At 41.1% G+C, this 144179-nt stretch overlaps 3 protein-coding genes and 2 long non-coding RNA genes across 8 annotated transcripts; 4 read left to right on the top strand and 1 right to left on the bottom strand.

The window, feature by feature from the left end:
- Window positions 1-31173: 31173 nt before the first annotated feature.
- Window positions 31174-39251, bottom strand: taf10 (TAF10 RNA polymerase II, TATA box binding protein (TBP)-associated factor). The gene is made up of 5 exons (XM_067970471.1): window positions 39035-39251; window positions 35948-36096; window positions 34406-34470; window positions 33753-33867; window positions 31174-32522 (listed from the first exon to the last, which is right to left on the bottom strand). The coding sequence occupies exons 1-5, from the start codon at window positions 39129-39131 to the stop codon at window positions 32433-32435; spliced, it is 516 nt and encodes a 171-aa protein (XP_067826572.1). The 5' UTR covers window positions 39132-39251; the 3' UTR covers window positions 31174-32432.
- Window positions 39252-40337: 1086 nt separating this feature from the next.
- ppih (peptidylprolyl isomerase H (cyclophilin H)) lies at window positions 40338-75572 on the top strand. Of its 3 annotated transcripts, XM_067970469.1 has the most exons (10): window positions 40405-40474; window positions 49177-49269; window positions 59916-59980; window positions 60087-60110; window positions 62692-62736; window positions 65270-65312; window positions 68608-68700; window positions 68842-68929; window positions 70090-70130; window positions 74789-75572. In XM_067970469.1, exons 3-10 carry the CDS (start codon window positions 59928-59930, stop codon window positions 74855-74857), a joined length of 456 nt encoding a protein of 151 aa, XP_067826570.1. In that variant the 5' UTR covers window positions 40405-40474; window positions 49177-49269; window positions 59916-59927; the 3' UTR covers window positions 74858-75572. The 3 variants fall into 3 exon arrangements, with proteins under 3 accessions (XP_067826569.1, XP_067826571.1, XP_067826570.1); XM_067970468.1 differs by lacking the exon at window positions 49177-49269 and having other exon boundaries at window positions 40338-40474; XM_067970470.1 differs by lacking the exons at window positions 49177-49269; window positions 59916-59980; window positions 60087-60110 and having other exon boundaries at window positions 40375-40474.
- A 9913-nt stretch (window positions 75573-85485) lies between these two features.
- Window positions 85486-94228, top strand: LOC137301062 (uncharacterized). Of its 2 annotated transcripts, none has more exons than XR_010958223.1 (2): window positions 85486-85749; window positions 92893-94228. It is a non-coding gene; the product is annotated as an uncharacterized lncRNA (long non-coding RNA). The 2 variants fall into 2 exon arrangements; XR_010958222.1 differs by lacking the exon at window positions 85486-85749 and adding an exon at window positions 90877-90966.
- A 5072-nt stretch (window positions 94229-99300) lies between these two features.
- On the top strand, window positions 99301-123100 carry LOC137301061 (Y-box-binding protein 1-like). Its single transcript, XM_067970467.1, is given in 11 exon segments — window positions 99301-99384; window positions 99387-99516; window positions 102515-102578; window positions 102838-102871; window positions 113278-113367; window positions 113801-113920; window positions 115153-115344; window positions 119256-119353; window positions 119918-120083; window positions 122240-122338; window positions 122744-123100. Coding segments are annotated over 10 exon segments (1032 nt in total). The 5' UTR covers window positions 99301-99315; the 3' UTR covers window positions 122309-122338; window positions 122744-123100.
- Window positions 123101-128160: 5060 nt separating this feature from the next.
- LOC137300835 (uncharacterized) lies at window positions 128161-143752 on the top strand. Its single transcript, XR_010958163.1, has 4 exons — window positions 128161-128197; window positions 129150-129270; window positions 140888-140984; window positions 142864-143752. It is a non-coding gene; the product is annotated as an uncharacterized lncRNA (long non-coding RNA).
- Window positions 143753-144179: the final 427 nt, after the last annotated feature.

The raw sequence follows: 144179 nt of genomic DNA, 5'->3' as shown, positions 1-144179 counted from the left end.
TCGGGATGGTGTGTGACTTGGAGGGGAACGTGCAGGTGGTGTTGTTCCCATGTGCCTGCTGCTCTTGTCCTTCTGGGTGGTAGAGGTCACGGGTTTGGGAGGTGCTGTCGAAGAAGCCTTGGCGAGTTGCTGCAGTGCATCCTGTGGATGGTACACACTGCAGCCACAGTGCGCCAGTGGTGGAGGGAGTGAATGTTTAGGGTGGTGGATGGGGTGCCAATCAAGCAGGCTGCTTTGTCCTGGATTGTGTCGAGCTTCTTGAGTGTTGTTAGAGCTGCACTCATCCAGGCAAGTGGAGAATATTCCATCACACTCCTGACTTGTGCCTTGTAGATGGTGGAAAGGCTTTGGGGAGTCAGGAGGTGAGTCACTCGCCGCAGAATATCCAGCCTCTGACCTGTTCTTGTAGCCACAGTATTTATATGGCTGGTCCAGTTAAGTTTCTGGTCAATGGTGACCCCCAGGATGTTGATGGTGGGGGATTTGGCGATGGTAATGCCATTGAATGTAAAGGGGAGGTGGTTAGACTCCCTCTTGTTGGAGATGGTCATTGCCTGGCACTTGTCTGGCATGAATGTTACTTGCCACTTATCAGCCCAAGCCTGGATGTTGTCCAGGTTTTGCTGCATGCAGGCACGGACTGCTTCATTATCTGAGGGGTTGTGAATGGAACTGAACACTGCAATCATCAGCGAGCATCCCCATTTCTGACCTTATGATGGAGGGAAGGTCATTGATGAAGCAGCTGAAGATGGTTGGGCCTAGGACACTGTGTACACTGTGAAACAATGATATTGTTCATCAGTATGGGTAGACTGACTCACTTCTGTCCTAATGACTCCCACAAAACATTACTGTCACATTTGCATTATAGCACTGCAACCTGTGACACCCCTGGTGTGTTTTTACCAGACTTCTCTGAAGACAGCACCCAGACGAGACTAAGTAAATTACCTTGAGAAAGTATGGAATTACACTATTTATTCCCAAAACCTTGTATTATTATAAAAGACTTCGAAGTTTAGTTTCCCAAATGTTGAGTTTTGCCTGTTGATACAGCAGAGTCACAGATAACTCCCAAACACTAAGTAAACCTACCATTGCACCCAGGTTTGATAACTTGCAGTCATAACCTGTCAGCCTTCAGTACTAAGGACATTTAAGTATTAACATCAGTATTGTATATCTCTAAAATATCCATCTTAGCCTCACAAAAAATATTATATTTTCATTTATATTTGATTTATGAGGAGAGGGCACTGCATGTACTGACTAAGATGTTGATTCTACTTGTGGGACTGTATACCTTGTTTCTGACCTCCTTCACTCATGGTATAAACGATATTCAACAACTTAAGCTGCAGCTTCCTTTTTATAATACCTGTGTGGTAGGTCACTAAAAAGAAAATGCTGGTACATTGGAATTGTATATTGCATTTTACTTCAGGAGCCTTTGTTCAAAGCCAGCCCAGACTTATGGGTTGAAAATCTCTTCTGTCTGTTATCTATAAGGGTTTTACAACGATGAGTTGGGTAATCTTAACCTAGTTCTGCAATAGGACTTAAACCCACAACTTTCTAGCCTTAGAGAAGGTGAGCCAAGCTGATACTAGTTCCAAAACTAGGCTAACACTTCTCTGCAACAGTACAACACTGCAATCTCACAGGTCATCTTTTGGATGAGACATTAAACTGTTCAGTTTAATGTAAACGATCCCATGGCAGTATTCAAAGAAGAACTGGGGAGTTCTCTCAGTGTCCTGGCCCACATTTAGCCCTCAACCTAACACCACCCAAACAGATTAACTGGTCATTTATTTCATTGCTGTTTGTGGGACCATCCTGTGGGCAAAGTGGCTGCCGTGTTTTCCTACAAAACAAGTGAGCACACCTTAAAAGTTATTCCTTGCCTGAGAAGCACTTTGGAGCATCTGAAGATGTGAAAAGCATCATATAAATGCAAGTTGCTTCTTTCAGCAGCAATGGTTACCATTTTTAGGCCACAAGTGAACTGAACATTCAGCCTGTTTTGTACAAGCAAACAATGCAGCTTTTGCCTAACAGGTGAATAATAATAATAAGGTGCCCAATAGATGTTCCCCAGTCACAGGGTTCAGCAGCCAAAAATGATTCATGACTTTAATTGCACATGCACAAACATTCCTCACATTGCAGGGCAGACTCCACAGCATTACCAGCCAAGATTATTACAGAGGTGCTTTAAGTAGAAATGGTTCTGTAATATAAGTGCAATACATGCCAGTGATCCTATAGTCATTTATTCTCAAGCTATCCTGCCATATAGCAGTGGTTTACACAACCATGTCATCTAGCCTCAATGCTGTCTTGTAGCAAACATCAATTTTAACCAAAGTATGCATATGCCATTTGTGTGCAGGATGAAAGTCTGCACTCAATTGCTAACCATGCAAAGAAAATTCTCCAGCAGAAAGCCAGAACAGATCATTTTTGCTACCATTATGTCAGCAGATCAATTTTGTATTTTGCTGGATAAACACCTTTTAAGAATGATACCAAATACCTTTTGACATGTGAATTGTTATTAAAGTTTATATAGTCACAATATAATATGTGTGGTAGTGTATGATTTGGTTTTCCCAAACAATATTTTAATTTAAAACAAACATTAATGGCCATTATCTATAGTTGGAGAATGCCTTTTCTCAACTCTGACTTTTTTGTATCCCTCTGGGACTTTAACCCCCTAATGCTTAGCAACCTGCGAGATACCCTGTGGCTTGGCATTTTCCATTTATGTTATTGCAGCGGTTATACAATTGAATTTACGCTTGAGTTGGAGTGACAAGATTTTTATTGCATTCGTTTATGGTTTCTCTCTCACACGTACACTCACTAAATATCCAAGGCATATTCGACCTGGTAGCATTTGTCACAGAGGTTTGGAAAAGTGAAGCCTCTGAGGACCAGCCTGGAAGGTCCAGCAGTAGCGCATTGGAATCAGGAAAGGAATTCCTTCACGTGGCCACTTAGTCCTCAACTGGTCATCTCAACACTCTGTGGCGACGGAAAGTATCAAGGCTCAGGAAATAGTTACCGAGTGTATGAGAAGCCAAACCAGGTTTTTTTTCAATGCAGACACGGGAATTAAATATCCCAAAACTCTGAGGTCATCTCATCCCGTAGTTTATTCGACGGTGGACCCATTACATTTACACCCGGCGTTAGGTATAAACGAATTGTGTTTGTACCCATGCTGCTATTAAATTTACTTCTCATGAGCCTGGATATGTTTAACCCCATACTTTTCTTATGTAAAAAAGTGGTTAGTCGACGGCCTTAGAACTCTTGGACATTTGTAATTATCAGTTATTACATGATATTATACCTACAGGCTCTGCTAAAGTTCCTAATTATAGAGATAAAACTCCTCCAATATCAGCTTTTCCAGTTGCCCCGTGTATCCAGGGTACCACGGGGTTGATGAAACTCCCAGTCGTACCTCCTAAAATTATCGAGCGCCTCAGCTTATCCTTTGCTCACTCCGTTCTCTTTTCTGGTTTGAAATCCCCCTTTTAAAACCTGCGATCTTCTCCGGTTCCCCCTTGAGTTGGCTGGTTTAGGTAGTAGACCTCACAGCTAATTTAAAAACAATAGAGCCAACGATGGTTACCAGGGGATATTGTTTGGTTGAAGAAGGAGCAGTGGCCAGTGCTATTTACCTTGTACATTAAACGATCTAGGAGTGAGAGGAGTTCTTCAATATGACCGCAGGGTTCTAACGTAACATCCTTCACGGAGTGTATAAAGGATCACTCACTGGTCCCAGTGTCACTGATGCCTGAGAAGATGCAGCCGAGTCGATTGATTCTCTTCATCTTTCTGTCGTGGGCAGGTGAGTATTTTAGCAGGAGATCAGCGTTTAATACAAAGCTAGGGTGTAGATTAAAGTTTATTTAAGAAGCCACGCTTCCATTGACTGTGAGGAAATAGCTCGGTTTAAAATAAAACGTTTTGGGACAGAATTTCAGTGACTCATTCGCATTTTTTCCTCACCTAGGCGCCGCGCCGGACAATTCTGTCACACAATCTCCCTCTGCCACAGAGACTGTGGGACAGGACGTGGAAATAAAATGCACCCAGAGCGGTACCTGGGAATACATGTACTGGTACAAGCAGATTCCAGGAGAACGCTTGAATTTCATCTTGTATAATCAACAAGCATATGGAGTAAAGAAGCAAACTACTTCGGCAATTCCCGCAAGGTTCAATGTTTCTCGACCAGACGCTTCTAACTGCAACTTGATTATAACCTCGCTCGAACTGGGAGACAGCGCCGTGTATTTCTGCGCTGCTAGTTTCGCACAGCGGTGCAAGCAGGCGGGTGTTCATACAAAATCACATCACAAAGCAGAGGCATGGAATAATAGAATGACACAACGCAGGAGGCCATTCGGCCCATTGAGCCTGCGCCAGCACTTTGAAAGGGCTATCCAATTAGTCCAACTCCCCTGCCTTTTCCCATAGCCCTGCAATTTGTTCCCCCTTCAAGTATTTATCCAATTTCCCTCAAAGTTATTATTGAATCTGCTTCCACCCACCTTTTCAGGCAGTGCATTCCAGATAACAACTCGCTGCGTCAAAAAAATCTCATGTCCCCACTGGTTCTTTTGCCAATTACCTGAAACTTATATTCTCTGGTTACCAATCCTTCTGCCACTGGAAACAGTTTCTCCTTATTTACTCTATCAAAACCCTTCCAGATTTTGAACACCTCTATTAAATCTATGAAAAAAATACAGATTTTTCATAATTGGTCGATGTAATTAAGTGCAATAGTGATCAGATATCAGAAATCTAATAACGACTTCCTCGAAGTCACACACTAAACCTAGTTCTACGAAACAAAAATAGAAAATGGCTGCAAACATTCAGCAGACTAGTCAGCATCTGTGTAGAGAACAGATGAGTTGTTTTCTTAGCAACCTTGCGGGGCCCAATAAATCGCTTCCTCACTGGCTCACAGGTTCATCCCATCGGGTGAGACAGCGTTAACATTCTCTGCTTCCTCCATCCGGGCTGCTTTGGCAGCATCCTTGAGTAGAGGCCCCCGCTGCTCCAAAAGATCTCCCCTCTTCTCTGTAGCTCCTCCAAAGTAACATCTTGGACTGTTGTCTCTGCACCTTGCTTCTGATATTTCTCAAACTGACAGCCAGTTCCTCTTTAATTGCCATCTTGTAAAGAGTTGCTGGCATTGGAGATTCCACCCCTGACCCCTGCACACCCCCAACATGTCATGCACTGGGAGGGCTGATAATGTGTTTAAATTTTATAGCACGAGCTTAGCAATAAGCGCTACAGATGCACGCAGTGTCAGTGCCTTTCCACCAGGACCACATTATCTGCTCCACTATCATTTTCATGTTGCTGAGCAGGAGTTTTGGATTTGCACAGATGCGAAAAGAGTGCAATATTTTAGATACTGTTCATGTGGCGAGAGAAATAACGGCACCAAATACAGTAATCTTCAGCTTCTAGCGCGACAGAAAGATCAGCAATAGTTACTTTAGCACCAGGAAACCCTCCAATATATTTTCTCTTCTCAAGATCCTTGTTAGTTCAGTGGGTGTAGTTTAACTTGGGTTGCCCTCTCATTTCCTTCTTCCTTACTTGATATTTCTTGTTGGTTTCATCTGGTCTCGCATTTCTTACTTTCTGACTGGCTGATAGGTCAGCCTATGTAAAGCTACCTAAGCATATCAGCGAATTTACGTGCATCATACAGTCCAATATCTTTGTTATGGTTCCCTTGCGTCATTTTGCACAATCATGCAGCACAGGTAGGAATCCCCAATGTAAGAGGAAATAAACCACGCTGTGCAACTTTGCACTAGAACGAGTGCAGAAATTATAGCGACCTATATGCAATGCTTGTGTGATTTAATCAGTTCCTGATTGTTAACGCAGCTGCCTCACACTTACCAAATCAATAAATCTTTCAAGCAATATTATCGCTCATCACTATTAAAACAATCTTCGAGGGAAAACGCAAAATGAACAGAAACAGAAAAAATCAAACCGCAGATTATCATTTTTTTCTAATGGTTTTATTTATTTAAAAGGATCTTTGTGGTGCGATTCCGTTTCCTGTGGCAGCCGTGGAAAGTGGAGCAGTATAGCCGTACTTGCCAAACTTGCATTGATTTGGTCTTTTTTACCATTGTGAATACCTGGAGGAGGAGCTCAGCCCAGCTTCGGACGGAATGAAATTTTCATGCTGGGGATGCAACGCCAAATTTTGAAACATTAGCGTTAAAAGCTGTTCATAGAAACATAGAAAAATACAGGACTGAGAAGGATTCTGGGGTCAATCTGACTGGTCCCCGAAACACTAATAGCCCTCAACCGCCCACTTCCTCAAATATCTCTCTAAAGATTTTCCACAACTGTGGGCAGTCTGTTACACATATTCACCAGCCTGTCTGTTAAATAGTTAAACCTAAACTGTCCGTGCACCTTCCCTCTTCTAAGCCCCAGCCGCCCCCACCCACCTCCTGGTTCTGGAGTTCATGGTAATCTCAAATATACTATAGAGTAGAGTTCATAATACAGTAGAGAACCAGGGCTGAATACGGAAAGCACAGAAGAGATCTAAAAAAAGGAATGAGAATGAGAGTATGAGCTTTTAACGCTAATGTTTCAAAATCTGGCGTTACATCCCTAGCATGAAAATTGCATTCAATCCGAATAGATTAGCAGGTAACATAAAAGGGAACCCAAAAGTCTTTTATAAACATATGAATAGTGAAAGGGACGGATTAGGGACAAAAAAGGAGATCTTCTTGTGGAGGCAGAGGGCATGGCTGAGGCACTAAATGAATACTTAGCATTAGTCTTCACTAGAGAAGAGGATGCTGCCATTGTAGCAGTAATGGAGGAGATAGTAGTGGTGTTAGATAGAATAAAAATAGATAAAAAGGAGGTACTTAAAAGATTGGCAGTACTCAAAGTAGAAAAGTCACCTGGTCCAGATAGGATGCATCCTGGGTTACTGAGGGAAGTAAGGGTGGAAATTGCAGAGGCTCTGGCCACAATCTTCCAATTCCCTCTTAGACATGAGGATGGTGCTGGAGGACTGGAGGATTGCAAATGTTACACCCCTGCTCAAAAAAGGGGAGAGGAATAAAGCCGGCAATTACAGACCAGTCAGCCTAACACAAGTGGTGGGGAAACTTTTAGAGACAATAATCCAAGACAAAATTAATTGGCACATGGAAAAGTATGGGCTGATAAATGAAATGAGCACAGATTTGTTAATGGAAAATTGTGTTTGACTAACTTGATTGAGTTCTTTGATGAAGTAATGAAGAGGGTTGCTGAGGGTAGTGTGGTTGATGTTGTGTATATGGACTTTCAAAAGCTATTTGATAAAGTGCCACAGAATAGACTTGTTGGCAAAATTAAAGCCCATGGGATTAAAGGGACAGTGGTAGCATGGATACAAAATTGGCTGGGGGACAGAAAGCAGAGAGTAGTGATGAACATTTGTTTTTTCAGACTGGAGGGAAGTATACAGTGGTGTTCCCCAGGGGTCAGTATAGGGCCACTGCTCTTTTTGTATATATTAATGACCTGGACTTGGGTATAGAGGGTATAATTTCAAAGTTTGCAGATGACATGAAACTTGGAATTGTAGTAAACAATGTGGAGGATAGTAACAGACTACAAGAGGAGATAGACAGACTGGTGAAATGGGCAGCCACATGGCAGATGAAATTTAATGCAGAGAAATGTGAAGTGATGCATTTTGGTAGGAAGAATAAGGAGAGGCAATATAAACTAAATTGTACCATTTTAAAGGGGGTGCAGTAACAGAAAGACCTGGGGGTGCAAATACACAAATCTTTTAAGGTGGCAGGACAAGTTGAGAAGGCTGTTAAAAAAGCATATGGGATCCTGGGCTTTATTAATAGACATGATGTGGAGATGCCGGTGATGGACTGGGGTTGACAATTGTAAACAATTTTACAACACCAAGTTATAGTCCAGCAATTTTATTTTAAATTCACAAGCTTTCGGAGGCTTCCTCCTTCCTCCTTCACATCGTTCACCTGACGAAGGAGGAAGCCTCCGAAAGCTTGTGAATTTAAAATAAAATTGCTGGACTATAACTTGGTGTTGTAAAATTGTTTACATTTATTAATAGAGGCATAGATATTGGGAATATGGTATATGTATTCTTAGGGAGCCCCTGCTCCTTTACTTACTTCCCAGTTCCGAAAGATTCGAGTTGATACCAATTAGTTACAGTGCAAATGCTTTATTGCAAAGAACAGTTTAATACACTTAGTATTTAAGCAGCAGTTTACAGAATGGAAACTGAAGATATATTACCTGCTTCCACGCTGGGTAGAGCTTGTGCCTTGGCCTTTCACTTCTCGTGGTCCTATCAGCCCCCACCCCTTGGATCCCACAAATCCTACTTTCTGCAGACTTCTTCAGGCTACACAGGCATTAGGCTCTTATCAGCATTTACGTTCGCCTGGACAAATCTAGTCTGCATCCTTGGGGGTTCCTCTACTCTGAACCTTTGTTCAAGCTGTATATTTATGCACTGTAGCTGAGGATCATGTGGCATGCTGACTTAACCAATTCAACTTGCTGAGGAGGTCAGACTTAATCTCATCAACTTGTTAAAAAGATTCGGCTGATAACAGTAACGTGTTCTAGACAATGGCAAGACACTTGGTGTTCTCCTTATTTCCTTTGGGGAATGCAGCTTGCCTTTTCCCAGACATGCTAGATTCTTTTATATCAATGAAACTTAAATGAAGTGTTAACTGTGGGGTTTAAACACACATTGTCCAAGCTCACTACTATCCAATTGCCTTGGTTAATGTACTGAATAAATGTGGTTACATATAATAAATGTGGTTAATAAAAACATATGATTAATACAATATGTGTGGTTACATATTAAATGCATTTCATGATTACATACACTGCATTAAACAATTCTTTTATCTGTTACATTTTTAATACACAACGGCATTGTCTAGCACAGAGTACAAAAGCAAGGACGTTGTGCTAAACCTAAAACACTGGTTAGGCCTCAGCAGGAGTATTGTGTTCAATTCTGGGCACCACACTTTAGGAAGGATGTCAAGGCCTTAGAGAGGGTGCAGAAGGGATTTACCAGAATGGTACCAGGGATGAGAGACTTCAGTTATGTGGAGAGATTGGAGAAGCTGGGGTTGCTCTCCTTAGAACAGAGAAGGTTAAGGGGAGATTTGATTGAGGTGTTCAAAATCATGAACGGTTTTCACAGAGTAAATTAGGAGAAATTGTTTCCGGTGGCAGAAGGGTTGGTAACCAGAAAACACAGATTTAAGGTGATCGGCAAAAGAGCCAGAGGTGACATGAGGAAACATTTTTTAATGCAGTGAGTTGTAATGATCTTGAATGCACTGCCTGAAAGGGTGGTGGAAGTAGATTCAATAGTAACTCTCAAAAGGGAATTGGACAAATACTTGAAGGAAAAGAAATTACAGGGCAATGGGGAAAGAGCAGGGGAAAAGGACCAATTGGATAGCTCTTTCAAAGAGTTGGCACAGGCACAATGGGCTGAATAGCCTCCTCCTGTACTTTACCTACTATGATACTGTGATACTAAGAGTGCAAACTTATCTTTCCCCTTAATGATCTTGAATACTGGAATGTCTCCTCTGAACCTTTGTGTCTGCAGAGGAAAGGAGTTCAGGGGCCCCCAGCATTTTTAAAGTGTCAGTTTTTAATGATAGAGAGTAACTCACAGGATGGTTGGGTCTTTTCTAACTGAACATTTCGCCAGCATTTGGGAGCTGGTGAGGGGAGCTTGTACAGATGTTTAAGTGCACCTGTACAGAGCTTTGCTTCCTTTATTCCAGGGCATTGAATCCAATGCCCACTTAAACCACTCCATAATGATACCAGTATTATGAGGGGGCTTATAAAGAAAGGAAGAACTCCACATTTATACAGCTCTTTCCGCAACCCCAGGAGTCCCAAGGTGTTTTACAGCCAATGGAAATACTTTTGAAGTGGAATCACTGCTATAATGTAGAGAAACAAGATAGCCAATTTGAGCACAGCAAGGTCCCACAAACAGCAGTGAGATAAACGACCAGCTAATCTGTTTTAGTAATATTGATTGAGGGATAAATATTGGCCAGAACACACAGATCTTTTAGGTCCACCTGAAAGAGCCCACCAGCCTCGGCGTAAAGTCTCATCAAAAGGACCAGAGCTCCAACAGTGCAGCATTCCCTCAGTACTGCACTGAAGTGTCAGCCTGGACTATGTATCCAGGATAGGGCTTGAACCCACGACCTTTTACCTCAGAGGCAAGAGTGATACCACTGAGCCCAGTCTCGCACCCAAGGCGAGGCTGGCGATAGTGTGACTGCAGCATCAGTTATCGAGAACGTGACAAGCATTTTAACAACTCAAGTGGATTTTAAGCCTTTTAATTTTTTTAAGTAACCCCGAAAATAACGCCACAAAGTGTCCATCATCAATCAAAGTGTATACCAGTCATCTCCACACGGACCGGTGTCATGGGTAAGGTATTAATGAGATTGCAGAGTGCTCCAAGAATACAGAGGGACGAGCCATCAGAGAAACATCAAAAAATGGAGGAGGGAAGTAACATGTAGTGAGGGGTCTGTAAAAGCTTAACATTTTTGATTCTTACGAAAATCGGCGTTCAATGCAGTCTGTACTCGGTGTGTCGCACTGGGTTTTTGAACAAAGATAAAACAATGTGCGGGGGGCAACAGCAGGCACAGTGTAATAAACCGTGTCAAATTAAACGGGAGATTGTCCCCCGTGGCAAGAGGAGAGCTTTTGTGGAAGTGCCACCTAACTTTCCAAGTACAACGTTACCGTAGCCGTCATCTTGATCCAGTTTTTTTTTCTTTCTGCCTCACTATCGGGATATCGGTGATAATTGTGGAGTGGGATTGGGCGCTTGGTCCTCGCCTCGGCTCTTTCAATGGAACGTTTGGTGTGTGACAGCGAGCTGTTCGTGACACCGTGAAGCTTATCTTTGGAAATGGAACCCCCCTGAAAGTCGTGGCAAGTAAGTGAAACGCACTGAGTGACTATTTTCCAGAATATGCAATGATTAAATTTTATTTTATTTTTTCGGGCCAGGAATTTAAATGTTTGAAAAGAGAAAATGAGACAAGAAGAAAGATTAACTGGATAGATAGAAAGCTATCTCAGACTGTCAGGGTGCATGTTTGATACCTGATAGTGAACGATCCATTTTTATAACAATCACCCACAGACATCATTGAGACCTGATGACCTTATTGGGTTTTCGTTTCATCCCTCGTCTCATGGATAACTATAGAATTCAAATCGTTGTCCAATTGCCCGTACCATTTCTACAGTGGTCGCTGTTGCTAAATTATCACTTATAAAAGTAAAGAGAACATGTTGCATGCATTTTGCTGAAGGTCATTATAATTATCAAGCCAATTAATAAAGACAAACAGGGAGCTGGATTAATAGCTTCCTGCCTGTCAGTAATTAAATTTGAGCAACACAATGCAAAAAGTCATTCCAAATGGAAGTTCATTCAGATGGATCATTTCTGCAGTTAACACCGTTATCGAACGTTTAGCTGTAAAAACGAAAATAAGTGATTTGATCGTAGTGTTGAGCCGGGGAGCTTGTATTATTGTATCCAATTAAAGTTACGATTCTCGTACTGGACGAGTTTCTTGTGCAAACAGCTACAGCAAAAACGGCGCAAGTACCAAAGTAAAACCGACAACCGCACACTAAAGGGTGGAATTAAGCACGGGGTGACCTGGAGTTATTGTTAAATACGACAAAATAATGATGTGCTCAACATTCTATATGTTAAATCTTGCGGATGAAAGTGATGCTCCAGGCTGGTCTTTGCTCCCCTATGCGGGGCCGACGGTTCGGGTGTTACACTGTGCCAGTGCTGATTGGAAATAGGACCAGTCTAAAACTTAATGGCAAATTAGTAAACGCTTCAAAAAAAGTCATCCAGATATTCAAGACACTCTAGATAAATTTCCAAAACCAATCAGCCGGGTGTGGAAACGGATTGTTTCAAGAAAATTCAATTTCAATTCAATTTTGTATATACACAAATACAATTTCAAATAAGAATATCACAAACAGGAAAATGGTCTCAACCCAATTTACGAAATAAAATAACCAATTTCTATCCGCCTGTTTCTTTAATGATATATTGAGCGGGCGTTGCTGTGAAGTCTATGTTGAGCTCTGTGTTGAAGTCTATGTTGAGCTCTATGTTTAAATCTATGTTGAGCTCTATGTTGAAGTCTATGTTGAGCTCTATGTTTAAATCTATGTTGAGCTCTATGTTGAAGTCTATGTTGAGCTCTATGTTTAAATCTATGTTGAGCTCTATGTTGAAGTCTATGTTGAGCTCTATGTTTAAATCTATGTTGAGCTCTATGTTTAAATCTATGTTGAGCTCTATGTTGAAGTCTATGTTGAAGTCTATGTTGGGCTCTGTGTTGAAGTCTATGTTTAAATCTATGTTGGGCTCTGTGTTGAGCTCTGTCTTTAAATCTATGTTTAGCTCTGTGTTGAAGTCTATGTTGAGCTTTTTGTTGGGCTCTGTGTTTAAATCTATGTTGAGCTCTGTATTGAAGTCTATGTTGAGCTTTGTGTTTAAATCTATGTTTAGCTCTGTGTTGAAGTCTATGTTGAGCTCTGTGTTTAAATCTATGTTGGGCTCTGTGTTGAGCTCTGTGTTGAAGTCTATGTTGAGCTCTGTTGAAGTCCATGTTGAGCTCTGTGTTGAAGTCTATGTTGAGCTCTGTTGAAGTCTATGTTGAGCTCTGTGTTGAAGTCTATGTTGAGCTCTGTGTTGAAGTCTATGTTGAGCTCTGTGTTGAAGTCTATGTTGAGCTCTGTTGAAGTCTATGTTGAGCTCTGTGTTGAAGTCTATGTTGAGCTCTGTGTTGAAGTCTATGTTGAGCTCTGTGTTGAAGTCTATGTTGAGCTCTGTGTTGAAGTCTATGTTGAGCTCTGTTGAAGTCTATGTTGAGCTCTGTGTTGAAGTCTATGTTGAGCTCTGTGTTGAAGTCTATGTTGAGCTCTGTTGAAGTCTATGTTGAGCTCTGTGTTGAAGTCTATGTTGAGCTCTGTGTTTAAATCTATGTTGAGCTCTGTGTTTAAATCTATGTTGGGCTCTGTGTTTAAATCTATGTTGGGCTCTGTGTTTAAATCTATGTTGGGCTCTGTGTTGAGCTCTGTTGAAGTCCATGTTGAGCTCTGTGTTGAAGTCTATGTTGAGCTCTGTTGAAGTCTATGTTGAGCTCTGTTGAAGTCTATGTGGAGCTCTGTGTTGAAGTCTATGTTGAGCTCTGTTGAAGTCTATGTGGAGCTCTGTGTTTAAATCTATGTTGGGCTCTGTATTGAAGTCTATGTTGAGCTTTGTGTTTAAATCTATGTTGGGCTTTGTGTTGTCGTGATCTGCTAACCGTTAACTTTTAGTCAAATGCATTGTAGAAATCTGAAATTGTGGATGAATTAAATTACCAATTTAAACAAATAATTTTTTGTTTTGCATTTACGTCATCAAGATAACCTCGCATTAATCCATCAATTTATTCCCAATGTCCTAACACAAATTGGAGATCCGTTTCATTTACGTTTCCACGGCGAGTTAAACTGAATACAATCGGTCAATGCATCAATCTGGGGGTTCCGATGATGAATTTAAAGAAAATAGTAAACAAATTCGAGGCTATTGATGACTGTTCAGTCAATCACTTGCCCTAAACCCTGTTTTTTCACGCCATTTAAGTGAAATTAAGTGAGATATTACGGATGCAAAAGGCCTCCAGATCCAAATAAAGCCCTAATTTAAATTTATATTTTACTAACTTGCCACACTGACTTCAAAATTCTTTAAGGGTGAAGTCACGCTGTCATTTTGGTGTTAATGCAAAGATTCAAATGGAGTATGACTGGGAGTCGGCTCGGGATCTGACTTCTGAGCACACTAAAGCCAGAGATGTGAGAGGTAGTCTCAAATCACTTTGAACTCATACTAGGCAGAGTATAACTGCAACCCAAGCGAAACCATATTGGGTCTCCTAAGGGCTTTAAGAATATATTTTACTATAGTTTTTACATAACGGACTCTGTCTTTATTTATCACACGGGTATGTTAGCGTAGTGGCTATGTTGCTGGTCTAGTGATGGAGAGAACATAAGTTAATATCCCACCATAGAAGTTTGAGAATTTGAATTCAGGTTAAAAATATCTCGAAATTTTAAAAAAAAGTTACCACCAAGCTATCGGATCGGTAAAAAAAGACAACTGGTTCACTAATGTCCCTCAGATGAGGAAACCTGGCCTATAATGTGACTCCAGTCCCACAGAAACATGTGGAGATGCAGGTGATGGACTGGGGTGGACAAATGTAAGGAGTCGCACAACACCAGGTTATAGTCCAACAACTTTATTTGAAATCACAAGCTTTCGGAGCTTTGCTCCTTCGTCAGGTGAGTGAAGAGTTGCATATAGGCACAGCATATATAGTCAGAGAACAATGCCTGGTGAGTACAGATAATCTTTCCAACTGCCCTTTATCACACCTTGGCAGAGAGATAATCACAGCAATCAAAGGAGTGAATGGTGTTAGAATCATAGAATCATAGAAGTTTACAACATGGAAACAGGCCCTTCGGCCCAACATGTCCATGTCGCCCAGTTTATACCATTAAGCTACTCCCAATTGCCTGCACTTGGCCCATATCCCTCTATACCCATCTTACCCATGTAACTGTCCAAATGCTTTTTAAAAGACAAAATTGTACCCGCCTCTACTACTGCCTCTGGCAGCTCGTTCCAGACACTCACCACCCTTTGAGTGAAAAAATTGCCCCTCTGTTCAGACAGGTTAGTCAGGGAAACATTACATCCAGTATTCTTGGACTCCTTACATTTGTGCGACTCCTTACATTTGTCCACAGAAACATGGTTGACTCTTAACTGCCATCTGAACACGTCCAAGGACTTTGGATAGGAACAGAAGGTTAGAGATGGAGCAGTAGTTTGCAAGGACAGAGGGGTCGAGGATTGTTTTGTTTAGGTTTTACTGTGCTCAGAAGTCAGATGCTGACCTGACTCTCAAGTTATAATCCACTTGAATCAATGTGCACTCAAAACTTTGCATCAACACAGAAGTGGCAGAGTGACTTCACTCTTCAAGAATTTTCGAATCAATGTGGCATGTTAGCAAAACATAAATTAAATGAAGGCATCGTACATTTATAAACAAGTGAAAGCAAATTTAAGACTGATTTTAGGGAGAATTTGCTTCATTAAAGAATGATAAATGGTTTAAATAATCTGCAGGTGGGTAGTAGGGGCAAATATATTTGAGATCTTCAAAATCCAGTCCTATATAAAGATGGGAGAGTTTGGGAATTGAACGGGGTGAGCTTCCATGGACCCAATGGCCTTTTCTGCACCCTGACTTGTGATCCTATCTCCCTCTCAGACCCTTTTAATTTGTAAAGCTCTGAACCGTGTGAACAATCCCCAACAATGAAATCAGTAGGAAAGGAACCAGTTATCAAAACTTGGAACTAATGAGTTCATTCTGCCTACTATACAAGATGTTCACATGATACTTTATAGAATTTCATTATGTTATTGGTCAATATTTTCCATTTGTTAGTTTGTATATTCCTTTCCATCTTCTTTTGCTGTTACATGTTAGGCAATAATATTAAATACACATTTAAAGTCTTTATAGTAATTATAAAAGATTTAATGGCAAGGATATGTTGCACTGAGTTTGAAAGCAACTTTTTTTTTTGCATATACCACCTGACTTGCGGTCCATTAGGGACCATAAAGGAGATCCACTCATGGAGGCAGAGGGGATGGCCAAGGTACTAAATGAATACTTTGTATCTGTCTTTACCAAGGAAGAAGATGCTGCCAGAGTCTCAGTAAAGGAAGATATAGTTGAGATACTGGATAGGCTAAAAATTGATAAAGAAGAGGTACTAGAAAGGCTATCTATACTTAAAGTAGATAAGTCACACGGTCTGGATGGGATGCTGGTAAGGGTGGAAATTGCGGAGGTACTGGCCATAATCTTCCAAACGCGGGAAGTGTGTTGCGGAATTGCGCTAGTCGCTATGTGCATCGTAAATGTGTCCAAAAGCACGGGTTACGATGTCGGCACACAGCAACCAGAACGATTCCTCACATCCATTCTTCCACCCCCAAACCTCCATTTTCGTGCTGTAAAGCGACATAAAGTGTTGTGTTTAATCGGGGCTTTTAATTTAGAAAATGGCTTTTTTGAATTAACCTAAAAAAATCTTTCGGTATTAATTAGGTGATCAGTTTTAATTTTTTGGAATGATTCCCCCCTCCCCCACACTCCCCGCAAAACACCAGATCGATCTGCGTAAAAACATTTGATTATTTTCCACACTTTCCTTCCAGGATATTTGCATTGTCCGACAGTAATATTTCCCATGTGCCAGAGATCTAACCACCGCCTGGAGTCAGCTACCCTCTTTCGTGTGCAAATCGGCCCAACGAATTCACAACTGGATTCCGCTGAGCAGTTCCAAATATATCAACGTAACCCTCATGTCTTTAGTACCGTTTATTGTCTTTTTAGATAAATTCCATTAACTCACTCGGTTGTGCTTCAGATTCGCCTTCTCTGTGTATCCAGTCACCAATATTAGGTTATCCAATACATGCTGACACTTCATACAAAGTTTCCAAACAAGAAAATGTCAACTTAATTAGATGCTAGTATTTCTTGACATGCAAATTTGAACTTTCGTATTAAAATCAGTCACCGTTAATTATTTGAAGCATATAAAATGACAAGATTCCTAAAAGGTGATTAAACCTCAGGGGTTGGGAATACTTGCCAATTTCGATTTAAACTTTGGATAACGTTAATATTTGCATTTTTATAGGTCTTCAATTAATCCGAGGTTAGTCATGATCCTATAGCAGAACTGTCCGCTTATGAAGGCTAAACCCCAATAGATTCCATTCAATGCTATCAAAAAAATGGCAATAAAAAGGACACTACAATTTTTAAATGAAGTGTAACATCTGAACGTAGTGGTTGAATGAGAACGCGGTAACATGTCCCAGCACTGATGTGAAAATGATTAACACATCTACATGTGTTAAATTGTAAAGTTTGAAAGCATTTCTATGAGAATGCCGATGCAATATTTAACCAAAATTAGTTATAAAATGCAAGTCTTTATTTCTATAAATTATTCTCTGGAAGGAATACTCGGCGAAATGGTTACTAATGTCGACAACGTTTCGTTGGAGCTCAACCATTTTTTTTCATTACAAATTTTTCTTTTCAAAACTTTTCTTCTGCTCACTGATGTTATTTTAATATTTTCAGATCACACGGAAACTGCCCCTTCGGTGTTCATCCTCCCGCCCTCTGCAGGGGCTATTCAGGGAGGGGAAAGTGCAACCCTTGGCTGTTTGTTGACAGCTTTTCACCCGGATTCGCTCGTTGTCACATGGAACGCATCTAGCCATTCGTTAATCGAAGGCAAGACGCTGCAGTTTGGTCCGGCAGTGGGGGAGGATGGCGATTACAGCCTCGTCAGTCAAATGACGACCTCGTTAAAAAGCTGGGACGATGGAAACTCATATATCTGCCAAGGGGAAATGCATGACTCCATGAGAACTACATCAATCATGTCAAAAGAGAAAGGTTGGTTTAGAAATGTATAATAATATTGCCTCACTAATGCCTAGGGACCCCTCTGAGTGGTAATAAGGACATTGTGTATGACAAAAGTGTGAGGGAGGAGGTTCGGGTGGAGTATAAATACCAGCATGGACCAGTTGGACCGAATGGCCTGATTCTGCGCTGTACCTTCTATGTAATATAAAGCATCGCCTTCCAATCACACGTGCACATACATAATAATATAATGTTAATATACGTGGCAAAATATATTTAGTACCATTTGGATTCTAGTCTTGGCCAGCCATCTAACTCGATGTCAGTCATACTGCCCCTCTCGGTTTTCCCTTTTTGTTAGGATGCTGGAGTAGAAGTGACGAATCCAAAGGAGATGGAGGAACTACCAAACAACACTGTAAACGGGAATGTGTTGGGAACGCAGTTTAAGGCTCGTCCTCCAAATTAAGAAAGAACTTGATTTTAATACATCTCTTCGTTAATGCATGTTATTTTTCAAACTTTGGACGGTTTCCTGAAATAGAAAACGAAAGTTTGGACAATTCTTTGCTCACTAGTGAACCACGTTTTGATCATTATTACTTTCTTTGTAAATTCTTACAGCCAAAAAGCTGCAAAACCAATGTCTCCAAGTGGATTCTGATGATGGTACGTACAGGTTCATATTTTAAACAACAAAATCTATTTAAAATCATTAATGTTCGCCTCATAGCAGCTTATAAATAATAGAATCTTGAATACTGTAGTTTGATAAAGTGAAAATTGCAAATTAACTCAAAGGGCTACACAAAGAATTCGAGAAATTAAGGATCTACCAGAAGTCCAATGGTGCCAATGTTCTTTTCTCATTGCTGAACTTCTTTCACTGGTTGGTACCAAATCTTAATACAATTTCATCAGGCCTTTCAGCAACCTATGGAGTCAAATTCAGGGTTTATTCTTAATACAGTCTCCAGCTTTGGCCGTTGTGCCACTTATACACACAAAAAATGTAAATAGAATGACTCATTTTTACTTTAGAACAGTGCCTGCTCAATAGGCTAATTATTCTGGAACTTTTTGTCAACACAAAGCGGCAGTCAGCAAACCTTTTAATGTTAAAATTCAACTGGTATTTGAAGAACATTGAGCAGAACTATGCACGACACATCCAGGTTTCTGCTGGCTAGATGGATACTTGGTGCTGGCAATATATCCTGAGCCTGTTTAATGTGAGCTACTGGTAGCTGTAGTGTAACAGTGCTCTTAGAGTGGAGCGAGCTAGTGGGGTCAAGTTACATTGGCAGTCCCGCAACAAGATAAAGACATGCAGAGTTCCTCTCAGGATACTGTTGAAGTTTTTTAAGTTAGTGAAGAGGGGTCCCCTGTGGGCTCTTTGATAGTATTTGGCCGATTCCTTGGAAGCTTTTTAACTTTCATTTTTAAAGTTGGTTTCATACTGACTGTTCATACAGTTGTACTGTAACTGTCTGAAACCCTTCTGGTGTGAAATTATACCTAAGTATCCAACAACAATATTTATATAGCACCTTTAACATAGTAAAGCGTCCCAAGGCACTTCACAAAATTTAACACCAAGCCACATAAGGAGATATTGGGACAGGTGACCAAAAGCTTGGTCAAAGAGGTAGGTTTAAAGGAGCATCTTACAGGAGGAGAGAATGAAGTAGAGAGGCAGAGAGGTTTAGGGAGGGAATTCCAGTGCTTAGGGCCTAGTCAGCTGAATGCACGGCCGCCAATGGTGGGGTGATGAAAATCGGGAAAAATCCATGCAGAAACTGTAGTGTAACTGGTCCCTAACACTTCTGTTCTACATATTTTTCACAAGGATGGTTTTAATGTTCTGAATATTAAACTAATGCATTTTGTTTCCTTTCTATCAAAGATGAGGTACCAAGTTCACTTCCACTCATTATATTCTCCTTGCGAATCCTCTTTCTTAAATCTTTGGTTTTCAACGGTTTGATGACTTCAGCCGTATGGGTCTCAAACTAAGGTAAACCTCAACATTTTATTCTTTTCAACCTGTTCACCGTACATTTGAGTTTCTGAATGTAACACTTAAAATTGTTGAGCGCTAGACTGTAAAGCTTACCTCAACTAGCAAAATGTTTTCTGTGAGTACATTTACTTTCTCTGTAGTAGACAATTGCGTGCAATCTCGAATCATATCATTAAAAATATTTAAAAGAAACATTTCCAAACAAACCAGTGAACAAATGTAGTATATTTTAAAAGCTCTGATTGTATTGCAAGTTGCTTGAATTTCATCATATATTGATGTATTTTAATTTACAATCGCTGTTCAAATTCTTTCTTTCAGAGAATCACCTATGATGAACCACTGCCATTGAATATTTTGATACTTTAAAAATTTCTTTATACATCAGATTTGTCAATTTTAGGGTTAGTTCTTCAGTCTGTTTCAATACACTTTAACATCTTGTAACATTTCTCTTCTGATCTGTTTAAGAAGTACTGAAAATGATTGCTCATTTTTTAAGGCTTGATATAAATGTTTAGATGACATACTTATTTGTTGGTAGATATTGTTCGAGCTAACATTGAAGCTAATATTTTATGAAAATCTCTGTGTAATTTTGTTGCCATAAACATAAGAACATAAGAAATAGGAGCAGGAGTAGGCCATACGGCCCCTCGAGCCTGCTCCGCCATTCAATAAGATCATGGCTGATCTTTGACCTCAACTCCACTTTCCTGCCCGATCCCCATATCCCTTGGATAAAAGATTTACAATGTTGGGTATTTTTCCGGTTTCAAAATAGTAAGTCATCGGAAGATTTTGATTTTCAAAAATATCTATATATTTTATTTTCTAGTCATGAGAGAGGCATAGTGTTGTAAATACTGTAAACTTTTCTGCAATTATGATATAAATTGGAAATATCCATGCTAAAGCATATAACATTCATATATTATCCATTAATATTGGAAATGTTGCATGTTCACATTCAAATGATAGATATTCTGTATTATGGAACAAATCATTTTAGTTACTAATGTACATTGATATCTAGAATACATGTTCTGTGTTATATAACTTGCATTTATGTAGCACCTTTAATGAAGGAACATATTCCAAGATGCTTCACATGATCATAATCAAACAAAAAATTGACACCAAGCCAAATATTAGTTTGGTGGCTTGGTAAAGAGGTAGGTTTTAAGGAGGGTCTCAAAGGAGGAGAGAGAGGTGGAGAGGTAAAGGGGTATAGGGAGAGAATTCCAGAGTTTAGGGCCTGGACAGCTGAAGGCACATCCGCCAATAATGGGGCAAAGGAAGAGTGTAACAGGCCATAGTTGGAGGAACTGAGTTCTCGGAGGGTTGGAGGAGGTTACAGAGGTAGGGAGAGGCGAGAGAGGTGAAGCCATAGAGGGATTTGAACATGAGGATGAGAATTTTAAATTTGAGGCATTTTTTGACTGGTAATATAACACCTGGAAAGGGGACTTTCTGAAAATTTCTAATCCTGGAAATCTGAACATTTCTAATCCTGGAAATGAAGGAATCTATTAGCATTTTTCTGAATGAACTTATGAGAATCTACTTTTTGTTTTGGACCTCAATGAATTCATATGGATACAGTGTGACTACGCAAATTTCTTTGAAGGTCTATTTTGTGCAAGAAAAATGAATTTAACCTTTCTTTCAGAATTTATAGCTGTTCCTTCAATACTCCATTAAATTTAATGTCAGGAGTTGGTGTGTTTACTTGTGCCATAGTCCATAACAATAAAGCTTGGATCTGTGAAATTTGGTATATTTATTGCTTAAAGCAAAAACAAAATGAGTACATGCTCCCATGCTGTGGTACTGAGCCATTTAGAACAAAAGGTCCAAATAGTTTGATTACTGGTCTGTCTGCTACAATTGGCCTCAGTGCCATAGGCTAGGTTGATGGCATAGGGGAGGATCAGCCAGGGTTCCTGCTCCTGATCCTATCTAGCGATCCTTGCTGGAAATTGTGTGTATATCCGATTAAGATAGAATGGGCTGTGATGCGCACATTCATTGACCAGACTCTCACTTCGTTGAGGTCCCAGAGAGGACCTGGAATCCATGCAACTGCAACCCAACAAAAGTATCTATACAGATGATCAGGACCCTGAGCATCCTCTCCAGCCATGGATGATGACAGGAATCATCCAAGCTGGGAAAATGCAAGTCTGGTTGGGAGAACAGCAATGCCCACCTGGTACTGAACTTTCCTGGCTTTCATGCATCCCCATCATTCAAAGCTGGAAAAATAAGCAGATATGAAGAGGCTTCCTTTAGAGCTGCTGGTGGTGTTCCTGTAGCTGTTTGTCTGCTTAGTAGCTCCATGAATATGGAAAATAGCAATGAGTTTGTCAGCATTGCCTTTGTGATAGATTTACTTCATGATTTTTTTTTCACACTAGATAGATTGAGGGAGTATTGAAAGTATGTAACAGGGATTGATATTGAAAGTATTTAACAGGGATTCTTTGATTAATGATTTTCCACTGACAATGAGAACAATAAACATGAAAAGTTTTCATTAAGGATTAATCAGGCCTAATGCTTAATTAAATATTTAATCACTTAAAGGAAGCATTTTAGACTAATAGTACTGTTTGCTAAAATCAGGTCAACTTTCAGTTCCAAATGTAACCTATGCAGCACTACACACTAAAGGACAGTCGTGCACCATATTGAGATTTACTAAGTTTACACACTAACCTTATACTTGCTTAGTGCTCACAGACAATACTGAATACAGATTACAAATCCCCACATGGTTTTCATTTTACAATCACAATCCACATTGGACCTGCTTTGTTATCATACAAGAATTTAAGGCCTTTTGAAGTTTTGAGTGACTCAGAACGAGTGATGCATAAAACCTACGTTTTTATTTCTGGGGGCGGACAGCACCCATTGTCTTCAGAATAAGCGTTAGACCACAATCTCATCTGAGAACAGCACCTGGAGATGATGATCTCGGGCTGCCGACTGGAAACCGACAAAGAGCTGAAATGCATGTTTCATTTTCTTTGCTCTGTTTCCTGTTATTTGCACTCTGCAAGTTTCTATTTGTTTCATAATGAAATGCAGAATGAGAAACAAGTCAAATGCAGAAGAAAAAATATTAATAACATGCATTAAGCTTTTGGAGACTTCATTAGCATATGTAGTGTAATGATTTACTACATATTTATAAGGAGAATAAATTAGGTTAATTGTTCTACTGACTTTCTCCTAAATGCCAAAAATTCCATTTTACATCCTCTTCCTCCTGGATCTTGCATAATCATTATGCCAGAATTATGATTTATTGTGTTGCTCTGGTAATATTCTTTCCCAGGAACTCAAAACTGTGGAACTCCTTACCTCCCTTGGTCAACCCTTCCTCCTCCAATCTACAGGTCTTTTAGAACCCAAGTTTGGTGTTGCCTGACTATTTGAGGATTTTCCTCATGTTTTCTCCTACTCTATTCAACCTTAGTGGTGGCCCTACACTACACACCTTGGGCTTTCCCCCACATTTCGACTTCCTGTGCTGTTGAGAGTAGTACTGTCATAATAAACTGAGTTTAGCAGAAGAAAAGGTAAATTATTTGAGCTTAGCAAGAGAAAAGATAAATTAATATTTCCATGCTATTTTAGGTTTAGCATGCGTACAACATTTAAAATTGGAGTTAGTTGAAAATGTATTGAAAAAATGATAGCGTGGATATTGATATTTTTTGCTAATGTCAACAAACATTATGAATCATTACATGCCAGCTCAATGTGAACAGCACATATAGAGTAGCAGACAATCCTAATACACTAATCATTATGGATTTCAATACCCCATAGTGTAGAGTGGGCAGCTCAGGGATAATAAATAGAATGGATGAAAACAATTTCATGCTGGCAATGAATGACCTCTTAACACAGGGAAACAAGGTATTAGAACAGAGGCTGTGCTAGATTTAGTATTTAGATGTCTATCAAAAGTTCATTTCTCCACTTTTGTTTGCTGGTATCAAACTTGTTACGGCCAATTAAGGCCTGTTTGTTGCATTGGCTTTGTCCTCCCCTCATTTCTGTTTAAATATTCGATTCATTCTCAGCTCTGATTTTCAGCTCAAGTTGAAATAACAACATGCTGCAAGGTTTACACAATGAGCAGCAATGACAAAATGCCTTTGTATTTAGTGCATAGTTGCAGGTGGAACCTGTTGAAAAGAGTGTAGATGGCATAGAAACCTCACAGCCCCAGAATCAGACACCACAAGAACAAACCTACAGCCTCAGTGCCAATTAACCCCATCCAAACCCTCTCCCTTCTGTATCCGCCATTGGAAATAACTCTTCCCCCAAGTCACTTACAATTGCACTTTCAAACTGCCATCCACCTAGCCTTTGTCCCTTCACTCACCACGATACTTCTGCAGCTGTCACTCTGCTCAACCACTCCCTCACTTGCTCCTTTGATGCCTTTGACCCCAGCAAAACCTCTCTCATCCTGGTCAATACCACTGGTATGGCCCCTATCTTTGCCCCCAAGTCCAAGGAGGGGCAGATTTTGTGTATCTGACACACAACTGGTTTAGTCATCCATCACTGGATCTGGCTGAAGCACACCAAGTGCAATCGAGCCTCATTGTCCTCTGCTATATCTGCCCATTACTTCAAGAGCAAAGGACCCCCAGCTTTTTTTCTCTGCTACCAACCATCTCCTTAATCCACTCTCCCCTGCCCCCTCCACCCTTCCTCCAACAAGTGCAAGGAGGTCAGAGACTTCTTTGTCACTAAGATTGAGACCAAGCGTTCAGCTGCTTCCCCCTTCCCCTTGCCCACCAAACCAAACATCCCTCCCAGGCACCTCCTGCCTTAGCCCTGAACCTGTATTTTTCTCTAACTTCTCTCCTAATGCCCTTTCCAAGCTCATCTTGTCCATGTGACCCACCTCCTGCTCTCGTGACCCCCATTCCCACTAAACTTCTGACCACCCAACTTCCTTTCCCAGCCACCATGGTAGCTTATATTGTAACTGGTTCCTCTCATCAGGTATTGTCCCCCTCCTTTTCAAAACTGCTATCATCGCCTCGCTCCTCAATGAAAACACCCTTGGCTCCTCTGTTCTTGAAAACTCCTGCCCTATCTCCAACCTCTCTTACTTCTCCAAAGTCCATGGACATGTTGTCCCCTCTTAAACACACACCCATCTTTCCCACAACTTCATGTTTGAATCTCTCCAATCAGGTTTTTGCCCTGCCACAGCGCTGAAATGGCCCCAATCAATGTGACTGTGATCATGGTGCATTATACCCCCTCATCCTTCTTGACCTTTCTGCAGCCTTTGACACAGCCGACTACACTATTTTCCTCCACTGCCTCTCCTCTTTAAAAATTTAAAGACAGAAAATCATGCGAACTTTGAACTGAGCAACAGGACCTCCTCTTCCAAATTCCCATTCCTGCCATGCTCTGCATCAGGATTGTTGAATCATAACATTTTCCTACATACTATATATTTCCTGCTGCTCCATTCCTCACCTGCCTGTACTACATATATCTCCACTAATTCCATAATAAATGGGAAGAAAATCTCAAACTCTTTCCTTTCAATTTATGTTTCTTCTGCTTATGACGCAGTGCTACATTTTTGAAGGGGATTTTTTTCTCCTAAGAATCTATACTTGTTATCACTTTGCCATTGTGATGTTATCCTTTCTTACAGTAAAATAACAAGAAAACAATGAGTAATGGTTACCATGGATTTAAGGGAAAGCTAGATAAACACATGAGGAATAGAAGGTTATGCTGATAGGGTAGATGAAGAGGCATGGGAGGAGGCTTGTGTGGAGCATGGACCAGTTGGGCCCAATGGCCTGTTTCTGTGCTGTACAATCTACGTAATGGACCACTGACAGGTCTTTCAGTCACATCATTCCCACAAACTAATCATGGTGCTCAAAGCATGTTGAGTAGTAGTTACAAGGGAAATGATCTCTTAATTCCTGGGATCAATTGTAAACAATTTTACAACACCAAGTTATAGTCCAGCAATTTTATTTTAAATTCACAAGCTTTCGGAGATTTTCTCCTTCCTCAGGCAAATCTCCACATCATTCCTGGGATCAAACATAGCTTGCCAAATCCCCTACACCACGGTGTTTACGCCACTATTCCAGGATTTCTGTGGCTCTTCTACTGAAGTTACGGCAGTTGCGTGGGAGAAACCCCCATGAAAATTCACCCCCAAAATGTTAAATAACAAATTTACCTGCACAAAAAAACCCATTGGATCGTCAAAACGAAAAGAAAGCTCTGCAGAGACACCCAATGGCCAGAGCCTGTAACTGAAGGCAGACTGAAAGCAAGTCTTTTTTTACCATACCTATTAACAGCAAGATAGCAGCTATATAGGGGGAGCCTGCCACATAACGTTAGTTCAAAAGAAGACACAATCAGAATGCTTAAATAGACATTGAAAGCCCTATCACAATGCCACTAACAGGAATAACAGGTACTGCAGTTACATTTTGACATATATATAGTAGGTATTCCTATAGACGGAGCCTGACATAGGAATTTTCAATGTATTTTGGGATGGAACATTGTCATCCACTTAGCATTTTTAATATATGACTGATATTGATGAAATTGATAAGTTATATATAGAAACGGTTTTTACCTCTGGTGAAGTCAATGGTAATGCTTAGAGCCCAGTGTGTGAACAATAATGTCACTAAACAAGATGCTAAACAAACATTATTTTAGCTTGCATTTTCAAATGAAAATTCACTATTCCAGCTTCATCAAATGAGTTTGCCTAAACGAGGCAAGAAACTTAAGGTCAAACAGAAACAGATAAACCTAATAAATCCAGCATTCCTATGATCATCAGGCAATCTCGGGAATATTTATGGTGGTCACTCTTTTGTGAGAAATAATTTACACGTGTTCTGAACTGTGCTTTTTTTTAGCACTTCTGTGTTATTAATAACATCAGCATCACCACTTCATGTATTAAAGTGAGTTTATGAGACAGGTAACCAATGCCAGCACCCAACAAGTCAATTGTGATTGAGCATATTCAGAAATCTCACAGAAGAGAAAAGTCTGTTGGTTATTATAATTTAGCAGTTACTGATTACAAGCCTGGTGCAAAGAAAACGTAATCAGTCCTCAACTAATATGAACTTGTATCTACTTATTCCTCACCATTCGTAGCACCCAATGCTTTAAATTTATCCTTGGTCACCCATTTTATTCAGTGCCTAATGTTGAGCTGCTGTTCTAAATTCAAGGTCAAAGCAAGCATTGGTGGAACCCTGCAGACAGCAGACTCCTCAGAATGCTGCTTTTTGAGTTTTCCAAGTTCCATTTAAGTTCATAAGTTACAAGCTTTCGAATAATTTAGAGTGTGAAACAAAACTTCACCACTGTCAGCCTTGGCTCAGCTATAGTACTCTCGCCTGAGACAGAAGGTTGTGTGTTTAAGTCCCACTCTAGAGATTGGAGTGTGTAATCTCAGCTGACACTCCAGTACAATACTGAGGGAATGTACACTGTTGAATGTGCCATCTTTCAAATGAGATATTAAAGTAAGATCCCACCTGCCCTCACAGTATGTAAAGGATCCCATGGCACTATTTGAAGAAGAGCAGGGGAGTTTCTCCTGGTGTCCTGGCCAACATTTATTCCTCAATCAACATCACTAAAGCAAATTATGTGGTCATTTATTTCATTGCTGTTTGTGGGACCTTGTGTGCAAATTGGCTGCCACATTTCCTACATTATGTCAGTGACTACACTTTAAAAAGTACTTAATTGGCTGTGAACAGCAAATTCTTTCTTCACACTTTGGAGTTATATCTGACCACACTTCAGATAATTCTCTTTATGACCTCCCAAAATAGCTACTTCTGTTATGTAGTTGCTGACACCTGTAGATTTTGCAACGTATCCCATGTGTACGGAATATACTCTTCGAACGTGGGATATTTGACCTGAATGTGTCAGATGTGTCGGAACAATCTTTGCCCTTTCTCTTCCCACGTATATACGGACTAGATCAGATTCCACTATATATAACTAAGGTTTATAAAATGCTGCATTAGATAACTCTGAACTGCCTTACTTAACGGTCCAGAGTAATATATTAGTTATGCCCTAAGCCAATGAATGTAGAACTACAGTACAACCTGAGTAAAATGAGTTAATTCCCTCTTGCTACAGTTAGCAGTCAGACACAGATGTTGTAACTGTGCTAAATTTAATACACATGTAAGTTAATACACTAAGATACTCATCCGATAAAGCATCGATCTTACAACAGGCTTTGGTTAGGTTTTCTGCTACAGTTAGCATTATCTTGTTCAGCTTTAACAGTTAAGGGTACTAGGAAGTTAAGTAAAGGTTATAAAATGACAGCGTATTTATTTATTTCCTGTGGACTTTAACATCTTGCTGTGCTTTAGCCATAGCTGAGAACGGTTCAGTCTGAGGCTACCATATGGCTCATACAGTACATTTATCACCTGGTCCTTTGGTAAATAAACTTCATGATCCAGCTGTTCGACTTCCCCCTGGATGCTCCTCTTTCCCTTAGAACGCCCATGGTGAGTCATCATCTGTGCTGTCCTGTTATGCCTTTATGCTTTCTGGTTTAGCTACCCAGCAAGGGCTGTCAGATTCACATTGTACCTCAGCCTTTCAGTGCAGAGGCATGAGATTAAATACCATGGCAAAACACCTTACAAGTTTTGTTTCTGTCCGTTTAGTTTAGCAACTCCATTAATCTTACAACTTCAGCTTTAAGTTCTTTATGCTTGCTTTTCTGACGAGCTACTGTCCGCCTAAACTCGGCCCGCTCAGCTGTCTCTGGCTTAACTCTTTTTCTAACTGGTCAATTTATGCTGAGGAAAGCAAGACCTCCTCCGCCTTCTGCTGACTGCCAAACTGTTGATGCTCCAAATTTGAGAACGAAGAATTGGCCCTTTTTATACATTAAATTTCACTAGCTGTGAACCTTAATGTCGAGTTAAGAAGGGTTAACCAGTTCGTGAGTCTCTTTCAATATGCCAATCAAATTAAATAGACCTATTGAGTCAGAAATTATGGTCAACCTACACCTGGTTGGAGGATAGAAGCTCCTGACTGTTGTTTATCTTTTAATTTTCATAGCACTTAAGCCATAGCTAGAATCATAAACCAGCTTTCAAAGAAATGTGTGTCACCTGTCAGCTTTAAGGCTAACCAAGGAAACCATTTTGTGGCACCTTATGGCTCCAGGATAACAGCCATCTGGTGGCCAGCTGTAAATGTGGAGTTTTACTTGGAGCTGGTGTACTTGGTTATTTCTTCCGACACGGCCTGCAGCAGGCACACAGCAATCTGGATCCTCCGGAAGCTGATGGTGGGGTGCTCGTAGTAATGGGCCAGGCGGTAAACTTCACCCGCGATGGGCTCGAAAATATCATTCATGATGCTCATGGCTTTGGAGGTGCAGGCATCGGGCCGAACCTGCTTTATTACTTTGTACATGTGGACTGAGTGACTCTCCTTCCTCGGCGTGGCAGTCTTTATCCTGGTTTCTTAGATTCCAGGAATCAGTGTTACCTTTAAGTTTCCCAGAATTCAATAAATGGAGCAAAAAAAACCCCACTATGCTTTGGCTTTTCAGAATTCATTGCTATAGCTTGAACACCCACTCTGCTACACACCACAGAGTGGCTATTACTATAATCATTTTGTATATCCATCCCAATGCAATTCACACATATAATCACATATTTTCAAGAAAGCTAATTGGTGCGCTGATGGTGTTCTCATGTTTATACAATCACCTTCCAGTCACACGCCATCCTGATTTGAATATATATCATTGTTCCTTCATTGTAACTGAGTCAATGTCCCAGAGTTCCCTACTTAACACCATTATGGATGCACCCTCACCACAAGGACTGTAGTAGTTCAAGGCCCACCACCTGCTCAGGGCAACTAGACAGTCTTGCCAGCATCACCCACACCCCAAGAACTAAAATTTTTAAAAGTGTCACAGCTATGAAGTAATTTTGACAATACATTAGTTCAATGTTTATTCTAAAGGATCAACTTAATTTTTGAATGTGTCACTAACTGAACAGTGAAAGCATTGCTTCACAAGTTGGAGTCTCAGGATTGCTAAGCACTTAAAGGCTCCCTGTACCAGTTTGAAATGGTACTTTAATGACTTTGCAGTAGGGGGCATCTCTTCACAAACAAACTGTACTCCAAAATCCTTCAGACATGTCAACCTCCAGAACAGAGAAAGGAAGAAAAGGCCACACTCCAACCACTGGTATACCAAACCAACAAGAGTGCATGAATGAGCGAGAGAGGCAGGACCAAAACTTTAAAGGGAAAGCAGGTGAACTACTATTTAAAAGTAGGAGAATATTTAGGAAACAATGACCACAATATAATTAGGTTCAGTTTAAGACTAGAAAAGCACCGAGGATGGACATCTCTGAATAAAAAGAAAAATAACGACTGGCACATGGATTTAAAGTAAAAAGGTAAATGGAAATGAAATACAAGAATGAAATGAACATGGTTGGAGACTCAGATGTCCACCATGGTTAGTCGGACTTTTGTGTCCAAAAAGCTAAATGAAATAAAATAAAATGTGGAAATTTCAAAAAAAATGTAACAGGAATATCAGTGACATGTATTTTCACAAAGAGCCTCATAGGTTTTTGAACTCCAGAAAATGCCTCCATGGACAGGTTGCCAATCATTAATAGCTTCCAATCTTTTAGCAGATTTGGCAGCTGTAAACACCTAATTGGAGGTGCTGATCACATGGTTCCCACAGTCCAGATCACTGCAAGTGAATATGCCCTCATTTTTTATAGGTTAAACAGTGCATCACCACAGTGGACATAACATTGGGATGATAGACAAACTTTGTTGTAACCTCAGTATAGATCTGGAAAATATCAAAATCCCACTTATTTCGACAAAAAGAAGTCCTAGTCCCATCTCCGCACATTAATACCAAACACTTACCATCAATGTCGACGCCAACATAAAATATGACTCACTTATATCGACAATTTTTTGTTACTGTCCCTAACACAGAAAAGCTTTTTTTTTTAAAAAACCACTTGCGTCAACAGGCCATAACAAAAGATGGTTAGGCAGAAAGCATCGCATTACTTGGCCCCAATAGGGCAGTGTATCCAGCAGAAAAAGGGTCAGCAACTCAGAGGAAAGAGAGCTTTGGTGAAATTGACAGCAGTAAGATAATGGAAAACTGTAATGTCTGCTTATTTCGACAAACCACTTAAGCCGTCAAAATTACAATCCCCGCCCCCCCCCCAACAAACTGTCGATACAAGTGGGTAGGACTGTGGTTTGTATGTCAATAATTCTGTCAAAAAACAAAATTAAGTGTAAATTTATTGTAAGAAATGGACATTTATAGAATGGAGGAATCTTTCTTTGTGCAAGATTGCAAATAAAAAAGGTATGAAACTACTGCAGTTCTGCATTTCTCGTGACTGAACATCTTTAAATGTAATAAGCCCTTACTCCTACAGGAACAAATCCACTCACTCAACTCAACATACACAAACCTAGCCTAATGCTCACATCTTTTATAAATTCTATGGTAAAATAGAGATGGAATCCAAGGCAGTTGAAGACAAATTAAATGGTTACCTGAACTTTTTAAACATTTAAGAAAACAATATAATTAAATTCTAAGGTTTAAAAAAGTGAGATCAATTTAGACAAAGCTTAAATCAACTTATTCTGTTAATAAATTCTCAGTTTTAAAGAGATGGTAATCATTTTGTTAGACTTGTTTTACAGAGAACCAAAAATGACCTGTTAGAACAGTTTTAAGTCTCCACCACTCTTCTGATCAATATAGCTGAAACTGCAGTTTCAAATTTAAATGGTATACTTTAAAAATTATTTTTTTCCCCGTATGGCTAACTTTCTTTCCTTCTACTTTAGTTTAACTGATCAAAAGCTGGACTACCTGATGTTACTGGAGAAAAGCAGACAGCTGCTTTGATTTTTTTCAAATACAGAGGAGAAATCGGTTGTGCTCCCCTTTCCCCTCAAAAAGAAAAATAAATTGACTACACAAAACAATTTTTTACATGGACAGATTTACAAGGTGAACACTTTTGAAATGCATCATTTGAAAAACATGCAACTGCACCTGAAAATAATATGGCTATCCTCTTACTGGTTGATAAAACTAGCTTACTACTTTTGAAAAACCATTATACAGAACATTTCCTAAAGGCCATTATATTCCGTAGGATTTTAATTTAGGTTCTATTTTAAACTGATCCTGACTAGATTTACAGAATGGAAAACGATACCTTCAAAACTCATTGTATACAGATTCAAAAATTATTTCAACTCTTTCTATCATCACAACTAACAATTCAAAAGGAAATACGAGAAACAAGTGAAAAATAATGAAGCCCTGCAAACGATGAACAAATGTTGGATGTAGATTTTAAACCACTTTAGAACTTGTCAGATTGGGCAACTTCTCAACATGTGGCATATTTCTTTTCCATTTTCATATTTGTTGAAAGGCATTCGGATCTAACACTGTACAGCATTTGTTGATGTTAATAAGTAGTCACTAGTTTGTTGATGAAGATGCTTCCAGATCTTTATGTAAAGTAATGAGGTTTCTTCACATTTATACCATATTCAGTGAGAGCAGGAATTAAATCCTCCATGGTGAGGGTGTATTTTTTGTCCTAAAATAGACAAGATGACATAATACAGGTACTTAGGCAATGATTTTGAAAACGATTTAGAAAACCTCCTACAAATAGTAAAAGAATACAAACAGAAGACAGCAGCAGCTCATAAGACATGATTCCCAGAATTTGACTTTAACTATCTTCAAATAAAAAGTTTTCATTTTGAGATTATTTTTTCCCACCTGCTCCATTAACGCCAGACAATCTGATAGTAAATAATTCTGGGGACCAAAGGAAACTTCAAGGTGATGTTGAAAGGATGATGGAATGGGCAAAAAAGTGGAATATTTTAGTACGGTTGGGTGATGTGGAACAGCGGATGGATTTGGGGATTCACATTCACATGGTATTAAAAGCAGCACCTCAAGTGGCTATGGCGATAAAAAAGCTAATAGAATACTGTAGGATGGACTTAGAGACAATATAAAGAGTGCAGAGAGGATCCACTGGAATTCTGTTTGGTATGAAGTAGTACAAATATGAAGAATAGCTTGAAAAATTGGGGATGTTTTCATTAGAACAGAAGAGATTAAGGTGTGATGTGATACAGGTGTTTAAAATTGGCGGGATGGGGCAGGGTAGATAGAGACTGTTTCCAGTGATTGAGGGATCTAGAATGATAGAGATGTACATGAGACATTTAGGACAGAAAGCAGGAGAAACCTTTTTTGTTTACACAGAGGGTTGCGAGGCTGTGGAATGCACTACCAGAGTTACTGACTGAATAAAGACCAACATGGACTGGTTGGGCCAAATGGCCTGTTTCCATGTTGTAATGTGTGTGTAATTTTCTATGAGACTGGCCCAAGTAACTGTAATTTCAACACAATACTACAGCTCCTGACATTTGCAAAGCTTTTTCTTTGCTAAATTAGTGTTGGTTTGTGTTAACAGTGTGTGCTGAAAACATTTTTTTTTTAAAAGTCTGGAATTCCCTTGGGCTGTTGATCTCTGAAAACGAATTTGTATTCTAAAAAATGAATAGCACATTAAATGACAAATACAAATATCAAAGGAAGCACTACAGATTGATTTTCTAGACTAAATTACAACATTGCAGTTTTACAAAATTGTACAAAGTGCACTTCACCATAGATTTTCAAAAGCTCAGATAAAAGCTGTGCATTCTGTTCTTACAATATTGTTTTGGTGGGTAAAATCTTTATGCAGGTGCTTTCCTTTGCTCGAAGACCAGCACCGTTGCTACGTTCAATGGAAACAAACCTTGCTTTTGTTTCTGGAGCTTCCTGACGCAGTTCCCTTCATTTTACAGTGCTGCAAGGCATCGTTTGCAATATCTGAGATGAACTTTTGTGCGGCCAAAGATATTAAACGAATTCTGTTTAGAAAACACAATGAGGTCAAAAGCCTGATTTAATGGTCATTACGTTCTATGCATACATCCAGTTTTATTTCACAGTAAATACATGTTAATTCTTCAGAGATTATTGAAAGTTTTATAAATTAAATGATGGAAACAGCATCATCTGTAGAATCAATATTCTTTCTCATTGCCGAAGAGAAAAATAGTTGTTTCTACATTCCTGGGAGGCTCCACAGGGGCGGGGGATTCTTCAGAGAAGTCAGTCAATCTACAAATTCTAGCAATTATAACTTCCATCCATCTCCTACTTTGAATATCTGTTCACAGAGGCTTACTAAAGGTGTGTGTGTGTGTGTGGGGGGGGGGGGGGGGGGCGGGGTAGGGTGGGGGGAGTCTCCTGAAATCGTGCAGGCTTTATTCACTAGTGCAAGCATAAAATGCTTTTAAAATTAAACATTTCTCACAGTAGAAACCATGGATAGAAACTCTGTAAATTAACATTATTACACAATACTAGAAAAGGCTAGTCATGCAAGTCAAAACATTAACGTACATTCGAGGATCAGAAGCCTCAAACCCTGCTCGATTCAGATAATATCCTGTCACAGCATCTGGTATCTGAAATGTTCAAAAGGCAAGAGGTAAGAACTCAATGCTACATTTAAAATTGGTGAATTGGCAATGACAGCCTACTTGAGTCATTCAACACTGAGATTTCATGCGGCTAATATGGCTGCTCATTTATCAAATATTCTCAAATTGCTGTGAGACCATTTCCCTAAATGACATTAAGTATAGTACATCGAGTTCCAAAGAGGCCGTATGCTTTGCAAAAAGCTTTTGTACTTAGCTTATGTGAGTTCCAAGTACCCAGATTTTGAACAATTTCTTTTCTAAATAACTTGTATGTCAGAGAAGCATAGAAGGAAGGACACTGGGAATGATACAGTCCAGCTTTTAGAGCATGTTTGCTTTTGTTGTAATGTTTCTTTGCACTGGCATATGCTAGTCACAGACAAAAAAAGTAAAACTAAACCTAAAATTCCTTTAATGACCCTTGAGACTGTAAACAGCTCATCAAAACTCATGTTGGTTTGAGAAGTAACAATTGCAGTTAATTCTCAAAAAAACAATTCTGTAATTTACATGAATGCTGATATTAAAGTGGTGAAGCATATAGCATGTTCAGTTCATTGTATTGGAATGAAGTGCCCTCAAAAAACTTAAACCAAGCAAAAATCCTAAGCAGTTCTCAATTTTAAACTTGCTACACACATGGATACACTTTTGTAAAGTCAACTGCAGTGCATTAGAAATGAATCAAAACACAACAATCGAGGCAACTGACTTCTGCAGTGGGTTAGAACATATTCCTTTCACTTCAAGAATTTAGGTTTAAATTCAGTCCAACTTAGATGAAAATCTCCTCTCTCTCCCTAAAATGAGTTTGACTGATAGCTCAGAACATGTATATTGCACATGTATATTTTCTGAACACAATGAAAAATGGAGGATTATTTTGCAAATCGCACAGTTATTGAGGCTCCACCTAAATATCTTTCCCATACTTGAACTGGATTTCTGGTTACATATTTAGGAGACATCAAATTAATATCCCATCTAAACTTCATCAGAAATAATAATATGTCTTTCCCTTTCAGATCCTGAACAACCTGTTGTGCAGTTCCAAATTTTTCTGTTTCCATCATCCCTAACCTTGATTTTGATTGATTTCCAAATATCTTTGGTTCCATCTGTAGAAATCAATACTCAAAACTATATATTGATCTGAATTGTGATTACTCTTGGCCTCCCAGTCCCATTCCCTACAACCTAAAATCAACTTCAATTTCGGCAGATCTCCAGTACTACAAAATCTGTAGGGAAATGGAACTGGTCATTTAAGTATTGGAAACGTTGTCAGTTTATATGTCATACTAATAACTTTAGTTTTATAATGCAGCTTATTATAATTTATGAGCACTTTGTTTAACTGAGAAGCAAATAGAAAATGTGGAAAGCCAGTATAACTGTACACTTAAATTCTGTTTTCAAAAATGAGCTTGAATTATTAATACATTACAAATAAACTTACTGTTGGTGTATAATCTTCTAATTGCATAAGGAAGTCTGCCAGTGGTGTTGTTGATATAATAGGTTTGACATCCCCATTGGCAATCCCTTGAGGAACATAGACACCATTTGAAACGGAAGTCTCTGTTGCAGAAGCAGCAGCAGTTGGAACTGAAAACACAGGAAGAAAAGATACATTGTGATCAACTTATTCCAATAACAGAACAGTAACCATTTATGTACAGCAGCTTTCACAATTCAGCGAGAATATATTTTCCTATTTGCATTAGACATTTCCTAATGCTTAATGTAAACTGGCTTTTTCTTTTGCTATATCACAATCGATAGGGTCTTGCAGGTTGATATATCATGGAGCAGGTGCAAAGTCTTTTATAAATACTTTTACAAATTCTTTAGGACAAACTCAGGAAAATTGAAGACTGTGAATCTTTGCTTCTTGTTCATTTTGCCAATATTGTATCACCAGCATTCACAGTGCCAATTTCTCAATAGTGACCATTACTGGTTAACAACACTTATAGCTGGTACTGCACCAAAGTGATTAACAGGGGAGGGGGAAACATTAAATATCTGGAAGTCCCACAAACAAAAAGTGGATACGATACAATTCTTTACATTGACACAAAATGAATTACATGACTAAGTAATCCAGTACAATACACATTTCATTTGGTTGCTTGGATCCAATATTACAGCACTGTTGGATTAACTGAGAAAACTCATTTGCATTTTTGGCCCTGATTGGCTAAGCCTAATCTGAATCAGAGCTAATTCTCATTCAACATATTTTCATGTGCTATCCAGCCAGGTCAGGAGTAGTCTCATCTCTGAGCCATACAGACCAGGAAGTCCTAATTTTGATCTCCTGCTTTGAGCCGCCAAATACAGACGGAGCCACGATAAAGCCCTTACAATTAGACCTCTGGGCTAGGGAGGTGGGGGAAAGAGGAGAATCAGCCAAGGTTCCCACTCCTGCTTGCTTTATAACAACCTCTACTGGAAATGTGCATGTGTAGACAAGTACAGCCACATGGTGACAACAGGATTGGACTTGGCTGTGATAACCTCCACAGTTGCATAGCCTGCTGGCACTCATGGTCAAGGCTCACACTTGAATTAACAGTCACTTGGATGAGGTATGGAAGGATAACCATGCCTGTGGAACCATATTGCAGCCTAAGGGGGAAAAAAAAAATCAGTGCCTTCAGGAGAGGCTGGGAGAAGAAAAACTAATTTTTGCATTGCTTTAAGGGGCATTGTAGCACGTATTTATTAAGCTGGGGAGAGGGTATGCAAGCATGCGTGTGTGTATTATATATGTATAATTTATTATAAACTAATCTTTAAAAATCATTGAACAGATCTGTATATTTAACATTTTAATAGCCTTTCATGGAGGAGAAACAGATACTGACAGTAAGAGTTAGAAGAGGTGACCAAATGCACGGTCTAAGAGAAAGGTCATAAGAAGGCTTTTAAAGACTCGGAAAGAAGGAATAAGACAGAGAGTTTAAAGGAGAGAGTTCCAGTAGTATGGCTGAGACAGATGAATGCTCTGCCACCAATGGTAGAGTGGAGGGAGAAGGGTTGCACAGCTGCAGGATTGAAGAGCCCAGCTGGGCAAGATTGCAGGGGTAGAGTAGGACGAGGATGTTGATTTGTAAACTGAAACAAGAATTTTAAATTTAGTGCAATAGGAACAGGGAGTCAAAGGAGATCATCACGAATAGGAGTGACAGATGAGTGGAACTTGATGCAGGAACGTATGCGTGCACCAGATTTGTATAGAGTGCAGTTCAGGTGTAGAAGTTAAGCTGACAGGTAACAAAAGCATCAATAAAGATTTCAGTGGTGGTACAGTGATGTAAGGACAGAGATGGGCAATACTATGGAGATGGAAGAAAAAAGTTTTATGGATGGATGATATGTGATTTGCAGCTGAGCTTGTGGTCAAACAGTGCAACAAGGTTAGAAACTATCTGGTTCTGCCCGAGTAAGCAACCAGGAATGAGGTAGTCAGGTCAAGGAAATGGAGGTTTTTCATAGTAGCCGAATAGGATGACTATGATCTTGGCAATATCCTGTTGGTGAAAAGCCAACATTCAGTTGGCTCATCAACAATCTGAAACTACAACGGTGATCATGAAGTCAACGATAGTGGTGGAGAGGTTGAGCTGGGGATCATCAGCATAGAAGTTGTCCCATGCCTACAGGTGATGTCGCTGTGGCAACATGCAAATGAGAAAAAGGAGAGGGCCAAGGATGTATCCTTGAGATATACCTAAGATGGCCATGCACAGTGAGAGGAGAAGCCATTGTTAGAGAAGTGCTGGCTATGTTGGGGCAGATAGGAGTGGAATCAAGCAAGGGTGGAATTGCAGATATAGACCAGAGGAGAAATGGTGGAGGAGAATGGAGTTATAAACCATGTTAAACACTGTGGAGAGGTCGAAGAGGAATAACACACCGGTTACAAAGGATGGCATTGATGACAGTCAAGAATGCTCTCAATGCTGTGGACAGAGCAAGGCGGATCTTTAGGGGCCGCCTGAGTGGAAAGAGAATCCATTAGTAGAGATGGTGTGGCTAGGAATGGATACGTAAGAGTGGAACCAAGAAAGAACAGTCCAAGCTAGACAACAGAGAGGCATAGGAGTAGAATGGCAAAGGCTGAAGAGAAGTCAGGAGGGATAATGATTCCTGAACACAGAGAATGTAATGTGACTTTGATTAAATAACGATTTTGATTAGATAACAATGTTGAGGTGTTCAGCGCTGGTTTAGTATTGTAGATATTATAGGAGAGAACAAAAGTTGAAGAAATATGAATAAAATGTTCCTGCAGATCATTAACTGCGGCAGGTTGTTTAATATTGATATGCGTTTAAGTTTTTTCTTTAAAAAACAAAGCGCTACATTTCAAACAGCTGAATTCAGGTAACTTCCCGCAGACAAGAACGGTGACTGCGGCTGTGATCCCAACGAGGTACCCTCTCCGATTCCGCTCCAGGGCTCCGGGGCTCCCAAGCCTCCCAGGATGTAGGCCGCAAAGCAACCTGAGCCTCCCGACCCGCTAGTCCGCACTCACCGTTTCCAGCCACGCTGCTGGCGGCAGCGGCGGCGCCTGTACTACCAGCCGCGGCCCCGCTGCCCGCCAGAGTCAGCTGCGAGTTCTCCGAGTTCATGATAACCGAGCACTGCGGCCGATTCTGGTTATTGTCGCAGCAGCATCACCATCACCCGGCCTTCACCCCGCCACATTGTGTCCTTGATCAAACTGCTCCCCCTAGTCACCGTGTCAGCCTCAGTCCACGCGTAAAGTCCTCCGGATGCTCCTTCCAACTGAGCGCTGTCACTTCGTTCCGTTGGTGAGGCTTTGACTTGAACGAGTTTCCAACATTCTGATGAACCGCATTCTAAACGACATTTTTTTAAAAAACGAATAATCTTCAATATTTTTGAAGGTAAATTGAGTCCCAAATATTAAAACCAAGCCAGTTGAACACCATTAAGGGGAGACACTATTTCTGTGATATTCACCCTTTTTTTTTTGCGGTGTTAGGCTCCAGATTCTTACTGTTAAAAACAATCTTTAAAGAGACTACTTCTACATCAGAGTGATTTAATACGTAAATGTCAGACGGGTTTATAGAGTTCTGAATTTTTTTAAAAAAATACATCTATACCATCAGAGACTAAGAGTTAGTTGAGAGAAGCAGTTTTTAAAAAGTCAACTCAGTTTGCAGGTAGTAGTTTTTTTATTGTGGTGCTGTTTAGTATTTTTCCTATGATCTGCTTTTACGTAGCATGTTACTTGTAAATAAATTTGGACAGTAATTAATTTTAATTTGAATGCAGTCTGATATTTCCCACCAACTGAGCTGACAGGAAAATGTGGTGGGCATCCCCTATATTCTCCAGTGAGCAAGTGACTGTGCTTCAGGGTTAATTGCTGGACCTGGGCTGCTGTAGCCCAGACACACGACAAAGAATAAGGACACAAGTTTCAGTTTCTAGGAAACTTTGTATGTGGAAACTGTTATCTAGTAATTTATGTGAGTAAAGATATTAGAAGAAAGTCTGAACTGTAATGGGGGGGGGGGGGAGGCAAGAGACAAAACTTCTACAAATGTGGACAAATGTAAGGAGTCGCACAACACCAGGTTATAGGATTAAAAATAAAATTGCTGGACTATAACTTGGTGTTGTAAAATTGTTTACAATTGTCAACCCCAGTCCATCACCGGCATCTCCACATCAAGGTTATAGTCCAACAGCTTTATTTGAAATCACATTTGAATCCACATCATGTCTACAAATGTGGTACAAATCAGCCGGGACTCACTGTCACGGGAGCTCTGCACGGGTTCGCGCTTTCGGGCAGTTCGCGGGAGCGCGCCAGCTCGATCTCGAGCTCGCGCGCGCCCGCGCGCTCTCTCTCCCTCTCTCGGGCCCCACCGGGATGGCGGTACCTCAGTCTAACGCCAATAACCCCGTTGTCTTCTTCGATGTCACTATCGGCGGCCAGGTAAGCGGGCTTGAGACGGTCGATCATGCCTGTGTTTTTCTTTTGTTGCGGGGCGGGAAGGGGTAAGGAGCCTGGGGACTTGTGCGGTCGGACCGCGTTGCCTGCCCTTGGTGCAGCCGGTCGCGGAGCGTCAGTGGCGGGCGCTTCTGGAAAGTTCGCCCGGTTTATTTAGTGGGAAACTCGAAAGTGTTTTCTTTGTTAAACTGCGCCGAGCTCCTGCGCTGATTTTCCTTTTTAATGAATGTGACTGAATTGCTATAAAGGAAGATGCATAAAAACAAACTTATTTATCCGTGAAAAGCCCTTCTGTTTCCAGCACCATGAGATCGATATGGGGATTGTGCTATAATGTTCAGCTTTTTAAAAGCTGGTACTGGGCCCCCAGTATCGTCCTGTGACTGGCTGGCACTGCACATGGCAGTGACTGAATGTTCATTGTGATGCAAATCGCACAGTACAATTTCTGTTCAGTCTACAAATCATATTTCCAACATTTCATCTCCATATAAATGTCATAATATTTAAACGATGGCATTAGGGCGGTTTCTGTATCATTCGGTGAGAAGATGTTGGCTGGTACTACACATGGCAGTGACTCAACAACAACTTGCATTTATATAGTGCCTTTAACATAGTAAAAATGTCCCAAGGTGCTTTACAGGAGTGATATCAGACAAAAATGGGCACTGAGCCACTTAGAGATATTAGGACAGGCTTGGTCAAAGAGGTAGGCTTTAAGGAGCATCTTGGAGGCGGAGAGGTTTAGGGCCTGGGCAGCTGAAGGCATGACTGCTGATGGTTGAGCGATGAAAAGTGGGGATGTGCAAGAGGCAAGAATTGGAAGAGCGCAGAGATCTCAGAGGGTTGTGGGGCTGGAGGAGGTTACAGAGATAGGGAGGGTGAGGCCATGGAGTGTGCATGTTCAATGTGATGCAAAGCGCTCAGTACAATTTCTGTTCAGTCTACAAATCATATTTACAACAGTTCCTCTCAATATAAATGTCACAATGTATTAGATAAATGACAACTTCTGAAGTTGTATAGTGGTTGACTGGCTCTTCCTGGTGGTGGATGTGAGGTTAAGGTTATGGCCAGGCGAGGTTGCCTCCCTGGAAGCCATGTGTGTGTTCCATCAGTGGCAGATTGACTGGAGCTGCTGCACAGTGATTGAGGAAGCCAGGATCAAAACAAAAATCATTTGTCTTCAATACCATTTACCACTCAAAAGTAATCAGCTAGGTGCAAATTGTGGTGGAGAAATGGAGTTTAAGGAGGGAATTTTAGTGCTTGAGAGCCTAGGTGGCTAAATGCATGGCTGCAAGTGATGAAGTGAGAGGAAAGGGGAGTGGACAAGAGGCCAGAGTCAGAGACATGGAGAGTCTGGTGGTGTGGCGTCAGGGCTAAAGGAAGTTAGAGAGATAGAGAGGAGCAAGACCATGAAAGGATTTAAACACGAGGCTGAGAATTTTAAATATGAGGTGTTGGTGCACCAGGAAAATGGGCAACGAGGACAAGGGTTATGGGCAAATGAGACTTAATGTAGGATAGGAGTAGTTGAGACTGGAGGTGTCAAACGCATGGATAAGGGTTTCAGCAGCAGATGGGCTGAGGTGTGGATGGAGGCAGATGATGTTACAGACGGTGGAAGTAGATGATCTTTGGGATGGAGAGGATATGGAGTCGGAAGTGCAGCTGAGGGTCAAATAGGATGCTGAGATTGCCAACAGTTAGATTCTGGTGGAGGAGGGAATGGAATTGGTTGCAAGGGTACGGAGATTATGATGGGGGCCAAAGACAATGGCATTGGTCTACCCCATGTTTAACTGGAGGAAACTGTGGCTTGTATCCTAACTGGCACCAAGTCCTGTTTGCCTATCACCCCTGTGCTCAGTGACCTACGTTGACCAACACCTCGATTTTAAAATTCTCATCCTCGTGTTTAAATACCTGCATGGCTTTGCCCCTCCCAATCTCTGTAACCTCCTCCATTCCTACAATCCTCTGGGAACTCTGCATTCTGTGAACTCTGGCTTTTGTGCATCCCCACTTCCTTCACCCCACTATTAGCAGCTATGCCTTCAACAGCCTATGCCCTAAGCTCTGGAATTCCCTCCCTAAACCGCTCCATCTATCTCTCCTCCTTTAAGGTGCTCCTTAAAGCCTACCTCTTTGACCAAGCTTTTGGTCACCTGTCCTAATGTCTACTTCTTTGGCTCATTGTCGATTTTTGTTTAAATACGCTTATGTGAGGCGCCTTGGGATGTTTTACTACGTTAAAGGTGCTATATAAATGCAAGTTGTGGTAGTGAATCAACCAGCTAGGTCTGGTGAGGAATATTTAGTTATTGGACAGTACCAACACACACCTGCATGTAATATGCTTGGACTGCTTACAGGAGTGCACAAATACCTGTGGCAAACCAAAAACTTGTAAAACTAATTTTAACTGTTAAGTGCCTTAGCAGACTCAAAAAAAAGTTTTAAAGTTAAATAGCAATTTAGTTTTTAAACTTAACCATCACAATTGGCAAATACATGATCACTCATAGCGCTATGTAAAGTAAACTGCCGGTGAACATGTCAAGAGTTATCTCATGGCTGTGGGCCAGCAAACAGCAGTGGCAAAGGTAGGAAGAGGGTATTAATTCACTAGTGCCTGCCAATACATTAATGTATTGATTTTGTTGCTGTGCCGTCTTCCACCCTCCATAAACTTGAGCTCATCCAAAACTCTGCTGCCCGTATCCAAACATTCACCTGTGCTCGCTGGCCTACATCGGCTCCCAGTCCAGGAACGCCTCGATTTTTAAAATTCTCGTCCTTGTTTTCAAATCCCTCCATGGCCTGGCCTCTCCCCTCCCTTCCGCATCTCTGTAACCTCCTCCAGCCCGACAACCCTCCGAGATCTCTATGCTCCTTCATTTCTTGCCTCTTATGCAGCCCTGATTTTAATTGCTCCACTATTGGCGACCCTGCCTTCAGCTGTCTAGGCCCTAAGCTCTGGAGTTCTCTCCCTAAACCTCTCCGCCTCTGCTAATGTTCCCTCTAATTTTTTTCGGCCATGTGTGGATTGAATTTGGGTTTATGCATCGATATAATGGTTGTGTGCGTCACCGTTTTAAAAAAAAAATCACAACTTCGAATAGAACATCTTTTTAGAAAACATTATTCAGGGTATATAACAAACAGAACAAATGTACAAAATAATGGATAATTGTAACAATTTAATGTTCTATTGGCTGATAAATTTATATAATTTGTGAAATGGGTTTCTTAAGTTGCGCTAGGATTGAGCAGACCAGTCCCGTTATGTTATTAAAAATCATCTGATGGGAACGATTCCAATCAGCTTTTTGTTGAAACAGCTTAGTGACTCTGATTCAAACAGACATAAATCATGTGCAATCAGAATTTTTAAATTGAGTCAGAAATACAAAACAGCTGTCAAATCAGTCAGTGTGAATTTGGGGATAGGGAACAGTTTAATTAAAACTCCCCCCTCCCACCCCACCATTGAATCCTCAGCAGGCTTTAAAAAATTATTGTATTACAATTGTACATCTGGCAGGTCTCATTAGTTTTGGCTGCCTCTATGTAAGGTAGCGACCAGTTTGGTTATGAAGAACCTGAACTGAGGGAGGCAATGGACAAAGATAAAAGGAGACAATCCTTGAGACAACTGAGGGCTTTTGGATAGTAGTTGAAAAAAACAATTTGTAATCAACTTCATTGATGTGATTACAATGTACCAATGTGATTGGAAAGTATATTTTAGCACAATTGTAGAAGGATCTATATTAACAGTATTGCACATGATCTGTGTCAGAATGACTTAATTTGTAAATATGAAATATGGAAATTGTAAACGATTATTACAATATGTCACGTAATTTGGGTTCATTTGTAGTTTACTTCAAAAGCTAATGTCGAATAGGATGGTGACAAAAATGTTAATTGCACTAAACGTAGACTCCCTCCAATGTTATTTGCTAACAATGCATTAAATGTGTTTGTCTTTAGACTAAAGTAACAGTTCTCCACAATTTGCACTAGAGGTGAAAAGCTTTCATTTAAGTGAACGGATCTCCTCACACTTCACTGAATCCTCGTGAGCTGAAGTTTTCTGATGGGAAACTCAAGTCACCTGCTCAGCGATGCTCAGTTTAGGTTCCGCCAAGACCACTCGGCTCCAGACCTCATTACAGCCTTGGTCCAAACATGGACAAAAGAGCTGAATTCCAGAGGTGAGGTGAGAGTGACTGCCCTTGACATCAAGGCAGCATTTGACCGAGTGTGGCACCAAGGAGCCCTAGTAAAATTGAAGTCAATGGGAATCGGGGAAAACTCTCCAGTGGTTGGAGTCATACCTAGCACAAAGGAAGATGATAGTTGTTGTTGGAGGCCAATCATCTCAGCCACAGGACATTGCTGCAGGAGTTCCTCAGGGCAGTGTCCTTGGCCCAACCATCTTCAACTACTTCATCAATGACCTTCCTTCCATCATAAGGTCAGAAATGGGGATGTTCGCTGATGATTGCACAGTGTTCAGTTCCATTTGCAACCCCTCAGATAATGAAGCAGTCCATACCTGCATGCAGCAAGACCTGGACAACATCCAGGCTTGGGCTGATAAGTGGCAAGTAACATTTGTGCCAGACAAGTGCTAGGCAATGACCATCTCCAACAAGAGAGAGTCTAACCACCTCCCTTTGACGTTCAACGGCATTACCATTGCCGAATCCCCCAATCAACATCCTGGGTGTCACCATTGACCAGAAACTTAACTGGACCAGCCACATAAATACTGTGGCTACAAGAGCAGGTCAGAGGCTGGGTATTCTGCGGTGAGTGACTCACCCCCTGACTCCCCAAAGCCTTTCCACCATCTACAAGGCACAAGTCAGGAGTGTGATGAAATACTCTCCACTTGCCTGGATAAGTGCAGCTCCAACAACACTCAAGAAGCTCGACACCATCCAGGACAAAGCAGCCCGCTTGATTGGCACCCCATCCACCACCCTAACCATTCACTCCCTTCACCACCGGCGCACAGTGGCTGCAGTGTGTACCATTCGCAGGATGCACTGCAGCAACTCACCAAGGCTTCTTCGACAGCACCTCCCAAACCCGCGACCTCTACCACCTAGAAGGACAAGGGCGGCAGGCACATGGGAACAACACCACCTGCACGTTCCCCTCCAAGTCACACACCATCCTGACTTGGAAATATATCGCCGTTCCTTCATTGTCTCTGGGTCAAAATCCTGGAACTCCCTTCCTAACAGCACAGTGGGAGAACCGTCACCACACGGACTGCAGCGGTTCAAGAAGGCGGCTCACCACCACCTTCTCAAGGGCAATTCGGGATGGGCAATAAATGCTGGCCTTGCTAGCGACGTCCACATCCCATGAACGAATAATTTAAAAAATCAGTTATATCATGAAGGGATGGAAATGTGTGCGTGTGTATGTATGTATGAGATACTATTTCTTCTATCTATCTATCTATCTCACTTTAATATATTTTATATAAGTATACATTTAAACTATTTGTACAATGAATATATCTATCTATCTCTATCACCATCCATCGGACAATATACTATTTGTGGACACCGGTCTCTGAGCAGCTGTACCACTGACTCTCAAAGTGATTGGTAGCCAACGTCACCTCAGCAGCGTCTCCACCAGAGAGCACTGGTTTGGTGCACGGACGGAATGTTGATGTGTGCGGCACACAACAAACTGCTGCGCACGGGCGTAGCTTGGAGGGATCAGTGCTCTCTACCTCTCTCTTCTCCTTTTAAGACGCTCCTTAAAACCTACCTCTTCGACCGAGCTTTTGGTCACCTGTCCTAATATCTCCTCACGTGGCTTGGTGTCAAATTTTGTTAGATAACCATCCTGTGAAATGCCTCGGGACGTTTTACTATGTTGAAGGTGCTATGTAAATGCAAGTTGTCGCTCACTGCTGAATTAATTTATTTGGGATGCCAGCTGATGTATGAATTGATAATTCACTGATGCCCACTGCTGTATTAATTTACCAAGTTGCTGATAACCATTGCTCTGAATTCACTGTTTGTGATGAATGCTGCTAAAATTAATTTATTGCGTAACTGTGGTGTTCATCAGTATCCTTTCATTGTTCTCTAAGTCACGATGGCTGTACTTTCTATAAGTTCAGTTTTCCTATTGTAAATATTTTTTAAAAAAATACACATTTTGTTCTAAATTAAATTCTCCAGTTTATTTTTATTCTCCATGTTGTTGTAGTAGCAGATGCTGTTGTCCAGTGTTCTAGGACGTATTTTCATTATGTTCTTTGGGAACATCAAGATAAAACTTTTCAACATTGTACAGGTCTTGATTTATTTTAACAATGGAATAAGAGTATCAATACTGCATCTATGGATATGACTTTTTAAAGTCTGATTTTAAGCAGATTTCAACTTGCTTTTAATTGAAATGTAAAAAAACAATTTTTCTGAGACCAGTAGAATCAACAAATAAATGGAGAGCCAAACACAAGAGCATTAGGAGACACACTCATGAAGGATAGTTATCTTTCCCCTGGCAATTCAGCAGAATATATTTTCCTGTTTAATTGGCCTTGAAATGGTGAGGCTTTATAGGATCTGAATAGTGAATAGTGAAGAGTGGAGACTTTGGAGTTCAATCTTTCCTAAGGTAATACTTTAATTTTGGGAAAGTATAAAAAATAAGGTGATTTCAAAATTCTTTAAACCTCAGTTGAGGAAAATCAGTTTGCTGTGTTTCCTTTTGTTTCCTTTCCTCTGTGTCAACCACATTTATTGTTACTTCTCCTGTTATTGACACAAATAATTGAATGGAGCCTTTGAAAACATGTATAATGAAATTGAAGGCATCCCCCTCCCCATATATATTGACTGCAATCTTATTGCTGAAATTATTTTTATTTTAAAACTGTTTACCCAATTTCACCACTTACAAAAAGGAACCTTAAAAATTTCATCAAATGCAAATTCATTTTATAGCATGTGGCATATTGTTAAAGGTGAGTAATCCAGCTTTAGAATCAAGCCATACTTGTGTTCTGCACTTTTGTACACTGAACTGCAGTTGCATATAGAATCTGGAGAATATGTGGCTGAGCCCCACTGCTTAGCTTTCAATCATTATGCAGCCCATATTAGAAAGCTGTCAATGCACAAAAAACACAAAATGTTGACACCTGTGTAGATGGAACATCAAAGAGAAAAGGTAAACCATTCACAATCAAATATATCACTTATAAATGAAATAAGACAATGCAGAATGGTAAAGATATTTGTCCTTGTCTGGAAGTTGTATGTGTTGTATTAAGAATGTGTTCCATATGGCTAAGGAATAATTCACTTTGCAAATTGTGTTGTTTTTCCTCATCTATGAGCAATTGATATTTGATCTCCTTCATATAATTAATGAAGACAAGCAACGATTTCCAAAATATTAATACAATAAAGACTCCGGGAGCTATCATTCCAATACAATAGAGAAATAACAGATCAATACTTTGAATAGGATAAACTAACTATTGAGTTGCCATATTTAGCTCGTAACTCTTCAATTGTTATTAGAAGTGTATAGATTATTGCAGACACCCGAACGGCCATCACTTCTAGTGACTATAATGTCCTGCGTGAAATTTGGAAAAGGAAGGCCCAAAGGTTTCGATATTAGTCGATTGTAGCTAATATAAAGACAGGCATGGGAAGCATATTACACACTGAAGATGATGATGCCAGGACAGCACAAGTCATGTGGGGCTTGAATGTTTCTTTGATTTAAAAAAACAAAATAAAGCACCCCAAATGTGGAAAAAATTTGTTATAACTGGGATATGATGGGAAAACCTAAAAAAAAAAACTTTTACATGGGTTCTTGAGATCAGAGAATAAAATAACAGTCTAATGTGCATTTCACAAGGAACGGGAACATAAACTGATCAGTATTATCAACTAAAGAGGCTGCTTGACCAGCTATGTCTTTTAGGCTCTTTCACAGTAGAGCTAGCATTGTTACTTACTAATTTATAATTGGGAAATATCTTTCCTAGTGTGACAACTATGAAATGTAAGGATTTTTCAAGAGCCATCCACATATAGCTAATTTTTTAAACAATTAAAAAAAAATTGTCCAATGTTCTCCTTGCTGGCCTCCTGAGTTAGAATCATAGAAGGAGGCCATTCGGCCCATTGGCCTGTGCTGCCTATCTGAAGAGCTACTAATTAGTCCTACTCCCCTGCTCTTTCCTTATAGCCCAGCAAATATTTCCTTTTTAACTAATATATCCAATTCCCTTTTGAAAGTTACTATTGAATCTGCTTCCACCACCCTTTCAGGCAGTAGAATTCCACCCTATAATACTGTAATTTGCCCAGAACTTTGTTGCCCTCATCCTATCCGGTATTAGTTCCCCGCTCCCCTATTGCCCTTCTCATTCCCAACTTCATTGGTTCACCATCCTCCAGTGCATTTAATTCCATATCGTTGTCCTTATCTGCAAATTGCTCCGCAGCCATGTCCCTCTCTACCTCTGAAACTTCCTCTAGCCCTGCGTGCCCCCCTCCGCTGTTGCTTACAAAGTAATTTTTTCTACTTGTCAGAGTTCATCTTAATAAACTAAAGCCGCTTCCGTGCAAATTTTCATCCCCCCCCCCCCCCTTCCTCTCCTACAGGTGCAGACCCATGCTTGGGGTACAGCTTTACAGGTGGTGGCAGCACTCTGGTACTTCACCTGGGAGGCCATTCTACATTTGTAAGCTGAAACAGTGAGTGTCAACAGGCTTGTTTGTCCATTGTGAGCACTACTGCTGAGTATAATCCTATTTTCTCAATGACTTTAACAAGTCTTGGAATGTGTTCTCACCTCCCAAATTTGTGACTATCTTTCCCACAATTCCTTGTTTTAATATTTTCTATCAAGTTTCCACCTCTTCCATAGCATTAGAAACAGCTCTAACCAAACAGATATTTTCTGTTTAACACAAAGTAGTATATATTTAACTTGTCTCTTCAATTAATTCAATCCAATACTTTTTACTTTTAATCACTTTTATTTGGTTCTTGGATACAATACCAAAATATAAATACATTGATGCTTTAACAAATAAATATTTGATCCGTATGAGCTGTTAGTTTATTCATTTATAATAGGTTATTGGTGCTATCCTGCATTGTGATTTTCCAGAACATTAGTTGTTCCAAAGTAAATCAGGTGTGTTTGTTGTATGCTTTTATAAAACCACTGCCCTGGCTAGAATTTTAAAATTACCATAAAAAGACCTTCCATGATGTAGTTTTCATTTCTTCTTCTTCTCGTGTTTGCTTGATATTAAATGTTAACCCGTAGCAATTGCCATGTTCAAAAGAGAAAAAATACTTTTAATGCAAAAGTGCTACATAATGAATATCAAAATCCTCACTGTTGAAAATCTATGAATATATTTACTGTGGAATTTAGATAGCCAGACCAAGAAGATTCCAAGTGTGATTTTCATCTGTGCTGAGATAATTGAAATTGATATCAGTTTAGGGGCAAGGTGTTAGCCTCAAACTTTGGCTTTGCCTCAGGAAATCCTGAAATCAGCCATGGTGGCAGCAGAGCACTCTAATCAGCCTCGGTATTCTTGGGTAAAGGGCAAGTTACACAATGGGAAATGCTTTTGAATCCATTGAGAGAATTGGTGGTTATATAAAGCTTTAAAATTACAATGTTGTTCTCCATTCTCTCTCTTTTTGGTCCCTCTCCCACATGGTCCCTCCCCCCCCCCCCCCCCAATTCAAATAGGCTTGCTGACTAGGCGCATACATGAAGGATAGGTATTTGGGCAGGATGGCTGGTGCTTGTGGAATAGTACCTGAGCTTAGGTCAGCATCTTTATAAGAGGGGAAGGGGAAAAGTTTAACACTTGATGAGCTACAGGATTTATATGTTGAAATTCATCTGAATTTTAAAAGAAATTAATCTAAAATATTCCTGTCAGCCAGTGATATGGCTGAAATTACAAACCAATTTTCTTAAAAGCACTTTGTGGGCCGAAGACACACAACTTATAATTAAACAGTTTGATAGATAGTTTTATGGCAGAGAAGGAACAATGAAGCCAGCAAAAATCTATTCAATTACTGTATAATAGGCTGCCATAACTGTAATTTTTTTTGCAAGTATTTTGTTTTGCCCTTTTCCCCTTCAGGCGTACTAGTAAAAAAGACCAGGATAAATAAGCCTACCTTGCCACAAATATACATACGCAGATATTGACAAATGCAGTTGCTTTTGAAACATTTCGTGGCTTCAGTAGGTACATAAGATTTTGGCAGAAAAAAAAATCAACAAATATTGCACAAACTGCTGTGCATAATGCTGTAAAAATCACACTAAGTTGTACAATGTCTGACACAAAAGGTAGTGACAGTTTCGAATGTACTTATGTTAAGAACTGTGCAAAAAATTATGCAACTCTATAATTGTAGTCTCTCGAATTGCTTTAATAACCTACCCAAGTTCGTGAGAATCTTCCGACACAAGACTATGTTCTTCTCTGTTTCATCTCTCCTCTGTTAAAACAATGTAGAGAAAAAGTCTGCATGTTTATTGCTAGAAGTGATCAAATTGTTGCTTGTGCTTGGAATTTTATCTTCTCACTTTGGGTTTTTGTCCATTGTTCAACAAGATATATAGTACTAGTTTATGTTTATACTTGTTTTAAAATTTGAGCCAAACTGTGCCCATCTTCCATTCACATGGTTAGATTATAGCAATTAAAGAATGCAACTGGTTGGAAGTATTACTTAAGCTTGTGGTGATTATACAAGTATTGTGCTTCAAATGCATAAAAACCTAGATGGTATTCTGTTTAGTATGGATGTAATCTGTTTTTATGGATAACAGTTTTCCACCTTATTAATGTACTTTGTCATTTTAATATGTGAGTATTCAGTAGGTGAATTGAACATGCTAGGTCAAAATGCCAGTGGTGGTTCTTTTATGGTGAAATTCTGATGATATTGAATTACAGTATTTGTCATTTAGAACCCACAGCTTCTTCAATGAATAAGCTTTTTCTAGTTAAGTCAGCCACTGCACTATCCATTGATACTACTAGCCTGCATGAGGAGAGATTGTTTGTTTCTATGGGGCTTGATTGGGTGGATGCGGTAAGGATGTTCCCAAGGATGGGTGAAACTAGAACTAGGGGGCATAATCTTAGAATAAGGGGTTGCTCTTTCAAAACTGAGATGAGGAGAAACTTCTTCACTCAGAGGGTAGTAGGTCTGTGGAATTTGCTGCCTCAGGAAGCTGTGGAAGCTACATCGTTGAATAAATTTAAAACAGAAATAGACAGTTTCCTAGAAGTAAAGGGAATTAGGGGTTACGGGGAGCGGGCAGGAAATTGGACATGAATTTAGATTTGAGGTTAGGATCAGATCAGCCATGATCTTATTGAATGGCGGAGCAGGCTTGAGGGGCCGATTGGCCCACTCCTGCTCCTATTTCTTATGTTCTTATGTTCCTGTCATCAAGAGCTGGCCTCAATACTGGAAGCCTACCAATAATACACCAAATATAGACTTTGAACATACAAACATACAAATTAAGAGCAGGAGTCGGCCATTCGGCCCCTCTAGCCTGCTCTGCCATTTGATAAGATAAGGCTGATCTGATTCTGACCTCAACTCTACTTTCCTGTCTACCTATTGTTGTGGGAAAAAATGTTCTGGTTACTCGTGCTTCACAATCACAAGTGCCCCTGTTTTTGCATCCACTTCAAAATCCTGACCTTTGCGTGGGGGATCTCCCCTCTTAACAGCCAGTCTAAGGCAGGATACAAGAGAGACACTTCCTTGTCCTTAGTCGATCAGCACAAGCAACCAGCTCTTAGTTATACCCAACAGTCCCATAAATTCTCTTAACTTACCCCCCTGTGTTAACTGCACTGTTGGCTTAGTCTGACTCCCACAGTTCAATGATCTCTACTCCAGTTCGCTGATCGAGGCCAACCGATCAGCTCACCAGTAGTGAGATCCTGCCGACTACGCCAATTTGTTGTGGGAAAAAATCACCACTCGCAGTCAGACTTAAAGATTCAACATGCAGTTTATTGGACAAAGCTTTGGGAGAAGGACTGGACACTCCGTAGTGAACGCAGCTACCTTCTCAACTTTAAAATGGTTGTCATGCTTTTTTATACCTTTTGAAATACAGATTTCAGTAGCTTTTACACTATTATAACCTTTGACTCCCTTGTTAATCAGGAATCTATCTAACTCAGCCTTAAAAATATTCAATGACCCTGTCTCCACCGCTCTCTGGAGAAGGGAGTTCCACAGACTCACGACCCTCTGAGAGAAAAAAATTCTCCTCATCTCCGTCTTAGATAGGAGACCCCTTATTTTTAAACTGTGGCCTCTAGTTCTAGTCTGTCCCACAAGGGGTAACATCCCCTCAGTTTCTAACCCTTTTAGTCCCCTCAGGATCTTATATGTTTCAATAAGATCACCTCTCATTCTTCTAAACTTCAGTGTATACAGGCCCAACTTGTCCAACCTTTCCTCTTAAGATAACCCCCTCATCCCAGGAATCAGTCGAGTGAACCTTCTCTGAACCGCCTCCAAAGCAATTATGTCCTTTCTTAAATAAGGAGACAAAACTGCACACAGTATTCTAGATGTGGTCTCACCAATGCCCTGTACAACTGTAGCAAAACATCTCTACTTTTATATTCCATTGCCCTTGCAATAAATGACAACATTCCCTTTGCCTTCCTAATCACTTGCTGTACCTGCATACAAACTTTTTGTGATTCATGTACTCAGACACCCAGATCCCTCTGTACTTCAGAGTTCTGCAATCTCTCTCCATTTTAATAATATACTGCTTTTCTGTTCCTCCTGCCAAAGTGGACAAGTTCACATTTTCCCACATTATACTCCATCTGCCAAATTTTTGCCCACTCACTTAACCTATCCCTTTGCAGACTCATTATGTCCTCTTCACAACTTACTTTCCTACCTACCTTTTAACTTTTTAACTAACTGAAATCAACTTGATTCTATTTTACAATAATGCTGAGATATTGTGAAACTTATACTTAAATTACAGTCATACCCATGATGGCTTAGATTATATCAACTGTTAATCAACTGAACTTTAGTGTAATTGACCATAATAACCGTATAGTGGTATGGACCATATATTTGCAATGATAGTGCTAATAACTTAATAGTTAATAATTACTAGTGTTAATAATACACCTCTCTATAGCTTGGTCTTTGTCTCTGGGAAGTACAAGTTAAGCTGTATTTCTATCAGTGTAGCACCGTGGTCCTGTGGCGATTTTTATTTATTAATAATTATCAATGTAATTGAAACTGGGTTATGTATTATGTTTCAAAGGTGAGCTAAATTAGGCATCTTATAGACCTTAGACTGGTGGTAAATTGCAAACCCATTCTCCAGTGTGTACGTGTTAGAAAAGGAGGGAAAAATATTCATCTGGCACCTATTGGGATTTCAGATGAAATGCTTCTTATAAAATGTATGCAATTTTACCGTTCAGCTTAATTATGGAGAGTTACTGCACTAAAGCGAGCAGAATATGATACTACAGAGATCTTGCATTTCATCAATGTGATAATGCTGTTAGAGTGCTCCCACTAAATAAGATTTCTGCCCTATAGGAACTTCCTGAAAGCCTTAGGTCAGAAAAATTCTTGGTTCTCCTCCTGCTACTCTGTTGTCATCAAGAGAATGTTGCTTCTAATAGTCTTAAATTATTTCATTTTGAAGGAAAAATGTGAAGTAACATAGCCATCCTGAAAGTTCATTTGGTACATTTAGGATACTGGTAATTAGTTGTAGGCCTCTGTGCTTTCAAATTAAGGTTGGTGAATGTATTGAATGTACTTGAAGTTCAATGCAAATACAATTGAAAGACTAAATAGGCTGGTGCTCTTTTCTGTAGAGAAGGCTGAGGAGTGACCTGATGGAAGTCATTAAATTTATGAAGGGATTTGATAGGATAGACGTAGAGATGATGTTTTCATTTGTGGAGGAGTCCAAAATTAGGGGCCATAAATATAGGATAGTCACTGATAAATCCAATAAAGAATTCAGGAGAAACTTCTTTACCCAGTAAGTGGTTAGAATGTGGAATGTGCTACCACATAGAGTAGCTGAGGCGAATAGCATAGATGCCTTTAAGGGGAAGCTGGATAAGCACATGAGGGAGAAAGGAATAGAAGAATATGCAGATATGGTTAGATGACGTAGGGTGGAGGCTTGTGTGGACAGGCACAGACCAGTTAGTTTGAATGGCCTGTTTTTGTGTTGTACATTCTTTGTAAGTTCCTCCATTTGACTTGATAACACTAACAAAAGAGTTTTCAAAGTCTATAGTTCTAATTTTGCTCTATATGAATGTTCAAATTTTCTATCAGCATCTGAAAAAATAGGTTAACATTTTGAGTGTAAGCCAGCAGAACCACTAAAACAAAATTTTCTAAGTGGTTTCTTCGACATCTTGGATAGTAAAATAAAATGACCATGTTTACTAAGCATTTACACATTTGATCCTTAAAGAAATGTCCAAGTGAAGAAGAAGCAGTTGACTGCAAAACCCTTTTTGGTTGATGGTTGATGCCTGATGCCTGATGAAGACACTTTTATGAAGCCTTGGTCTTATGTGCCAAATATGTAAGCCTGTAATTTTAGTCTTCACTACTTTCTCTCTCTTCAGTTATACAAATGATCTCTACTTCAAAAGGAAGGCCCACCATCACCTCTTCATGGCATCTAGGGATGGGCAATAAATGTGGCCTTGGCAGCATCACCTACATCCCAAGGGAAAATAATTAAATAGAATCATAGACGTTTACAACATGGAAACAGGCCCTTCGGCCCAACATGTCCATGTCGCCCAGTTTATACCACTAAGCTAGTCCCAATTGCCTGCACTTGGCCCATATCCCTCTATACCCATCTTACCCATGTAACTGTCCAAATGCTTTTTAAAAGACAAAATTGTACCCGCCTCTACTACTGCCTCTGGCAGCTCGTTCCAGACACTCACCACCCTTTGCGTGAAAAAATTGCCCCTCTGGACCCTTTTGTATCTCTCCCCTCTCACCTTAAATCTATGTCCCCTCGTTATAGACTCCCCTACCTTTGGGAAAAGATTTTGACTATCTACCTTATCTATGCCCCTCATTATTTTATAGACTTCTATAAGATCACCCCTTAACCTCCTACTCTCCAGGGAAAAAAGTCCCAGTCTGTCTAACCTCTCCCTATAAGTCAAACCATCAAGTCCCGGTAGCATCCTAGTAAATCTTTTCTGCACTCTTTCTAGTTTAATAATATCCTTTCTATAATAGGGTGACCAGAACTGTACACAGTATTCCAAGTGTGGCCTTACTAATGTCTTGTACAACTTCAACAAGACATCCCAACTCCTGTATTCAATGTTCTGACCAATGAAACCAAGCATGCTGAATGCCTTCTTCACCACCCTATCCACCTGTGACTCCACTTTCAAGGAGCTATGAACCTGTACTCCTAGATCTCTTTGTTCTATAACTCTCCCCAACACCCTACCATTAACGGAGTAGGACCTGGCCCGATTTGATCTAAATAACTTGACTTTGTCCATTATTCCTTCTTTGAATAAGTGGAACCTTTGCTACCTTCCAGCCTGATGAAGCTGCAAGGACACCTGGTGAGCCAGCTCTTTTTCAAAAGTAACACTAGAAGAGCTGAAAACCGCTCCTGCTCCATAGTTTTATGCAAGTGTGTTTGCTGAGAGATATATTATATATAGACACACTTTTTTCAGCAAACTCTTGTGCAAAACTATGGTTCATGGGCGGATTTGGGCTCTTTTAGTGTTATATAAATTATCAAACGCAGCTGTAATTTAATTACAATACCAGCAGATCTCCCACGGCAATGCTCACGGTGAGTTAGGAGATACAAGAAGGGTGTTTATGCTATTTGGGTAGCATCAGGGCTGTTAATCTGTTGTGACTAAATAAGTCAAATTCCATTTTTACTAAATGGTATTCTTGCATTTTTACTACTGCTATAGGGATTGAATTCCACAACTGTTAATTTATTCTGCCAAACCCATAAATGAGTTCCTTTCCTTTACCTATTTATATTTAAATTTTATCCCTTATGAGTTTTAAATTGAAAATGCACCACAGGATGGTGTGGTAGATCTACCAGTTTATATATTTGATATTTAATAGTGCTTGGTAGGGAAATGGAGTATAGCTGCACTGGAAGCGATCTTGTGCTTTGAAATCACCGGTAAACATCCTAGGCTTCGGTAGCATTGGGGAATGGGTTTTGGCACAACGAGGATGGGAGTCCTGGAGTTTGGCAGCACGTTGGGCCTGCTGGGATTTGACTGTTATAATTTTTGAGGGAGGAATCCAGGGTTTGGCTAAACTGAGGAAGGGAACCATAAGTTCAGCAGAACTTGGTGGGGGGGGGGGGGGAAGAAAAGGAAAAAGAGGAAAGTGGCATATAGGGTTTGGCTCGCGTAGATTCCTGGTGGTCTTCAGCAGTGAGAGGCAAGGCATGGGCCTGGCAGCACTGGTAGGGGGAGAATCCCATTTGTTGGAGCACTGGTTTATGGCTTTCCAAGGGATTTCTGTAAACATTGAATTTCATGCTTTCTGATTGGCTTGTGTGTGTCTGCCTCTCTTACTCTCATGTAAATTTCCTAATTATTAACAAGGCATGTTTCAGAATTCAACATGCATTTATTTTTTCAAAAAAATCAAATGAGGAAAGACATTGGACCGTGTCAATCCGTTTGACAGCAGTAGAATATTTACATTTTTGAACTGTCAACTTAACAGTGGAACAAATTAAAAACTCTTAAAATTCAATTAATGTTTCTGAAAAATGAACAATTACAGTGAGGAAAAACACTGCTTAATTCACTTTCTGAAGTTTTGTAGAAAAAGCTATAAGAATTAGGGATTTCTTAATTTTGTGACAGGTGCTATATAAATGAGATTTCCTTCTTCATGTGATGGTAATAGAACTACCAAGTGTCACAATTCACGTAATCCGCAGAGCAGCTGCATTGCCTCAAATTAACTCAGTGCAACTCAGAACAAACATTTTTATTTTAAAAAGAACATGATCGTGTTTGGTCAAAGTGTAAGCTTGATGTACACTGACTTAATTTTGATAGCTAATTATATGTACAATCTTGAAATCATCTGTACAGAATTTTCCTTTTAAAGATACTGTTCAGATATTTCATACAGTATTCAATAACCTGTACCAGTTGTAACTGGAATATTGTCTATTTTTGTGCGGTGGGAGTTTCTAACAGCTATTATTTTTGGCGAAGGAGGGTTTAAAAAAAATGTATCTTAATATTAATCCCATTTAGCCTTTTCTTAACAAAGGGATCTCTCTAATTTGTATGCACCTTGAACAGTTTCAGCTCCATTGTCTGGTCAGCTTTGATGTCTTTTTAATTTGCCCCCTTAGTTACTTTGAATCCTCAATACTTTGACTGAAAATAACTCAATTTTATCTTTAAAAGGCAGGGTTGTATAAATACATCTTTATGATTCAACTTTAAATTAGAGTTTTCAAACTGGGGTGCGTGAAGCGATACGGAAGCTCGTCGGATTTCTGCATTTTTTTGGGTTTTACTAGTGGATTATTTCAGTTGTATGCAAATTAATTTATAAGAAATACTCCAATCGAATAGTGTTTTCCTTCGGGCAAGTGGGAGCATTTACATGACAGTTCCATGGTCCCTGCAAGCATGCTGCCCCAACCCGCCTGCAGGAAGGTGGAGTGGCAAAATGTCGCTCTGCTGGGGATGGAGGGGTAGAGGGAGCTAAAAAGGTCTTCAGCTTCTAAGAGGACCATGAGCCATTCTGTAGATGCTGAGCTTCAGCAGTTCTCATCTCTTTCAGCTTGTGTGAGTTCTGCTGAACCCAGTGGAGGATGTAAAAGATTAAATTTACCAGGAAACTTCCCCAAACACATTCCCTTGATATTGGGGCGGGGGGGTGGGGGGGCAACAGGGGGATCTTCCGTCCAGGATTTAAAAGGTCAGTCTAAATGGAGCAGAACCCCAACAGAACCGCTCTGAATTCCTGGAGTGGAAATCAGTCTTTATACCCTCTCAACTCCTTAGGATTTTCAGGGCTCTTGTCTTTGGGGAGTTGGAACAGGAGCCCTCTGGGAATATGTAAATATTTGCAAGGATGGTGGGAACATGTCATATTTACAAGGGATCCCTAACACAACAAAAATAGATTTGAGCCTGGGCTCTTAGAAGCACTTGAAAAAATCAAAAAAGGTAGTTTCATCCTCAAGAAGGAGCTCTTGTCTTTTCATATTCTCTCATTCTTTCTTAACCTTTTGTGCCTTACCTGTTGCTGGAATGATGTGGAGATGCCGGTGATGGACTGGGGTTGACAGTTGTAAACAATTTTACAACACCAAGTTATAGTCCAACGATTTTATTTGAAATCTACAAGCTTTCGGAGGCTTCCTCCTTCCTCAGGTAAATGTCAGGAACTCCTCGAAGCCTATGCATTTATAAATCACAGAACAATACATGGTGATTACAGACAGCCTTTGCAACTGCCCGTTGCCAAGGCAATCACCAAGGCAAACGGGCAGTTGCAAAGGCTGTCTGTAATCACCATGTATTGTTCTGTGATTTATAAATGCATAGGCTTCGAGGAGTTCCTGACATTTACCTGAGGAAGGAGGAAGCCTCCGAAAGCTTGTAGATTTCAAATAAAATCGTTGGACTATAACTTGGTGTTGTAAAATTGTTTACAACTGTTGCTGGAAGATATTGGAGGTCATGTTCTATACCAGCTGACTGGAAGCAGAGCAAACTGTCCACCGACACAGCTGCTTCAGCTAGGTGTCAGGGGAATCTATTGGGACAGCCCATGGCAAAACCCTGTCAACAGCACCCAGCTGCAGTCTTTGGAGAGGAAGGGAGGAGAGAAAGCTGTCAGTGGTTTGCTGCAGGAGCCACACAAGCAATTCAAACTCCACCGCATAATACATGGAGCTCTGGTAGGATAAAGAAATTGGGTGCGACAGGCGCAGGAACGATATGTCTCTTGGAAAGGTTTCCACACAGCCTGTGGAATCCTGGGGTCCAAGAGCTGCGGTGGCTTTATGGCGTAGGATGCTCAGTCTTCACCGTATCAAACCTATTTTGAGTGGACAATTCTCAAGACAACATCCTGGACCTATATGGTTTAGTGCCAGGTGTGCTACAGTTTTTACCATTTCAAAATTCTACATTTTGGTTTGTTATCCTGCTCTAACTTTCTTAACAAATGATTGAAGCTATACTGTAAAACAAACAAAATTGTACACATGAACCTGGTAATTGTTTTTCTACAACAGGAAGTGGGCCGGATGAAGATTGAACTGTTTGCTGATGTAGTGCCCAGGGTAGCAGAGAATATCAGGTATAGTGCAGTTAATCTGCTAACAGTATTTCAGTCATCTGTCCAATAACATACTTTCAAATCATTGTTTTGTCTTATTGCTAATTCTGTTTTTTTCCTATTTTAGGCAATTCTGTACTGGAGAATTCAGGTCAGTACTAGTTTATGTTAAATGCACAGTATTTGGTCTTGGTTTGATGTTGTTATCAGCATTCTGGAAACTAGTTTACAAAGGAGGCACCCAATGATACCAGTACAAAAAAGATGAATAGTTCATTTTTCTTTTCCAGCCAACCAGTTATTTGGTTTCTTTCCCTCTAAATCAATGATGGACAGTGGCATAAATAAAAAGGGCTAGGATGTACCTCTTTCAGTAGCCTGAAGACTAAACATATTGGTGTTTGTTTTTATGTACATATTTTCTCTGTAATTCCTGAAGTTGCTCATTCGGGATATTGCCCTCCAGTACTTCCCCTAAGCACCCATTCTTCATGGGGGAGCATAGTCGGTGAGTGCTGTTTTTTTTTATTCGTTCATGGGATGTGGGCGTCGCTGGCAGAGCCAGCGTTTATTGCCCATCCCTAATTGCCCTTGAGAAGGTGGTGGTGAGTCGCCTTCTTGAACCGCTGCAGTCCGTGTGGTGAAGGTTTCCCCACAGTGCTGTTCGGTAGGCAGTTTCAGGATTTTGACTCAGCGACAATGAAGGACTGGCAATATATTTCTAAGTCGGGATGGTGTGTGACTTGGAGGGGAACGTGCAGGTGGTGGTGTTCCCGTATGCCTGCTGCCCTTGTCCTTCTAGGTGGTAGAGATCACAGGTTTGGGAGGTGCTGTCGAAGAAGCCTTGGCGAGTTGCTGCAGTGCAGCCACGGTGCACCAGTGGTGAAGGGAGTGAATGTTTAGGGTGGTGGATGGGGTGCCAATCAAATGGGCCGCCTTGTCCTGGATGGTGTTGAGCTTCTTGAGTGTTATTGGAGCTGCATTCATCCAGGCAAGTGGAGAGTATTCCATCACACTCCTGACCTGTGCCTTGTAGATGGTGGAAAGGCTTTGGGGAGTCAGGAGGTGAGTCACTCGCTGCAGAATACCCAGTCTCTGACCTGCTCTTGTAGCCACAGTATTTATATGGCTGGTCCAGTTAAGTTTCTGGTCGATGGTGACCCCCAAGATGTTGATGGTGGGGGATTCGACGATGGTAATGCCGTTGAATGTCAAGGGGAGGTGGTTAGACTCTTTCTTGTTGGAGATGATGTGGAGATGCCGGTGATGGACTGGGGTTGACAATTGTAAACAATTTTACAACACCAAGTTATAGTCCAGCAATTTTATTTTAAATTGTTCAATATGTATAAATGCGTAGGCTTCAAGGAGCTCTTGAAACATTTGCCTGAGGAAGGAGAAAATCTCCGAAAGCTTGTGAATTTAAAATAAAATTGCTGGACTATAACTTGGTGTTGTAAAATTGTTTACAATTGTTGGAGATGGTCATTGCTTGGCACTTGTCTGGTGCGAATGTTACTTGCCACTTATCAGCCCAAGCATGGATGTTATCCAGGTCTTGCTGCACGCGGGCATGGACTGCTTCGTTATCTGAGGGGTTGCAAATGGAACTGATCACTGTGCAATCATCAGCGAACATCCCCATTTCTGACCTTACGATGGAGGGAAGGTCATTGATCAAGCAGCTGAAGATGGTTGGGCTTAGGACACTCGCCTGAGGAACTCCTGCAGCAATGTCCTGGGGCTGAGATGATTGGCCTCCAACAACCACTGCCATCTTCCTTTGTGCTAGGTATGACTCCAGCCATTGAGAGTTTTCCCCGATTCCCATTGACTTCAATTTTACTAGGGCTCCTTGTGCCACACTCGGTCAAATGCTGCCTTGATGAGTGCTGTTTTCTATTATGAGGAGCATCAAAAAGATGCCGGTGCCTCTCTTCACCCATTGGTCACATATATATGTTTTTCAGGCTGGAGTTACTGAACAGTGAGAAAGAGCAGCTACCCTCGTTCATTTTCCCCTCTTCCAAGTCGAGGGGTGCTGAGGTCAAATGTAGTGCCAATCTGACTGAACTCACTGAACTTTCCATAGAGTGGAGATCATACCTGAGGCCTTCTACTCTATATTGGCTCAGTTAGATAAGAACAGAAGTATGCCATTTGGTCTATCAAGGCTGCTCTGTTGTGTTGTTAAAAATGGAAACTACCTTTATAATCCCAATCTCCCTGCCATATTATTTAACACCCGTACTCCCAAATAAGTACCTATCCACACTGAGCAGTGATTTACCAACTGCCATCAGGGAGGTATGTTGTATATTCTATTCAGTAGCTGAGAGAAGAGGAGTGAGCAAGAAAATCACCATGTGGTAAATGGTAGGTGTGAGTCCTGGTTCTCCACTCCATGGATGGTACTTGGGCATGCTTTCTGGTGTATACTCTTGCTCATTGTCCTCTCTTATTTCCTGCTGTTATATCAGTTATATAATAGATTATGCACCAGTGACTAGCAGCTATCCCTGAAATTATTTTGCTGACTGCATCTCTCCTGGCTAAATGCAAGTGTTTGATTTGTGGCCTGGGGTCAGCCTCTCATGATTTTGGATTGGAGTTGTTTTAAATTAGATAAGACCCATAAACTTCTTCAAGATTAGTAGTTTGTATCAGTTTCAAGTACCTTGAAGTAATCCATTAACTCCACAGATTGAAGACGACTTTTTTTTGTTCAACAGGAAGGATGGCGTACCTATAGGTTATAAAGGAAGTACGTTCCACAGGTATGTTTTGAAACTTAAGCCTCTTTTTAATTCCAGTGTTGCATTTTGGGATTTGACCTAGTTATACTACTAAAGATCAGCATCAATCACCACTCTCATAAGACCTTGGTTCCCTTACGAACCAGAGTGTGTCTTTATTTGCCCAGTGTTTAGGTAAATGTGGCAAGACTCAGGGATTCGACAGAGAACCTTTTGACACTGAATTCTGGCTTATTAGAATATATCTTGTGTCGCCATGTTCCCTCTTCATCTTTGATAAGTGTGAGTTTTGGGATTTTTGACCTTTTTCTTCACAGAATTTAGGAATGAGTTATGTTTTAAGTTGTGTTTTAAAACAGAGATTTTGCACAGGTTTAAAAGCCATAGGTGGTAGCTACTGAGGCAAAGGGTTTAGTTGTTAGTGGGCCATGTGTATTCAAGCTAGACAAGCCAATTTGTAGAATGTAATGACTCATGGTATACTTCAAACTGTGACAATGAGAGCCAATTGACTCATCCCAGGCTTGTTAAGCCACGATGGCCTCTATTTATTTGAAAATAGAAGGAGATGGTTTCTTCAGACCCACAATCCTTGAGGGAAAGAGAGGTAGCCATTTTTTTATATGCCTATTGTGGGGGGGAAGCACGAACAGGAAGGATTCAGTAGGACAGAACTCCCACTTGCTTGGCACACAGAGAAAAGAGACACATGGACAGCAGTCAAGTTTTAAACAGGACACTGAGTTGCAGGGTTGTGCTTGGAGATTAAGGTAAGATGTTGCCTAAAGAGACAAGTAATGTAAATGTAAAATGCCATCTGAAATTTGTGCTCCAGCAATCTGATCTAGGTTCACCATGAGATTTTTCAAACTCCCAAATATCCCATGAGGAAAAAAAGCACAGCTGTTTTATCATTTGAATCTTTATTATTATTCTGCTTTGCAAAGAAATCAAAGCTGTGTGCATCTGGGGTACCCCAACCATCAGACATGATTTAGACACTCCTGGTAGATATCTTTTAATCAAGCTGGTTTGTAATAATTAATAGTTAAAATTCAATAGCTAAACTTCAACGTTATCAACCTAGATATTGCTCCATATAATTGGTCAACATCAGTAGATCTGTAGGATATGTATTTTTGGCATCATTTCTATTTATCAAAGTTGCCATTGACCATTTCAGTGTCCAATGTTTTCTATTTTAGCCTTCTAACAAAACAAAGACCATTTATGTACTTTTCTAGAGTTTAATTTTTTAAACATATGTAAGTAACTTAAAGCAATAGAATGTTCTAAATCACAGTTTAACAGTTCCATGCTAATTTGAAATGCCCAATGCTACACATGGTGTACTCAATGCAAATGGGTTTTTGTTGGGGAGAAGGGAGGAAAAGGTAATTTTGCTCCTTATATCTCACTTTGATTAGATAGGAAATACTGATTCTCAAGTTTATAATTTAGAACATTTTACATTTGTGTATTTTAGGATACTTGTATATGTATAATTCAAAGATTTTTGTTATAAAATTCAGATCTGCAGAACTATTTTGTCATGTATCAAAAACAAAATGCTGGAAATGCTCAGCAAATCAGTCGCCATCTTTGGGGAGAACAGGCAAGTTAATGTTTCAGGTATAGCATTTCATCAGAACTGGAACAAAATTACAGATAAACAGAAGAAAGGGAAGGGGAGGGAAAAATCATACTAGAGAGGAAGTAAAATGACTTATAAAGTGCTTAAAAGGAAAACCGGAGAGAGCTAAATGGCTGACGGTGGTTGGAAAAAGCATAATAAAAGAAATTTAAAGGACACTGAGACAGTGACGAGCTGAGGCACTGGGGTTACAGCAGGTCTGAAATAGAAACAGGCGGAGCTGGTAAAGTGCTGGATTATGTTCCACTTTGCCAGGCCCTCCTGATTCCATTTCAGAGCTCCCTCACTCAAACCCAACAGCCTCAACTAGTCAGGTGTCCTCTATCGCTCAAGTGTCTTTCATTTCCTTTTATAATGCTCTTTCCTATCATCTCATGTTAATACCACATTAGCCATTTAACCACCTTGCTTTCTTTTTAAGTACTTTACAGGTCATTCTCTAACAACAACAGCTTGTATTTATATAGCTCCTTTTAATGTAGAAAAAATATCCTAAGGCACTTCAGAGACATAATAAAAAAAATAAATGCTAAGCCAAAAGAGATGGGTTTTAAAGAGGGTCTTAAAGGAGATGAGGGGATGGAGAAAGGCAACGGGGTATAGGGAAGAAATCAATTTCCCTTCTTGTATTTATCTGTTTTATTTCCTTCTTCTCCCTCACTTTGTTCTGTTCAGTTTTAAATGCTGTTCATCTGTAATTTTTTCCAGTTCAGATGAAGGGTTATATCTGAAACGTTAACTCATCTGTTCTCTGCACAGATGCTGACTGACATGCTGAATGTTTCCAGCATTTTGTGTTTGATTTCTAGCAGTTGCAGTTTTTTGCTTTTAATTTACATTGTTTTTCATGTCTATTCACATACCTTCTGGCTACAGTTTCAATAGAACACTTTTTTCCAGGGTAATCAAGGACTTCATGATACAAGGGGGAGACTTTGTAAATGTAAGTAACGTATTATAAGTTATTCTGCACCAGTAATAACCATCCTGCTTTCAGTATTACACTTGATGGTCGGTCCGTCGGTCCCGCTCGCTCGCATCAAGCTGAGCAATCCTGGCTGACCTTTCCCCTTCCCCGTATGGACACCAAAAGCATTTGTAACATTCACGGCTGTCCCAACGGAGCCAACTAAATCAGATGAATTGGGGGATTGGTCCTAGTCTGTGTAGCTCAGTTCTGTAGTAACTGACCCATCAGAAGGACCGCACTTGTCTTTTTAAAGGGAGGGAAAATCTGGAAGGTGTATTTCCTGTTCTAAATCCTCCCCATTTTATACAGTAAAATAATAATGCCACCAGAATTTTGTTTTGATTTCTTTTTAAAAAGTAATTTTTATTTGCATGGAGATCCTTAAGTTCGGGTCTCCTCTTGCTCGGTTGCTGCAGTGACATCACCAATGACTAAAACCCCATGGGAAACAGGGCTGTTCTGCATAGGAAATGATGTGGACAGTGACTTTGAACCAGCCTGGTGACAGCCCTGGAGCCATCCCAACCTTGAGAGACTGCACTACAGGCTAGGGCTGCAGACTTTCAGATTACAATGGTTTCCCACTGACTAATGGCTCTGCAGGTCCTCTCAGACCAGTCCAAAGTTGTGTCCTTTATTGCTTTCAGTGGGGCCTTTCCAGGATGCCTCCTGCCAGTTTTGTCACAGAACACTGAGGTGCAACAACATTTCACTTTTAAGTCTCAACACTTGTTATAAAAGTGTATTTTTTCCAACGTATAATGGGAGAGTACTTCCACTGAAAAATATATAGTCCTCTGCATGACTTTCCTTCCTTCGGAATTCAAGGAGAAGGAAAATCAGGCTGGGTGTATAACGCCCGGTTAATCCGCTACCGCCCATTTTGCACCTTCACCGAAATTGAATTTTATCCCCACTGTTTAGACTGTTTTTGATGTATTTACTACAAACAGAATACACATATACCCCTGGCTGGAATGTAGCCATTGTACCCCATTGAAGATACTCATGACTTGTAATTTCAAGGATATTTAGAGGAAGCCCTCCCATACATCTGTGGAAACATCTGCATTGTCCTGAAAAAAAAAAGTCAATGAAGGTAAAGGTTCTTGGAACCAGATACAAATGGACTTGTGCCCAGCACCTATTATGTGGTCCAGAAAATCACTAAATTTGATAGCTTTGGTTAATTATATCAATTACCCTGTGGTCTTCTGAGATCAAAGGGGCAACAGAGGTAGAACCCAGAGGGACTCTCTACTTCTTACTTATTCCTATTCTTCCGCATAGAGGTGAGCATGTGAATATTCTGGGGTAGACTCAACTTCACATAAAAAAAATTTGTGTTACAGAAGAGGGTACAAGTTCAGTATTAGGAGAGTTAATGAAGCATCATGTCTTTTATTATTTTGCAAACTGATTTACAATATTTAATTTACAATTGTAGAATTTACACCACGAAAGATGTGTATCTATATAGTGCTTTTCACAATATTATGACATCCCAAAGTGTAGTCACTGTTGTTTTGGAGGGCATTCAACTCACCATGCCTGTAGTGGTGCTAACTCTTCACCTGGAGCTGTCTACTCTAATCCCATTTCCTATATCATTTTATATTATTACTGCTTTACTGATACTTATCCAGTTCTTTTAAATTGTCAGCCTTGGCTCAGTGGTAGCACTCTCGCATCTGAGTTAGAAGGTCATGGGTTCATTCCTACTCCAGAGGTTTAAGCACATAATCTAGGCTGATACTTCAGTGCAGTGTTGAGGGAGTGCTACAGTGGCAGAGGTGCTGTCCTTCAGATGAAATATAAATAGCTGACCTGTAGACTTTCTTTGCTAGGCAACCACTAAATAGGTGATCATTGGGGTGTAAACAGGTCAGCTAAGGTGCGATGGACTTATTTGTGATGAACCCAGTAGCTGCTTATTTTAGAGCAGATAATTTTAGCAGCTGGAGGTATGAAGGAAAGAAGAATCTGGCAAAGATCAATGTCGGGACCTTTTTGAGACATTCTGAGCAGTGGGCATACCCCTAGTTCAGAAGCTTTCCAGAATGGACACATCTGAGGTCCTTGTCCCCCTGGTGTTGAACATGTTGCTGGTAGAACGATTGGGAAGGTCTTCGGGTGGATTATGATCATCGTCCTCCACGCTCACTTTTCGGATTGTCTCCTCTTGTCACACGTACAAAGGAGGTTTCGTCCTCATAGAAAGTCAACCAAAAGCACCGGAGGGCATATGCCAGTGGTGGGAAACAGCGCGATAAGTCCACTGCTACAATTTTAACTATGCTACTGCCCAGTTTCTGCTGGGCAGAACGAGTTAAAAGCAACTTTAATCTCTCCTCTTTCCTTCCCCCCCCCATCCCAAAAATATCATGATGAAAATGTGTTGCCCCATTAATGCATCACTGTGTAAACCAGGTTTGAAATGTACTGGTTTGGAATTGTGATATTTACATTGAATTGTGTGTACCTTTAAATTCTATGAAATAAATTATTTTGAAATTTAAAAAATCACTGTATAAACCAGACAGTTAGGCAGGATGGAAATGGTAGGTCCTCCGGCTTGTGGTGTTGGGAGGCCCAGGATATCTCTTTAGAATAGGGCCAATCCCTGTAAAAATGGGTAGAAAGGGTAGGAGAGGGCTAGTAAGACACAGCCTACTACCCGCACCAGATGGAAAATATGGAAGTGACTATTAAATTGCAAAATAGGTGGAATTGCCTATGTCTGTCATAAATGCAGCTGTATAATAGCAAAGATTAGTAGTAGCTAGATGCCCCCAAAGTGCAGTTAGGATGAGCATGAGAGTTTTGGGCATTCAATGCTATGGGGGCAGATGTTCTCCGACATAGAGAGATGCTTTACTGACCGAAAGAGGCATAGTTTGATATCAAAGTCATAGGTCCATCCTATCCTTTTCCTCCTTTATCGTTAAGCATTCTTCAGATATCTTATGCAAGTTAAGATGATTACAAGAGAAAGAAACCTGTTTGAACCTGTGGGAAAGTAACTTGCCACAGGTGTGACAGCCCAGTGTGTTTGCGTGTACGCAATTTAAAAAAAATTCAGGCAGAATCTTCTAAATGCTTGTTGGGTGTTTTTTGCACTTCCGACATGCTTAACATTCTACCCTGGTAGCAATTGCAGGACTAATTTGTTTTTTAAAAAAAATGCATGCTTCTTCTTTTGCGCTTGTTGATACTTTCCTCTTCTACTGTATATATCACTGTAAAGCTGCTAATATCTTGTCCATAGGGAGATGGAACTGGTGTATGTAGCATTTACAGAGGACCATTTGCCGATGAAAACTTTAAACTGAAACACAGTTCCCCTGGTCTCTTGTCCATGGTAAGGGAGCCTCAAGTTATTTCTGTAACATTCACTCCAATATAAAATCTGTTTTTGTTAAGGATTGAAACTCCAAAGCTACATTGAAACTTTCCATTTAAATGCTGCGATAACCCAAGTTTTTTTTTGTATTTCTAACAGGCAAACAGTGGCCCAAATACAAATGGTTGTCAGTTCTTTATTACATGCTCTAAATGTGATTGGCTTGATGGGAAGCATGTTGTTTTCGGTAAGGAAGCAGAAGTATTTCTTCAAAAGATTTTGGTAGCAGCAGTTGTTGTTCATTGATCTGGGTATGTGTGTACAGATTTATAGCCAATAGAAAAGCAAACCATTCATTAAATACAGAAGGATCAAATTTCCAGGTTTCTTATTCAGATTTTATAAATCAAACCTGGCAACAAAACTCTTGTCTTAGTGTCATCCCTGGCACAATCCTTCCTGGTAGCTAAAGTTAACTGGTCTGTGATAGATTGTGGGAGTACAAGGTAGTCCCAAATTACTGATAGGTGACAACCTGTTTTGGTATTGCCAAGTACCCCACCAAAATAGCCATTATTCATGTGCTCCCTTGCAAGTGAGTGGTATATGATGAAATGAGGCATCATAGTAATCCTGATTCTGTCATTATCCACACAAATGCACTTCCAGTAGGGCTTACTGGATAGTGATCAGGAGTGGGAACCCTGTTGAGGGTTGAGGCTAAATGTAGCACCCCTAATGCCACCAGAATCTGTTCTTGAGCAGGTTTAGTTTTATATATTAAGGTTATAGATGACTGTAGCACGCTACGGACTACATGCCAGCAATTTTGGAATTCACGTTCCAAAATTGCTGTCTTGATAACATTAGGAGAGGGTAGAGTGGCTTTTCTTTTCTATGTGGATTTGATGGAATTTGTTGATTCTCATTTGCAGAAATGAGAATGTTTCCAAAATCTTCTACAGAAAAACGTGTTAGGAAATCAATATTAAAAAATAAAATCTTTAGCATTTCTAACCGTACTTGTGCATTTTAACTCTCCTCCTCTTGGAGTTTTGATGTGATTCCCCACCTGAGGAGGTTGCCAAATAATCTGCTCCTAGGTCTGTGCCAATGCTATTCTGAAGCTGGCCACTAGGGAGTGTTTGAATGTTCTGGGTGGAGTAGCTTGCGCATATTTTCCCCTCCTCCCTTTGGGTAGAGCTTAGTTTCTGCTCAGCATAGATCAGGACAAGAATTCATAGTGTGGAAAAACATAAGTGCAACCACTTGGTCTGTTACAGATACATTGCACCATGAACTCCCTGAGCCACTGCACCTCCCTGTGAGATCACATTTAAAAGATTTAGATTTATTTATTCTTTAGAAACAGCTAATAATAGTGTTTTAAAATCTTATTTTTTCCAGGTAAAATAATTGATGGATTGCTTGTAATGAGGAAAATTGAGGTAAGCAACAATCTATTTTGGTAATATTTATAGCCGAAAAGCAAATAACGTAGCTAAGTTAAACATTTGCTTATTTGCTATGCAAACAGTGTTTAGGTACTGTGCTGCCAAACATTTTTGGTTTGCATCTAATGTGCACGTGTACTTCATCTAAAAAAAATTACATGGATTTTTCAGTGAGGATCGTGGGGGAGGGTGCAGTGTGGTTAAAAGGACCATTCTTCCCTGGTTTCGATAAATAAGATGCAGCATAATAATTTGAGCATGAAGTATAGACTGAGAAAAGGCCACTCTAGTCAATTGTACAGGCTGTCACCGAAAACCTATGTATGATTGTACTCATGAATTTTTCGCCACATTGTCTAATCCCCTGAGGGAGATAAAGTTTTGAGAGGATAGAACTCTGCAAAAGTCCAAAGAGTCCTTCCTGATCCCTGCAATTGATTGAGCTACATTAGGATATTAACCTAATATTACAACCAACTTTAACCGTAACCAATTGTATTCCAAAAATCACAATTTTATGTTCCAAGCAGGATTGGAGCAAGAGTGTTTCATAGCGTATTTGTTCATCTTTTTCTGTACTTGATCTTTTACAATCTTTCTCTTAACCAGATACTCATTCAATACCTTTTAAAAGAAGCTACTTTGCATAGCTTTTTTTTTTAAAAGTTAACTTTCCCCTATGTCCACACTCTGAATTATCCTCCGATTGTTACACCTCGTCCAGACTTATGCCTTTATCCAGAGGGTAGGTAAGTGGCCCGTGGAATGCTCCAGGTAACCAATTGCAAGGAGGTGTGTGGTACTGCCCGGGAAGGATTTTTCCACTCTATTTTCTGTTCTGCCCTTCTCCCTCCCCAAAACGATATCCTGTAGTATGTGTTTGTTGCACCTTGCACAGCACTGCAAATATACATAAGGTATTTGAAATATTTTTCTAAATCATGCTGGGAATATATATGTGTGTGTGCGCGGCTCAGAATAAAATATCAATAAGATTGATTAAAAATGGCAGAAAGGCTTTGCATTCCATTGTGTTCCATTCTCGATTCCCATCCCCACCCCCGAAGCTTCCCTCCAAAAATAATATATTAAAAATGCAGCATGGTACCAAAATTCTAATGGTGCTGTGCCTGTATGTGACATTGTGGGCATGGTGTCATAAGTGACTGATTAACTTAAGTGGGACTCCACCTAATGTTATGTGACCATTGACCAATGTATTGATGGAGCATAGAATCATAGAAAGGTTACAGCATGGAAGGATGCCATTCAGCCCATTGATTCCGTGCTGACTTTATGCAAAAGCAATCCAGCTAGTCCCACTCCCCAGCCCTATCCCCGTAGCCCTGCAGTTTTTTTTTCCTTTCAAGTACTTATCCACTTCCCTTTTGTAGGCCATGATTGAATCTGCCTCCACCATCCCCTTGGGCTGTGCATTCCAGATCCTAACCACTCGCTGCATAAAAAAGTTTTTCCTCATGTCACCTTGGGTTCTATTGCCAATCACCTTATATCTATGTCCTTTGATTCTTGACCCTTCCGCCAACGGGAACAGTTTCTTTCTATCTATTCTGTCAAGACCCTTCATAAATTTAAATACCTCTATCAACCTTCTCTGTTCCAAGAAGAACAACCCTAGCTTCTCCAGTCTATCCATGTAACTAAAGTCCCTCATCCCTGGAATCATTCTAGTAAATCTCTTCTGCACCCGCTCTAAGGCCTTCACATCTTTCCTAAAGTCTGGTGCCCAGAACTGGACACAATACTCCAGTTGTGGCCAAACGAGTATTTTATTAAGGTTCATCGTGACTTCCTTGCTGTTGTACACTCTGTCTCTATTTATAAAGCCCAGGATCCCATATGCTTTTTTAAACCGCTTTCTCAACCTGCCCTGCCACCTTCAACGATTTGTGCACATATACCCCTGGATCTCTCTGTTCCTGTACCCCTTTTAGAATTGTGCCCTGTAGTTTATATTACCTTTCCTCGTTCTTCCTACTGAAACACATCACTTCATATTTTTCTGCATTAAATTTCATCTGCCACGTGTCCGCCCATGCCACCAGCCTGTCTATGTCCTCTTGAGGTCCATCAACTATCCTCCTCATTGTTCACTACCCTTCCAAGTTTTGTGTCATCTGCAAATTTGGAAATTGTGCCCTGTACACCGAAGTCCAAGTCATTTTTTTATATATATATATATATATATATATATATATATCTCAAGAAAAGCAGTGGTCCTAGTACCGACCTCTGGGGAACACCACTGTACACCTCCCTCCAGTCCGAGAAACAACTGTTCACTACTACTCTCTGCTTCCTGTTACTTAGCCAATTTTGTATCCATGCTGCTATGGCCCCCTGTATTCCATGGGCTTCAATCTTGACGACAAGCCCTTTATTAAATTCCTTTTGAAAGTCCATATACACCACATCAGCCACATTGCCCTCATCGACCCTCTCTGTTACCTCATCAAAAAACTATATCAAGTTAGTTAAACACTATTTGCCTTTAACAAATCCGTGCTGGCTTTCCCTAATCAATCCATGCTTGTCCAAGTGACTGCTGGTTCTGTCCTGGATTATCGTTTCTAAAAATTTCCCCGCCACCGAGGTTAAACTGACTGGCCTGTAGTTGCTGGGTTTATCCTTGCACCCTTTTTTGAACAAGGGTGTAATATTTGCAATTCTCCAGTCCTCTGGCACCACCCCCGTATCTAAGGATGTTTGGAAGATTATGGCCAGTACTGCTGCAATTTTCATCCTTCCTTCAGCAACCTAGGATGCGTAGCATGACAGACATTTTGGTAAAGATAAATTTTTATATATTTTATTTATTTATATAGTATGTGTGTCAATGACTATATGTGTGCATATACACACGTACACATACACACATTCTCCCTATACATGCCATATCTTTCCTGGCCAAAAAATAATTTCTGAACCCCATAGAAAACTATTTATGTTCAATATCCTCGACACGGCAGTGGCCTGTATACCACTGGAGCCTGATGAACCTTCTCCCCTTGCTCCAGCCCCATCTCTGCTTCACTGTCCAGTCACACTTTGACTCCAGCCTAAATCCTCAGGATGACTATGGCAGTTTGCTCCTGGTCCAAGTCCCTGAACTGTGAAAACTCAGCACTGTCAACTGAACCAAATATTATCTATGGAATCGCTGCCACTATTTTACTTTTGACAGTGTGGAAACTACAGGCCTTCGACTGATGAAAAGCCATAGCAATCGATGTGAGCCCACTGACGTACAAGCAAGGCCCAAATTTCCTGGTGCAGTCCCCTTGTTGCATACTGATCTGAGTTCAAATTACTCGCATCCAGAACTAATTTCTGGCATTCCCCTCACCATCCCCAGCTCAGCAACTTTGTTTTCACCCCTCATATAACCCCCTCCCCACCATCATGAGCATATAATTCAGCATTTGTAACCCCAACAAGCTCAGGAGCATTTTGTTAACACCTCATGTCCTCGCTGAGCAGGATTTTCGCAATTTTTAACCCCAAACTGCACAATTGAATCACTTCATGTGAAACTGCACCTCCTTAGCATGATCCTGGTCGTTTGAACCATCCTTCAACTCAGCAGCTGTTGTAGAAAATTCCCCCTACCGAGCATGATGTTCGCCATATTCTGGCCCCCCCGGCCGCTCTGAGCAGCCCTCAACTGAGCTACCTTTTGGCTCTTTTTGTCACCTCACTTCTCCCCACTGAGAATTTTCAAAAAAAAAACTTTTTTTATTCAATCTTGGGATGTTGGCGTCGCAGGCAAGGCTGCCGTTTATTGTTCATCCCTTGTTGCCCTCGAGAAGGTGGTGGTGAACCTTCTTGAACCGCTGTAGTCTGTGTGGTGAAGATGCTTCCACAGTGGTGGTAGGAGCAAATTCTAGGATTTTGAAGTGACACTGAAGGAATTCCGATATATGTCCGTCAGGATAGTGTGTCACTTGGAGTGGAACTTGGAGGTGATGGTATTCCCATGCACATGCTGCCCTTGTCCTGGGTGGTGAAGGAAGATGGGTTCGGGAGATGCTGCCAAAGAAGCCTTGGCGAGTTTCTGCAGTAGATAGTACACACTGCAGCCATGGTATGCCAGTGGTTAAAGGGGTCGATGTTTAGGCTTGTGGATGAAGTGCCGATCAAGCGGACTGCTTTGTGCTGGATGCTGCTTTTTATGTGTTGCAGCTGCACCTATCCAGGCAAGTGGAGAGTATTCCATCACACTCCTGACTTGTGCCTTGTAGATGATGGAGAGGCTTTGGGGAGTCAGGAGGTCAGCCACTCACTGCAGAATACCCAGCCTCTGACCAACCTTTCCCCTACTATCCCTACCCCACCCACCAACTGAACAACATAATTTCCTTTGTTACCAGACCATCCCCTATGTCCATCCCTCGCCATGCTAAATATGTTTCCTGACTGCCTCCTCCATCATTCTTGGTCCAATTTAATCATTCCCACGCCCTCTAACAATGCTTCATCTGAATGCTGCACTCTGGTTTTGACTCCCCTTATGAAACTCCACGGGAGATTGACAAGTTTACTAAGTTTGTGATTATGAAAATAAAGCAGTGTGTTTTATAGGATAACTTTCATGTTTATTATCTAGTCATTTATATATCTTCTGCCTGCAGAATGTCCCTGCTGGACCCAGCAACAAGCCTAAACTTCCTGTGGTGATTGCACAGTGTGGAGAAATGTAGAGCAAACTGACAAAAGAGAAAAGTGGGTCTTCACCTCAACACCATTTATTAAGAAGTGTAAAGAAACCTGCATTATGACCCACATACTATTTGTTACGATGTTTATGGAAACTAGACAGTCCTTTGTTGGTTTAAAGAATTACACACGGCTGATCTGGGGTTTTGACTACCAGATTGTGCTTTTTTTTTTACCTGAGATGATCTACTCAGCTAGGAAATTCCTGTGCCATGTGCTATGCATATGAGATATTCCAAAACCATTTTTCCTCTTTTTTTAAATCAATTTGGTGTAGTTATTTGATGTCCCGTCTTTTTTTTTAAACCTGATCTTCTCGAGAACAAAAAGATGCACTGGTGAACAGCTGGATCCCAAATCACCCAGTTCATAAATCTGGCAACTTGTCCAGCTAGACACAAACACAAAGGGACTGCAGCAGAAAGTGACCTTCCTGCTTGTAAGTATAATCTTGGTTTAACTGTCCTTTTAATGACCAAGACTTCAAATCCTTGATTTTTAGATTTAAAAAGGAGTCTGCACCTACTGTCAAAATGGTGACTTTCCAGCTGTAGCAAAACGGAATGTAAAGTGTATTTCAGCAGCTCTAGTGAATTGTACTTTAAGTTGCAGCTTCAGTTTATATTTGCTTTTCAGACCACAGTAATTTCTTTTGAACCGTATGCGGACTTTGTATACAAATAAATTTGAAAGATATGACTTTTGACTGCACTGTTATTTAGTGATGGTGACCGGTGATAATTCCCAGTATTCATCATTTCATGGAGTCCTTTCTGTGAAGTTTTGAAACTCAAATACTGTATAAATGGGCAAACACTGAAGCACTTTGGATTTCATTTATTTCTGATATTTACAGCAAATGCATTCTCGCTCTTCGATTTGTGATTGAAGTACAGGCACTGATAGCAATAAGGAGGGATCTGCCCCCAAAATAACTGGGCAGAAAAGTTAACAAGCGGGCTGATAAATCAGTGGTGGGAAGTCTTCAAATATAAAAGTACAAAATAAATATATTTCCATAAGGCAAAAAGGGGATGCATCAAAGAATAAGAGTTCCATAGATAAATGGAGAGCTCAGAACTAAGCTTAAACTTAAAAGGGAGGTATATAATAAAATTACTGTTAATAATACTAAAGAAAACCATGAGAAATGTGAAAAACTTAGGGGAGATTAGAAGGGCTAGTACGGATATGAAAAAAAGCTTGCAGGTAATATAAAAGAAAATAATACTGGCCTTTATTAGCATATAAACAATAAAAGAAAGGTTAGAGAGGGTGGGACCACTCAGGGATGAAGGAAGAAGTCTAATTGTGGGGGAGTATAGTGTAGATATTAAATATTTTCTATTGTTTTCTACAAATGATGGTGGAAGTGAGACTTAGTGTCTTGAGGAAATGGAACGATTGTTAGAAATAACTGTCGAAAAGGAATTGTTCTAAAAAAAAATAAGCAAGACTCGTGGTGGATATGTTAGTAAGCCCTGATGGGATGCACCCTAGGCAATTGAAAGAAGTCAGAGAATAATTAAGCAGATGCTCTGGCCACAATTTTTCAGTCCTCCTCAAATATGCATATTGTGCCATGGGGAGTGGAGCTTAACCAATTTAATACCTTTGTTCAAAAATGAAGAGAAGGTTAAACCAGGTAACTATAGACTAGACAGAATTACATTAGTTGGGGACAAACTTTTAGAATCCATATTTCGAGATAAAATTAGTGAGCATTTAGAAATGCATGCGTTAATCAAGGGCAGCCAGGAGGGATTTGGTAAAGGCAACTCATGTTTGATAAATTTAATGGAGTATTTTGAGGTGCAGGTTGAATGTAGACCCAGGAACCTATCAACTGGAATGTTGCTGACTGAAACCCTCAAAAATAACAGGATTTCAAATTTCAGAATCTCGGTCCAGCTGTGTAACCTGGTCTCGATTTACTGCTGCTCTTTTTAAGTAATCCATCAAAATTAATTTTTCTGTTGAAGGGGTAATATTTTGGCAAACATTTAAAGATGGGAAAGAAGTAATATAAACCATACAAATGGAGAAATGTCACTTAGCAAAGTAATTAATTAAATTACATCTTGGCTTGAACGATATATCTGCAAAAGGAAATGAAAACAATATAAAGTGTATGTGGACAGATGCTTGTGAATTTAGATATTGACTAATTATTCTGCTTCCTTCCTCAAGGCCAATCTTACTTCAATATTTGCTCATTACTATAGTGCTCTGTATGTTCAGCATAGATTTTCTGAATTAAGTCAAGAGTTTTCAAGTTTCAAGTGTGGCAGCAGATTGTGACATTTCTGAATGGTCTACTTAATTCTACACAGATGGCCTAATTTCCACCTTTTCCATTTCAACACTCAAAACTTGAAAAATGTATTTGTGCTGATCTCTGTTTAACACACTGGAAATATTACCTTAATTTTTCAGATTTTCCTATAAAATGCTGTTCTAGTTTTTCTGGATGTACACATCCATCCCCATTGTACAACAGCTGTTCATAAATACAGTACTTTCAAACGGGTTGAAGCAAAAACTCTTGACTAGTTCTCTTCAACATTGATATTGTTCATATTAGAAGCATAATATAAAGAATCGAGAGCTATGTATTCAAAATAAAAACAGAATATGCTGGATATCTTTAAAAAAAAGAAAGAGGAGGGAAGAACAATGGGTACTGGTCGAGAGTTCAAATCTACTAACTGCTTTCAAAAAAGTGACAGCTAATAGATTTGATATTCTTTGCATTGTGAAATTATTTATGCTAAAATGGCTATTGGTGGATTTTAGATAGACTCAAATAAAAGTGTGCTGTTTGCACCCAATTTTCCTTAACTCATTAGCATAGCTTCAAGTACAGATTTGGATGAGTGTAGGGAGTACACTAGTGGCAGGTGTGGAAAATTGCATGCAAGTGAAATTTAAAAGGTTGAGACAAATAAAGAAATGTCATAATAAGGGGACAAAATTCTGAAAGACTTTAGACAGCTTGTAAAGGTATCTTGGCCCACAAGTAACTTTTGCGAAGGCTGAAGGGACAGGCAAAAATGAAAGGAAAAGGAACTCTAGGTGTGTGCTTTGCATGACAAGTAATGGAATAGCCCAACACCCAGCTCTCTGGTTATTGAAAGGAAAGTGGTGCTGTATGAGGTGGTTGCAAGAGGGTGGCCATGTGTGCCTCTCCTCAGTACTATCCCCATAAATCAGTATTGCAGTAAGGCTTTAAGGAGGTAGAGCCTTGTTTCAGGATGTAGTTAACTTATTATCACTGGATTTGTCAGCCCTATACTGTAGGTAGCAGCATGTGGCATGTGGCTGCATGCCCTTGCTGCATGTGGCATGGCTCTGCATCAGCCTCTGATGACTCCATCCCTGCAAAGACACTTCCCTGCCATCAAGCCAGGTAGATGTACCAGGGCATATAGAAATGGTTATACTGCCTCTTGATCGTTCTTGTTTTTTGCAGTGTCACTGAAAATATAACATTGGGGTAATTCTGAGCAAGCTTCCAACATTACAGTTATCTAGGGATGCATATAACTTATTGGTACCATTGCGTTCGCTGTGCCAGCTTGCTTCAGGAATAGGAGCTTCCGCCTGCACTAATCATCTACCAAAATGAGGTATGTGCACCTGGGTCTGAAGATATGGGTGTGTGGATCCTGGCAGATGAACATGGAGCATTTCTCATGCAACCTAATGTGCCTTGCCAATGGTGCTTTTCTTCCATACAAGTCAAGGGATCCCATTGGTGCCAGTAATGGTGCAGGGGGGAAGAAAATAATTTACAATTAGCACAAAGCCTCATGGGAACCAAGTGCCAACAGAAAAAATAAAGAAAATCAGTTATGAAATTTCTGATACGTTTAATGTTACTGTGTACTTTCCATGTTCTCCGGTTTACTTACCACTTGTAGCATTCATTGATAGTCATTTCAAGTAGGCATTCCTTACATGTAATGTCCTGCATGATAGAATGGTGGAAAATGGCGTGCACGTCCAATACACTGAAAAGTTAATATTTTAATGAAGTGCATTGAAGTGGAGGAGCTCGAGCTCCGGGATTTGGAGCTTGAGCAGCAGCTGGCGTCACTGTAGTATATCTGCGAGGCTGAGAGCTATGTGGATAGCACATTTTAGGAGGTGGTCACCCTGCAGCTTAAGAGAATGCAGGCAGGGTGAGACTGGGTGACCACCAGACAAATAAGGAGGACCACGCAGGTAGTTCAGGAGTCCCCTGGGTGCACCTCACTCTCTAACTGGTTCTGAATACTGGTGAGGAAGAGGGTTCCTCTGAGGAATGCAGCCAGAGCCAAGTCCACAGCACCATGGGTGGCTAAGCTGTACAGGGGTGGGGGGAGGAGAAAGGTCAGGAGAGCAATAGTGATAGGGGATTCAATAGTTAGGGGAATGGACAGGTGTTTTTGCAGCCGCAGACGTGATTCTCGGATGGTATGTTGCTTCCCTGGTGCCAGGGTCAAGGATGTCACTGAGCAGCTGCAGAACATCCTGAGGGGGGAGGGTGAACAGCCAGAGGTTGTGGTCCATATCGGTACCAACAACATAGGTAGAAAGAGGAATGAGGTCCTGCAGGCAGATTTTAGGTTGGTGGAATGAGATTAATAAGCAGGACCTCCAAAGGTAGTAATCTCCGGATTACTCCCGGTGCCACACGCTAGTGAGTGTAGAAATAGGAGGATAGAACTGATGAATGCGTGGCTGGAGAGATGGTGCAGGAGGGAGGGCTTTAGATTCCTGGGGATTGGGATCAGTTCTATGGTCGCTGTACCCTAAATGTTCCCCCGCTGACATTGGGAGGTGAGAGCTGTACAGGCCGGACGGGTTACACCTCAACAGACCTGGGACCAATGACATCACGGGGAGGTTCGCTAGTGCTATGGGGGAGGGTTTAAACTAATTTGGCAGGGGGATGGACACCAGGATGTAGCATTGGAAAGGAGAAACGAGGTCCACAAAGGATTGGGAGAGACAAGTAGCACTAGAGTAAGGAATAGTACGGTATTGGGTGGGATTAGACTGAGAGAATACAAGAAAATCTAAAATAGGTTTACAGTGCATGTGTATAAACACACAAAGCGTGGTAAACAAGGTTGGTTATCTGCAGGTGCAATTAGCCACATGGGGATATGATGTTGTGGCGATAACTGAGACCAAGCTCAAAAAAGGGCAGGATTGGGTACTAAATATTCCTGGATACAAGTTGTTCAGGAAAGAAAGGAGGGGTGGGGGGTGGTGCGGGTTGCAGTATTGATTAAAAAGAATATTGCAGTGCTGGGGAGAGAGGAAGTCCTGGAGGGGTCAAGAACAGAATCTATTTGGTTAGAGTTAAGAAACAATATAGGTGCCATTACACTACTGGTTGTATTCTATAGGTCACCAACTAGTGGGAAGGATATAGAGGAGCAAATTTGCAGGAAAATTAGAGGTGCAAGAGACATAGAGTAGTGATAATGGTGGACTTCAACTATCGTAATATAGACTGGGATGGTAATGGTGTATAGGGCAAAGAGGGGGAGGAATTTTTGAAGTGCGTTCAGGAGAACTTTCTTGATCAGTATGTTTCCAGCCCAACGAGGAAGGGGGCATCTCTGGATCTGGTTCTGGGGAATTGAAGCAAGTGTCAGTGGGGGAACATTTAGGGTACAGCGACCATAGTATCATAAGGTTTAGATTAGCTGTGGAAAAGGACAAGGAGCAATCTGGAGTAAAAATACTCAATTGGAAGAGGGTCAATTTCAGTGGGATGAGATCGGAACTGGCCCAGGTAAATTGGAATCAAAGATTGGCAAACAAAACTGTAATTGAACAATGGACGGCCTTTAAAGAAGGGAAGGTTCAGGTACAGTCTAGGTACATTCCCATGAAGGAGAAAGATAGGGAACTAAAGACAGAGCTCCCTGGATAACGAAGGAGATAGAGTAAGATGAAGCAGAAAAAAGGGACGTATGACAGATGTCAGGTTGATAATACAAGTGAGAACCAGGCTGAATATAGAAAGTTCAGAGGGGTAGTGAAAAAGGAAATAAGAGGGGCAAAGAGAGAGTATGAGAATAGACTGGCAGCTAATGTAAAAGGGAATCCAAAGTCTTCTATAGACATGTAAACGGGTAGTAAGAGGAGGGGTGGGACCGATTAGGGAACAAAAAGGAGATCTATGCATGGAGGAAGAGGGCATGGCTGACGTACTAAATGAGTACTTTGCATCTGTCTTACCAAGGAAGAAGGTGCTGCCAAAGTCACAGTAAAAAAAGATGTAGTTGAGATATTGGATGGGCTAAAAATTGATAAAGAAGAGGTACTAGAAAGGCTAGCTGTACTTAAAGTAGATAAGTCACCCAGTCCGGATGGGATACATCCTAGGTTGCTGAGGGAAGTAAGGGTGGAAATTGCGGAGGTACTAGCCATAATCTTGCAATCATCCTTAGATACAGGGGTGGTGCCAGAGGGCTGGAGAATTGCAAATGTTCCTTGTTCCAAAAAAGGGTGTAAGGATAAACCCAGCAACTACAAGCTAGACAGTTTAATCTTGGTGGTGGGGAAACTTAGAAACGATAATCGGGGACAACATTAATAGTCACTTGGATAAGTGTGGATTAATTAAGGAAAATCGTGTTTGACTAACTTGATTGAGTTCTTTGAGGTAACAGGATCGATGAGGGCATTGCGGTTGATGTGGTGTATATGGACTTCCAAAAGGTGTTTGATAAAGTGCCACATAATAGAATTGTCATCAAAGTTGAAGCCCGTGGAATAAAAGAGGCCGTGGCAACGTGGATACAAAATTGGTTAAGTGACAGGAAACAGGGAGTAGTAGTGAATGGTTGTTTTTGGACTGGAGAGAGGTATATAGTTGTGTTCCCCAGGGGTCGGTACTAGGAACACTGCTTTTCTTGATATAAATGACTTGGACTTGGGTGTACAGGGCACTATTTCAAAATTTGCAGATGACAAAACTTGGAAGGGTAGTAAACAGTGAGGAGGATAGTGATAAACTTCAAGAGGACGTAGACAGGCTGGTGGAATGGACGGACACGTGGCAGATGAAATTTAACGCAGAAAAGTGCAAAGTGATACATTTAGGTAGAAAGAACGAGGGGAGGCAATATAAACTAAAGGGTACATTTCTAAAAGGAGCGCAGGAACAGAGAGATCTGGGGGTATAAGTCATAATTCTTTGAAGGTGGCAGAGCAAGTTGAGAAAGCAGTTAAACATACAAGATCCTGGGCTTTATAAATAGAGGCATAGAGTACAAAAGCAAGGAAGTTATGATGAACCTTTATAAAACAATGGTTCGGCCACAACTGGAGTATTGTGACCAGTTCTGGGCACCGCGCTTTAGGAAAGATGTGAAGGCCTTAGAGAGGGTGCAGTAGAGATTTACTAGAATGATTCCAGGGATGAAGGACTTCAGTTATGTGGATATACTGGAGAAGCTGGGGTTGCTCTCCTTAGAGCAGAGAACGTTGAGAGGAGATTTCTTAGAGGTATTCAAAATCACGAAAGGTCTCGACAGAGAAGATAGAGAGAAACTGTTCCCATTGGCAGAAGGGTCTAGAACCAGAAGACATAGATTTAAGGTGATTGGCAAAATAACCAAAGGTGACATGAGGAAAAACTTTTTTATACAGCGAGTGGTTAGAATCTGGAATGCACTGCCTGAGTGGTGGTGGAGGCAGATTCAATTGTGGCCTTCAAAAGGGAATTGGATAAGTACTTGAAGGAAAAAAAAATTTGCAGGGCTACAGGGAAAGAGTTGGTGGGGGGGGGGGGGGGGTTGGTGGGACTCGCTGGATTGCGCTTGTGGAGAGCAGGCACGGACTTGATGGGCCGAATGGCCTCCTTCTGTGCTGTAAGCATTTTATGCCCATTTAATTGGGTTTTTCCTCCGCTGCAGGTCCTGCCCACAGGAAAATGCACCAGGACCCAAGCTTGGCACACTTACAGCAGACAGTACTTTCACCAATTTTTGGATATCGGCCACCTGAAAATCAAGTGGTACTCAGAAAATTCGGTCAATATCTTCATAGAATCATAGAAGTTTACAACATGGAAACAGGCCCTTCGGCCCAACATGTCCATGTCGCCCAGTTTATACCACTAAGCTAGTCCCAATTGCCTGCACTTGGCCCATATCCCTCTATACCCATCTTACCCATGTAACTGTCCAAAAGACAAAATTGTACCCGCCTCTACTACTGCCTCTGGCAGCTCGTTCCAGACACTCACCACCCTTTGAGTGAAAAAATTGCCCCTCTGGACCCTTTTGTATCTCTCCCCTCACCTTAAATCTATGCCCCCTCGTTATAGACTCCCCTACCTTTGGGAAAAGATTTTGACTATCTACCTTATCTATGCCCCTCATTATTTTATAGACTTCTATAAGATCACCCCTAAACCTCCTACTCTCCAGGGAAAAAAGTCTCCGTCTATCCAACCTCTCCCTATAAGTCAAACCATCAAGTCCCGGCAGCATCCTAGTAAATCTTTTCTGCACTCTTTCTAGTTTAATAATATCCTTTCTATAATAGGGTGACCAGAACTGTACACAATATTCCAAGTGTGGCCTTACTAATGTCTTGTACAACTTCAACAAGACATCCCAACTCCTGTATTCAATGTTCTGACCAATGAAACCAAGCATGCTGAATGCCTTCTTCACCACCCTATCCACCTGTGACTCCACTTTCAAGGAGCTATGAACCTGTACTCCTAGATCTCTTTGTTCTATAACTCTCCCCAAAGCCCTACCATTAACGGAGTAGGTCCTGGCCCGATTCGATCTACCGAGTTTTATGTAGCTGCATTATCTTACTACTTTTTGTTTGGCATTTGCAATAATTTAACCCATCTAAAATTGGAGCGTAAATCATTTCTATACCACATTCAGTTAATTCAGATTTATCCTTTCATTTTCTCTCATGTTTAATGCCATCTTTTTTATAAGTCTTTTAATTTTCTCTATATATTCTAAACTACACTTGCAGTTAATGCCATAAACTCCAGGTTTATGGTTTTGGATTTGGGCATGCCTCCTTAGTAGTTAACTAGTTTGAAGTGAAGGCTTTTGAGGGCCAGTTGGGCTAATTTTATTTGACAAAGATGAATTGATGCGGTGAGGAACAATTTCACATTATTTTAAATATATTTATGTCATGAACTCTTCACAAACGAACAATACTAGTAAGAGGCAACACATGTGAACAGTAGCAACTGTTATTGTGCTTTCTTCATTGATGGAAAAGAAAACAAAGTGTTTATAGAGAATTGATTGCTGTTGAAAATTCAGTTCAAGAAATCTTTCTCCTCTGAACCATTTAAACAATGAACTTTTGAACATTTCTGAGGTAATTTTTGTTTGTTTATGTCAATTCATGTCCATTAAAGACTCTATAGCTCAGCAAACTGACTAATAGTGCACTAAATTTTCCACTTCTGCACTCCTGTAACTTGCTGGGAGTGCATTTCAGGAAATTCTGCAGCCATTAGTTTTAAGAAGCAGAAAATTGAAGGCTTTAGGGCAGGAACATAAAGACAAGAACCAGTTGATCATGGGGAAACTGAGGATGCAAGAACAGCAGACTGGTCAAGGGTGGAGGCTGATGGAATTGAACATTGAGGGGAGTTTAAGAACATAAGAAATAGGAGCAGGAGTCGGTCATACAGCCCCTCAAGCCTGCTCTGCCATTCAATCAGATCATGGCTGATCTTCAACCTCAACTCCACTTTCCTGCCCAAACCCCATATCCCTTGATTCCCCTAGAGTCCAAAAATTTATCTATCTCAGCCTTGAATATACTCAATGACTCAGCATCCACAACCCTCTGGGGTAGAGAATTCCAAAGATTCACAACCCTCTGAGTGAAGAAACGCCTCCTCATCTCGGTCTTAAATGGCCAACCCCTTATCCTGCGACTATACCCTCTAGTTCTAGACTCTCCAGCCAGGGGAAACAACCTCTCAGCCTCTACCCTGTCAAGCTCCCTTGAGTTTGTGGTCTGATGGTTCAAAAGGGGCCTATAACAATTTGCATACCAATCTCCTAGGTCCATCAGGTCCCAGGGCTGTCCTCGAAGTTAATGTCAGCGCCCCTGGTAATACCAGGCATAACATCCCTGTTCTTATAAAATCTCCAACTCATGATGCAACGTTGAGTAATATATTAAAAGTCTTGTACCTAGTGCACATTTGTTTGTCATGCATGTCTCCTGTGTCATAATTTGTTTGTCATGCTTTTCTGTTATGCCTGGTTGTCACATGGGTTTTACTTTTAACTGTAAGTCACGTATATTTATCATTATATTTGCCTTTCAACCCTCCCAACAACAAATGGCACAGCTGCTTCCCCAAGGTCTGTCTCCCATCTCCGTTCCTATAGGTGGCACTGCAACTAAGTTTACCTTTTGTATTTATTTTTGACTTCTCTGCACCAGTGTTCCCTGCAAGCCTGTTTTCAGTTTGTAAATTAAATATTCAAATAATTTATTTTTTTAGTAACTCTGCTGCCACCTCCATGGACTTGGGTTTCTCCTCTTCCTGACACCTTCCTATCCCTTTGCCTGCCCATCCTCAATGTCAGGACCCAAGCCACTCAAACCCTCGCTGCCACCACCACCATCATGGGCCTCACAACTTGGGCTGCCTATAATCGCCTCCTGCTGTCCCTGTGTTCTGCTACCTTTACCTGCTGGCAGGTTTCATCCATATTTTTCTTGCTGCTCACTCCCCTCCCCCATGGCCTCCTCATTCTTTTCTGATTTCCCAGCACTAAAAGAAGAGAAAAGGCAGAGAGAAGCCAAAGAGAAGAGAAGGGAAAAGGAAAGAATCAGCAACATGAAGATGCAGAGATGGGTAAGAGAGAGACTGTGGGATATAAATCTGTCTTTGCCGGTAACATAAAACAGGCGATAGCGAAACGGTTGCTGCACTGCCCAAGATGAATTTATACCCTCGTATGCTCTGATTTACCACGAGCAGCGCCACAGGTGATTTTCTGTTAATAGCTTAAAAGTGCATTTATCACGCTTCATGTACTTGCAGATGCTGTGTTATTTCTGTCACACCTCACTGCCAAACCTAACGTATACCTATCCATACTTTCCATATATACATACCTTTGATTGAGCCCAGTTCCCAACTACAAAGGTAGATGTCACTGTATTCATCAGTCCTCTACTTCCCATTTCCAAGCTGCGCCTATCTGAAATCCACTCATATTTGGTCTGTGGCTGTTTTTCTTCTGATGCCAGATTTTCCCCATCAGTGGGAACTGGTTTTAAGTTCTTACTTTCTGCTATTCGAAGCACTTTGAGTGCTTCCAATAGCAGCAAGAACCCAGGTTTTAAGATGAGGGAGTGGGATTTCCTATAAGGGATTTCCCTGTGCTATGTGGGAAGCCCCTCTGTTGCCCAGCCAGGACACCGAGTCTCCAGTGGTCCTGACCCCCGGCAAGATCCCGGATTTATCACCCACCAGCATGCCTCAGCCCCTACCAAGATCCACAGACACCCGTCATGAACCTGAGCCGTGAACCCTGCGGTAGTAAACGTTGGATCCCACATGAACAGGAACTAGCTTTAAATTCCTTAATCTCGCTACCCATTCAAAATACTTAATATCCATATAGGGATTTCTTATAGCATTTTACTGTATGCGTTCACTGGTCAGGGGTATATGTGCCAGTGTATTCACATTCCAGCAATAGGTGAAAAGGACTGTGTGCTGTAAGTCTAATTCCATTTGTACCTAGCTCAGGTGCTTTAACTTAGAAAATTTATGATTTCTAAGAATGTGTGGAGAGTTGTAACACTTTTCATACTTCTAAAAGACCAGCAGTTGTGACTGTGACCCATTGTGACCATTGGCAGCTGTGCCTTCAGCTGCCAAGGCCCTAAGCTCTGGAATTCCCTCCCTAAACCTCTCTGCCTCTACCTCTCGCTGCTCATATAAGACGCTCCTTAAAACCTACCCCTTTGACCAAGCTTATGGTCACTTTTCCTAATATCTCTTTGTGTGGCTCAGTGTCAAATAATACTCCTGTGAAGCACTTGGGACGTCTTACTACACTAAAGGCGCTATATAAATGCAAGTTGTTGCAAGGCTCAGCAGTAGCATATAATCACTCTTTTAAAGTTCAGTATAGAGCTTCTACCGAACCTTCAGAACATCTGTAAACAAATTCAGAATCTCTGGCTGTTTGCTATTGTTGCTTTATTTCACACGTCAATTATTTTTGATTTGCGCCTCTCTAATTGATCGACCTTGTGAGCTGTGAAGTTATCAGTTATGTGCAAAAAGTAAATTGCCATGTTCAGTGCCTTATAGTCAGTACCATGTATAAATCTGCATATTTAATTTTCCTAACCATTCAAAATCCTTGCATTCATTATTATGGAGGAAAGCTCTGCATAATGTGAAGGGTAATTTTCATTTAGTGTCGAGTTTTGCAATCTGTGCTTTGCATAAGGAAACAGATTCCTTTTAACTTTTACAGCAATCTGTTCATCTAAATAGATCTGTTCAGCTCCTCATACTGTACTAACTGATGAAGTCTATTGAGTGTATAGATATTGAAGCTATAGAATCATTAAAATAAAAGTTTATAGCACAGAAGGAGGCCATTCGACCATAGTGTCCGTGCTGGCTGTTTGCTAGAACAATCCAAAACTAATCCCACTGTCCTCCCTCCCCATAGCCTGTATCTTCCTTTGCATCAAATGTTGATCTACTCGTCCTTTAAAAGATGCCATGGTCTCTACCTCAATTGCTCTCTGTGGGAAAGCATTCCTTAACTGTTCATTTAATCACTTTATAAACCAACAGTTCCTCCCAATTTTCTCTCCATCTTACAGAAAAATGTTGACCTATCCTTGGGTATGGTTTTGCATACACTGGCAGCTCTCCATAGAACCATATACGTTTACAGTACAGAAGGTGGCTATTGTGTCTGTGCCAGCTCTTTGCTCAAGAAATCCAAAACTAATCCCACTGCCCTGCTTTCTCCCGTAGCTCTGTATCTTCCGCTGCTTCAAATATTTATCTAATTTTCTGCTAAAAGATGCAATGGTCTCTACCTCAACCATTTCATCTGGCAAAACTCCACGCTCCAACTCCAAACTCCATCCTCTGCATAAAGAAATTTCTATTAACCTTTCTCCTCACTCTTAGTGACAATTTTAAATTGATGGCCCTTTGCCACTAACTTCCCAACCAGAGGAAATAAATTTACCTTATTTATTCTATCAAAATCCTTCATAATTTTAAAACATCTATTAAATCTCCTCTTAGCTTTATCTGCTCCAGTGGAAATAGTCCTGGTAACACAAGTCTCTCCTCCTCACCATAGTTTCTCACCCATAGCATAATCTGCGCTGCATGCTCTCTATGGCTTTATTGCTCTTTCTTTAATGGGGGTGCTGAAAACTGCATACTCTGTGGTTTGATCAACGTTATTTTTTACAAATTTGTCATTACTTCTCTACCCTTGTACTCAATGCCCAAATTTAAAAACCCAAAATGCAAACAAAACAAATCCATGCCAGCTGTCCTTTATCAACCCATGCATTCCTAAATGCTCAATAATTGTATCCCAAATTATGAATTATTTGGTACCTTGGGTATGATTTTATACACACTGGCAGCTTTCCAATATGTTGGGTATGATTTCATACACACTGGCAGCCCTCTTGGTATTTTGCAGGAATGGCCATTCTTTGTTTGAGGTCAAACAGTGTGTATTGGTAAGGTTATCAAGTAATAGACAGCATCACACCTAGACCTGATCCTGCGCTCACCTGTGCATTTTTCAGCAAGCATCACTCCATAGAATCAGGAGCGAGATTCATTTTTTTCCTCTCACTATTCTAGCGGTACTGAGACTAGTCGTGGCTACTAATTGCCATTCCTTCTAAATTACCAGAAATTGGGACTTGAACTTGGGACTCTTCTGGTCTGGTATGAGTCAGTACCATGCTAAGGGCAATGAATTAATCAAAGCAACATTTTCACAACAGTTTTGTATCACACACAGTATTCAATTATAGTTCCTTTATAGTTGTAAAGAAAGAAGAAATGCAGTTCAACGTAAATTCAAGTGTATATGGCACGCAATTTTCATTCATTAATTTAAATGTGTGGTGCGGTTCTAGTTAACTTAAATGAGCAAGTGTGATGGCAGGTATCAAAGGATAGAGGTAGCCTTGCACAGTTTTATACAATTATAAAAAAAAGCTGCAAGACACAATTTCTGGACGGCACACAAACAGCCAGCACTGTGACATACAGGTGTGCTCTGAACCTGCATTGCCATGAGAACCTACACACGTGTTGCATTGGATTACACTCACAAGGAGGGATGTGAGCTAGCCACAGGGCTGACTGCCTGGGTGCTCTGCCAATTTCTAACATCTGGATCTCGTGCACTTCCAGGAGAAGGCTGTTTGTGTGCCGTCCAGAAATTATGTCTTGCAGCTTTTTTTGTAATTGTATAAAAAGGTTCAAAGTTTAGATGCTTTCTATGGCACCATCTGAGGGTGCTGTAGCTCACAATTTTGGTTTCTGCCATGTATACTATGCTCTAATAATAAATTTTTCAAAGTGTGCACACTTACTTTGGCATCCTGCTTCCATAAAAAAAATTTCTTTATGCGTATCCATATCCTATGGACCTACTATTACCATTATCTCTCTTCGCTACCTCCTAGAATATAGCCTCAGTACTGCTGAACTAGTGAGAGGAAAAAACTAACCTGACTTGATTTCTATGGAGTAATGCTTGCTGAAAAATGCACAGGATTCAGAGGAGGGAGAGTTCGGAGGCATGTTGCCCCACTCTAAGTACCTACTAGATCAGACTTCAGAAGATAGTTGCTGGATGATCAAAAGGCCTTCCTGACATCCTTTGCAGCAGCATTAAGAACCCTGCTCATGGATTCAGCGGCAAGTATGCCCCTGGGCATCTCCTTAAATTAAGTCAGCTGCTTTAGTGGTTGTGTTTCACCAACGGTGCAAATTTACTCATGGTAGTTGGAGGCTGCCTTCTCTTGGAAGTGCACACGATTGGCAGAGCACCCAGGCAGTCAGTCCTTTGGCCAGCTCACATCCCTCCTTGTGAGTGTAATCCAATGCAGCACGCATGCAGGTTCAGAACACACCTGTATGTCTCAGTGCTGGCTGTTAGTGTGCCATCCAGAAATTGTGTCTTGAAGCTTTTTTTTGTAATTGTACAAAAAGCTGGAAAATTTGTTTGGCACCATCTGAGGGTGCTGTAGCTCATAATTTTGGTTTGTGCCATGTATACTAAGCTCCAACATTAATAAATTATGTAAAGTGTGCATACTTACTTTGGCGTCCTTATATCATTAAATTTTTTCTTTGTGTATCCATATCCTATGGATCTACTATTCTCCATTGTCTTTCTCCGCCACCTCTAGAGATGTAGTTGCTTCCTCTGAAGGGTGGGTATCCACTCCAGCGAGCACTGTTCTTTTTTGCACACTTCTTTGAGCACCTCTAAAGCATCTTCCTAAAACGTAGTTCTTCCCACATTGTCATTTGACTCCATTACAACTTCCACAAAGCTTTTTCAGGAAATACACAACTGAGCAGTCCCTTTTAGGGGCCAGCAGTGGCCCTTTAAAAGCTGTTGCCCATCAGCCAATCACACTTCCAACCTGGCTTCCAGTGCCCATTTGCTAGAGGTTGGGAGCTTATTTCAATTAGTGGGAGAGGCTAGTCTTGCAATTTTTGGTGAGGCCAGCCCTCCCCAGTGATGGTACAGGTACGACCACACCATGGGTGGGTGTAGCTCTGAAATTGCCAGCATCACAATTTTGGAATAGTGGGATTAATTTGCTGTCATTTGCATTACTTTAAAAGAACTGCTTGTCACTTGAACTCCATAAAAGATGCAAAGGTGGTAAAACTGCCATAGAATTCCCAAATATGAAGGATTTACAGCAGCAGTAAGGGAGAGAGGAATTCTCGTGTTTCCACTTGTTCAGCTTTTCCACAAATCTCTGTAAACAGCCCAGCTGCGTGGTGAATTTGAGCTGAATTCATTTGAGCAAGGTAAACTAACTCTCTTTTTATATTTGTGTGTAAAATTTTGTATCAATGTACCCTCTCTCCCTTACTGCTGCTGTAAATCCTTCATATTTGGGAATTCTATGGCAGTTTTACCACCTTTGCATCTTTTATGGAGTTCAAGTGACCAGCAGTTCTTTTAAAGTAATGCAAGTGACAGCAAATCAATCCCACTATTCCAATTTTTATTTTTGCAAGGTGCTGTGTTCTAGAGCACACTAGCTGCATGCCACATTCTCTAAGATAGTTTTGTTTGAGCCTCAAGAAGCTACATGTATTTAATATTTTATCAGAAGCAAAGATTTTCAAGACGGTGGTCAGTGAATCTCAACTAACGGGTGAAAGATAGCTCACCTTCCATAACAGGAAATACGAGGGGTTCTTGATGCTCATAACCTTTTTTCTCCCTTAATTATAAAAATTAAGTGATCATTCTAATCTAAACAAAATCATCTCTGTGCCAGTTGTAAAAAGTGAGCAAATTGTAACAGCCAAATTATAACATAATTGTTAACCTGTGTATTCTAATGTTCCTGATTGAATATTTTTTTTTATTCGTTCATGGGATGTGGGCGTCGCTGGCGAGGCCAGCATTTGTTGTCCATCCCTAATTGCCCTTGAGAAGGTGGTGGTGAGCCGCCTTTTTGAACCGCTGCAGTCCGTGTGGTGAAGGTTCTCCCACAGTGCTGTTTGGTAGGGAGTTCCAGGATTTTGACTCAGCGACATTGAAGGAACGACGATATATTTCCAAGTCGGGGTGGCGTGTGACTTGGAGGGGAACGTGCAGGTGGTGGTGTTCCCATGTGCCTGCTGCCCTTGTCCTTCTAGGTGATAGAGGTTGCGGGTTTGGGAGGTGCTGTCGAAGAAGCCTTGGCGAGTTGCTGCAGTGCATCCTGTGGATGGTACACACTGCAGCCACTGTGCGCCGGTGGTGAAGGGAGTGAATGTTTAGGGTGGTGGACGGGGTGCCAATCAAGTGGGCTGCTTTGTCCTGGATGGTGTCAAGCTTCTTGAGTGTTGTTGGAGCTGCACTCATCCAGGCAAGTGGAGATTATTCCATCACACTCCTGACTTGTGCGTTGTAGATGGTGGGAAGGCTTTGGGGAGTCAGGAGGTGAGTCACTCGCTGGAGAATACCCAGCTTCTGACCTGCTTTTGTAGCCACAGTATTTATATGGCTGGTCCAGTTAAGTTTTTGGTCATATCCTTCATATACCACACCCAAAATTTAAATATGTAAACCTTGTAGTTCAAATAATACTCTGGGGAAAGCTCACAAAAGCTGTATTTATGAACTGGCAGTTCTTTAAATAAGAAAAACAAAAACAAATTATATGATAGGGTTAGGTGAAGTAGGGAGGGAGGAGGCTCGTGTGTAGCATAAACACTGGCATGGACCTGTTGGGCTGAATGGCCTGTTTCTGCGCTGTCCATTCTGTGTTAAAGTTACTGTGGTCAGATTTGTTGCGTTTTCACAAAGAAACAGCTGATTTCACACATCAGGATCATTTCGGGACTAAATTAGCCATGCACTTATTTTAGCATGAGTACTGAAGTGAAGTTAAATGATGTAATAATCATATATTCCCTTCTCTTTCACATGCAATTTCACAATTTTTCTGAGCCTCCCCTCTGTAATGAATAAAGGACACAGTTAGTTACCTTTAAAACAACTCAGCCTCATTGCTCATTGCACTATTTTCTTTAGCCGAGACCACCTACTCAGTGCTTCTTCCTTTCTCAATCAGAGTTGACAGTGTATTAGAAAACACTGAATGAAATTAAAGGAAGTGGAATGGATATCTGCCATAAAATATAGAATGAACTTGTGCAACAATACCATTTTTTTTTAAAAAGCGTATGTACCCTTCTAATTTTTATCCCAAGTTATTCTCTGCCTTCCTTCCACAGGTTCCCGAGGGTGTGCACCAACAGCATCTAAATGGCCTCTTCCAAGGCCTCTGTCAATACTGTCCTTGAGCTGGATAATAGGAGGCACACAAGGGGCTTTGAGACAGCTGTTCCTCCTCCTATAAGAAATTGCCTGGCCCCAGCTCAGACCCTCCCACAACAGCACGAGTGAGATTGGCAATTCAGCAGGATGACAAACTGCTCTACTGCGGGTGTGAACACGAGTTTCACGTCTTGGTAGCAGTAGTGTGCCACCCTCATTCCTCTGACTTTCAAACTTTAATTTCTGTATCGCTAATTCTGTAAATGCATTGTTGCCTTTATTTGCATTTTTTTAAACAGTCATTAATACTTAATGTCATTCAAACATTAATTTATATCTGTCAGATATCAAATTGGACATTGGTTTTACCTTGTGGAGTAATATCCAGGGCATTCTCACATGATTGGGGATTTTCCAATGATTTAATGTTATCACCACAATCTCCTTCCTTGTTGGTGGCAAGCACAGGCTGGTCGTGATTTTCTATAATCTTGAAGTGCGTTGAGTTCCCAGTTATTGTTTGTCTGCTTCATTAAGCAGTAATCGTGGAGTCTTTGATGCTAACCAGTCTACATAGTTTTAGATTGAATATTGTGGATAATATGGAAACTTCGCCCATGCTGGACTCTCAGCGGATTGGAAAACTGGCGCACTCTCTGATCTACATATCCTTCAAGTGCAGATCTCTACTAGGAGCTCAGGATTGGTGAATTTACCATATCTCTCCTTTGTTGAATAATTGAATGGCTTCACTCTGAATTGGCGGGTCCGTGTATATTTACCTTTATTTCTCCTGCAATCAGTTATGCTTGATAATCATAAGAGGCTTGATTTGCAGTTTTTGACCAAATGGGATTTGCATGTAATTTGATACGGTATTAATTATTAACATCAGTAACATGAAGCGTTCTTGTTTCTATGATTTTTCTTTGATGGTACAACAGAAGTAGCTTTTCCCACTGTGCGACACTTCAGCATTGGCCTTAGGCTAAGAAGGTATTTTGTTTCTCTGTATTTGAAATCAAGTTAATGAGCAAATATTTAAATTCATTGTTGTAAAAAAAAAAGTCCATTTCACTTCATGGAGTATACTGAACACTTGGGATATTTTGTTCTGTTGTCTTTTTGAATTTGGTCAGGTGGAAACCGGGTAGATTGGCAGTTAAAATTGACTGGGTGAATTACCACCTGGATCCCTCCGTCTTCAATTTTAACCTGCTCTTTTGAGTTTACCTGAGGAAGGAGGAAGTCTCCGAAAGCTTGTGAATTTAAAATAAAATTGCTGGACTATAACTTGGTGTTGTAAAATTGTTTACTCTTTTGAGTAGGTGGCAAAGGCACCTGCCTGAAGCGAGCGGGATCCTTCTTTAAATATGCAGATTGAGGTCCAAAGATGACGACATATAGCTCGAGGATAGCTCTTGTCAGACTTCCCATATAGTCAGCACAACTGAAAGCAATACTGGGGTCTAAATTCAACATCATTGCACCCATTTTTCAGGCATGAAAGAGGCACAACAATGAATTTAGCAGTACGATGGCCCACACCCGATTTGCACGTGTGCCCTGGCCACTGTTAAATTCCTCCTGAGATTTTTATTAGGCGGCTCCGACGGCTGCCTGTAAGAAGCACAATTTTGATTTTATTATTATAATGAGGGTCTTGCGCCTGAATCAGGACCCGTTTGCTAAATTAGTGCCTGGGATTCACTGGGTCTTAACCTCAACCAGGAAGTCATTGCCTTAACAGTTATGCTACAGAAGTGGTACTTAAAAGGATACTCACTTCTATTAAGGTAAAGCTCAGTTTGGAATTGCTAGGTTACTGGAGAGTGTTTTGGTGATTTTAAATGGTATTTTTGGCTACTGTTTCACTGAGCTGAACTCTGAGAGTGATCTTTGGGAGGTCCTGCCTTCCCAACATTGTTGGAACATGGGTATTCTGCTTGGTCTGCCTTTGCAGCCAAAACATGAGGAGAAGGGGTGGCAGCGGCAGCAGCAACAAGGAAGGCAGCAGAGGGCTGCACAGGCTGCTAGAAGAGGACAAAAGAAGGAACGGCAGAGGAGGCCTTACACCATGAGGTTGTTTAAGAACCGGATTTCCTACCTCAACTTTACAGAGGAGCAGTACAACAGGTGGATCTCGTTCTCCAGGGAGGCAGTGTCTGAGCTCGGCCACCTGCTCAACCAAGAATTACTTCCCAGCACCAGGGCATCTACAGCACTGCCTGCGTCTACGAAGGGCATTATGGCCCTGAACTTTTATGCATCAGGCTCTTTTCAGCGTCCAGCAGATGACCTCAGTAACAACTCTGTTTGCTGTGCACACTACAATCAAGGAGGTCACCGAGGCACTGTTTGCTGGGCACCAGGAATTCATCACCTTCCCAATGGAGGCTACCAAGCAGGAGGAGAGAGTGGTGGGCTATACAAGAGTTGCTGGATTTCCTCAGATGCAGGAGGTCATCACTTCACCCTGTGGCCCTGCGGTGCTTCCGTACAAGACCAAACCCTCTCCTATAACAGGAATCATAGAATGGATACAGCGCAGGAGGCCATTTGGCCCATCAAGCCCGTGCCGGCACGAAGCGATTCCATTTGATAAATGTGCAACTTATCTGTGACCATAGGCAACGAATTATGCAGGTCTATGCTTGATATCCTGGCTGTAGTCATGATGCCTTCATCGTGTGCCAGTCTGCAATACCCCCTCTTCCACCCAGACCATTGGATTGGAGCTGACTCTTGGAGACAAGGGCTATTCCCTGAACACGTGGCTCATGACTCCTGTCAGGAACTTGGGCACAGATATACAGCGTGCATACAATACCAAATGAGAATTACATTTTTGTCTGTTTTCTCACAGCATTCACCTTGCCTTTTCTCTCTCGGTAGTTTCAATAATTTCCATTTTTGACAGGGATGCAAAGCCGTGAGGTGAATCATAGTACACATTGCTTTGGTTTCTTATGACATTTTACATATAAGTTAGGGGCTTCATCAGGGTCACAATGCTGCCTATCAATTTTTTTTTACAAAAGAGAGTTTTGCAGCAAGTGAACAGAAAGAATTATCTTGATGAGTTTTATGTTGTTCTTGATAGTATGGAATGGAGTAAAATTCCTCTTTGTGGCTCTGGCCTTTGCTGAATCCTGAATAACCAGGCGATCATTGGTCATCAGCCAGCCTAGAGGAGGCATTTATTCTCTCCTCTGAAAAATCTAGGATTGCAGTGATACTGCATTGATTAACAATGCTGTGCAACAAATATTTTACACATCATCTTAGCAGAACACTGAAGGACAGTGGGCAATCTGAAGGGCACTAATTTGATTATCTCAGACCTTGGAAGAGCTATGAAGGTTGAGTTGGGGAGTTATCAATCATATTTCACCCATAGCTGCTGCCCACCCTCAAGCCTTTCATCTAACTTAAGTGTATGGGAAACAATGAACGAGATTGAAGGAGTCGTGCAAAGACCCAAGGTAATTTGTACGCACATGAATGATTATATTTTTGTCACCACACATCACTTGGATATTTATGGAATTAAATAGTTTCTTACTTAAGAATGCAAAGAGATTGTGATAAAATGTGTATATCTTGATATATGTGTAACCAGTAGCATGCAATACCCTTAGGGGACATAACTATGGGATAAAACTATCCTTGAGTTTCCAGCTGCTGGTGCTAGGCTCTATGTAATTATGTATAACAATGTGCCCTCTTGAATAAGGTAACTGTGACTGGCTGTAGGTGATGTGAGTTGAGTAACTGATTCTTGCATATTTCCTATTAAGCACTGAAGCATAGAAATTGATAGCTACTAATATTGTAGCTTAAATTACAAATTAAGATTGTAATCACTGTGTAGTTCCTCATAAGTCAACCAGAGTGTGAATTTACTGAGCCCAAATCTGCTCTGACCATGTGTTAAGTATTTTCTCTTGTGAGAGTACTGTCTCTTCCTCATTCAGGGTTCAGCTGATGAGAGATTAGTCATTTCTGCAAACGAGAAGCATCTGTACTTCAAGTTAGCATAAGTACCACTAGGAAATAACAAAGTTGTACGCGATTCTTCCTTCTGTTGTTCTTTCTCCTAATTATGAGCTCAGTTGGCTTTTAATCACTATGGTGTTAGGTATTGCAACTGGTAATTAGTATAGAATGGCTCTGCCAAGCTGGCAGTAAAAATGCTATGTACCTATTGGCTGATGCTATTAAAACTGATCAACTACTAACGCACATAGGGAAATCTAGCCCTTTATCTCATCTTCTTTCTGGCACTGCTATAGGTATATCTTCAGCATAGATGCAAATTTAGTATTGATTTAATCAGTGCTTACCTGTTCTGGGATGAAACTCCAGCTTCATTGGAAGTGGAATCCTCCTGTATTGAGCCATTTACAAATGTTCAACAATACAACACAAAGCAAATGGAAACAACTCACCAAACCACTCCAGTCACAATCCATTCCTTTAAAGTTCAAACACACGGCAACATTTTCAGATTGCAGTTGAGGGAGTTCAGTACATGAACACCTCGATGCAGTTCCACAGTTCAAACCAAAGATCAGCATTCTGACTTGGATGTCAGGACGCAAGAAATAATCCGAAGCCATTGATGGATGACTGACCCACACCCATAATTGAGGGTCTGACAAACATTCCTGAATCATAAGATAGTGAGGGAAAAAGCCAACACTCACATTGGGAAGAATTATGAGTGAATTGTTCCATCCTTCAAAACCCGAGATTCATATTTGAGAACCTTCTTAAACAACGTTCAACCCTCCGTGCTGCATCAACAGGGTCAAATCTGGGCTAGCCCAAAAAGAGGGGTTTGTAGCAGAACACAATGTATGTGGGAGTAGCAACAAATATCCTGCTCATACAATGGGCTACACATCACTATAGCAGGGGCCATAGTGCTTGATGGGCATTAAATAACAGCCTTGCCAGCGACGCCCAAATCCTGAGAATTAATATAAAAAATGAAAGAACAATTTAAAAGAGAATGTATTTTTTGTGAATAAATTCTTATATAAGTACTTATGCAATTCTATAAGAAATATATAAATATGATATAGAATCTACAGCACAGAAATATGCTTTTTGGCCCAGCTAGTTTTTGCCATTGTTTATACTCCACCCAAGCTTCCTCCCACTCGAATTACCTCTTCCCACCGTGCCCCCATATCCCTCTATTCACTTCTCCTTCATGTAAGCATCAAGTCTCCCCCTTATGTAAATTTCCCCTTATCCAAGTGATTGTTGCTGTTATACAAATGTAAATGAGGTACTATCTTTGTAAAACAACTTTTTCTCTTTTTTTGTAATCTGACAATGTTTTTAGAATACAGGTTATGTTACGTGTCCTGAGTTTGTCGATGCAAGGAAAAAGGTTTTGCCTAATAGTTTTGGTGCTTTATGCTCTTTCCAAAATATTTGTATGTGTAGGGCTTCTTCGTAGAATCATAGAATAATAGTGCAGAAGGAGGCCATTCACTCCATCGTGCCTGTGCTGGCTCTTTGAAAAAGCTATCCAATTAGTGTCACTCCCCTGCTCTTTCCCCATAGCCCTGCAAATTTTCCGCCTTCGAGTATTTATCTCTTTTGAAAGTTATTATTGAATCTGCTTCCACCACCCTTTCAGGTAGTGTATTCCAGATCATAACGACTCGCTGTGTTTGGAAAAAAAAATGTTTCCTCATGTCGCCTCTGGTTCTTTTGCCAATGATCTTAAATCTGTGTCCTCTGGTTACCAACCCTTTTGCCACTGGAAATAGTTTCTCCTTATTTACTCAATCAATCAAAACCCTTCATGATTTTGAACACCTCTATCAAATCTCCCCTTAACCGTCTCTGCTCTAAGGAGAGACCCTCCTGGGTTCTGTGCACCAGTTACTTTAACCTGACTGTGGGGAACCATAAATGAGGATTTTCTTGCTTTCACTGTCTTGAATAGATATACAGATTTAAACTAGGCAATCATACACATGGTTACAGTATGCAGGCTGTATAATAGTTGCGGATGGACAGCCAGCACAGTGATTGACAACAGCTCACCTGCTCACAAGTGGTATTCAACCAAGATGACAGTTGTAATACGCCAATCAGAAGAGGAGGGAGGGACCTAATGCTGAAAGGTTTGTTGAACAATGGCTGATTGACATTTACTTCCACCAATGAAAACCGGAATCTAGAATCGAGCTCCCAATCGTGTTCGTTACAAGTGGAATGTTGGGCGCGAAGAGAAATGATCGATAGTTCTGTAAACCAATAACAACTCACCAGGCTCCACAAACCACCAATCACGGCCCGCTTTGGGGGCGGGATTTATTTTGGTATTTAATTGAAATTCTCGCGAGAGCCCAGCCATGTTCTTTCAGCAGAGGGAAAGAAAGAAGAAAGAGCGGAGAGAGCGAAGGGAGCCCCCACCTCAGAGCCGGCCCGACTTTACCATCAGAAAGAACAGCCTGACAACACCATGAGCGAGGCCGAGACAGAAACGCAACCCGAACAGCAACAGCAGCAACAGCCAGAGAAACCCAAATCCCCTGGGGAGAAAAAAGTCATCGGTGAGTGAGGGCGGTTTGAAGCCGGGATTCAAAAACGGCTCGGGGCTGAGCGCGAGCACGCGGCACGGGCCGGCCGGGTGGGCGCCGGGGCTAAGCGGGGGTAGGGGATGGTAGGGAGCCTGACTTGAACGTCGACTGCCAAGTCGCCTTCAGTTGGGGGGGTGGTGGTTAAGACTGTCCTGTCTCCCTTTTCCCCGACCCCCTCGGGAGCGGGAAGGAGATGCCGCCAGAGGGGTCCGAGCGCGGTTGAAGGGGAGGGGGGGGGGAAGTCCGAGGCCGCCTAGCGCCAAGGTTCCAATAACGGCTGCTGCTGGTGGCGTCGAGCTCGCGTTTTATTCAAATGCCAACCGTCCCCTGAGCTCGGGCCGCGGCCAGCGAGCGAGCGATCGGACTCCTGTCCACTAACCCCCCCCGCGCATCACCCGTCATTAACGCCTGTTTGGAAGTAAGTTCAAATTGGCCCCCCGCTCGGAGAAGGGGGGGGGGGGTAGGGGGTCCGTGTGTGTGTGTATGTGAATGCGAGCAGTGTCATGCGGCGGCGGCGGCCCAGACTTTTTTTTTCCCAAGGAGCAGGAAGGATGGCGGATCCGGATTCTTTTGTTCTGTTTTAAGTCCGGTTTCCGCAGCGGGCAGCGCGAGTGTCCGAGCACCGGGTCCCGGGGCTTTTCCCTCCGGCCATTTGCGACGGTGTCACTTTTTTTTTTGTTTTGGTGGCGGGTGGGATTTTTTTTTTAAAAATGAGGGATCTTGTGCCACAACCTGTTCTCTTTTAATACACTAGAGCCACGTGGTTTGGAGCCGGCCACTGCGTTAATCTAGTTCGGATTTAACTTCCCCTCTCACGGTTATCGCCTCCCCTCCCCGAATGAAAGTGTGTGTATCGGAATTTAGCGCCGCTCACTTTGATGGCTGACGGGCGTAGCAGCGCCGCCGGTCTGACCCTCGGGCTTCGCGGGCTCTTCAAATTGGCCGAAGGACCGACCGACCCCGTCGAGTGTTTTGGCGTCCCGAGTAATAGTTTTACATTTGGCTTCCCGTGTGGGGTCTGCTCCCCGTTTCCACAACTTAACCCCCCCCCCCCCCATGCCCGGCCCGAGACATGTGGCTGCCACTCTTGACTACTTCCGCAAACTTGTTCAGTTGCGGCCGGGGGACTAAGTTTGGAATCCGGCCGCCCCGCTCGAGCCGGGCCCCAAACCGTCGCACAAAAGTCGTTGGGAGTCGTAGGACTTTGGAATTGTTTTTCAAAAAAGCTCCCTTTTCAGCTTGAGCGTTTACCAACGATCGGCTGCTTGGATGTTTCGGAACTCGAACTTGCTGATAAGAAGAAAATGGTGCCTTCGATCAGTCGCTGCTTGGTGGGAGCCCCTCCTTCGTTATGTGTTTTTTTTTAAAGGGATGGTGGCGCCAGTAAGGCATCACGGAAAACTTTTGATCATATTTAACGTAGTAAAATCTTATTCGTACGATCTGCATGATGATAGCACTGTTGGGGGTGTAACAACCTGTGTGTATGTCACTCATAATGTTGAGACTGAACAGGGTGCGGTATCACCTTTACCTAACATCTTGCTAATTGAACGTGCGCATTAATCTCAGAAACATGGCTGGCAATTGTGTGAACTTGCGGTATACTTTAATCTGCATGCCCTTCAGAAGAATTTTTTGCGTAGAGTAAAATACTCTTATCCTACGGAAGCTACTGCAATGCAAGTGAGCTACTATCTAATCTGGATTTTGCAGCTTTGTTGACATGGAATTGTGCCAGTGAGGATCCATGAGACTTAACTGGACAGTAAACTTTGCAGTTGCTGAGAACAGAGCACAAGGATAAATATGTCTGTTGTTAGTGGTGGGACCATGTTAGAGGGGAAAGCTTTTGGCAGCTTTCTTTTAATAGTTTATTCTTTTGGGGTATAATTACATAGGATACTGGAGGTTTGGGTGTTTTAACTACCAATATATTATAAGTCTAAATGAGATTCTGGATTCCTACCTGTTTTGGTGGAAATGGTTGCTCATGTGGCCTTTCAAACCAATGTAGTGCTCCTTCATCTGAATTATATTCAGCTTTTTTTTTAAAGTTGAGATTAAATAGTGACTGGTATTGCCAATATAAGGTGTGCCACATCAATTGGTAGAATTGGAAAATGAAACCTAAGGTGTTGAGTGGAACATTATGTGGATCATTCAGTAGGGCTACTGCCATCTTGCCAAATGAGTATCCTTGGTTATTGATCTCTTCAGTGTGAATAAATGCCACCCCTTTCAAATATTGGTGTGGAGGAACGGTTAAACTGTTAACCCTGCAGGTAGTTCACATAGAACAGTTAATAAGTTTGATCATGTGATGGAGCTGAATTAAAAAATATATAGTTGAAATGGCAAGTCAGTTAACTTGGCTCTATCACACTGCTGACCTCAGTAGGTCCATCACATCAGTACTGATGTCTGCAGTTGCTCTTAATACTGAAATAAAATTAATAACCTTGAGTAAATCTGGCAGTTAGTTCATTTAGGTCTTTTCTGGTTTATCAGCAATATCTAGCACTGTTTCAAATTAGTCATAACCTTGATTTTTAGTCATTTTCTATGTCTCAAACCCTTATGGCCTAACTTATTAAGTTTTGATGAATATTGGAGAGGAGATCTATTCAAGTTTACATTTTAAATGTTCTGTTTCTATTTTTTTTGTGCTAGTGACGTCTAGCATCAGTATTCATCTTGTAACCCATTGCTCCATGCACCCATCTCTAGCCAGAATCTGTCCTAGTGAATTTACAGCCTCATGGTGTTTTACCAGGTGTGTCTTTGGCAATAAAGTGCTGCTTATGTGGTTTGGTTTAACTGATCAGCCTGAGATGCTAGTTCTTGAGGGATTTTTATTGCTTTGTGTATTCCTGACAGTTTTTCCTAAACCAGATTTATTCACTAGAAATTGAGTTCATGTACCAAAGTCATGACTCAAATATTAGAAGCCATATTTTTCATTTTTCAGCAACAAAGGTTCTTGGAACAGTAAAGTGGTTCAACGTACGAAATGGCTATGGATTCATCAACAGGTCAGTAAACAGCCTATGTGCATAGTAATACAGCTAGGAAGCTTTTGTGGACTGCACTTTCTAATGCTGGAAACTTCTACATAAAACTGTGTTGTAAAACTATCAAACTTTAGTATATTGTATAGTCCTTTTGAAATGTTGAGTTAAATTATTGAAAGAGTAAATTGGCCTGCAGATGTGACTGGGGAAAGAGAATTCTTTCAGACAAGTATTTATTTGTGGTACAAATATGTGAAGTATAACTTTTTTTGCTTTGTAGGAATGATACAAAGGAAGATGTATTTGTACATCAGGTGAGTGTACATTCTAAGGAATGCATGCATACTGCTAGTACAAGTCCTTATAACTGCTCTCGGAAACATGGCAAAACTTGTGCATCAGTTGTTCTGTACCGAGCAGTGGTGTGAGTCAGACAGTCACGCTGATGGTAAATATGCAATATAATGGACATTTACATAGGCAAACGTGTTGAACTAATTAATAGGATCATGTGTGCCTAATTTGTGTAACTGTCCTACAATGCTTCTATGAAAATCCTTCAAGTGCAATTTAATGTGTCCAATAGGGATCACTGCCCCAGGATGCACATGGATGTCCCTACATTATGCATTAGGCAGAATACCAGTAAACAGTTTCAAAATTAAGAACCCTAAATGTAGTGCCATTGCCTATAGCAAAGAGCACTACCAGGTTTGAATGGGATAAGAGGGGCTCAACAGTGTCCTCTAAAAGCCTTGTATGCCCAAGACTAGGTTCGTTGGCAGGCTTATCATCATGACAGAGGCGTACTAAAAGAGCCTCCCAGTATATTTTACCAGTAGAAGATTTGGAGAGTTTGGATTTATGAACTGGATGGTTCGGTTGTAGGATATAGGATCAGGAGTAGGCCATTTAGCCCCTCAATCCTGTTCAGCCATGATCTCGTTGAATGGCGGATCTGTGACCTAACTCCATATACCCAGCATAAGAGGAAGAGACTAGAATGTCAAATGGACAGGGAAGCTTTCATAAATAGGTGGCAGCTTTGTGTTAGACTTATGTGAAACCCTACCATTGAACTTGCACTGCCCTATCAAATGACATCAAGATAATGGCTCAACTACTGCATTGAGGAATGAGCATTGTATGCACTGGTGTCCTGTGATCTGAAAAAAAAAAGTTTATAGGGTGGTATGGTCAGGAAGATTGGATTGGCTGAAAAATCAAGAAATTTACGCTGTCAAATCTAAGCTTTCTTTTCCCTTCCATATCTCTGATCCGTAGAATTCTTCTGCTATGATTACAGGGAATAGTATGCAGGAGTGCACTCACCTGCTCCTGGCCTGGTTCCATTCTCTACTCTTGCTGTCCTCTGGCTCCCAGTCTGATGCTGGTTATTACTTGAGTTGTCTAGCAATATAATTTTCTTGATTCCAACCCTACTTTGCTGTCTCTCTGCTCCTGAAGCTTCTCTAATCCAGTTCAGGTTGGTATTTTGCCTTTTGGGTGCAGTGGATGTTATTGTGGCTCGCTCTAGAATATAATCACTTGCCCAGGCCTCCTCCCACTCCTTTAGTCCTTGCGACACAAACTGCTGGAAATGGAAACTGGAAAGTCCAGATTGCAGAGTGAGTTATAACTCTGTTCATTGAGAGCAGAGGCAGGAAACATAGGAACAGGAGTAGGCCACTCAACTATGCACTATTTATTAACAACTTAGATGACTGGATAGAGAGCCATATATCCAAGTTTGCTGATGACACAAAGATAGGCAGCACTGTAAGCAGTGTAGATGGAAGCATAAAATTACAGATATTAGTAGATTTAAATGAATGGGCAAAACTGGCAAATGGATTTCAGTGTAGGCAAGTGTGAGCTCATCCACTTTGGACCTAAAAAGAATAGATCAGAGTAGACCATAAGAGATAGGAGTAGGCCATTCAGCACCTCGAGCTTGCGCTGCCATTTAATGAGATCGTGGCTGATCTGATTTTTACCTCAACTGCACTTTCCTGCCCTTTCCCCATATCCTTTGACTCCCTTGCTGATCAAAAATTTGACTCAGCCTCTGCAGCTTTTTGGGGTAAAGAATTCCAAAGATTCACGACCCTCTGGGAGAAGAAATTCCTCCTCATTTCCATCTTAAATGGGCAACCCCTTATTCTGAGACTGTGCCCCCTACTTTTAGATTCCCCCATGAGGGGTAACATCCTCTCAGCACCTACCCTATCGATTCCCCTCAGAATCTTGTATGTTTCCATAAACTCCAATGAGTATAGACCCAACCTGTTCAATCTTTCCTCAAAGACAACCCTTCCATACCTGGAATCAACCTAGTGAACGGTCTCTGAACTGCCTCCAATGCAAGTATGTCCTTCCTTAAGGGCACCAGAACTGTATGCAGTACTCTAGGTGTGGTTTCACCAGCACCCTGTACAGTTGTAGCGTGACTTCCCTGCTTTTATACTCCATCCACCTAGAAATAAAGACCAATATTCCGTTTGCTTTCCGGATTACCTGCTGCACCTGTATGTTGACTTTTTGTGTTTCATGTACGAGGACACCCAGATCCCTCTGTACCGCAGCATTTTGTAGTATTTCTCCATTCAAATAATATTTTGCTTTTTTATTTTTCCTCCCAAAGTGGATGACTTCACATTTTCCCACATTAGGTTCCATCTGCCAAATTTTTGCCCATTTGCTTAACCTGTCAATATCCCTTTGCAGACACTCTGTCCTCATTGCAACTTGCTTTTCCACCTATCTTTGTATCGTCAGCAAATTTGGCCACAAGACGCTCTGTTCCTTCATCCAAGTCATTGATGTATGTAAATAGTTGGGGCCCCGGCACTGATCCCGGCGGCACCCCACTAGTTACAGATTGCCATTTTGAAAATGACCCTTTTATCCCACTCTTTGTTTTCTGTTAGTTAGCCAATCCTCTATCCATGCCAGTATATTACCCCCAACACCATGAGCTCTTATCTTGTGTAGTAATCTTTTACGTGGCACCTTATCGAATGCCTTTTGGAAATCCAAATATACTGCATCCATTGGTTCCCCTTTATCCACCCTGCCTGTTACTTCCTCAAAGAGCTCTAATAAATTTGTCAGACATGATTTCCCTTTCATAGAACCATGTTGACTCTCCTTGATTGTATTGTCCTGCTACTACTTCCTTAATAATGGATTCTAGCATTTTCCCAATGACCTGTTAGACTAACTGGTCTATAGTTACCCACTTTCTGTCTCACTGTACTTCATAAATGGTGAAAAGCTCAACAGTGGGGGTCCAAAGAGTCTTAGGGGTTCATGTACATAAATTATTAAAATGTCATTAACAGGTACAGAAAATAATCAAAAAGGCTAATGGAATGCTGGCCTTTATATCTAGAGGACTAGAATACAAGGGGGTAGAAGTTATGCTATAGTTATACAAAGCCCTGGTTAGACCACACCTGGAGGACTGCATTCAGTTCTGGGCACTGCACCTTGGGAAGGATATATTGGCCTTGGAGGGAGTACAGTGTAGATTTACTAAAATGATACCTGGACTCTAAGGGTTAAATTATGAGGAGCGAATAAACAAACTAGGGTTGTATTCCCTGGCATTTAGAAGATTATGGGGTGATTTGATCAAAGTTTTCGAGATATTACGGGGAACTGAGGGGGTCGATAGAGAGAAACCTGTTTCTGCTGGTTGTGGAGTCTAGGACTAGGACACAGTCTAAAAATTAGAGCCAGGAATTTCAGGAGTGAAGTTAGGAAACACTTCTACACGCAAAGGGTGGTAGAAGTTTGGAACTCTTCCGCAAACGGCAGTTGATGCTAGCTCAATTGTTAATTTTAAATGAGTTGTTTTGTTAACCAAAGGTATTATGAGATATGGGACTATGGTGGGTTTGTTGAGTTAGGTCACAGATCAGCCATGATCTCATTGAATGACAAAACAGGCTCAAGGGGCTAAATGGCCTACTCCTGTTCCTATATTCAGCGCCCCCCCCCCCCCCCCACCACCAAGCCTGTCCTGCCATTCAGTTGGATCTTGGCTGATCTGTACCTCAACTCCATTTATCTGCCGTTGCTCCATATCCCTTAATACCCATAACTAACAAAAATCTTCTACCTCAGTTTTGAATTTTTTAATTGACCTAGCTTCAACAGCTTTTTGAGGGGAGAGTTCTAGATTTCCCCTTGTGAAGAAGTGCACCCTGACTTCACCTCTAGCTTGGTGTCATTCAGGGGTGAAAAGACCTGGATCCAAGGGGCTGCAATTGGGTTATGAGCAGGTAGCTAATCTGGATAGGGTAAAGAGTACCACATGCAAGTTTTTATAGTCTGTTCCTGTGACTACTAGGACTAGTTCAAATTTGGGATGTACATTTTTGATGGATAGAATTAACAATATTGTTTGACAAATGTAGATTCTCAAAGCCTGCATGTTCCAAAAGGGTGGGGGAAGGTATGTTGATTTCTAATGGCACTGACTAGGTTTGTGGAACCCATGAGTTGATGCTAAATCAGAAGAGCCATTATTATGCAAACAATAAGGAAACTAGGTAGATGGAAGATCATCCAAATGGCAACTTGATTTATAGTGCTCTATGCCAGATGTGGTTAGACTTCAGATGTCAGCAGTGACAAATTGCTACAGTAGATTTGCAGATGTGCAAAACAAGGGCAAGATTACCAGTGGAATGTTCATATTAATGGTTTTCAAGATGATGGGTAATTTGAGTTCACAACGGCCCCTTTCATAAGTTTAGATATGTTGGCAGGAGGATGATTTTAAGTGTAAGCCAGAATAACTTTTCTCAAATAGCAGGAACATAAGTTCTTTTAGGAGACTGAGATGGTGTAGAGTTTATTACACATTACATCCTGGTGAGGATGGGTCCGATTACAAATGATAGTTGGAAGTGAGGATTGGGTGCAAAATGATTTGCATTTCAGTTCACAAGATAATTAGGATGTGGCAAGGGCATTTTACTACCTCCATGTGTCCTAGAACCACCCTAGAGTTCCCTCCTTACAGTACAGCATCTAGTTATGTCTTAAATGATTCCAGGATTTTTGTTTCTTCTGATCCAATCATGTATTGATCACTTTGAAGAATTCTTTTCCTACTTCAGTACAAAATTTACCTTTTTACTAGTTTGAATCTATGCCCCCTTGACTTACTCTTAATTTAATGTTCCAGGTTTACTTATTCCATACCCATACAGTTGTATGAATAGCTTGTGGATTTGTTTTAGAATCTTGGGTGCTGAAGGCTGTGTAACTGACAACACAAAGGCACAGTAATATAAACTTCAGCGCCAGAAATTGAAAGTAGCAGGCATTTTAATTTATTGCTCTGCTATGATTCAAGGTAATTAAAGGAAAGGTGACTGGAATGGGAATGAAAAAGGAAAGGTGGCTCTGGAATGGGAATGATTTATTTTTTTAAAAAGAGGTTGTTCTGGAATTGTAACTTTTTTTCAAAAAAAAAGGAATCCTGGTTGCAAGGTGACCACGGTTGGAAACTAAATATTCCAGGGTACTTAACTTTTCGAAAAGGCAGACAGAATGGAAAAGGGTGGGGGGTTGCCCTAATAAAGGATGATATAAACTGTGAGAAAGGGTCTTGGCTTGGAAGATCAGGAAGTAGAATCAGTATGGGTGGAGATAAGATAACAAGGAGCAGAAAGGTAGGAGTAGTTTATAGGCTCCCTAACAGTAGTTATACTGTTGCACAGAGTATTAATCAAGAAAAAACAGGAGCTTGTAACAAAGGTAATTCAATAATCGTTGGGGACTTTAATCTTATAGACTGGGCAAATCAAATTGGCAAAAGTAGTTTGGAGGATCAGTTCATTGAATGCATTGGAGACAATTTCCTAGAACAATATGTCATGGAAGCAACCAGGGGACAGGCTATTAGATATTGTATAATAAGACGGGTTTAATTAATAATCTCAATAAGGGATCTTCTGGGGCAGAATGATCATAATGTGATAGAATTTCATGTTGAGTTCGAAAGTGATGTACTAGAGTCTTAAACTTAAAGCCAATTACACAGGTATGAGGGGAGAGTTGGCAAATGTTGATTGGGAAATTGGATTAAAAGATATGGTAGATAAGCAATGGCAAACATTTAAAGAAATATTTCATAAATCTCAACAAATAGATTCCATTGAGAAATAAAAACTCCAGGGGAAAAGTGATCCCTCTGGCTAACTAAAGAAGTTAAGGATAGTATTAGATTAAAAGAGGCTTATAATGTTGCCAAGAAGAGTAGTAAGCCTGAGGGTTGGGAGTGTTTTAGAAACCAGCAAAGGATGACCAAAAAATTGATAGAGGGAGAAAGTGGAATGAGAGTAAACTAGCAAGAAATATAAAAACAGTTTGTAAGATCTTTTACAAGTATGTAAAAAGGAAGTGTAGTGAAAGTAAACATGGGTCCCTTACAGGCGGAGACAAGAGAAATTATAATGGCGAATAAGGAAAAGGCAGAGACGTTAAACAAATATTTTGTACCTGTCTTCACAGTAGAAAACACAAAATATATACCGGTAATAGTGGGAACCAAGGGTCTAATGAGAGTGAGGAACTTAAAGTAATTAATATTAGTAAAAGAAAAGTACTGAAGAAATTAATGTGACTACCAGCCGACAAATCCCCTGGACCGGATAGCCTACGTCCTAGGGCTCTAAAAGGTGGCTGCAGAGATAGCAGGTGCGTTGGTTGTGATCTTCCAAAATTCTAGAATCTATGGAACAGTCCCAGTGGATTGGAAGGTAGCTATTCAAGAAAGAAGGGAGAGAGAAAACGGGGAACCACAAGCCAGTTAGCCTGGCATCAGTCATTTGGAAAATGCTGGAATCCATTATTAAGGATGTGGTAACTGGAATTTGCCTAAGCGTATTATGATTTTCTGAGTCGACATGGTTTTATGAAAGGGAAATGGTGTTTGACAAATCTGCCGGAGTTTTTTTGAGGATGTAGCTAACTGGATAGATGAAGGGATGATATACTTGATATAGTATATTTGAATTTTCAAAAGGCTAATATATTACCCCAACCCTGTGAACTCTTATTACACAAGATAAGAGTTCACAGGGTTGGGGTAATATATTAGCATGGATAGAGGATTGGTTAACAGACAGAAAAGAGTAGGAATAAAAGGGTCATTCTCAGGTTGGCTGCCTGTAACTAGTGGCGATCTGCAAGGATCAATGTTTGGGCCTCAGTTATTTACAGTCTATGTTAATTACTTAGATGGAGGGACCAAGTGTAATGTATCCAAATTTGCTGACTATACAAAGCTAGATGGGAAAATAAGCTGTGAGGAGGACAGAGTCTGCAAAGGGATATAGACAGGTGAAGTGAGTGGGCAAGAAGGCGACAAGTGGAGTATAATGTGAAGTTATTCACTTTGGGAAGAATAGAAAAACAGAAATTTTTAAATGGTGAAAAACTTAAATGTTGGTGTTCAGGGGAATTTGGGTGTCCTTGTACAATAGCGTTTCCCAAACTGAGGTGCACCCCCCCCCCCCCCGAAGGGTTGCAAAGGTGGGTGGGGGGTGGAAAATGCAAGCGGAGAGGTTGGAAAAATAAAATGTTTTTTTCTGAAAATAATGTTGAGGTGTGTCCCAAAGTGAACACTATTGCCGTGCACCCTACACGTGTAGCAGTTTGGGACACTGGTAGGGTGCCTCCCACACACACAGCCCATTGGTCATTTGCTGGAGCAATGTCATTACCATTTCATGGGACTTCCTCAGTCACATAAGCATTATCGCAATCTAAGGCAGTGTCCCAAACTGCTACATGTAGGGCGCACGGCAAAAGTGTTCACTTTGGGACACACCTCAACGTCGTTGTTTCTGAAAATATTTTGTTTTTCCGACCTCTTCGTAGTATAGGAAAAGAGTAGGAATAAACGGCCAACTCTCAGGTTGGCAGGCTGTTACTATTGGAGTTGTGCAAGGATCATTTTAGGAAATGCTGCTTTACAGTAAAGAGCTGTAGGGTGGGAGCCAGTACCATAAGGAAAAGTGTTTTATTTTTATTCTTGTGATTTATTGAACTTATTAGATATTTGTTGATAACTTACAAAACATGTTTGTTTGTAGGGGGGCGTGAGAGTGCTCACCTTCACTACTGTGGGACGGGAGCCAAAATAGTTTGGGAAACGCTGTTGTACATGAAACACAAAGTTAACATGCAGGTACAGCAAGCAATTAGGAAGGCAACTGGTAAGTTGGCCTTTATTGCAAGGGGGTTGGAGTACAAGAGTATGGCAGTCTTGCTGCAATTGTACAGGGCTTTGGTGAGACCACATCTGGAGTACTATGTACAGTTTTGGTCTCCTTACGTAAGGAAGCATATACTCATCTTAGGCAGTGCAATGAAGGTTCACTAGATTGATTCCTGAGATGAGAGGATTGTGCTATGAAGAGAGGTTGAGTAGAATGGGCCTATACACTCTGGCATTTAGAAGGAGAGGTGATCGCATTGAAACACACAAAATTCATAGAGGGCTTGACAGGGTAGACGCTGAGAGGCTATTTCCCCTGGCTGGAATGTCTAGAACTAGGAGGCATAGTGTCAGGATAAGGGGTCAGCCATTTAAGACAGAGTTGAGGAATTTCTTCACTCAGAGTTGTGAATCTTTGGAATTCTCTACCCCAAAGGGCTGTGGATGCTGAGTCGTTGAGTATATTCAAGGCTGAGCTGGACAGATTTTTGGACTCTAGTGGAATCAAGGGATATGGGGATCGGGCAGGAAAGTGGAGTCGGTCGAAGATCAGACATGATCTTATTGAATGGCGGAGCAGGCTCGAGGGGCTGAATGGCTTACTCCTGTTCCTATTTATGTTCTTGCGTAACGTGTCGTCACTGGGCATTGTGGGGGGTGGGGAGAGAGAAGAGGAGAGCATGAAATTCCTGCTATGGTGTCTGCTCTATTATTGGGTTAGGTAATTGGCAGGTTCCATGGAAATTGGCTTTTCTGCTTCGTTCCTGAATTTGTCAGTACTATTTTTGTGGCTGTTGGGATTTACCTAACTTTGCACTTTTACTGGATTAATAATCCAGAAGCCAGTGTGGTATTTCTGCCACCTGTAATACTCTTTGATTCACTGGAGGAATAGGAAAGGGTGCAGTATGAATTGAGAGTATTGATTTTAACATTTTCTTCAAATCAATAATTAGCAACGGAATACCAATGCACATCCACAGCAGCCTGCAGTTTCTCCGAAGAAACGAAGGAAAGTGCCACAATTTTCCATTGTTCTTGGTAATCAGACATATAGGGCTTGCACACTCATTTTAATGTTCGACTAATTAAAATGTCCATTCCACTGCACTCGTATGTTCACGTAAAGGACATTTTAAACAGCAATCCAGTTCAGTGCCCATGTCATCTTAGTACTGGTTTAGAATGTGGTGCTGGGATCTGGAAATTTAGTAGATCTGTTTATTCAGAAACCTTTAAAGTCCTATGATATACTACAGTCAAGGATAATACTTGGCTTCAAAAAAGCTTGTAGATTGTAGGTGGAAGGAAAGACCTGAGGGAAGCAACCAGTTTCTTGGTTTTGGGATGAGGTTATTTCAACACATTTGAGGAAGCAGGGAGTTGGAAGAGCAATTAGGAGTGTCTATTTGAGCTTTCGAGAAGTTGAGGGTTAATATTGCTAATAACAGCTTCAAGGGTTGTGATTGGAGGCTTCAAATATGTGCGCAGTGTTGAACGTCTTGTATGGATTAGGGGGTTGGGAAGGAAAGGAATTGGCTCCTTGACTTTGTGCACTGAAACCGACCACTGAATCTTCATTAATTTGGCAACCAGGTTTCTAATGTTACATTGCTTTGTAATTTGTCCTTTCACCATGCAGAGACAGCAGGTTCTGACAGCACTAGTAAATGGAGGCTTGGCATGAATGTTTCTTGCAAGTATTTCATTGATCAGTTAGTGAACCACATGCTCATGTATCCAGGGTTTAGTTCCCATGGTTGGATTGTAGAGAAGTTAGTTGCTGCTTACGGTTCTTTCATCTACCTGATGCAGTCACTTCTTCGCGTGTGTGGGGTGTGTGTTTGATGTAGTCAGAAGGATGGTGGCAGTACAGCTCTATTTTAGGGATTTGAAAAATTCTTGTATCTGCAGTTTATCTAGTGAATGCTGAACCTCCAACCACTGCTTGACATGATCCATCTTTTGTTGAAAAGAGGAGCATCATCACTGGGAGCTCACGCTTTTCCCTCTTCCAACAACTACTAGAAATCCATGCATTGGTGGGTAGTGCAGTCCTAATGGGAAGTTTATACTCCTGACTGGAGAGGAGTATAAACTTCCCATTAGGGGAGAGTATGCACTTTACGTTGGGGATACGGAAACTACCTGGGTAATTTTTCAGTAGATTTGAGCATGATGATGGGTTTTAGCTAACTAAATATCTGGAGTTAGGTTGTATTTGGATTTTAATGCAGTTTGCAATGCTCTGGAAACTCCATGGCATGTTGTGATTTGCATCTGTAGTCCCACCTTTCTTCCCCCAAATCAAGGGTTATTTTTGAACAGTGAGGCATATTTAAAAAAAAAATGATTTGGATGTTGAGTAAGAATTATTCCTTTCTCCAAATAAGTTGCAGCCCCATATAATTGTCAAAGAATAGCTGGCTGTAGAATGAAGGAAATTTGGTTTTAATTGATGCACTGAATTCTTTACAGACTGCCATAAAGAAGAATAACCCACGGAAATACCTACGTAGTGTTGGAGACGGTGAAACTGTGGAGTTTGATGTAGTGGAAGGTGAAAAGGTATTGTATGTGTTATAATAGCTTCTCAGCAGCTATACTAAGTTGTTTTAACTCAGGTTTTGAACTGGGGATATATAAAAAAATCATTCTGTTGCAACAGGATATTATAAAAGCCAGGAGTATTTGAAAAACCCCTTTTATACCACCTATCAATTGTGTAATTTCTCGTGGACTGTAATACCTCCTGGTTTAAAAAGTTACTTGTACAGAGCTCAGTTTGCATGCCCTCAAATTGGATCTGTTGAAGTAGGATTTGTAGCATATTAAGAGTTCGTACAGAAATGCAAAATAAGCAAACGCGTGGCAGGTTTTCAAACCAAAATAAGCACCACTTAAGTTTTTTTTGTCTGCACCTTGCTTATGTGTACACTTCAAATTTCTTTCTGGTTGTTTTTACACTCTTCAGTTTTAATATAGCACTTGTGCTTTGTAGGGTGCAGAGGCGGCAAACGTTACTGGTCCAGGTGGAGTTCCAGTCCAAGGAAGCCGATATGCTGCGGACCGAAATCGTTACCGTCGCTACAACCCTCGCCGTCGAGGGCCACCGCGTAATGTAAGTATAGAGATTATTTTCATTGATGTTCTGATGGTCTCATTACAGACAATATTGTCCTCATCTGTGAAGGCAGCTAGGTACCAATGTTGCTCTGTGGATGTCTCAAAATGGAACTAAATACATTTGCTATCTTCTGGATCACAAAGCAGCTAACAGCATGCGCTGCTGGAGGTAGCTATGCAACTTTGTGTGCGCAATCAATCTATGGACAAAATACTAAACATCGCTAGTTATTCTAGTAGTTTTTTTTTCCTACGCTGTTGGCTGTAGAAGCTATAGCACCACCCTAGCCGGAGCAGTGGCCAGTCATTTAAAAGACTGCTGGGAATCCACAACTGATGCACAAACTTATACAACCATTCACCCTAATCAGACAGAATCACACTTACTACTTAATCAATCCTAGCATTTGGTCTTGTATGTACCTAAACAGCCTTAACAAGGACACAGCTACATTCAAATTGTAACATTTATTTTAAGATGCAACCATTTGTGTTGTGTAAATAGAGGATATTAAATAACAAAATCCCACCGTGCAATTTTTGGTATATAGATATAATTTCATTGTAAAGATGTCTACCATAACCTCAAACTAGGGTTTTTCTATTTTGCTGATACCAGGATTGCTCTGCAAACATAGTTTAGCTTCCTCTTGGTTAAAGAAAATACTTGTATGTTCATAATTGATCTGATACAGTAAATAATTCATTTGTATAGTGTATAAATGTGAAACTGAAAGAACTACGGCAGGTCTCAAAGGTACTTGGTCTTGGTGTCCTAAATTACCAGATCAGTGTGTTAAATAGTTGTGTGTATGGAAAAAGCTAGTTTAATCTAGATTTTACTCTGGTTATGACATTACTTCTAAGGGTACGTTTTATACTGTGTTCTCAGACCAGTAACTTGGATCCTGCCTATCTGGATCTTTTTGATTTTGTTTAGAAGAGAGCTCTCTTGGATACCTGGGTATATACACAGGAAGATCACTTAGTTTGAAGTAAGATAGATAGAAGGAGGTCAGGAGGTTCACTTGGACAGTTTGTAAAACAGGTTTGACATTGCTCTGAATTTCATTTGCATATAGTGCACCTAAGGAAAGTCTACTTTTATTCCAAACTCCGGTCATACCTTGACTCCAGACATAACTGCCATGTGCTCAGATAGTGTTAGCAGTGTATCTTAGATTAAAAACAATAAATAGCTTCTGTGATTTAAACATTTTTGATTAGTACCAACAGAACATTGAAGGTGGAGAGAAAGGAGATGGAGCAGAGACAGCAACAGATGGGGAAAACCAAGAATATCAAAATCAACAACATCGTCCTCCATACAGAAGACAGCGCTATCCACCTTACTTTGTTCGTCGTCGCTATGGTCGCCGCCCACAATATAGCAACCAGCCTCAGGGAGAAATTACTGAGGTTAGCATAAAGGGAATAAATTAAAGTAGAGAATGCTCTTTGCAAATTTAGTCAACTGGGCTATTGAAGTATTGGCTAGTTTCCAGGTGACTAATGGTGCTAAAACGGGTAACTTGCACCCATTACACCTGGACAAGAGGAATAAGGAGTCCTTGCTAGAACCTGACAGTTCATTCATTTTCACTAGAGGGAACTATAATTCTGGATGAGGAAAGCTATTTGATTCATTCAAGCTTATCCAGGAAAAAAGTCTTTCCTTCCCCATCCCCCAAATCATATCCTATTTCTTGAATGATTCTAGTTTTTTTGTCTCCATCTTGTGAGATCACTGATTTACTTTGATACAAAAGCAGGGATGTAATGATGGAACTGTATAAAACGCTGGTAAGGCCACAGCTGGAGTATCGTGCGCAGTTCTGGTCACCACATTACAGGAAGGACGTAATTGCTCTGGAGAGAGTACAGAGAAGGTTAACAAGAATGTTGCCAGGGCTTGAAAATTGCAGCTACGAGGAGCGATTGGATAGGCTGGGATTGTTTTCCCTGGAGCAAAGGAGGCTGAGGGGTGACTTGATTGAGGTGTACAAAATTATGAGGGGCCTAGATAGAGTAGACAGGAAGTACCTGTTTCCCCTAGTGGAGAGTTCAAGAACTAGAGGACATAGATTTAAGCTGATTGGCGGAAGGATTAGAGGGGACATGAGGAAAAACTTTTTTACCCAGAGGGTGGTGGGTGTATGGAATTCGCTGCCCAAATTGGTGGTAGAGGCGGGGACCCTCAACTTTTTTTTTTAAAAGGACCTGGACCTGGACCTGCACCTAAAGTGCTGTAAGCTGCAGGACTAAGGACCGTGTGCTGGAAGGTGGGATTAGAATGGGCACCTGGTTGTTCTTCAAGCTGGCGCGGACACGATTGGCCGAATGGCCCCCTTCTGTACTGTATCTTTTCTATGGTTTTATCTGAGTCGCTTGCGCATCTTTAAAGGTTGAAAAGCCAAAATTCTCCTGCCTTTGCTTATAACTCAGATCTTTAACACTAGGGATCAGTCTAGTGGCTCTCCAGTGGACTGCTTCCAGCACTTTAATGTCTTGCCTTGATGACTAGCACTATACTGTTGGAGCATGACTCTTACTGTATTGTTTTGACACTCAGTATTTTGTTTATTTGGCATTGTTTGGACTTGTTAAGCATCAAGCATAATTTTATCATTCATGTAGTACATGGCACCCATTTTGCCCAACTCACTTAATTTTCTGAATTGCCTTCTTTGCTACTAGTTTATTCTATCATTTGCAAATTTGCATTGAGATTTTGACTGTCATTGATCTAAATTAGAAATAGTGGTCCCCAACACACATCCCTTTCGTCATTGTCTCATCTGTTTCCTTTATTTACCCTGAATCCTCACAGTTTTGAGTTTAATAGCTTTTTGTGTAGAACTTCTATCAAATGGTTTTTAAAAGTCAAGGTACACTCCAGTGGACTGTAGAAAGTCTCATTTTGACGTTTTGCCAAAAAAGTCATGGTTAGTCAGTTTTTGTACAAATAATCCTTTAAGTTTTTTTTTTACTCAATCCCATTAATTTATATGGGATTGAAGTTCAGATTAAGGGGTCTGTAGTTGCATGTCTATTTCACCCTTTGAAAATGGGCACCATGTTAGCCTGTTTCCAATCTACTGGTACATTCCCAGTGTCCTGGAGAGTTCTAAGTCCATATCTGCTCCCAGACTGCCTGAGTTTTAAGTAACAGGGCACAACTAAGTACTGCATATTTTAGGATTGTGACTGTTCAGTGCTAATACACATCTACTTTTTGATTATTCTTCAGATATGTTATGCTTCAGGCTTAGTGTAAATTTTCATTTAGGTCTGTCACTTGAATTTGATGTTTAGCACTTCATAACTAACGCAAATCAAATTTTTCCTACATTATCAAAAGCAAAATACTGCGGATGCAAGAAATCTGAAATAAAAACAGAAAATGCAAGAGCTCAACAAGTGAGGCAGCATCTGTGGAGGAAGAACAGAGTTAATGTTTCAGGTCGGGTCTTCGACCTGAAACGTTAACTGTTTCTTTCTCCACAGATGCTGCCTCACTTGCTGAGCTTTTCCAGCATTTTGTTTTTTTTCCTACATCATGACCCCTGCATCGTTATGTCACCCTAACTGCTTTGATCCAAAGAAAACTATTTGTTTTTCCTCAAAGTGGGAAGTGAAAAAAGTTTAGGGAGGGGAATGGCCTGACAAGCATACCCTTTTTAGTTCTGTGATTTTGGGATATCCACCTTTTTGTGAAAGCTATACTGACCATAATCGTGCATGCCAACTTGTACCTGTGAAATCAGTAGTCAATAGTTGGTCGCTTAAGGCAGGTGTTGTACTTGGGAGAAAACAACAAGCAGTGAAGTGGGGGGCTGCAAGGTTGCAGTCTCTGCTTATTGTCTTGAATAGTAAATATCCTTTTTTATAGGGTAGGGATGAATAAGCAATGTTACCTGAAAATGTTGATAAGTTGTTGGAGCATTTAATTATTACCCCTCCTGTGTGTTCATTTGACTTGTAAATCTTGGTGTAGTTTTCATTTCCTTGTTTTCTCCCTCTTGTCCCTTCTATCCCCTGCCAACAAATATATTTAACTATATTTCAATCTTTGTTCCAGGAATAATTCCAGTCTTGGACAAGCATTCTCAGATTTCAGTCTCTCCATCTGTCTGGAATGCCTTTAGCACAGCGGCAGACCTTGGTCCTTATGACCATTGATGGCAGACTCGTGTGTTCCCTACACTAAGCATGAAAAGTTCTTTAAGGCAATTTTCTGCTGCTCTGGAGTCCACTTGAGGATGGGGAGCGAGGACTTTGCTTGGTGCTATGCAGATGACAACTGCATCCTATTGCAATTTGGATTATACTTGCTGGCAGGAATGGCTGCAAGCTAAATTGCTCACAGGACTGGATACCAAAATGTGTATATTTATAGATCTGAATTTCCTTTTGAATTTTGTATCTAGAAATATGCTTCCCAGTACCAAAGCACTTATTTGAAGTTTGCTATCTCTGTGTAAAGTCTTAGTTGACATCAGGAAGGGGAGCTGAAGTTGAGTGGGCAGAGGATGGAGGATGCATGTCTTGGGTGAGCTTGGAGGCATGGGGAGGAACTGGAGGACAGGCATTCAGAGCTAAGAGTGGGAGTGAGACTGGGTGAAGGCACACTGGCAGATGCATAAATGGTCTCAAGAAAACTATGAACTCCATGCATGTTTTAAGATGGAAAGGAGTTAAGTAGGTTGGTTTTAGAAAAGAGGAACATGGGATTATCCTGTCCTTTTATACCAAAATAGTGACAGGTTGGTTGAGGGGTGCAAAGTATGGTAGTACAGATCAGATAATGGATGACTATAGCAGATCGGCAAGTTTGTACCCCTCAGGCCTGAGGAAATGGAAAGGGGTGGGACCAAAGGGAAATTTGAACCCGCCTAGGCAGTTTGCATCATCTTCCCTGAATCCTCAAGACAACTTAATCTAAAAGCTGCTCCAGAGGAAATAAATATTTTGCCATACTAATTTTTAAAAAAAATAAGTGGCTGCAAACTTCAGCTAGTAAGCAAGCAATGTTAGCTCCCTTCTGTTTTCATTGCAATACAGTATCTTTCATTGTAGTCATGCTTCATTTATACCTTTTTTTTGTTTACAGCCTTGCATTCGGTCATTTAAATTTCCTTTGTGATCTTGCCTGCTTATTTATGGATTCATGACTTAAAATTATTGTGCAACTGCAATCAACAATTATAGTAATTGTTTTATGACAGAATTCAGTTGAAGTTTACTTATCTGTAACTAGTTCAGAATATTTATAACTGTGCCTTTGGGAGCAAAGGGGGACTGTTAATGTTTTATTTTTTTATATAAAGGGTGGTGAAATAAATGAAAGCCAAGTTGCTGGGGAAGAAGGTGGTAAACCCAACAGAGGACAAAATCGTTTTAGGGGCTACCGTCCACGCTACCGCAGGTATTCAGCAATTTTGCTTTGGAAAATTAATGCAAGAGATCAAATGTTAGCCTTGCTGAATAACTTGTATGTGGTTATTGAACTATGTATGCTTTTTGCATGATTCTGTAGTGGAAACCTGTTAGTGAGCTGAGAATCATGGTTGGAAGTCAGTAATGTTGGTCCATCATTCTTGATGTCTGAAATTGTGTGAACAATAACATTGCATTAAACTGTCCGGTTTTTTCTTTCCTTCCCCACCCCGTGCATTATTGCTGTAATTGAATTTAATTTATGCTGCTATAAATATTCTAGGGTGCAGTTTTGAGGGGAGTGAGAGAAAAATAGGCATCTGTTCATCTCAATCTGGGTCCCAACTGCAGCTAAAGTAGAATGGTCTTGTCTCTATCTGCCAAAGATTGCTGGCAAGCATCACTCAATTGGAACTTGTCAGTATGGGCTGAGATTGCTGAAGAGTGACGTGTCAACTTTCATTGAGCTACCAGCCTGCTGATATGTTGAAGAATGTAGATATTGCATCTAGTACAGCAGTGAAATTAGTTTCAATTAATTGGTTTGTTACAGAGGACCCCCTCGCCCACGTCCACCAAGGGAGGGAAGTAGTGAGGAAGATAAAGAAAATCAAGGGGATGGCCAGCAAGACCAGCAGTCTCACCCCAGACGATTTCGCCGCAACTACAACTATAGGCGTCGTCGACCACAAAACCCTAAACCAAAAGATGGCGAGGAGGTAAGATTATTTAAGACAGTATTTTAAGTGTGTGCGCCCTCTAATCCTAAAATGAGGCGTACCTGGTTTTTTTTTCAATGGAGGTGAATTTACAAAGCATACCTCACATCTGTGCACTTAACAGATGTGGCTTGAAGCTACCTCTACCGCATCCTTCCCTTTTTCCCTAGCCCTGAACCCGCATCTTTAGTTTATTTCCTATCTCCCCATATGCTCTCTCTGAGCTCATCTTGTCTGAGACCCACCTCCTGCTCTCTTGACCACCCAACTTCCCTTCCTGGCCCCCATGCTTGCTGATATTGTAACCTGTCATCTCTCCTTGGGTACTGTTCCCCAGCCTTTCAAATCTGTCGATCACCCGCCTTTCCACCCCACCCCCCTCAAAAAAAAAAAAAAAAAAACCCTTGACCCCTGTCTTCGCAAACTACTGTCTACATGTCCAACCTCTCTTTTCCCCTCATGTCCTTGACCACGTTGTCACCTCCCAAATCTATGCCCACCTCAACTCCATGTTTGAACCCCTCCTATCTGGTTTGACAGCATTGAAATGGCCCTAATCAAAGTCACAAGTTACATCATATGACTGACGTGGTACACTATCCCTTATCCTTCTTGATCTGTCTGACCATGACACGATTGACAACACTGGCCGTGTCGAGTTCCAATCTTTACCTGTCCAGTAGTAGTTGGAGAATCTCCTGCATTGGTTCTTCCCAACCTGAACCTGTGCACCTCCTCCTCTCCCCAAGGATGTATCCTGGGCCCCCTCCTATTTCTCATCTACCTGCTGCCCCTCTGCAACATCATCTGAAAACATGTCTGGTTCCATGTATGCTGACTGCATCCAGCTCTGCCTCACCGCGACCACCTCGTTCGCCCCCCTCCACTGCCTCAGTGTTGTCAGACTGATTATCTGATGTCCTGTCCTGGATGAGCCAACATTTCCTCTAGTTAAACCTTGAAGACTGAGGCTGTTGTCTTCGACTCCAGCTACAAACTCTGTTCCCTAGTCATTGATTCCATCCCCCTCCCTGTCCACTGCCTTGGGCTGAACCAAACTGTTTGCAACCTTTGTGTCTTATTTGACCCTGAGCTGAACTTCCAACCATATACTCTCCATCACAAAGACCATCTATTTCCAACTGTAACGTCGTCAGTCTCTGCCCCAGCCTCAGCCCATCTGCTGCTGAAACCCTCGTTCATGCTTTTGTTACCTTCAGACTCATCATTCCAAGGCTGTCATGGTTGGCCTCCCATCTTCCACCATCCATAAACTTAAGCTCATCCAAAACTCTACCCTTATCCTAACTCACACCATGTCCCGTTCACACATCACCCCTGTGCTCGCTGACCTACATTGGCTTCTGGTCTCCAATTTTAAAAATTCTAATCCTTGTGTTCACGTCCCTCAGTGGCCTTGCTCCTCCCTATCTCAGTAGCCTGCTCCAGCCCTACAACCCTCTAAACTCTCTTAGCACAGCCACCAGTGGTGGGATGGACATCAGCTGCCTAGGCCCTAAACTTCTCTGCCTCTTCTCCCTTAAATCCTAGTTCGTACTAGGCTTTTGGTCACCTGTCCTAATGTCTCCTTCTTTGGTTTGGTGTCATTTTTTTGTGTGATTGTACTCTTGTGATTGACTTGGGCACTATATAAATGCAATTTAAAGCTGCAGCTTTTTCCAAATACGAATTTCTGTTTAGCATTTTTTAAAGTTTTGAACAGTATTCCAAAGGCTGCTATAGGTGCTTGTTAGGGTTGGGAGACTCTGGTCAGGATTGGAGTACTTATCCACTCTTGGCACTTGGTATTGAGCACTCCCAGGTCATGTGTATCACAACAACAGGTGTGAACAAAAGCTCCTTTTGTAGTGACTTAATTGCAATCTGAGGACCTTGCCATACACCAAAATCAAATGAGCAAAATGACTGCAGCAACCTCACATATAGGATTAGACCATTATCTACTGTATGTAGACTGTTTAGTCACACATTAGTCTATCTGCATTTGGCAAGAATCCTTGCATTGCATCACCAAGCTAGAATTGATGCTAAAGAAATGGGGAACCTGCAGCATTGCCTAATTGGCCCATAGTTGATCTATTTGTCAACTTCAATAAGAGCAACTGTCCTTTATTGTGGTTATTTCTGTCTTTCAGACCAAGGCACCCGAAACACCAGCTGAGAACATCTCTGCTCCAGAGACCGAGCAGGGCAGTGCTGAGTAACACCAGCTCAGCATCTCTACCATCAACTAAGTAAGTATTGAGATATTTGCATTTATCTTCGATTATTGTGCCATAAAATTCAAACCAGTTACACTGACTACACTAAAGCTAAAGTGCACCCTGTGAGAATGAAGTAATATTGCATGGCAATATGGGCTTGTAATGTAGAAAATGTGTGACTTAATTCTGTAACTGGGTCTGCATGGTGCCAGCCATAGTGTATAATGTATTTTGCCTGTATTCAGAGTGGCTTGATATCAGAAGCCTTTTGTAAAGATGATGTGTTCTAGGTGCTTATGAAGGCAGCATTACCTTGTGAATTGTGGGTGCTTTTGTCTTCCAACACGAGGATAGATAGTAGTCAATATTTGTTCATCTGACATTTAGTTGGTTCATCATTATGATTGCTGTAGTTAATCTGCATTTGTCTTACAGTTTTGTCATCAAACGGAAGACCATCAAAGTCAAATTCCAGCAATAATAAGAAAAGTGAGCTTTCGACTGTAATGAAGATCTGCAGTGCTTGCATACAGTTGACCAGATACCAGAACGTTTCACACTAGTAAACCTATGCAGCATGGTTTCTTAACCTTTCCTGAAACTGCTTTTTGGAACTGGCTTAAAACAGATTTTTGTAGATGGTCTATTTTCCTTTTTACTTCAGATGGTTTTTAAGCTTATTTGATATCTGGTCAATTTGAATTTTTGAAATACCAGTTTTTAATTTGTAAGCATTGTACACCTGAACTTTAAGTACAACCGGGCATCTAATAAAGGTCCGAAAGAACACCATTCATTGTCTTGTGATTTGTGGTATGATATATATTAAAGTAAATATAAAACCATAGGCTTTTGCAGGATAAAGTGCTAAATGATCTGTTGCCTTTTCCCATCTATATTGAATTTGTGCCTGTACAGCCATTTGGAGATGAAGTAAAGCTGAGCAGCTGTTATATCTACAATCCAGTCAATTCTGCTTTTAACGCCCTTCTTCCCCCTCCCCACAAAAATCTCACCTGAGTCAGAAGGTTGTTGTGGGTTCAACACTCCAGTGCAATACTGAGGCAGTGTTGCATTCAGAGGTGCTGTCTTTCGGGTGAGATGTAAAAGTCCCCACGGCGCTATTCGAAGATGAGCAGGGGAGTTCTCCCCGGTGTCCTAGCCAACATTTATCCCTCAACCAACCTGTTTTTAAAAAAAAAAAAAAAAAATCTGGTCCTTTGTCATTGCTGTTGTGGGAGCTTGCTGTGTTTTCTACATTACAACTGTGACTACACTTCTAAAGTACTTTTGGGACATCCTGAGGTCGTGAAAGGTGCTATATAAATGCAAGTGTTTTAAAAGTTAGGATTGTATGGTCATATAAAGTGACGAGAATAGTGTAAAATTCTACTGCGCAATGTATGTCCAGACTTACTAGTGGTGAACAACCACTCTGGCAATACACCAGAGGGCTACTGTAGCAGCAGTTCCAGCAAGTCAGTGTTGTTGAGCAGAGTAGAAGATAGGAAATGCATTTCTCTTTGGTAGGAAATGACATTCGTTTTAAGTGTTTTTAATCCTGCTCCTGTGTAAATCTGCCGTTTTGGCTCTTGGAAATACATTTATAACACAAGAAGCCCATCGTGTCTGTTGACTCGGAGCAATTCAGAATTAATTTTGCTGCCCTGCTGTTGGCCTGTATCTTCATCTGCTTCAAATATTTCTTACTTTCCCATAAAAGATGCAATGCTTTCTGCATCAACTACTGAAAAGCATTCCATGCTCTTTAAGAACTATTCTATTGCAGTAGGTGGCTACTTGAATTGATGTATTTGAAAGCTGTTCAAGTCCCATACATTGGCATCTGGCTGGGGTACTGATCAGTACAGTGATCTTAAATAACTGGAGAAAAGGCTTTGCAGGGGCATTTTGCAGTTACTGTCCTTTTGAAATGTATGAAGACTGCTGTTAGCTCATTGTGGTCTTAGATTTCCACTTCACAGCTGGCTATATGCTACTTGTGTCGACCTATTTTGTGGTCCAGTAATTGTCAATTCTTTGTGGATTTTCAGAAGGGCTTTTAAGATTACTAACTTGAAAGCATATGAAATTGGAGGCATTTAATAGGCAAATAGTTGTCATTCTTCAAAGTCCCTAAAAAGTGATGCTTTTACACTCTTGAATGACTTGAATATCAGAATAGAGCAGAGTATATCAAAGCCTAGAGGTGCTTCTAAAGTAGCAGGTATAATGAATTGTGAGGAGCAGAAAATTGCAGGACAAATTAAGCATGTAGATGGAATGATGGAAGAAACATTTTATTAATTGCTTTTTGTACCTTTTAAGTTTTAAGACCTAGTTAGACTCTGGGCTTCATTGCTGGAGGGAAAGGAAATGGAGTATTACAATACAGAATGCTGGTCAGTTTGGCTTTTGGTTTTTAAACATATCATTGTTATAATGTACTGACAACTGGGCAAATTCTAGTGATTTGTCAATGGATGATTCCTTCAATTGAGACTTGGCTTTAATGCACTTGATTTTTGGAGGTTTTTGTAGGCTGTTTTGGGGTAAGGAATTTGCATGGTAGGGATGACGTCTATGAAGGGAATCTAGAACAAGGAAACTTGACAATGAAGCATATTTGCCCAAGATATAGCTTGATTTTTGCTCCAATTTTTAATTCATTCTTGGGATATGGGCATCACTGGCAAAGCCAGCATTTATTGCTGATCCTTAGTTCCTTCTAAGGTGGAGGTAGGCTGCCTTATGGAACCTGTTTTAATCTGTGAAGGTGTTCCCACAATATTGTTGAGTAGGAAGCTCCAGGATTTTGACCCAGTGACTTATGAAGGAATGGTTATATGTCCACTTCGAAATGGTGTGTGACTTGGCAGGGAACTTGGAGGTGCAGCTGAAGAAGTCTTGGCGAGTTGCTGCAGTGCATCTTGTAGATAATACTGAAGCCACAGCTCCCCCGGTAGAGGGAGTGAATGTTTAAGCCAGTGCTGATTAAGCAGATTGCTTTATTGTGGATAGGTTTGACCTTTTGAGTGTTGTTGGAGCTGCACCAATCCAGGCAAGTGGGAGTGTTCTATCTCACACGTGACATGTGCCTCGTAGGTTGTAAAGGCTCTGGGGAGTTGGGAGGTGAGCCACTCCGTCAAATACCCAGCCTCTGACCTCTACTAGCCATGGCTAGTACAGTTAAAATTATCCATCTTCAGATATCCTAGTTTATTTCAATACCTACTTATAAATTACAAGCAGCCTCAGTGATCAAAAGTCACAATGTCAACTCTAGTTGAGATACCAAATGCTTGGTATACCATGTGATCATCTTAAAACCATGCCTCAGTGGTGAGTTTGACCCTATAATGTCCCTTTTTTTAAGGTAGGTAACGTGTTTTTCCAAAATAAAGACTATCTGTTATCACCCATACAAAACTAAGCTAGAAGGGTGTTGCCAGTGTTTGTCACGAGCAAAAACAAAGCAATTTACATTAGGTTAACCCTAACCCTAATGCAATACAGACACCCGACATCAAATGGGGAATGTACATTTCCCCATATCAGTATGAGAGAACACCTAGGCAACAGCTCTCTGATGTACAGACTCTCATGGAATGATTCATCTGGTCAAGTATCCTTGTGGTTTTAACTAGAATCCACTAGCAAGAAATGAAGGCTATCTACAGTAATGCATAGTTTCATTGCTAAGTGGCTTCAAGGAGATCTTGAAACATTTGCCTGAGGAAGGAGAAAATCTCCGAAAGCTTGTGAATTTAAAATAAAATTGCTGGACTATAACTTGGTGTTGTAAAATTGTTTATAAGTGGGTATAGGCTTGGCAGAAGATTGAATTTGCTGACTATTCCCTCTTTAGCACCGATCTCTGCTTCCTGATTTTCCTCGTAGTTCCGATGCGATAACTAGGCCAAGCAACCAAATGTAACTGACCTTCGTGCCCTCAGAATAAAGGTGGTTTGGGTAACATTGCCAATGATCTCAACACAATATAATGCTACCTTTTTGGCTGCAACGTTTTTATATTTCACTGCTTGTCTTTTAGGTGTGGAGTTAACAATAGTCGTGCTGCTGGTGTCACTAAAAAGAATAGATAAGGGAATGGAAAAAGTAAATCTGCAATACTACTTAGACAATTAGGAGGGCAGGACCAGGGACACATGTTCAAACTAGTAACTGATATCAGGAAGTTCTTTACAAAATCAATGATCAACACATGGGTTAGGCTTCCAAATAAGAGCTGTTGGAGGTGAAAACCCCTTGAATTATTTAAGCTCATCCAATACTATGCTGCCTGTATCCTATCCCACACTAAGTCTCATGTCTACATCCTATCTGTTCTTAGCTTACACTGTCCCTAACACCTCAAATTTAAAATTCCTATCCTCATGTTTAGGTCCTTCCAAGGCCCTGCACCCCCCCTCTTCCTCTCCTCCCCTCCTTACCAAGATCTGGTGTGCTACAGCGCCCCCGCCCCCCCCCCCCCCCCCAAACTCTCCATTCTTCTGACTCTGGCCTCATGTGCATCGGACTACTGGCAGCTGTGCCTTCTATTGCCTAGGCCCCCACTAGAATTTTCTTCCTAAATTCCTCTGCTTCTCTACCTCCCTCTGCTCTAAGACCCTCCATAGAGCCCACCTCTGACGAAGCTTTTGATCACATCTGCCCCTGCCCCCCTACTATCTCTGGCTCGATGTCCATTTTTTTTCTTTAATCTCTGAAGTGCCTTGGAATAGTTCTCTACATTAAAGACATTATATAAATGCAGAATGTCTGTTGATACCACTGTCACCCAATAAGTTGGAGGCAGGATTTACAGCAAGCAATCAGTCTATTTAAGGAGTGCACTACAGCAAACGGTCTATTTAAAGAGAGTCTCTATGAACTACAGCAAACAGAACTCATGACCGAAACTACAGTGTTTTCCAATAAAAGCAGGGTGATTTCTCTAGCAAAATGCAGTGAGTGGAGTATAGTTACATAATACAAATTGCGTGCATAAAATCAATTCCCATCACAATAGTGTGATATCCAGGCGTGATTGATGGGAATTACCCAATCATCTCCATTCTGGCCGGAAATAGTGATGTCACTATATGCAGCTAAAACAATGCAAGGTGTTCGTGAGCAATGAAGGAGAGCTTTTGTGACTGACTCAGCATAGCATTTAAAATAGGTCACACCTGATTAGAGGTCTCTGGTTGTGTTAAACTGGTTAGACAGGTCAGAGTTTACAGGGAATTTAAACTTTTATTCTATTTCAAAGCATTAAGTTCCTTACATGAGAACATGACGATGTCCTCTGAAAAGAAAATGGCCTAGAAACATTGCAAACATGATTTTCGGTTTATTGTAGTCTAGTTGTTTGCCAGTCTTGTAGGGGGTTCAAGCTGGCATAGAATCTTGATCTTACAAAACATTTGGTCACCTTGATGTAATGAAATAATTAGAACTTAAGCAGCAACAAAAAAAAATACACTAACACAATTAGCAACTTAGATTTTAAGTATTACAATTCATGATGTTTTTGAGATAATTGCAAAGAGCAAAAGAGAATGTTTTGAAATGCATCAATAACTAATAATGTGATGACCTTTTTCTGTTTATTTTGTGGTAAGCTGCTGCTCTGTTGAGTTTATAAATTGATCCAGTTTATGAAGTAAGTAACGAAAGACTCGAGAAACTGGTTCTTTTCATTCGAATAGAAAAGGTCAAGTGGAGATCGGAAAGAGATACAAACAAGCAAAAAAAGGGGAGGAGAACACCAGCTGGTCCATTAAGCTTGTCCCATCCTAGCTTGGTATAACCTCTGCACATAAACCCCGCCCCCCCCAATTCCCTCGTCCTGTTTCTTCCCTGCCCTGACGATATCAGCAAAAGGTAGGGCTCAGAAGAATTATTTTTTTTGCACAGGTATTGTTAGAATGTGGGAACGTTCTGCCCAAAACTGGTAGAAGCAGAACCCATAATCACTTTTAAAAGGCAAGTGGATAAATATTTGAAAATGAAAAGTTCAAAACGAAAGTGGTCCTCGGCCCTCATCAACATAGTAGGCACGAGCTGCCAGCACTGGTTGTGCTTCCGCAGGCAGCTTGTCTGAGGGAAGACATTGACGTTGGGCCGGGCTGTCGGGGGGGCGACCGTGACTCCTGTGGAGTCTGCCTGCCCTGCTCATCTCTGACTGATTTCAGCAAGGGGTCCTTCAATAGGTGTTAAGTCCCTAATTAATATATTCAAGTGGGCCGAATACCTGTTCGGGTGCCTGTCCTGGGCACCTTGAAAATGGGCCCCACAAATTTAGAAGTGGGAACCCACACCTGTGTAGACTGGGCAGAGGCTACTCACTGCTAAATCGGTATGCTTTGTGCCCGTTTTACGCCCGATAGCTTTCTTTTTCATCATATTTGTGTACGGTTAAATGGTTCATTCTAGCTAAGACTCGTTCCATGGGATATATTAATTAATGCAAAATAATTGCGTGTTTCATGCTTGTTTGAACTCCTGTTCCATTACCTGGTGACCATTTCAACTTGATGTAATACTTTATTTTTTCACTGGATGGTGTTGACCTACCTGATCACAGCCACCTGGTGACACTGCAAAGTTTTTGCACGTACAGAATTACGAGTTTTCTGGAACTAGTCATTACAGAAATATATAAAGTACATATGGCTTTTCGAGTATAAAAATAAATTGTGATTTTCCCAAAAGCAACCAAACTAAGTAAAGGTCAAGAAACACTAGTTTTTTCAGATGAGTGAGAACATTTGTCTGTCGAGTGATTTTCATATGTTGTACAATGTCAAGTTCACCATTAAATTCTGTCATTTAGATCATGAAATTACAGGAAATGGCAATCCTATGACTTGATGAATCTTGATGCAAGTCTTGAAGGCCAGATAAGTGCATTTTGTCTAAACTTGTGCCAGGAGTAATGTCTGGTTCATTCACAGGTACACAATTTTAAAATGTTCTCATCTTCCCATCATCCAAGGAGGCTGAGTGAACCAATTACCAAATTCTACTCCCACTTCTCCTCAATTACTCTGCTCAGCTGCTAACTTTATCCATTACAAAATATCAAATCATACGAGTTTACAGCAAAGAAGGAGGCCCTTCAGCCCATAGTGTCTCTGCTTCTTGTTTGGTAGAACAATCCAAGACTAACCCTCATGTGGTGCTGATTTTCAAAAAGGGTCACAAGTTCGATCCAGGGAACTACAGACCCATAAGCCTGACTTAATCATCAATGCGATGCTTGAAGGAATTGTGAAATAGCTCTCTATGATCACCTGGATAGGGAGGGTATCATCAGAGACCACTCAACGCGACTTCTGGAAAAGGAGGCCGCGTCTGACTAATTTATACAATCTTTTGAGGAAATTACAAGGTTAGTGGATGAGGGCATCCTAGTAGACTTTGTCTACTTGGACTTCCAAAAAGCCTTTGGTAAGGTAAACCACAATAGGTTACTCTACAAGACAGAATATTGTGGTATCGGTGGGGAACTGTTACATTGGATTAGGATTTGGCTACATTCCCGTAGGCAGAAAATTGTGGTTAATGACTGGATCTGCTTGGAGGCTGGTTACTAGTGGTGTCCCACAATATTGGTCTTGGAGACGTTTTTTACTATCTTCGTAAATGAGCTAGATGTAGCTGTTGGGGGAATGGTCCGCAAGTTCACAGATGACACTAACATTTGTGCAAGTATCAGGACTGCGCAGGACAAGGAACTTCTGTGAATGGATTTAAATGTGCTGGGGGAATGGGCCCAACTCTGGTAAATGGCCTTTAACTTAGATAAGTGCAGTTTAGTGCTTTTAGTAGGATCAATACCAAGTGTACTTACACACTACTGTTGAGAAAGGGATCTTGGCGTTATCGTTCATAACATTCTAAGCATTCATGACTAATGCTGAACAGCCGTAGCCAAAGCAAACAGGTTGCATAAATAGAACTATTCAATATAAAACAAAGCATACTGTTTTGTCTTCATGCAAGACCCTGGTTAGATTGCATTTGAAATGCTGTGTCCAGTTTTGGTCCCTTCACATGGTGGGCAATACAGAAGCTTTGGAAAAAGTCCAAAGGAGGACACAAGGATGATCCCCAGCTTAAAAGACCTTAGTCATTCAGAAAGGCTTAAAGGGTTGGGTTTATCCCCTTTAGAAATGCATAGACTTCGGAGTGATTTGATAGAGGAGAGATGACACAAACTAGGGTTGTCTTCCCTGAAATTGAGAAGATTTAGGGGTGATTTGATCGAAGTTTTCAAGCTATTAAGGGGAACTGATGGGGTGGACAGAAAGAAACCATTTCCACTGGTTGGGAAGTCTAGGACTAGGGGACATAGCCTAAAAATTAGAGCCAGGACTTTCAGGAGTGAAGTTAGGAAACACTTTTACATGCAAAGGGTGGTAGAAGTTTGGAACTCTCTTCCGCAAACGGCAGTTGATGCCAGCTCAATTGTTAATTTTAAATCTGCGATTGATAGATTTTTGATAACCAAAGGTATTAAGGGATATGGGGCTAAGGCGGGTATATGGAGTTAAGTCACAGATCAGCCATGATCTTATTGAATGGCGGAACAGGCTCGAGGGCCTAAATGGTCGTCTACTGTTCCTATGTTCCTAGAGGTATACAAAATTTTTAAAGGGCTTGAGTTCCTTTTGAGAAGCTATTTCAACTAGATAGATTGGGGAAGACCAGAGGTCATGTGTATGAGCAACGAAAGGGTAGGGCCTGGTTAGGTGTCAGAAGTTCTTTTTGCAGAGGATAGTATGCCTATGGAACAAGTTACCGGCTCGTGTGGTGAGTGCAGACTCTCTGCATACCTTCAAGAGAGTGCTCGATTAATTCCTGATTGAGAAGACGATCACGTCTTATAAAAGGTAGGGAAAATAGCAGGTGCTATATGCCTAGTCTATGTGATCTTCTGGACTAGTTTTGACCGCCTAAGATGTCAGAGAGGAATTTCCCAGATTTTTTCCTCCCCCCTAATTGGCCTTGGGTTCTTTCTGTGTTTTTTCACCTCTCCCAGGAGATTAGATGACTGGTGGACATGTGTTCTGGTGGGTATGGGTACCTAATCCTCCAGGTGACATGGTTGTGTGGGGCAGGCTCAGTGGAACAGCTGGTCTTTTCCTGCCCGTCGATTTCATATGTTCATAATCCTACTATCCTGCTGTCTCCTCATGGCCCTATATGTTTCGCTGTTTCAAATACTTATTCAGTTTTCCCTTAAAAGATGCAATCATCTCTACCACAACTACTCTTGGTGGCAAAGCATTCCACGCTCCAACTACCCTCTGCATCTTATTCTCCACCCTCTCTCCTCACTATCATAGTGTCAATTTTAAATTGGGGACCCCTCTTCACTGACTACCCACCCAGAGGAAATAGTCTTTATTCATTCTATCAAAAACCCTCATAATTTTTTTTTAAACTCTATTAAATCTCCTCTGAGCTTTCTCTACCCCATTGGAAATAGTCCCAGTATCTCAAGTCTCTATTCATAACTATAGTTTCCCATCACTTGCATCATCCTGGTAGATCTACATTGTTCTTTCCATAATGGGGGTGCCCAAAACCACACACAGTACTCTAACTGGCCTAATCAATTTCTTTAGAAATGTATAATTACTTCTTTACTCATGTACTCAATGCCTCTCTTTATAAAACCCAAATTGCTATTGGCCTTTTTTATGGCTTTATCTATCTACTTTTATCACACTTTTATGGAATTTGAACCCTGTGGTCTCTTTGTTTATAGCTGATTGGAGTTGATGTTTAGAGTGATAGCTGATTATGAGATTAGTTTATCATTACTAACATTGAACTATATCCCAATAATATATGTCTCACTTAGAAAAACTCTGAGTGAAGGGGGATGTGCATATTAAAAATAGCCATATTTATGCTATAAAAAAATTCAGTCTTGAATGCTGTGGTAAAAATCATTGGCAAAATATTTAGAAGACATGAAACCAAGAGCATAAACAGATGAGATTTTAACCTGGGGATTTTTTTTTGAACTTAGTAAAGATAAGTCGTGGCAATGCTTGATATATAAAAGTCTTCAGGACAATCGTTGCCAACCTGATGGTTCTAAGCACCAGATGGCCACTTGAGCTCAATGCCCCTTACAGCCAGTTTGCTAGAGTATTTATTTGTGTCCCCAAGCACTGTATAAATGTTGCTACTCTATTTATTAATATGAAGCGATATGCTGAAAAATCTGACGATCAAAGCCCAGGGAGTTGGAGGATTGGATGACACAGTGATTAACACATTGTCCTTTCGCCTCTGGGAACCAGGTTCAAGTCCAGCCCAGATTCTCTTTGTTAGTTGTGAGGGTTCTACGTAAAATGGTTTGGGCAGTCTGGACTCATTTCCTAATGTGCCCACAGCACAAGACTGACTATAATTTAAATTAGATTAGCAGAACTGAAGATAGATAAGTCACTGGTTCCAATGGCTTGCACACTAAAGATGGTCTTAGCAGGTGTAAACTGACAAAGGAAAGAAACTTTGCACTTGAAAGCTTGAACATGTGCAAGCTTTAGATAAGTAAGTTGTCTCAAGTGAGTAAATATGAAAAATTTATTTAGAATTAGAGCAAACTGAAGAGACATTTAATATCCGAAGTGCAGGAGAAATGAGCTGAAACCTCAAAATGGAGCTTCCCCTTGATTAGAATGTAGAGGTGGGAGGGATCCCTAAGGGACAAAATGTTTTAAAAAGTGATGATCCCCACGTAGCAATTTAATTTTCCAGGGCCGTCTCACTCCAGCATTGCATGGAGGATGCACACCAAAGAAGGAAAGTTTATAGGAAATAGCCAACACTGTAAAAAAAAATGCATCATTTAATTTTTTATGTTCACCTAATTTGATTAAAATAACATCTACTTCTGATTAATTTTACTTTACTCCTAGTGGCTGGCTAATTTGAAATAACTCCAATCTCAGTTGGACCCAATAATTTACTTGGTACACAGGAAATCTTCTCACCCCAGTGACTCAGTTGGGCTTCCCATTTGCCATTATTTTCCTGTGTGCGTGAATGTCTCTCTCTCTTCCTCACACATTTCTTCTTTATTATTTCCCTGTATATTTCTATTTCTGTCTTTACCTTCTCTTTTTATTTTCTATGTATGCCTGTTCTTTCCTGTCTGTCTGTACTTCTCTTTGGAGCGGCCCATAAAATAAACGCAGCAATAAAGTGTCATGCCAGAATCCCCCCACCTATCATGCACTTTCCCAAAACTTCTCCCCTAGAGAACATATACTTTTGATCTGCCCGTTCGCTAAATAATTAAGTTAGATCTCAAATACAACGTTTTATTTCAATTCAGATAAAACAGACATTTGATTAAAGCATTATAAACAGAGATAATATTAAGTGCCAGCTATACAACTGTCTGGAGAATTAAAAATACCATTCGTGGTATTTGTCAAATCCTTGTTAGGTGGGAAAGTAAGCTGTGAGGAGGATGCAAAGGGATATAGACAGATTAAGTGAGTGGGCGAGAAGGTGGAAGATGGAGTATTTTGTGGGGAAATGTGAAATTATCCACTTCGGTAGCAAGAATAGAAAAGCAGCATATTTTTTAAAAGGTCAGAGACTAAGAAATGTTGGTAGTCAGAGGGATTTGGGTGTCCTTGTACATGAATCACAGAAAGTTAACATGCAGGTACAGCAAGCAAATAGGAAGGCAAATGGTATGTTTGCCTTTATTTCAAGGGTGTTGGAGTATAAGAGTAAGGAGGTCTTGCTGCAATTATATAGGGCTGTGGTGAGACCACACCTGGAGTACCATGTACAGTTTTGGCCTCCTTACCTAAGGAAGGATATACTTGCATTAGAGGCGGTGCAAATAAGGTTCACTAGATTGATTCCTGGGATGAGAGGGTTGTCCTAAGAGGAAAGATTGAGTAATATGGGTCTATATTCTCTGGAGTTTAGAACAATGAGAGGTGATCTCATTGAAACGTAGAAAATTCTTAGAGGGCTTGACAGGGTATATGCTGAGAGGCTGTTTCCCCTGGCTGGAGAATCTGGAACTAGGGGACATAGTGTCAAGATAAGGACTCGGCCATTTAAGACTGAGATGAGGAAAAATTTCTTCACTCAGAAGATTGTGAATCTTTTGGAATTCTCTACCCCAGAGGGCTGTGGATGCTCAGTCATTGAGTATATTCAAGATTGAGATCGATAGATTTTTGGACACTAAGGGAATCAAGGGATAGTCAGGAAAGTGGAGTTGAGGTCGAAGGTCAGCCATGATCTTATTGAATGGCGGAGCAGACTCGAGGGGCCGTATGGCCTACTCCTGCTCCTATTTCTTATGGTCTTGCTCTTCCTGTGGCCTTTAATGTGTATTTACTGTTGCCCCCCTCCTCTTACTAGTATATAGAATGTATGGGTGGCCCTGTTCTTTCCTGTTATGTGGTGATCCGGCCTTCCCTCCTGTGTCTTTTCTCTCTGCTGTTTCTTCTTTCTCGTCATTATACGGAAGTTGATGCAAAGTTAAAGTGGAGAGAGAGACTGCCTTCTCAAAGTAATCTCACGCTGCTTGCCAGTATTCGATCTGCAACTTCACGCTCTAGTTTTATTACACAGATTTTGTTTGTGCAAAGCCAAAAAACTGCTTCACATCAATACAAACTATGTAGTGCAACCAGCTTGTGAGAGAAATACGTGGCATAAATATTTCCATGGAACACATGTAGATGATGGGAATATGTTTGCATTGAAATAGATAAAGATTTGAATGCAGATTAGTGTTTAACATAAGCGTGAAAATATAGCAAATTAAAATGCTAATCTTTTTCAACAAAAATGTAACTTGGCCGTTCCAAGTTATGAAAAGTATAAGACTGCCCTAATGTGAGCAGTGAGACATGAATATGTTAATGACTTGCTTAATATCGGCATTCCAGTTTGTGTGTCATTTACGTATATGTTGGCAGCATAAATGTTTAGTAGGATGTCTGGCTCTGATTGTACATGGTTTGCACAATGCATTATAACCATATCCATATAAGGTAAGTTCCTGTTTTTATTTCAGATTTCCAGCATCCGCAGTCTTTTGCTTTCGTTTAAGGTAAGTGAGAGCACACTCAGCATGAAGGAATGTAGTCAGATGTCGATGCAGTTAATCTCTCTAACTGCAGTCTTAATTTATATGAATTGTTCCACTGGATCTAAAAAGGTTCTCGACTGGACTGTGCTTTACAATCAAACAAAGCATTGATGTCTCACTTACGGCAGTTCTGCATTGAGGAATTCTTTTTAATTTGAAAAATCTTGTATTTCAAAACAGTGTGTCCAGCTAAACCTACTTTAAGAGGTCATCTCCACATCTGAGGTTTAAAGGCTATTGTCAGCTAGGTAGAGATGGTGTGTGGTGGTGTGAATCGGTCGCTGATCAAGTATGCTGACCAAAAATGTACAAAACTCCTAAAATAAATGGCGGCTTTGTTTGTTCGAAATACTATCTGGAACCAACCCAACCAGGAAAAGCACCAGAACCCACATGACCTTTTCTTCCCGCACTCCTGGGTTGGTGTATCCCTGTCCTTCATCATCCAGTTTTCTCTTGGCATTAGCACCAGATCCTCACACCAAGGGAAGCTTTCTCTCAACAGTAGTCCAAATGTTGAGACAATTGCCTTAGCAATAACATCATTACTCAGTAAAATCTAGCATATGAGTTGTCAGTGATATTACTAATGACCTTCTAATTAACCTTACATGGCCTAAATTGATTTTAAAATTCTCATTCTTGTTTTTAAATCACTCCATGGCCTCGCCCCATCCTATCTCTGTAACCTCCTCCAGCCCTACAACCCTCCAGTGTCTCTGTTCTCCTCCAATTCTGGCCTCTTGCACATCCCTGATTTTCATCGCTCCACCATTGACGGCCGTGCCTTCATCTGCCTACGCCCTAAGCTCTGGAATTCTCTTCCTAAACCTTTCTACCCCTCTCTCCTCCTTTAAGACTCTCCTTAAAATCTACCTCTTTGACCAAGCTTTTGGTCACCTGACCTAATGTCATCTTATGTGGCTTGGTGTCAAATTTTGTTTGATAATGCTCCTGTGAAGCAGCTTGGGGCGTCTTACATGAATTTATAAATGCAAGTTGTTGTTGTCGATGACTGGCTAACTGTAAAAGATCCTGAGGATGAGTCAAAGACTGCACTGTTAAGCACTATTTAGTTTTCGTAAGCATTTTAAACTATTGCACGCAGAATGTCGTTTTGGGTTGAGTGCAATAACTAGAACAAAATAAAAACACTAGCATTCTTTATTTAGCACTAACGTTCTGAGCAGCACATTGGGAACGGGAGGCTGAGCATCTGTTTAAAATGCCAGTGTGTGCGAAGCACTGCTGAGTACACATCACGCATCTAGGGATTGCTACCTTCTGGTGGACAGTTGGTTATAATGATCAATTGACCTACTGGCCAAATCAGTCATTGTGATAGATTCTGCTATCACAAAACAAAAGCAAAATACTGAGGACGCTGGAAATCTGAAATAAAAGCAGAAGGTGCTGGAAAAGACTCAGTAGGTCAGGCAGCAGCTGTGGAGGGAGAAACAGAGTTAATGTTTCGGGTCGATGACCTTTCATCAGAACTGGAAGATGTTGGAGATTAACAGTTTTTAAGCAAGTGCAGAGCCAGGGAAAGGGAGGAGCAGGGGGAGTAGAACTAAAGAAATTCTGTGCTAGGGGTGATCCAATGACAAAAGGGATGATGCTGCAAGGCAAAAAGGGTGGTAATGGGACAAGTAAAGAAACAAAAGATGGGTCCAGAGGGGGTGTACATGGTTACAGTAGAATAGCAGGATTCTGCTATTATTTGAGACGGTCCAGTTTTCATTTTTTACCAAACCAAAAGAAAATCTGCCAAAAAATAGACAAAACCAGGATAAAAATTGATTATTTACCATCTGATTTTCATTTCAAGCAAAGAACAGGCAAGGTGCTCAAAAAATGGACTGCCGAGACAAAATGGGATGAGCAGAGCCCTGTATGATTGCTTAACAAGAAGGTAACCTTTTGAGAACCAGAGTAGAATGAGTTCTATTCCACTTCCCAAAAGGGGTCCATACACTTCTGTGATTTTAGTCCTATGTGAACTTTAATAGAGGTGAAATGTAAAAGGCTGCAGCATTTATTTATCTCATTCAATCTGAAATGGCAAACGCTAAACCAAGAAATAAATAATTGAATATGTGTTAAAGGAAAGATTGATCCATTGCACCACAGGCTTTTCAGCTCCCCTAGGTCACAAAGCAGCTTTTTATTAGGAATCTTACAACACAGGTTATAGTCCAACAATTTTATTTTAAAATCACAAGCTTTCGGAGATTATCTCCTTCGTCAGGTGAGTAGTGAATGAGAGGTTCTCAAATCGCATATCTTATATTAGGCTGGGACACCATCACACCAATCAAAGGTGTCGTTGGTGTTCAGACAGGTTAGCCACGGAAAACAGTAGGTCCCAGTATGCTGAATACACATTGTGTCAAATTATACAGACAGAGAGAAAGAGACCCGAAAGGCAGAGAGAGAGAGAGAGAATTTCCAGTTGTATTAAAAACAGCTAACTTTTTTTTCCCTTGCTGGTGGGGTTACATGTAGCATGACATGAACCCAAGATCCCGGTTGAGGCCATCCTCATGGGTGCGGAACTTGGCTATCAATTTCTGCTCGACGATTTTGCATTGTCGTAACAATTTTATTTTAAAATCACAAGCTTTCGGAGATTATCTCCTTCGTGTAACCTGGTGTTGTGAGATTCCTTACATTTGTCCACCCCAGTCCATCACCGGCATCTCCACATCACAGCTTTTTATTGAGGGCCCTGGCTTCGGTTTGAAACTAAACCTCGCACAGCTCCCATTTAGGCAAAGTATCACCCAGAAACAAAAGCAGAATCTCAGATTAAATGCTGAGGATTGCACAGACATCATAAAGTAAATTGGGGAAAACCAATTTTACTGGTCAGTGAGTCAGTAACTGGAAGGCAGGAAATTTAACATTGTGACCGAACAAACGAAAGAGAAACTTTGTTTTACGCAGGGGGTTATTAGGATATGGAGTGCCCTACCAGTTAAATGTGGTGGAAGCAGAATCCATAATAGCTTTTCAAAAGAAAATGGTTAAATATTTGAAAAAGAAAAGCATAAAAGAATAAGGAAAAAGAACAGTGAAATCGGACGAAGTGGATAATTCTTTCAGGTGGGGGGGGGGGGGCAGATGATGGATTATAAGGCATGCCCTCATACCCCTCTCTGAGAGGTCTTTTTACTCATGTTGCGATGGTTACATGAACCCTGATTGCTGTTAACATGTCTGCGAACTGCTGCAACGCACAGAAGTGAGAAAGAAACTTGCAGCACGAGTCTGGAGCACAGCAGGGGGTCCTGTACTGACTGGCAGAATGAGTTTCAAGGCTTCGTTTCAGCCAGGGATGAGACCGAGGGTTCAATTGATTTACTGAACGCCGATCCTGTTTCTTCGCCATTAACATTTTAGGGGAGTACTTGGCGAATCAGCTGATCTGCAGCTCCCGGGGTTGAGGAAAGTTGTCCACTTGCGGTTCTATTCTGCACCCTGTTGTGGCCCTAACTTGGTAGTGGGGCTTGAAGCCAGGAAGGGTGCCTGAGATGGGAGAGCATCAGGTGTGGGGATTGGAGCTGCTCCTAAAACTACTGAGGGAGGGAGCAGAAGGAAGCTGGAGCACTCGGGGAAAGCCTTGGCGACCTCCTTCTGTACTGTAAAATCCAATAATTCTTTAGTTCGTGCCCTGTACTGGGATGTGCCGCTGCAGGGTGATCCTCTGATTTGATCCCAACTTGCAGCCTCCTTTCCTGCTGATAATAAATTAGGTCGTTGTGTCCGGCGTCCGTGTCTCAAGTAAAACAGGATGCCTTATCTCTCCCCATCCTCTGACCCCACAACTGAGATTAGAATCTATCAGGGAGAGAGTTCCTGAATGGTATGTTCTTAGACTAGCTGATTCTGACAGAAATAACTGCACAGGCACCAATAAGGAGACTCAGCCATAGAGTAAATAAGGAGAAACTGTTTCCAGTAGCAGAAGGGTCAGTAAGCAGAGGACACAGATTTAAGGTAATTTGCAAAATTTCCAGAGGCAACATTTTTTTTTATTCGTTCATGGGATGTGGGCGTCGCTGGCAAGGTCAGCATTTATTACCCATTCCTAATTGCCCTTGGGAGGGTGGGGTGAGCCGCCTTCCTGAACCGCTGCAGTCCATGTGGTGAAGGTTCTCCCACGTGAGGAAACATTTTTTTACACAGTGACTTGTAATGATCTAGAATGCACTGCTTGAAAGGGTGGTGGAAGCAGATTCAATAGGGAATTGGATAAATACTTGAAGGGAAAAGGGAAAAAAATTACAGGGCAATGGGGAAAGAGCAGGGGAGTGGGACTAATTGGAAAGCTCCTTAAAGAGCTGGCACAGGCATGATGGGCCGAATGGCCTCCTCCTGTGCTGTACCATACTATTAAACTATGGAACTATACTGTACACTGCCAGAACTGGCAGTGGTGACATTTGAGACTTAGTTTCCTTTACCTCCTCCCACTATGTGATCAATTTACGATAATAGCGACCGCTGATGAGCCTTCAGAGGTGATAGAATCATATTGATATAACACGGAAGGAGGCCATACGGCCCATCGTGCCTGTGCTGGCTCTTTGAAAGAGCTATCCAATGAGTCCCACTACCCTGCTCTTTCCCCATAGCCCTGCAAATTTTTCCCCTTCAAGAATTTATGCAATTCCCTTTTGAAAGTTATTATTGAATCTGCTTCCACCACCCTTTCAGGCAGTGTATTTTAGATCATAACAACTTGCTGCGTAAAAAAATTTCCCCTCATGTCCCCTCTGGTTCTTTTGCCAATTACCTTAAATCTGTGTACTCTGGTTACCGACCCTTCTGCCACTGGAAACAGTTTCTCCTTATTTACTCTATCAAAACCCTTCATGATTTTGAACACCTCTATTAACTCTCTTCTTAACCTTCTCTGCTCTAAGGAGAACAAGGTTCTCCTTGTCAACTAGATCAGGGCCCAAGCTACTGCTGCACAGAACAAAATACTTTAAAAACACATTATTTCCCTCATGTTTGTTCAATCGTTTGGTATGAAGCATTGCTCAGTGAAAAATCTGAAGTAAAGGGCTCCCTCACAAAGTTTAGAAGAAAGACATTTAAATGTTGCAGCTACAGAACAGATATAGTCCACTAGGACTGGTTGAAAGACCCTGGAGAAGTGTGTTCGCAAGTCAACCTTAGCTTTACGTCGTTACTGTACTGACAGGGGGGCTGATATTTTGTTTTTAATCTGATCTGAGGTTTTGCTCTGCTGTCTGCTACCCGACAGCAAAACTTGGCAAGAACAGCTTTAAAAATATAGCTCCTTGTGTACACAAAATAACTTGAGCTCTGTGCTAGCGAGTGGAAATGCACCATGAGAATCCCCTGCCTGATGTCAGTGACATTTAAACGTCTGTCTCTTCGCTCTACAGAGGAGCAGCCAACACCAGTGGAACTGTGCCATACTTCAGTTCGTGACTTCAGGAGAGAAGCAGCAAGATTATGGAAGAAGATAAATTAGCAGTGAAGGTATATTTTTCAGCTGGTGTAAATACTGTACTCCCTCTGACATTTTGGTGGGAGTACGCTGCAAACTAGGCTGGGACCTGGAGTTGCCAATTCTCCAGGATTGCCCTGGAGTCCCCAGCAATTAAAGACTTAATTCCAGAACATTGCTGCGAGTGACCCGGGGCGATAAAAAAGTGTTTTCAAAAATTTTTCTTTGAACACTTTTGTTTACTAGTTATGAAAATATTGGACGTGGGAAAAAGTGCTGTTTGACTGACAGTCAAGAATCATCCTGTCGGCTAATGAAGAGTCTATTTGCTTTCCAATTGGGTTACACCATGTCCTGACATGGCGGAGGATTTTCAAGGTTGGCAGTTTCGGGGCCAGAGCATCCACCGATCCCCTACAAGGTCGTCATCGTAAGGGGATGGCAGGACAGGGTCTGCCTACTTTTGGAGTTCCCACGTCCCCAGCATTCAGAGAAACCCAGTGTTGGGTCAACAGCGGTAAACCTGGTCAGGCTACGCATAACTCCCAGACCACTGGAGCATTTGGGGGTCCAGGCTGGGGTTGAGGCCTGGACCACTAAAGATTTGGCCGTCAAATTTTTATTAACATTTTTAAGCGTCCCCTTTTGTAAGTGGGTGGTGGTGGGGATTCTGCTTTCCCCCCACCCCAAACTTTGGTTGGATTTTCCGGCCTGTTCAGTATGAGGGATAGGGGTGTCTCCTGAAGCATCCCTAGCCCTTTAAATTACCAAACCTTGGGAAAGAAAATCCACATGGGAACTCATTGGATCCAACCATAGGAGGTGTGGGGGGAGAGCGAGAGTACAGGGAATTATCATGTCAGCCAAAAACAGATTTGAACTTTTTTGAATTTTGGGGATTCTGTGATTAAAAACAGCACTTTGATTTTCCAGTGATCCTGCCAATTCTGAGAATGTTTTTTGTTTATGGAACTATGTTGATTTTAACTTTGATGTATTCTTGCCAGAGGACATTTGACAACTCTATGATGTGCTGTGTGTGAAGCTCACTTACTTTTTATGAAGTTACAAATGTTTTTGTTCTGAAGCGAAACATTGGCGTGAATATCTGGGCATGGAATTCAGAATTCGCAGTCGCGCTGTCTCAGCATGAGTAATTGTGCCTGCCATTTTCATGTCAGCCACTGAGAGGCACTATCTCACCTTACTTTGGAATAAAGGGCTGGAATTTTCACCACTGAGTATGAAAGATTAACATCTTCGCAGGTAATGGCAACAGCAGATGATGCAGTCAGCGGAATTTCTGATTGCTCATGCTGTGTCCAATCACCAGCGTGAACCATATGCTGTAACTGCTGCCTCATGGGACTGTTATAAATCCAAAAATGTGACTGCATTAAATGTTTGAATTGTAAATTGAACAAAGTTGTTGATTTATCTGTTATTTTTGCTGTCTGACTGAAAAAATTTTGGATTTTTAGAAATCACTATAATGGTTGAAATAACAGACTTATGTACTGGATTGGCTGTTCAGTTTACTATGGCGATTTCTCTTACTGAAATGAGTGATTCATTACAGCTAGCAATATAGGTGGGGGGAGGGAGAGGAGAGGGGGGGAGGAAGGAAGGAGGGGATTGGGCATGGCTCCCAATCTGATGTCCCGAGGCTGCCTGGAGGAGCCCACTCTTTATACTGTGTGTCACCACTCCATAGAGATATTTGGAGAGGGGGATGTTGGCGGCCAACATGTCTCTGTCGGCCGGGACCCCTCTTACATCTTTCTCTTCCTGCAAGGAATTTGTCATTCAGTCAATTAGCAACTTTCCATGAACTACATTATAGCCTGAAATGTATTACAAAGAGTCTCTTGCAGTTTGCAATATATTCTTCTTTCCTTTGTATTCCCTTAGGAACAACTGGAAACAGCAGCTCATAAGGCCTGAAACTCAGAGTCCATCCTCTTCACATGACACAGCATTCCTCAGTCTACCTGCAGCAAGCATCAACTCAGCTGTTCAAACTATTCTTAAATGTTGACATGGTCTTTGCTTGAATTATTAACTGCGGTAGTGCATTCCACAGACTCGCAACTCTCTGTGTAACAAAAAGTTCTCCTGCTCTCTGTCCTAAATCTCGTCCATTTAATCTTGTATCTAGGTCCTCTGATTTTAGTCCCCTCAATCAATGGAAGCAGTCTGTTTCTGTCCACTCAGCCCCATCCCTTCATAACAGAGGTGGCGTGTCACATGAGGTAAGTCAGGCAGTGCCACACCTAGAATCTTGTGTGTGCGAGCTGGGAGTCGATGTTGCTGTCGGCACGCAGGTTCTGCAGAATCGGCGATTGGCGTTTGCACTGCACATTCATCTGTAATTGGCAAAATCCGAGCCACAGTATTGGATTACGGCCACTGAAACTGGATGGGATTTTGTTGCCAGAATCTGATACTGCAGGTCTGACCCCTCTGTCAACTTACATCTTTCTGCACATAACACTGTCTTTGATTAATGTTAAGAGAATCCAAGGAGAATGTGCCTAAAATGTAGAACTGTTCTTTCATTCATCCCTTGAGGAAGTAATGCACTTACTTGGACTGTTATACAATTAATAAAAATAAGGTCGGTGGTGAAATTCCATAGGAAGGGCCCGTTGCCATGGTAACACGCTGGCTTCATGAGGCACGTATAGCTTTGCTTCGCTCGTCAGAAAGGTCACCAACCACCACTGCTTCATAATTTTAAACACCTCCATCATGTAGCTGTGTAATCTCTGTTCTAATAAAAACAGCTCTATCTTTTCAAGTCTGTCTCTGCATTTGTATTTTCTCATCCCAGGCAGCGTCCTAGTGAATCTGTACTGTATCCTCTCTATAGCCTCAACATCCTTCCAATAATGTGGAACAATAAATCTGCACATCTACTCCAACTGTGGTCTTACTAAGGTTTTATATAGAATCACCATTACATCTTGACTTTTATATTCCATGTCTTTTGCCATAAGACCCAGTATTCCATTTGCTTTCTTTTTAATGCCTTTATCCACTTGAGGTGCTACTTTGCCTTGTGATGTGACACCCCAAATCCCTCTGCTCTGCTTCATCCCACATTCAAAGGCCGCTCCGCCCCCTGCCCCCCCCCCCCCCCCGATCGTCACTGTTTTCACACCCTCCCCCCACCCCCCACAATCGCTGCCGCTCCCTCCCCCATCCCCTCGCGGTCACCCCCTTTC

The sequence above is a fragment of the Heptranchias perlo genome, chromosome 32, assembly GCF_035084215.1.
Source record: "Heptranchias perlo isolate sHepPer1 chromosome 32, sHepPer1.hap1, whole genome shotgun sequence".
In the NCBI taxonomy this organism is placed as follows: domain Eukaryota; kingdom Metazoa; phylum Chordata; class Chondrichthyes; order Hexanchiformes; family Hexanchidae; genus Heptranchias; species Heptranchias perlo.
This window is presented reverse-complemented; position numbering and strand designations above follow the sequence as displayed.

What these genes read in the sequence shown, in the direction of transcription:
- taf10 (XM_067970471.1), bottom strand. Translation starts at nt 39,131, where the DNA reads ATGAACTCGGAGAACTCGCAGCTGACTCTGGCGGGCAGCGGGGCCGCG. An exon ending in CAGCAGCGTGGCTGGAAACG is followed by an intron (nt 36,097 to 39,034) that starts GTGAGTGCGGAC and finishes CTGTGTTTTCAG; the next exon opens with TTCCAACTGCTGCTGCTTCT. An exon ending in TAGAAGATTATACACCAACA is followed by an intron (nt 34,471 to 35,947) that starts GTAAGTTTATTT and finishes TGAACATTTCAG; the next exon opens with ATACCAGATGCTGTGACAGG.
- ppih (XM_067970468.1), top strand. Translation starts at nt 40,409, where the DNA reads ATGGCGGTACCTCAGTCTAACGCCAATAACCCCGTTGTCTTCTTCGAT. An exon ending in ATGTCACTATCGGCGGCCAG is followed by an intron (nt 40,475 to 59,915) that starts GTAAGCGGGCTT and finishes TTTCTACAACAG; the next exon opens with GAAGTGGGCCGGATGAAGAT. An exon ending in CCCCTGGTCTCTTGTCCATG is followed by an intron (nt 68,701 to 68,841) that starts GTAAGGGAGCCT and finishes TATTTCTAACAG; the next exon opens with GCAAACAGTGGCCCAAATAC.